The 143,807-nt window shown below is 39.9% G+C and overlaps 1 protein-coding gene across 3 annotated transcripts; it reads left to right on the forward strand.

Moving 5' to 3' along the window:
* The first annotated feature begins 20,435 nt into the window (after window positions 1-20,435).
* On the forward strand, window positions 20,436-119,625 carry SNCAIP (synuclein alpha interacting protein). 3 transcript variants are annotated; one of them, XM_051641928.1, is made up of 13 exons: window positions 20,436-20,520; window positions 56,670-56,739; window positions 63,190-63,292; window positions 71,517-71,589; window positions 86,376-87,235; window positions 88,940-89,119; window positions 92,079-92,192; window positions 101,672-101,797; window positions 102,889-103,058; window positions 109,285-109,377; window positions 111,760-112,822; window positions 114,450-114,517; window positions 119,066-119,625. In XM_051641928.1, exons 3-13 carry the CDS (start codon window positions 63,236-63,238, stop codon window positions 119,148-119,150), a joined length of 2,889 nt encoding a protein of 962 aa, XP_051497888.1. In that variant the 5' UTR covers window positions 20,436-20,520; window positions 56,670-56,739; window positions 63,190-63,235; the 3' UTR covers window positions 119,151-119,625. The 3 variants fall into 3 exon arrangements, with proteins under 3 accessions (XP_051497888.1, XP_051497887.1, XP_051497889.1); XM_051641927.1 differs by lacking the exon at window positions 20,436-20,520 and adding an exon at window positions 55,935-55,960; XM_051641929.1 differs by lacking the exons at window positions 20,436-20,520; window positions 114,450-114,517 and adding an exon at window positions 55,935-55,960 and having other exon boundaries at window positions 119,066-119,165.
* Window positions 119,626-143,807: the final 24,182 nt, after the last annotated feature.

Here is a 143,807-nt window from a genome sequence, read left to right on the forward strand (position 1 = left end):
CTGCTTTTTGTATAGTTAATGTACTACATTTTCACAGACTATGAAATGTGCTAACAATTATGGGTGCAACACAAATGTGTCATTCTTTAAAAGCTGATATATAGTACCAGGAAACACCACAAGAATGGATTTTATCAAAAACAAGGACTAAGTGAACCTGGCAAGTTGCAAGGTATCAGTAGCCAAAAGATTATCATTCCCAAGTGGATTATTTTTTATAATATCAAGTCCATTTTATTTTTGCTGTGTTGGAACATGAGCTCTATGCAGTAACTGGGAAGGGATATTGTAGTTTGAAAACAAGGAAAAAGGTCCGTTGCAAGAAAAAAAAAATCATAGAATTATAGAATCTTAAGGTTGGAAAAGACCTTGAAGATCATCAAGTCCAACCACCAGCCCAACACACCCATGACCCCTGAACTGTCTCTGGAAGTGTTATGCCTACCTGTATTTTGAACACCACTTCCCTGGGAAGCCTGGACAAGAGCTTATCACTCTATCAGTAAAGAAAATTTTCCTGATATCCAATCCAAACCTCCCATGGGCAACTTAACCTCATTTCCTCTTGTCCTATCACTAGTCACTAGGGAGAATAGGCCAACATCCATCTCCCTACAACCTCCTCTCAGGTAGTTGTAGAGAGCAATGAGGTCTCAGCCTCCTCAGCCTCCTCTTCTCCAGGCTGAACAGCACCAGCTCCCTCAGCCTCTCCTCATAAGACCTGTTCTCCAGACCCCTAATGAGCATAGTTGCCCTTCTCTGCATCCTCTCCAGCACCTCAGTGTCCTTCCTAGGCTGCGGTGCCTAAAACTGCACACAGAGCTCAAACTGTGGCCTCACCAAGGCTGAGAAAAGGGGTGAGATCACCTCCCTGGTCTGCCTGGTCACACTATTCTTGATGCAGGCCTGATACAGATTTTGCTGAGGCTGAGTTTTGGTCAGTTGGACCATTCCAGGAGGGTCTGGTCTCAGCTCTGTTCACTAGTATGCCATGTAACTTTACAGAAATGTAGTCCTTCAGTTTCCAAGTGAGATATATCTCCCTCCCAGTGACGTTATTTCAGTGTCTCAGGCATGTATGTTAATGAGGGGATTGCAGTTTACAGTGCTGCTGGTTTTAGTCACAAAGCATAACAAATTAAGTCCAACCGCCTTGTGGTGCCATTGAAATGACGTTTTCCATTCATTTGGGTCTTGAATTTTATCTTTGCATCTGTTGTGCCATTGTGTAAATAAGTTATTGTAAGGAAAAAAAAAAAACAAAAAAAAAAAAACACAACAAGTTAAAATCCTGACCCTGGAAACCAATAAAAAATTGCCATTGTTTTTGTTGAAGCAAATAGATTCTGGTTTATTTATCTGACATAGTTCTCTAATTGAATTGCACTGCATTAGTTGATTACTGTGTGAATATTAGAATAATCTTCTGTGCTTCTAGCAGGGAAGTTTTCTTCTGTGGCAAGGAGTTGCAAAACAGCCTTGGCTCATCACACACAAAAAAGTTATATGTTAGCAATAAACGCTTAAAAAAAGCAACTCTATAAACCTGCAAAACAATACCCATAATCTGGGTATTTTTCTTGCCATATATTTTCAACCAGTTTTTTATAAATTGCTGCAATTATCTTACCTCTAAAAGGCAACTTATTTAGCTTGATGAAGGGTTTGATGTAAAATGTTTTGCCTAAGTGACTATTTTTTTCCTTTAGGCCACAAGTTCAAAACCTAGCAGCATCAATTCACCTCTTCTTTCCAAACTGAATCAGAATTTCATGTCCTTTTCTTTGGTAAGTAGACAATGAGTTATATTAATGATTCTCTCGTGTTTTAGACTAGATGTTTTTCAGTACCTTTGATTAATCTTCCTTTCTTCTGTTTATTGTCTAACATTTTTCATGTATGTTAGTTCTCTCTCCTTAGTGGCAGAGGAATATAAAAACTGGTGATGCTGCCCCATTACAATCCCTAAAGTGCCTTGTAATAAAGGACAAACAAAAAAGTCACTGCTATGTGAAATAATTATAAAATACTGGTCTGTATTGAAATGATTTTGTGGCACAATAAGAAGCTTTAAAAATAACTTTTTTTAAAGGCAAAATAAGAAAAGGGGTGGTGAAAGATTATCTCTGCATCCTCCCATGCACCAGCGTCCTGTATGACTCATGCTAGCCCGTTAAATATAGTTCTGATTTCATCCATTTTACTAGGCTTTTTTGATATTCCTAATTTACCAATGCATATGGAAATTGTATTCATCAAAGTCTTGGAAAAGACTAAGATTTGTTTTCTTTTTTATGCTTATATAGTGTTTATGCTGTCTCAGAATGTTTATCTAAAGCATACATGTTTCCAAAGGATAATAGCTCTTGGTCCTCTCTTCAGTGAAGTGGGCAAACCAAACAGCTTCATTTTTCAAGGAAGCAGCATCAACAAAAATAAAAATATAAATCTTCCGTGGAAAGTACCTGATTTCACTCTTCAGTTTCATTCTTTTTAAATGTTCCTTTCTTCTGATTTGAATTTAAGCTAAGACCTCAGTTCTTCAGCACTCTGTGTTCAGACACCAACCCACAAGCAAGTAAATGTTAGTACAGCAGAAGTCATAGCACCCTTGTTCTGTATATGCAGTATTGTGCATCTATAATGCACCTGTACACCAGTCTGTCATATTTTAATTTGACATACATATATGAAGAACAATTTTTGTAGCTGTGACTATGTCTGCATTTTGCAAATTTTCAATCATAATTGTATGGAAAATAATTCACAAAAATAAATTACTTTTTTTTTTTTTTTCCTGCATTTGGAAACTAGATTCAAGATTGCTAGATGAAAATATATATTATTGCTGTGACTCTCATTTAAACAACTAGACATATGCAGTTACCTTCACTGCAGCTTGTGTCTTCCCCTGAGCATTTTTTGTGAAGAGAATTACACTTAACCGTGTAAGACTGGAAGACTGGACAGTAAAACCTGTCCTGCAGTTCCTTTGTGTCACAGTACTGATAGTGTACATAATAGTTCTAATGCTGCTGTAACTTATCACAGAAGCCCAACCTCTAGTGCTTCATTATGGTAGTCAAGACTTGATATTGTTATAGCCTGGAGGGCCATAAGATTGATGAACTAAAAAAAGACAAATATACTTTGAGTTTTCTTGAAAAAAACCCTCTTTCTACCTGGTGTTTAATATTTCAGGGTGTGCTTTGTGGCTAAAAAAACCCAAAACAAATGAAAAGCCACATTCATCAGAAACAATGGATTTCCATGTTGGAGCACTTTGAAAAATAATATACCAGAAAAAAATGTGACAGTCTGGGCTGGCTGACAGAATCCTTTTTTCATGGTGTCTCCATTATCAGAAATCCCACCAAGACATGGCAGCTCCAGATTCAGTCACACCATCTACCTGTGGGGATGGAAACAAGCAGTTCCCTTTAGTATATCCAACCACCATGCAATGCAACACCCAGCAATGCTGGAAAAGGGTTTGTGAACAGTTTTATTTTAAAGCCTTCTGCTACATATAAAGCATGAAATAGTTGTTGGAAGACAAAGATTCTTCTCCCCCAGGAGCCTGTCCAAGGCATCCATCAATGTAAACATCATCTCTTACCCTCCTATGTGAAAGAAGCCTTTCACACAAGGTGAATGGTCTCCTTTTGGAGGAGATGAACTTTCACATTTGGCAAACCCTTTCTGAGCCAGACTCAGATTCAAATCTATTTGCTACCTGAATAGTGTCAAATTAACTTATCAGCCATTTCAGGATGAACCAGATCGTGTTTGATGGAAAAGGATAGTACTGCTTACTCAGTACCACATAATTTAAATGTTGACATTGCAGCCACTTACCCAATCTCCAGAATTTGGTCTACTAGCCAGTAACATGAGGAGCCAGGCTGCCTGTGCTTACTGGTTGCTGAAGAGTCACAACAAACCTTGGAAACAGGGAGTGAACAAAAGACAGATAAGTACAGAAGTACTCCATTTTTTGTCTTTCCTTCTGACGTTGCTTGACTTCAAATGTAGTTGAAAACCTATGATTTTCCTTTTTTTAAATAAATAAATAAATAAATAAATATGTATTACTAAATATGCAGTGTATAAAGTGGATTTTAAAATGTAAAGGTTCATCCTTTACATTGTTTCCTGTGTTCAGGGCTTCCATAAGTCTCTAACATATGGGTTAGAACCTCAGTTTTGTGTTTCTTTCTCTCAAACCAAAGGAAAATAATGAGGGTCTTAATTAAACTGTGTCTGCTGGCCAGACAGTGGAGCCCGTGCTTATCCCCACAGGCAGAGGGGAGCCCAGCTGGGAGGCTGCCTTACACCAGGAATAGATAGGCAGCCGTGGACCCAGGCAACAGACAAAAAGCACTGACCCTAGACAAGGGAGCAGCCAGGGTGCTAGACAAGAACTGTGCTGAGTTAAGCCCTCATCAAGCTAGTGGACATAATGAACATCTTCCAGTTTTCCCTTCTCACCAGCGACAGCAGCATATCACTGAGTCAGAGAAGGCCAGAACAAGTCCTTCTTGTGGCCTTCCATACCCAGTTTTAGAAGGCAAGGGAGCTCAGGGCAAAGGTAAACCTCACTGTACCAGCGGGAAGCTGCTGCTGTTGCTGCACGCTTCCCATTCCATCCGTCTCCTCTTGTCTTGCTCTCATCCTTTTAACCTTGATCTATGGATCTGTCCCAGTGTTGGCTGCACAATGGGATTTCTGATCTATGCTGGGTCAGAAACACTAAAACATGGTGAATAATAACAGCATAGTAATGCACTGAGTAGCACAAAAAAGAATTAAAAGCTACTTAAATTAAAAAAAAAAAGAAAATATATGCAATATAATCAAGCTGTAGATAATCCATATATGTGTACCATAATGACTGGCATTAACAGCATCTCAGTTAGAGTGTAATTTTATATAGTGTCTGTACTGAAATAAATAGGCAGAAGAGGGTGAATGAAGGATATTTTTGTCTTCTTGAGTTTTAAAGAGACAATTAACTTTCATTGATACAGTTTTTCCTTACTTTTGAACATAGTATCTGCAGCAAAACAAAAACAACTCTAATTGTCCTTGTGCAATTTCCAAAATCCAGGATTGGTTATAATCATAGGAAGCAAAGCCCCTGCTACTGACACTGTATCCTGCCTCCAGCTTCTTTGGATCTGATGCAGCTGTGGAGCCATTAACAATGAGCGCCTTTTATGAGACACTGCTTCTGATATTATTATCAGACTCTCCAGACATGATATCCTGAGAGCGCTGTCAGTGTGGTGCTGTGATACAGTATGTCACTGAATTTTTCCATTATGTAGTTGAAACTGTCACAAGATACAGCTTAGTATGGGTGGTATGTGAGTGCACACAGCTTGTGAGCTGGGGGAGTTGTTTAAAGTAGTGAAAAGCATAATTTTTAGCAACGACCAAGTGACTTAGTCTGCATTTCTTTTAGTGTTGCCAATAGCAGCTTCTTTTAACCAAAAATATTAAAATATGCTTTTAAGTGCTTGCAAAGCCCTGCAATGTGTGGTTTACCACAGTTTGAAGAACTGACCTATAATTACAAATAGATGTGGCATTAGTAATTTATTTGGTAAACTTTTGAAATGCTGACTGTTTCATTCCTTCTTACAGATTGAATTTAGGTTGCACAAAAGCAGGGAAAGCAGAAGGTCATTATTTCCTCTGCCTCCCGTTCCTCCAGGAATGCAAACAAAGCATGTTGTTTCCTTTTCTTCAGAATCCATAGCACCAACGTATCCCTGGCACCCAAGCTTAGGCTGGTCAGTTGTTTTTTATATGACACTGGTAAGGGGTTGTCCACTTTATAATAATTCTGTCTGCAGATACAGCAAGATGCCAACAAGGTAACTTTAAAAATATGGGAATAGCTCATAGACACCACCTTGCTGTACAGGGCCTCTCTTGGAAGAAAACCTTACCACATTTGCAGGCACTATGAAAGTCCAAACACTGATTGCTTTCCCTCTGCCATGTGAAAAGACTTCAGCAGACACTAGCCAGCCAAGAATGGAGGCCTTTGCATTTATAGTTTGTTTTATGTACTTGTTCAGCCACCCATGTCAGACTACAATGTATGTATGATCACAGGACTAGCCCTCAAAACAGGGCTTAAATAGTAAAACTGAGAATTCTACCTTAAATTAATAAACTGGTTATCAAAATTTGCAAGTTAGTTCAAGTCAGGTTTGGTTTTTTTATAAGTAATCCAATTTTCAGTAGTATATCAGACATTCAACAGTGAAAACCACTTGGGTTTCTTTTAAATCAAACTTCATGAAAAAGCCATAGAAATTTGTTGAAAAGAAAAAAAAAGCAATGTAATTTTTCATAAGGCTGTCATTATACAAATGGCATTGATTCTTATATTTAATCAAGCTTTGTAAAGAAAAGGAGTGAGAGTGACAGGTCAACTTTGCTTTCTTGAATGAATTGAAAAAAAAGTTGTTTTCATTGCACATGTTGACCTACTTCATCGATGACATATTCAGAACTGGAATCTCTGAGATTAAGTATTATGGCAATGGCGGAAAATTAAGCTGACAAGGCAACCGTGTGTCAAGAAGGTATAATTTGACAATTTCAGGTTCAAAAGTTATATCAGAATTCTTAATGTCAGTCTTAAAAAATGAAAGAGATTATTTCAGGATTGTCATTTTGGAAAGAGGCAGGTACGAGCTGGATCGGTTGCCAATAGGCTTTTTCACCACTTTCTTCACCAAGGTCCTCATAATTCTTGAAATGACATTAGTTAAAACTCTGACTCCTTCAAATTATTTTGTCTTTAAGCAAGAGAATTTGTCTTTATCAAATATTATGAAAATTTATAATAAAATTGTTTTACTTATTTTAATTAGTGTTTACTATAAAGCTGAAAGGCTATGATGAGGTATGCTGAAAGTATGCTAAAATTAGCAGCTGGAAGTGGAAGATGCTTATGATGCTTACTAGAAAGGAAGCTAGAAGTGTGTCTTCTTATGCAGGTGCAAACCCCACTGCTTGAGCCCCAGCCTACATAGTTACAGGTCTGTTCCAATCTGGAAGTGATTTTAGTAGTGGTAGTCAAGTGCTATAACTAATTCATTAAGGTCTGCTGAGAGTTTTGCTGAAAGGCAAACATACTATTGCATGCCCACTGACATACTAAAGCACAGTCTAGCTTCAGCTACCCAGAGTAACCAGAGCAAGTACTGGTCTCCTTGCAGCCACTGATATGGGCATGCTCTCTGGGTCAAACTCAGAAATTTAGTCCTACTTTTGCCATCCATTTGATATTTTTAACTTTAAGAAACCGCAACTATTCCATAACAGATTTTCCCAGGATTGAGAAAGGACAGAAGCCATTTGAATATTGGAAAGGGTTTACAGAGAGTAAGTTAAATTGGAAGTGTGTTCCAGAGGTGGACATGAAGATTTTTTTTGGCTTACCAAATCTTAAGAAATTGCTGTGTTAAGCAATTTTGACACACAGACGGATCAATATAGATGTCTCTGTTTTAAAGAAGAAAAAGCAGTGTACCAAGTGGAAAGTTTCAGTGAAACAACCATGTGCTAGCCTATATAGGAACCAGAAGACAGTCTACCAAGGCCTTTGTTGTTTAGTATCTTTTCCTCCATTTTACTGCCTATTTTGCCTGTTGCCTGCTTAGTTTGTTTGGTTATCCCTTTAGTCTTTTCTACCATCCTATAAACAGAGACCCCATCTTCTCTAGTCTTTAATAACTTAGTTGTGACTGCATCCTTCATGTATCCCACTTTGAGTCAAATTTCATGGAGAATATCATGAGAGATACAATGGGTGACTTTTTGGATAATGTTGCCAGATATTTTATACTTTCAGATAATGACAGGTGAAGTTTCCATAACTGTTTGTTGTTTTTGTTTTTTTTTCCAAAGGCATACCAGTTTGCTGGGTTTGTTACGGTTAAGCAAAAATACACAAATTCGTCTGGACTTGCAATATGATAATACACTCAGGAGTATCAACATTTTGGCAGGGGAGCTGGGAGATGAGGTAGTATTGTTCCTTTTGCTCTTTCTCATCACCTCCAATAATGATATGCAATGTACCCAACCATTAGGGTCTTCAAATATTTAAGTTTATCATAGTGTACAAGTACTTAAGTTTGTTCTTCTTATGTACAAGCAAAATTCATTGCAGCACAAGAAAAGACTGGGCTCATATTCTGTCCTTTACTAACCACAATTATTTTATTTTTTTTTTAAACCAATTAATTTACTTGCATACTCGAACATGAGCTGGTAGATCTAACTCCTATCATACTTTTCTAACTGTGCAAGTCTCCTTTGAGTGAAAGCCTTATATGATAAACTTTTCATGAATTAGGCTTCCAGGATTATAACTGAGAAAAGCACTGACTTATAAAGGTGTTCTTTCATGCGGAAGGAAAAAGGTTTATCCAGCTTGATCCTATTATAGACTCTGTTAGCACAGCTTATATTATTACCATGGTAGTCTTCCCTAGTACTTCTGTAGCTAAAAATCTATCTGCATTTCTCAAACACTCATCTCTTTGAAAAATAACCACTTATTATTTTATCTCTTAAACTTCATTGAGATACATGTTTTAAAGAATTTTCTTAGCCTAAACCAGGCACACAGATATTTACAACTGTAGTTGTGTGAGACTGTAGGCTGAGTATGTACTCTGAAAGTGCACAACAACACAAAAAACATTAACAAAAATATATAGAATATGACCTTATTCATTGGTTTTAAGAATGACAGCTTCATGGAATAATTAAGGGTCTATTACTATCAACCATCTGCATTTTTGTCCTACCAAATAATGTCCTTCCAAATCTAAAAAAAAGAAATGAGAGCCTAGGCTTATTCCATTCTGAAATAAATAATTGTGAAAACAGTTTGATTTCAGAAGTGTAGAATTACATCAAATACAATATTTCCCATTTTACCAGTTGTTGCATTCTCTGTATCCCTCAAAAAGATCTTAACTTCATGAATGTGCCTCACAGGATATGGAAAAAAGCAAATATAGGTTAAGTGGCAAATGAGTTTACTTTTGCAGAATGGAAACATGGCATCTCTTAAGTAAAATCCTGACCCCAGTAAAGTCAGTGGAAATTTTTTTCTTTTCAGTGGAGCCAGAATTACATTCTGCATGAGAGCTTGAAACACTTTGACAGCCCACTTTGAACCCTGTACACATTAAAAAAGAAAAAAGAAAAAAAAAATAAAGGAAGAAGAAAGAAGTACACTGAAAAGCATTATTTTAACTTTGTTGACCCATTTCTCTTCACCATGGATATAGTGATGCTGTGCAGTTTTCTCTAAACATCCTTGTCAAAACAGCACAGTGAACAAAAATTAACAACATAAAATTAATAGTAGGTAGTCCTTCCCTAGTTTAATTGGTCTATACATTACTGGAGAAGGAGTTACATTACTACATATTTGATCCATACAGAAAAGAAAAGAAAAAAAAAAAAGTGAAAAAGAAAGTCTTCCATTCACCAAATGCAGTTGGAGAGAGCACAAAGAAATTTTATATTAATTTTGTATACTTACTTTTTCCTTGAAATACAAAAAAATTATAAGGTTTCTGTAGCCAACCATAACTCTGCCCTTAAACATTCATCCACTTACCTAATGGGATAAATTTTCAGAGCATCATGGTGTTCACAACATAAGCAATACTTTCTGTATTCCTGACTACTTATGTTGGATATTTAGTTTGATCCTAACTTGGCGGTAAGTGGTGATAATGAACAGTATTTTCCAGTGGGCGTGAGGATACAGAAATATTTGCCTTGTTTGTTATTGATGGAATTTTGAAGCAGGTTAGAAATAAAATTAATTCCACTCTAGCATGTTCAGCAAACACTCCGTGCATCCCTAGCACATTTTGCTTAATCCACTCTGCAATCAGAATGAAGTAGAGATTCTGCTCTAAGTGGTGTACTCTGTTGTTACTTGCCATAATGTACCTGCAACTGATACATCAAAATGAGAGGAGCCAAAGCTAGAGAAGCAGAGAGAAGCAGAGTGACAAATGAACCACATCCACCCCAGATAAATTAGATATTGCAAGGAAATTTTCATTTCATCTGGACAATTACCTGTTTTGTTATGTACAGGATTTTGGATCAGATTAGGTTGATTTGTTTGCTTTTTCCTGATGATAGTCATGTTGAGATTCTTTTCTTGTTGTTTATCCCTGGTTAGTGTTACATAAGGAAGAACGAGATGAAATGAAAAAAAGAGGCAAACAAAGCAAACAGAAGGGTTATGTCAAGTCAAGGATATTACATCTAAAATAGCAGCTGGCTGAGAGAGTGTTTGGCGAGGAGAACAATGCCAGAGATACGCATCTCAGTGCCGGGTCAGGATGACTTCATATTCAACTGCATGAAATATTTTACTATTTCCTTTAAGTTACGAAAGCATTGAAAAACCATCCAGCAGTCCAGGCATATGTGCTGTTTCTATGCAATGTTAGAATAGACGATTAACAACAAGCTGACACAGGCAATAACAATGAATTTTCATGTAAAAAGGCAAAAAAAACCCCAACCAAACAACAACAACAAAAAAAAACAACATGGAAGAATTCCTCTACCTTATAAATGTCATATAAATGTCATTTGGGCACCTACATGGGCCCTAATCTCTGTTCTTGCCAATAAAAGAACAACACGTTTCATTTCTGGTCTGAAATTCCTTGAACATGTTTCTCTTGCAGCTCTGACCTATTTTCTGTCTGGATCTGCTGACTGTACTCCTGACCTTCTTACCTGATATAATCAAGTTCTTACCCAATCACAATAGACCCACTGTAATCCTTCTTCTGGGTGTTTTCTATGTTTCTCTAATTTTTCTGCCTTCCTTTTTTGTTTCCAGGATTCTCTCCAGTTTCATGCTTCAACACATGTTTGGAAATGCTTTCTGAATTTTCTTGATAGGTGCTGAGACTGCAAATTCCCCTGCTTTCCTTGAACAGGGTGGCTTCCAAGGGTGATACGGGATTTTGGCACCTATCAATGTCATATCACAATGACTCTTGTTTTGTCTATTTTATCTTTAAAATCCACTAATCCTTCTTAGCTAATTCACAATTACCTCCATGATCTCCAATGCTTGAACTTACATTTTACTTTTGATAATACCATCCTTCAGTGAAAGAATTGACCTCAAGACTCTAAGGTCTAAACTTGGTCTTTTCATGCTTCACCATTACTAGATACACAAAAACCAGTAACTGGCAAAGGTCCCTTGGGTTTTGTGGCTGGATAGGAGACAGACTGTTCTGGCACATGTAGACTTGGCTACAATAACCAACGGATTTGTGAGCCTTCAGGCTTAGTTTTTGCAGTGTACTGTATCTGGCCCAGAATAACTTCCCCCAGAGTGAAGGATATGACAGCCTAGAACTGTAGAAATTCTGATAGTACAGATCCAGTAGATTTCTGGGTTAAAGTCCAAATTATTGATGTAGATTCTTTGAGGCATTTATTTAGGACTTGGCAATCACATCAAGGGGTGTGTAGGGAGGAGGGCCAAAAAGCCTGCTCCTCATGTTGGGCCAAAGCTGACTTCCCAAACATTTGAAAGCAACCAAAAGGCATTTCTACACCACACCAGCTGCTAGAAGCTCCAGAGGAACCATCTGTCAGGTTAGCACATCTCACTGCAGTCATGCCTTGATTACGCAGCTTTCAGTTTGTGCACTGAGGGGACAAATTGTATATAAGAAATCAGCTAGATGTTAACATAAGGCTTCCTTGGAAATTAGGAAATTCTGTTCTGGCAGCCAACAAGTTGAAAGTCCCTTTGTACTCCTCTAATGTGGCAAAGAGACTAGAAGGAAGAGAGAAGATACAATTTCATGTCTTCATTTTCCAAGCTCTCAACAGGCTAAGTATTCTGGAATTGCCCTTATTATGCAGGCACACCGCAATAACAACAAATATCTAGAACAATGGAGTTGTCACTAAGTGCAGAGGCTGGTGCTTCTATGGTGGCCCATGGGTGGGGAACATGCTGCCAAGAGACATTAAAACAAATCTGTTTTCTTCTGGAGAAGAAAAATTGGAACCTGCTTCTTTGCCAGTTCAAATAACAATAGTACCTCAAGGGAAAAGACACAAAAGAAAAAGGAGGAGGAAAGGAAATGTCTGAAGAAAAGAGAAAAATAACTCTAGTGTAGTACACAATACTAAGAGGACAAATGCAAAGAAATATGAATACTACATGTGTTACCATTGGTTACTACTATGATCCTTATTGACATATTGGAAGGAAGAAAATTAAAGATCAAAGCTGGAATCTCCATGGGTGTAAATCAGCATCATTCTTCCTTAACTGTAAAAAGCTTTGGCAATTTAGAACAGCTGTTATTTGGCCTGTATTGTTTTTTAGGTTTTTTTCTGGTTTTATTTTTGTAAATCATAGTGATGATCATGGGACAGAGGATGGATTGACAATAAGAGCTGTGAATCCTATGGGACATGTCTGCTGTTTTGAGTTTTCAAAGACTTTTGAATGCTTAATGCAATGCTATTTTAATAACTAACAAAGTTTTATTTGGCAGCAACCGTATTTGGTATCAGAATGACTAAATGATTACTTCAAATTATAATTACCAAATTGTGTTATTACTGGTTCACAATTGCATGTTTCAGTGTTGGGAGAGGGAGAAATTAAACTCTGTATCATTGACCATGTCAGGAAAATGGTATTCTGAGTTCAGAGGGAGTTAATTTAGGCTTCAGTTCAGCTTTTGCTTTGAAAATATGGTTTCTTCCTTACGGAGAACAACATGTTGTTTCTTAATTAGCTTTTGGTCTGTTTTGCCCACAGTCCTTATCTGCTTGTCAAGGATATTTACAAAGAGTAATCCAATACATCTTTATAATTGTGATTCTTTTACAAATTATTTATTGCAGACAAATAGGAGTACATATTACTTAGTAGTAACAGCTGGATTGTAGAAAAAAGAACATAAATTGTTTCTTCTTTAGTTTATAGCACTTTAAATAGCTATGTGCTAGACATCAGAGGTGGCAAACAGATAAATAATTGCAACAGTGAAGGAAAACAACAATGAAACAGAACATAGCCTAGCTGAAGGAAAATGCTGTCTGAATCAGCCTGTTTATAAGTGCTTCTGTACTAGGGTAAGAAAAACAGGCTTTCCCTATAGAGTCAACAAGTAGTCAGGTTAAATCCATTTGAAGATTTGCAAAATAATTCACTTTATCCACTAGGAAAGTATAATAACATCTAAAAATCCTTAATTCACGGTGTTAAAATGGTAAACAAAAGCATGCTTTTCCTGTGTTTTTATTTGTTTATATTGCTTTTTCAGATCTCATTCACAGAAGTTTAGGCAGGAAGGTGACTTTAATGAGCTTTGGTGAACACAGACTTGCTAAGTAAGAAGTCATGTGAACAGGAATTTTTTTTCTTAATGTGAATTCTAATGTTCAGAAGCATCTTATTAGTCACTGAGGAGGTGAAAACCCTCAAAACCTGATCACAAAAATGAGAGCTCCTTTTCTCTGATGCTATAGGTGAACTGGCTGTTTTCCAGGACAAAGCATCACCATTAGTGAAAGAGACTGCAGCCTCCTGTCACACTCATCCATGAAATGCATCTGTGCAAACGCCACATTTTTTCTATCAACTGTCTCAATTATGTTGAGACATAACTCTGTTATTATTTTTGCCCAAAGTAGTGCCTTTAATCTTGACAGGAGTATTTTCAGAGGGTGTTTAAGAAGTTATCACAGTGAGAGTGATCTGTAACTGCATAATGTGGCCACTGTTAGCACCCTCACTTTTATAAGAAGCAAAGCAGACCACTGTATACTCTCACTCATTGAGCAAACCCAACAGATGAATCCTGTCTTCTAAATGATACACAGAAAATTAAAAGGAATAAAGAAGTGGTGTTTACTTCCAATGACTGATTTTCAGGGCTAGTTTTAGCTATCACTGTGACAAGTTCCTTTCATACAGATAGATATGCAGAGAGATGTGTGTGTCTGACTGCACCTGTGTATTTGCAAGTGTTGTCTGACATCTAATGAGACAATAACACAGAAAACAGCCACCTCCCTAACTGCCTAGAAACTGTTTGTCTTGCCCTTTTGTCCTCCAAGTTGCCTCTACTGACAAACGTGATAGAAGTCTTCATTTCAGCAGAGAAGAATCGTGCCTCAATATGGACATTTTGTCAGCTCCCATAGTTGAAGCTTTTCCACCCCAACTTTTTAATGAGAAATAGCCCTCCTTTCTCATGGAGAGATTTATTACCAACTAGTCTAGAAGTCTTACTTTGCCTTCCTGTAATACAGCCTTCATTACACAGTCAGCTTGTTTCCAACAATTCTCCAGACTTTTTCTCATTTCATCATTTTAACATTTACTTAAATACTATTTGAATGTCTTGCTTTGACCTAATTCAGGAGATGGAGCCTTCTGCCAAGAGATTGACAGTAAACACGGGTTTACATTTTCTTAGTCATGGTATTAATGGAGTCATGTTCAAAACAGTGGAATTAGTAGAGATGTATCAGCTATAGCTGTACTTTTTTTCATTGATTCATTGGGTTGCTATAATTAGAATTTATTTCTAGTTTTTTCAGTAAGTTTATGGCAGTACAGATTTTGCAAAAGTCTCAAGTGAAACATAGTATTTGGTCTTAATCCAATTGAATGTGTTGCCCACTCAGGATTTCCTCTAATGACTCATTCATACCCCCACTGAATTGAAAAGGATATGTGTCAATTGACATTGAACTTAGACTCCAAGGCTTTTTACTTTTTATCTTATCTCTAAATTGGCACCATACGATATCTTTATATTCTAATCATGCCCTGCATTCTCTGGTGTGACCTCATTAGACAAGAAAAACAAGTAGAAAAAGGAAGAGTCTTTTTCACATACAGTATGAGACAAAAGCAGAGGGTAATTCTGGCCAGCCAATTACCTGTGTATTCCCAGTAAAAAACAGGAGCCCAGTAGTCCAACAAGCAAGCTATGATGCTGTAAGCTAATGCAGGAACTCGTGGGGTTCATCTACCCTGTGGGATCTGCTTCTAGACATGCTCTCACCTTCTGATGAGTGCAAGTTCATTTGCCCATTAAGAGGAGCCATTCTGTCAGCAAGTGATCCAACTTCAGCATGAGAAGGAGGAGGAGATACTCCTGGGCAGTTATGGAGCAGAGGATGTAATCCACTACTTCAAAGTCCATCTTATCTTTTGGCAACTTGTTTACATAGCCATATCCAAAAGTGGTCTTTGTATGTATAGGGGAGAAGTACCAGGTAGAAAAAAAAGATGTATTTTTACCATCTGTAATTTGTTTTGATGGCTACACTTAAAATCTTTCTTATTTGGCAATATTGATTTTCAGAATGAAAATTTGTGATGTCAGATATTCACAAATTCAAAGTTGCGGGCTTTTATTATTGCCCAAATCCCAGGGAATTCAAATAAACCCTTTATAATCTATAAAAACACAAACCAACAAACCAAACCCCAAACCCAACCAACCAAAAGCAAACAAACAAAAAAACAAAACAAAAAGAAACAAGAAAAAAACAAACAAAAACTTCTCAAAGGAGGCTTGAAAATATACTGGAAATACATGGGTGATAAGAAAATCTATGAGAATGGAGATATTCTCATTTACAGCAGGCAAAGGCAAAAGTCAATGTCAGAATTTCAAAACTCACACAGCTGAATGAGAAGTTGGATCAAACATACATAATTTAACAGTGAGGCTAATTATCTATTACAACAATGTCATTAGGAGTGTAGTGACCAGGATTAGATCACATTCTGAAAAATATTCTGTAGTTCAACCAGGAATTATGGGGCTTTTTGCCAGAAGCTAGAGTAGCTGATTATGGTAATCGTCGCTGACCTTTTGATCCAGTAATGCCATGTACTAGCTTTACAACCATACATATCATGTTCTGTTTTTCTACACGGTTGTGCTGTGTGTGAGCAGGACCTAGTTTGTCACACTGTGGAATTCTCTGTGTGATTCACTTAACAGAAGAGATCAAATCAATAATCATTTAATAAAGCCCAGGCCTGAGACTCCTCTCCCCTCATGCTAGTTGCCAAGTGAATGGCTTCTTAAAATTGCTGAAACTACCTTCCTGCTCAATCCCAGAAACAAAGTAGTATGCACTGAAAGATATTTCAAAGTAATTGTTCAAGTTTTCATAATCCCATCTCTATTTATGGATGAGGATCTGATCTGCTTTCTTTTTAAGGCAACATATTGCTTTCTGAAATTTAATGACAGCAGATTGCCCTATTGTGGGCTAGCAGATCAGGTTCAGACATTACAAACATTGAAAATGGTACAAAACCAGAGAATAAAAACAATTCACTTTTACTGCAGTCCCAGGTACCCAGTCTTATGGTTCCTTCAGGTGTAGCAGTTTCACAGATCTAAGATTGTAGATTTATTTTTCAGGGGGTGTGTGGTACTGCTTGTCATAATCAAAGCAAAGCAGTAAGCCAGTACTTCTGAAAGCCTATGCAATGTTGTTGTCATTCTCTGAATGAATTATGCCTACACCTATATTTGCACCTGCTTTACAGAACAAAAATGTTTTTCCAAACTGAGTAAAGTAATTGATATATTGTAGGGAAAACTGAAGGTGGGAAAAACTAAGAATGATGCCTCTTGAAAGTCAGATTCAAGGTTGACTTGATCTGTGTTCCATTTATCTTCCCTCAGAATCTGAAGGTGAGGATAGGAGCAGTACACCTGGCTTGGGCTCACTCCTTTGAAAGGACTACATAATTATTGTTGTGCTTTGAAAATTGTAGTTATTCTTACTGATTCTCAAAGCTGAATGAGATTTTTTTAAAATAACTTTTTTCTTTCCCCAAAAAAAAACCCCACAACAAACACATCTAAATGCCACAGTGACTACTCTGAATGACTGTGAGTCATCATGGATCATCCTATGACTGAGCTAAAGCTTTCTGGTTTTTATTTCAGGAGATACACTTTCTCTGTAATTGCTAGGTTTTGCTCAGTATGTTACTGTTGGTGATATTCCATGGTGGAGCTATCATGTCAGCAGGAGTCCACAGGCAGGCTGCCTTTATGTATGAAGTACTTAAAAAACCCTACAGTGTTGCTTACTATTTCAGTTACCTCTATAGCAGCCTTGCTGCTCTGAAAAAATCGCAACATACTGTACCTTACTGGACTCATCTCTTTCAGGTTCCTGCTGCCTCCTTCCTGTCCTTGCCCACCTTTTCCGTTGCAGGACTGCCACGCATTTCCAGAAACAAGAATAGAGGTACCTGAGTTGGTCCTGCACAGGAATAGAAAAGCACCTGCACTAGATAACTACATGAGCCTTGTGCCTTAAGTGAAATGTGGCCATGACTCCATGAGCAGTATTATCAAGCACCACACTTTTAAGTCCATTTCAAGGTCAGCTCTTAGAGGAGTTTCAAAAGTAATAGAGGTTTTCTTTCTCTCGTATTCATTAGCACCAATCAATGCGAACACTGATGGATGCTGTGATTGCTGCTGATTGTGCTGATTGCCATGGGCTTTTCATGGGGACCATGAAATTTAGTTTTACAAGTGCTGCTAGCCCATAAAGATCTGTCATTTCCCACATGCATCCAGCTGTACGCTGCTCAGTTCTGACACAAATACCAGCCTCAGCTTCATCAAATAGAAGTACTGAGGTTCCACAAACCATTAAATGGTCCTGAAGAAACATACTAGAAAAACTGTGAACACATCTTGGAACCATTTTACTTAATTGGGAATTGCATTACCAATGAGACATTGCTTCTATTTCACTGAATTTTTGTAGCTGTACACACAGCAAGAAGAAAGCTAGCATTCTGTGATTTTATTTTAAACATAAAATAATGATGGTGCCATGTAACCGGCAGTAAAAATTCATCCTGAAATTCTTAAAAGAACAGTCATCATATATATAATTTCATTTTTTTTACAGCCATATCACGTAATCAGCACTGCTTGTTCAAACAATATTTCCAGCAATGAGTTAAGAAGTAGATGTATAAACAGGGTTATCAGCTCTACTTGAGATACTATAATATATAACACACACAAAGACACTTGGCAAACTTTTATCTTACAGGCTGTATTTGCGTATGGATGGTATTTATAGTTTCTAAATTAAAATAAGATTTTTTTGGTTTTGGTTTTTCATCAATGCTGTTCATCAAGCAGACCATTCTCCTATATGACATTTTGTTCTGGAGCTGACCTGCATTCCTTCCAAACCATTTAATCACACACAGCTGACCAACATTCTTGTATAAAACCACCTAATCAAATGCATTACAAGTACCCCAAATGGTTACTTAATCTCCATATATGTACAAGTGTGAAATGTGTAGTGTCCAAATACTCGCTTTCATGAAAGTGAATGATATGAAAGCAAAAGACGTTTCCAAAGTAAACTTTCCCCCCCACACACCTCTCAACTAGCACAGTAATTTTTAAGGTGGTTACGATAGTATTGCCCCACATAGCTGGCCTTGCACATGAAGATTAGAATTCAGTGAAATTCATATTCAAGCCTGTTTTCTACACATCTTAAAATGCAATTTAAGAACAAAGAAATATAATAGTTTTGAACTTCTGGGCAAGTATGTCAAACTGCAAAACACCTGAAAAACGCATGACTCTGCAGCACCTTGATAGCTCAAGGAACGTATCATGTAGGACTTGATTTCCTTTCATCTCCAAGCCGCTGGGTTCAGATGAAAAGCTTCTCAAAGTTGTTACTGTTTGACTGTGACTTAGGATTAAGTGAAATGGGTTAATTTTTTACGTCCAGTAACCACACTTTGATTAGCCCTTTCACTAGAAATCACTATAGGGAACGCAGACCCACTGAGCAGGAGACTGGACTGTTTTCCTCGTTTCCAGAGATACTTGCCCAGAGCAGTGCCACGTGCTGACTGATGTGGGCATACTTGCAGTACTGCTGAGTGCGCTCTTTTGTGTTCTGCGGGCAATAGTTTTCCAAAATGCCAGACTAGCACAAATTCACTTTAATTTCCTACATGCATCTTTTGGGCTTTTGCAGAGTTTGCTTATCAGAGAAAATTAAACCTAAGTTCTGTGTTTGGAATGTAAAAAGCACACAAGAGCAGGAAGAGATGGAAAGGCATGTAAAGGGATACATCTAAGAGACAGGATGGAAACGCGCCTATGAACAGCAAGCTGGGGGGGAGGGGGGGGGGTAGAAATCCCTTTTAATTCTGTGAAAGCAACACTCACAGAACAGGCTAAACCGCAAAGAAGAAAATCAGCCAAAGGTTTGGTTTTCTGCTCTTCTGTTGCCATCAGATGCCCCGGTGCCAGGGTGTTACTCGGGCCGATCTGTTCTGGCTCCTTTCCCCACGCCGTCCCTGCTGTGTCTGAGGAGCGGCCGGCAGCTTTCTGGCAGGCTGAGCAGGCGCTGAGAGAAGCTGGGTGCAAGAACGCGCTCTGCAGCTCTGCTGACCCCCAGGGCCGTGGGAGGGAACACGAGTGTCCCGCCGAGGCAGGTGAGACCCGCTCCACGGGCGGTGCGCAAGGATGCTGCCGGCTCCCCCCGCGTGAACCGGAGGGAATTTACAGGTTGTTACAGAAAGCAAAAAAACCCACAACCCAAACAAACAAAGCCAAACAAAAAAAAGTGAACCACCCCAAGCAGACCAAGTTCTGATTTTAAACAGATGTGAGTGGATTGAATTCGGTTTTTTGCTGTTGTTTTTTTTTTCTTTTTCTTGTTTCCCCCCCCCCCCCCAAGTATTTTCAGCGCAGCACCGCGCCACGCGCCGAGCATCTGGGGGGACGACGACGAAGCATCCTCCGCCGCCGCGGGCGCCACTTCGCACGCGCGTAAAACCCGCGGGGGGGAGGGCGGCGGGGGCGCCCCCAGCCCGGCCGCGGGGCGGGCGCTCACCCCGGGGGCAGGGCAGCCTCCCCGGTGCGGCGGCCCCCGCAAGGCCCCTCCGCCGTCCCCGGGGGGGGGGGGGAGGGGGGAGGAACGCGGGGTCGGTATCGCCCGCACACACACCCCCCCCCCCCCCGCAACCCACCGCGCCGGTCACGTGGCGGCGCCCCCCGCGCCCGCGGAGCGCAGCACGCGCGCGGCGGCGTCGTGACGCAGCAGGCCCCGCCGCGGCGGCGGGCGCGGAGCGGCGCGGAGGGTGAGTGGGTGACGCCGCCGGCAGCGCCGCGCCGGGCGGCCGGGGCGAGCCGAGCCTGCGCCGGGGCCGCCCCCTCCCGCCTCCCGGCCGGTGGAAGGGCAGGGGTGGAGGGCGGGGCAGCGGCAGCCGGGCCGCTGCCTGCACCGGCGGGGAGTGCCGGGGGGCGGCAGCCGGGGGGCGGCACCTGGGTCCTTCCCCCGTCTCCATCACTCCGCGGCTGCCGTGAAGCGGCTGCGGCCGAGCGGAGCGGAGCGGAGCGGAGGGGTGAGGTGAGGCGAGGGGAGCGGAGCGGAGCGGGGCGGGGGCCTTTGTTGCCGCCGACAGCGCTGTCCCCCGAGACGGCGGGAGGGGGCGCGCGGGGCCGGGGTCCCCCGCGGGGGGGGCGCGCGGCGCGGGGGGGCGCGCGGCGCGGCTGCGGGTTTCCCCGCGCCTGGCGGTCCCGGGGGGCGCGGGAGCGGGGCTGCCCGGGCGGCGGGAGAGGCGGCCGGGGGGCGGGAGCGGGGCTGGGGGTTGGGGGGGGGGGCGACCTTCGGCCCCCGGCAGCCCGCCCCGGGGAAGTGCTTTCCGCGTGAACTCGGGGGCTGAACGCGGGGGCTTTTATCGGGGCTGAGCACATACGTGGTGTCACCTTTGCCACGTACCGCGGCAAAGCCGCTCGTAGCGCCCCGAAACACGCTGAACCCCGTAGCCGACGCAAATCCCCTTCTGCTCTGCTCCCAGCCGGGCGTCTCTGGCGCCTTCAGCACCTTCCTGTCCCACCGGGGTACGCCGACATTTGGAAGAAAATCAAGTACGAGTTGCATGTTTGTAACTGCGGGGAAGCTAAAGCAAAGTTGTCTGGTAGAAAAACTGCCTTGGCTTATAGTTGGCTCAGTCCAAGACCGTGTTTTTGCAGCACCAGGAATGAAACCTTTTTCATACCCTTATCAGTGAGTGCTTTTTATGCAAGCAAAAGAATTTTATGTGAAGAAGAGCTCGAAGATCAGGTCCTGGTAGTACTGGATACAGACTAGCTCCGAAGTAGTCTCAGTCTTCATTGTCAGTGTTATCACCTCGTGGCACTTTCAATGGCTGGCTTAAAGCCACAGCTCTGAGAGATATATTAATCAGTCACAACTGCTTCTCAAAAATCCCCTCACCCCAAAACCCACCGAAACACTTCTAGTGCCTATAGTTCCATAGACAATCTTGGAAGCATGGCCTCATTGTACACCTCAGTGAACCTAGCACAAAAGGTAACTAAAATTAAAGTTTTAACAAATTATTCAGAAGCAAATAATGTACTTGTTGGGCCCTTTTGTGATATTTAAATGGCTGAAGGAAAGGATACAATTGTAGCATAGGAAAACCAAAATTACTTCATGTATAGTGCTAATAGCTTTGGTCCTGCAGCCAGGGATTGTGTTGAAATATATGCATGTATTTAAGCCTTGCACAACAGACTATGTCCTGCCCTTCCTGAATTTAGTAGGTATATGTACTGCATGTACTCCCAACGAGACATATATAGTATGACCTGCTGCCTTACTACCACCTGTAAACAGAACCTTGTTCACCTTAAAAACCGTGGAACTAGCTTATGGGCTGCCCAGTGAACATGGAAAGCCACTTTCCTCTTCGTAATGCTAAGCCTGTGAGTATGCTTGTTGCCATAGTGGAACCATATTTTGAGGATTTTGCACGTAAGCTGGAACTCAGGTCTTGAGAGCAGGCTTGAGGGGTTGCTCAAGACAGAGTTCAAACACTGTAAGAAAGGTTTTTCATATGAATAAAGTCATTAGAATTTGACCTGTCTAGTTGTCAAGAACAAATTTGCCTCACCACTGTACTTATCATTCCAAACTTGTATAGTAACTTTTTCTTTAGGTGTTCCTTCAGTTAACACAGAGCCATAGTGACCATACCTGATGTGGAAAGGCTCCCTTTGTATGCTGTGATACATTTCATTTCTGCATGTTTTCATGTCTCAAAGTCTGAGGTATGCAAACTGCTTGTTCTCTTTCACCTAGTCACTAATGGTACCTTAAACCAGCAGTTCCAGAGCTTTGTGATTTCTAGTCTAAATTGTTGACTCAATGTGCTGCAGAAAGCAAATGTGCCTTGTAGCTTGTTAACAAAGTGGGTAAAGAGATAATTTTATCAGAGGAAGGAGCCAGTGAAGAGTTACCTGCAAATCTGAGGAGACTGTAAGGGACCAGCCTGTTAAAAATACCTCCTTGTTCAAGTGAGTAGTCTCGTATGGGCTACTCAGAATACTTCAAGTGACATTTTGGCATAAGGAGATGGGAAGTCTTTCAGGTAAGAAAGTCCTAAAAAAGATAGTATATTCTATTAGATAGAAACTGCTTCTCTTCTTAATGACGGTGGTATGGTAAGTATGATGTGATTTATTTGGAGCCAGCTTCTGAGTTTACAGAGATGCATGTAAAAGGTAGACTAGTTGGATGGAGTGATGGAGTGTTACATTTAGAGATGCAGTCCCATCCCTGAATACTGTGAATAAGTGACAGGTCATTTGCATTTATATTTTTCATGGTTGGAAAACCATAACCCCAAATATCTATATACTTCATAGCCACTTATTTTGACAAGGCATCAGCAGAGCTTCAAGAAACTAGGAAGTGCCTCTTACTGCCTCTCTGCTTCCCAATTATCTGGTCTTGCTCAAAACTCGAACATGCCCCTATGTGAACTCCATAGGTGTAAGATCCCTTCTTCCCATGTGTAACAGGTTGGATATCACCAGCACTGGCAGAGCTCTATTTCTCACACAGTCCTCTTTCAGAACATCCCAGACCCCTGTTGTCTCTACATTTGGAGCAGCTCCATCCTGCTTGGACACTTGCCTGATTAGAACCAGGAAGGGGAAAGCGTGGCAGCCTTGCTGCAGCCACTCTAGTTTCTGTCCTCTGAAATACAGATGTGTGAATAGTGGTGCCTCCATGCTGTGATTAGATGCCAGCAAGAAAGGGCAGCACAGAGCCAGAGGCAGCCCAATGGGGGGGGGACTCAGCTGTGATGGACAGCAGCACAAAAGTTGCATTGACAGTAGTGCAGGGAAACAGGTACTTGTGGCATCATTTGGTGTCTTGGATGCATGGAGTGGTGATGCTGTATGTCACAAGCACTAAGATGAGTAGTTCCAGCAGCCTTTGTGGGATGCAGCATGTTTTCTCCTGTCACCCATTTTTGAAACTTCTCTGCTGACTAGATGGGATGTGCAGCAGAGCTTTTTCCCCACCCATGTCTGTCTCTGATTACCTGCATGAAGCTCCAGAAGCAACCCATGAATCACAAGAATGGTTACAGGATCAAGGAGGGGAAGAGAAGAGAACAAGTACCATTTTTGTTTCAGTTTTATTAGAATAAACCTACACCTATTTCAGGTTACAGTTGAAGGTAAAATGCCAGGAGAAGAATATTCTTATCCTTCCATAGGCACACAGTAATTAATGCTAAGTAAAATAGAGTTTATATTTTTCAGGAGAAAAGAACCTTTTTTCCAGTGCTTTACTGTATTATTGCTTATAAAGTACAGTGATTTTGCACAATTTAAATATATATGTTAATTGTTAAGATGAAAAATACATTGAGAAGCATTGGATATTGGAAGGGCAAGTATTTGTTCTTTTCAGCTGTTGTCAGGATGGGACCAAAGTTAAACTAAAGGAAATAATACTTTGATAATTGGCAAGAGAACTTAGAGAAGCATTGTGCTCTTTCTTCTTCTGGAATATCTGTCTGTTTCTCAAAGGACACAAGGAAGACAGGCTTACATGGAGCAGGTGCATAGTAAACACAAGGGAATTTCTCTTTAAATGCAAATGTACAATAAATTTATATGCACTGTGGAACCACTGGAAACAAGAAAATAGAACATATGCAGCAGATACCTTATTGATTTAAGGTCCCAAGAGAGTTTTTAACTGGGGGAGGAAATAATTATTGTGGTAGAAGTATTACCTGCTACTTACCTATCTATGGTGGAACTGTAATTTTGTCTGCTAACATAAAGCTCCAAGCGATTCAGAGGTCTGAAGATCTTAGAGATATTAAAGAGAAGTACAGTTAAGTTGTCATAGTTTGGCTGTTGGGGCAGTCCTTCATTAGGTGTATTTTCTTGTATATTAGGGACCATTTACAAAAGCTTATTTTCAATGTGACTGTGGTTGCCTTGCACTTTTAAAAGATTATTTAGTGACAGTTGAAAAGGTATTTTTCTGGTTAAAATGTAGCATTAGGTTTGTAAGGTTTGATGTAAGCATTTCCTTTTCAGTTCCATTTCCTCCCCAGTTCTTGTTTGCAGTCAAACTGCTGGCATTATTTTTCTTTGTTTATACCAGAGAAAAAGGCATTGTCTCACTTATCTTTTAAACTCAATGCAGTGTATTACATGACCTCTCCTTGTGTATAAATCCTCCCCCTTCTTCCCCCATCTGTTTTATTGTTACTCTAGCAACCTGGAAATTAGAATTGAAAATGAAATTCTAATCAGGAACTTAACACTTTCCTGAAATTCCCTCCTTCCCCTAGCCCTCCCCCTCCCACATTTTAGTAAACTTGTTTGTGTCTATGAGTAAAAATCAGGCTCTGCTGCATAGCTTTCTCATCTGTGCATGATGGGTATTCACATGATTATGATTTGAAGCTATACTGCTTTGCTGGTTATTGATCCATGTAGTTCTTTTGCAGGATCTGGCCATACTGACTGACATTTTTCCTAAGAAATAGGAAATACCTTTAAATGTCCAGGCTAACAACATGTAACTGCTGGCATGTTTATACACACTTGTACGTGTCTCATGTTCTCTTTCACTAAATACAGCTGTAAATATTCTGCCTTTTGTATGCTGTACTGTCAGTTCCAGTAGAATCACAGTAGTAAATTTATGAAAAGCCTAAAAAATGTGTTTGAATTGGCTCAAGATTTCAAATATTGAAGTTGTCAGCATGGTGAGATGTTTATCTGAATATTTGTATATGCTGTGTCCAAAATGTTTTTAAAAGCAAATCAAACAAACAGCAAAATAAAACTGGGAAATACAGTGCACACAGAAGCAGAAGAGTGCTAGCAAGGTAAATAAGCTGCATATCACATCACCTGACTCACATTTCTACTGTGCTCAGTCTAAAGTATATTAATTTTTCCTCTTGTACATTCCGAGAGTCTTAAGGCATGTTTCCTAATTATGTTAAATAGTAGGATATTGTCATTTTGTGTATACTCATATATTGAGCACTGAATAAAGCACAATATTTTTGCTTGTTGCTAGGACATAGAAAAAAAATTATCTTGAATTACAGAATGGAATTACCAGGAAATTGAGTTAAACTTACATCATTAATTATTTGCTTTTCATTAACCCAAACCAGATTTTTAAATAGAGGTAAAGGAATTTATGGCAGCTAAATGTAAGCAATTTTGAATCAATACTGCAATCTTAAACTCCACCAAGGCTTTTCACTTCATATCTGCAAAATTGTAGTTACATGGGCCCCTTGACTAACATTGTTGATGTTTAAGTTAATGGACTTATATCCTTGTGATAGATGTGAATGGAATGAGACAGTGTACCCATGGAACAAGCAACAGGTTACAAAAGGGATTCAGATTTTCACTGCTTTTGAGCATTACAGAATGGGTCGGGTTGGAAGAGAACTTAAATATCATCAACTTCCAACCTATCTGCCATGGACAGGGACACCTCCCACTAGACTAGGTTGCTCAGCGCCCCATCCAACCTGGCCTTGAACGCTTCTGGGAGGGGGAGCATCCACAACTTCCCTGGGCAACCTATTGCATTGTCTCACCACCCTCTGACTAAAGAATTTCTTCCTAATGTCTAACTTAAAACTACCTTCTGAGTTTTAATACATTAGCCCTTGTTATATCGCTACAAGCCCATGTAAAATGTCTCAAGCTGTTTTGTAGCTCCTTCAGATACTGGAAGGTGCTGTAAGGTCTTCCCAAAGCCCTTTCTTCTCCAGGCTGAACAACCCCAACTCTCTGGGCCTGTCTTCATTGCAGAGGTGCTTCAGCCCTCTGATCATCTTTGTGGTCTCCTCTGGACTTTCACCAACAGATCCAAGTTCTTCTTGTGTTAGGAGCTCCAGAACTGAACACACGTGAGGTCTCAGGAGAGCAGAGTAGAGGGGGAGAATCACCTCCCTTGACTTGCTGGCCATACTTCTTTTGATGCAGCCCAGGACACTTTTGGCTTTCTGGACTGGAGGTGCACGTGGCCAGCTTATGTTGAGTTTCTCAGCTACCAGCACCCCGAAGTCCTTTTCCTCAGGGCTGTTCTTAATCTGTTGTCCCCCCAACCTGTAATTGTACTTGGGATTGCCCCAACCCATGTGCAAGACCTTGCACTTGGCCTCGTTGAACTTCATGAATTTGGCATGGGCTCACCTCTCAAGACAATCAAGGTTCCTATGGATGGCATGGCATATGGAGTATGATACATTCTACAACATCTTGATGTGATGTTTTCTTAAAGCCATTTGATAGCATAATTTTCAGGAAGCTGAGATTTTTTTCTATATTCTTCTGTATACATCTTTATATTAGTTGTGTGTGGCATTTTAATTTTTCCACAGGAAAAGAACTACCTTTTGGAGTCTAATTATGATAACAGTAGTTGCTGTTATCATTGAACAGCTCGGATCTTGGAAAAAATGCTGTCAAAGTAATTAGTTGCCAGTTAAAAGAGAATCAAATTTGCGAGAGACTAGTGCACATGGTGCAATTCCAAAACCTGACTGTTGGAGGTTTTGCATATAGTTCCGTATGTTTCTGTTAATATTTGTTTGTGTTAGTGTACCATGTTGTAACTTTGATAAATGGTAATGATAATGCTTTTGGTGGTAGGTTGACTCTTAATTCTAGATTCAGGAAGCTTCTGTTTACAAATAGCTTAGTACAGTCTTTCTTGGAAAAGTTTTGGGAGCACCAATATCTGGAAGATTAATATAAAATCATTACTTAGTGTTCAGCATTATGAATCAGCTACTGGTATATCTGACGCAGATGTAGCAATTATCTCATTTGCTCAATAGTGCTTTCAAAAGCATTGATAATATAAGTCTAATGGGTAGGTTTTTCACACCTTACTTGGCAACTTTAGCTGTCATTCTCTAAGACTGAACAGAGAACAATTAAACTCTCTCCTACTTCTTTACAGTTGTTCTCAGTGGTTATAGATGAAGCACATTAGCAAACAGTGTCATGGAAATTGTATTTCTGCTCTTTACTCTGATGCTTGCTATGTGGAGGAGTTAAGCATTGCCTCTCTGCACTTCTTGGTGAAGCACTTTATGAACTGGATCTGAGATGAAGTGGCTGGAACAGCACTGCCCAATGACTGGAGGTTTAGCTGTAATTGAGGGCTGAGATGCCCAGGTTTGGACAGCTAAGTGGAGCGCAACTGTGCACATGCTGGGGGTTTCCACAGAGAGACAGGCAGCAGCAATGGCTTTTTATTCCTGCCCTCAGAACCTTCTGGATTTCACTAGGCCATGGTATATTAGCCCGTATGTAATCCCTGCTGCTGTAATTCAAATTCTACCAGAACTTAATTGTCTGAGTCAACACTAGCTTGTGTGTCTTTATACTCTGCTTGTAAGGCAGCTAAGTGTGCTGAAGTACTCCATTCCTGCTTAACTTGTCTTCTGGTTGTGATTTAGCAATATGCACACAAATCTCCCTGGAGTGGATAATATATTATGCAGCCAGTGTAAGAACATTTGTAAATCCCTTTGCTCACTTGCTGGACAAATGGTAATAAGCCATCCCTGAGAGGCTGAAGTGTCTGCAGAAGTTTGTAGCTAGCAGAGAATGTAGCGATGCAGCTGTGCAGTAAACAACCATTTCTGCATCGCAGTAAATTTTGCCCCTGGGAGCAGCACTAGTGAATTAAGGTGTTCTTGGTATCTTGATGTTCTTCTGAAGTAACTGTACTTGAAACAGTAGGTAACTAATACACCTTCTTAGGTTAGTGCTTCAGCCTCTGTTGTTAGTATTTTATAAAGAGGAATGAGTGCCATTTACACATCACATGGTTGCCTACAGCTGCCTGTGGTGTGTAACAGTGTCTCTTCTTTAGACAGTAAAGCTGGCTGAGTCCGCTGTACCCAAAGGATCAGGTTAATCTGCACTACTCTGTGAATTCCCATAGGAGAGCACAACCAGGATGTGTTCTGGTGTCCTCCAGGACTACAAGTGAAGCAGGTTGTGTAGAAGGAGGAATTAGCCCAATTAATATCATCTAGCAAAATGGACACTCTCTCCAGTGTGTGTTCCTTGTCAGGTCCCATATGCTTTATGGTTTGTTCGCAGGCTTTGCTTTTTGCAAATGCAATTTTTAGATGAACATATCTACAGTAGCACTATTTCTGGATGTGTCTACACTGCAATTGAGTAGTGTGATTGAAGGATATATGAACATATCTGTACTAGCTTTGATCTATATGTGAAGTGAAGACGTGTTAGTATAGACTTCAGAGAAGGCTGTCCAAGCCTTCTGGACACATTGTTAAGCCATACTGAAGTCTGCTTTCATCTGTCTTCACTGCTTTTTTAAACTCTGCTATCTAGTTTAGCACTACTGTGGATATTACTACACATGCAGACGTAATTTCATGACGGCATGCCCGCTGCTTCCCTACAGTGTTGTCGGTGGATGCTCTGAATCTGAGCATGCATCCCTTATTGTTTGTACTGAGACAGTCTGGTTTTCTTTTCCAATGAGTTTAATTGTTGATTTCACAATTTCATTCCCCCCTGCAAGGAATTATATAAAGGGCAATTGAGTTTAGGAGAGAATTCTGGCAATTCTCCACTCAAAAAATTAATTTTGTCGTCTCTATTCCAAGTTTGATTGTTAAGCTCAGCCTTAAATAACCTCCAGATCCAGGACACAGGTTTTTGCAAGTGTTAAAATCCAGATGACAGACGATCTTATGAAGTCAGCATTGTAAAATGTTCTTTGTGAAAGCATTGGATCTAGACCATAATGATGTGAAAAAGGATTATGAAATTATATTACAAGTATCAGCCGTGACAGTAAGGTGGTTATCATATATAAAACACAGTCTAACTTCATTGAAAGGATTTGAATGTATTTTTAAGGGAAGTAATGTGTATGGTTTTTGAACATTTCAAGGAAGAACCCTGCTCTGCTAAGTGTTTCTTGTTGTTTTGGGTTTTTTGTTTGGGTTTGTTTTGTTTTTGTTTGTTTGCTTGTGGTTTTCTTTTTGTTTTACAGTTGTTGTGGGTTTTTTTGTTTGTTTGTTTGGGGGTTTTGGGGGGGGTTGTTTGTTTGTGTGTATGTGGGTTTTTTTAAATGGATGTAATAAAGGTTATTTTTCCTTCATCAATTAATGAAGTGTGCTTCCAGTTAAGGTACCATGTTCTAAGAGTAAAATTTTACAACAGTAAGTATACTTGCACATCAGATTTTAGTATTTTTTATTCAGAACTGGACTTTTATTTCCTCATTAAAAAACAGCCAACCCACCAACCAAAAAGATCTGCAGCAAACAGCAAAATTGATCTGTGTCTAAGGATAGTCTGAAAAGATCTATTGAGGATCCAGTTCTGCTGTGCAATTTTCACGCTGTATAAGAAAGACAAGGGAGAAAAAAAGGCTTGAAAATTGAGCTTAGGACAAAAAAAGATGAATTTATACATTTTTTTTTCATGCCACAAAAATATTTCACATAAAAGTGAGCACCATCAAACAAAGAGGAACACAAAATAGGCTCTAGCAAGGCATATCTTTCTGTGACATGAGACATGCTGTAAGGAATAAGGTAAAGCTGAGCTTTTCAGCCTGACAGAAGGTTGCATCTTATTTATCTGACAGGAAAGTATTATTTTTTCTAGATAAATGCTTGACCTGAAATAAATCAAATATTCCCTTGTCTTTATTTGAACAGTTCTTTAAACTTGACACCTTTCTGAGATAAAAATACGGCCTTGACTCACCAGGTGGAAAACAAGAATACGATGTGTACCAGCTAAACCTGGTTCTAGCACCATGTGGTCTTGAATAAATTGTCTAACTCTTTTCACTTACCCACCTATACAATGAGAAGCAAACATATTAGGGAACTGCACTAGCAGAATTGTCAATAACAACATCTAACAGTGCCTATTATTTTTTGTTATGAAAAAGATTAATTATTTTCTTGAATAGCTCCAGCAGCTTTATAGATTGAAGGTGCTGGAGGCAGAGCGTATCTCTTGTGGAACTAGTATCAGTATTAGTTACCATGGGCCAGGGGGGAAGTAATGCTTGACCAACTCAATAAACTTCTATGCTGAAATGTCCAGCCTGGTAGATGAGGAGAGGGCAGTGGATGGTGTCTACCTGGGCTTCAGTGAGTCCTTTGACACTGTCTCAGATAAGATCCTCTCAGAAAAGCTGTTAATGTATGGGCCAGTGATCAGGCAGTGAGGTGGATAGAAAACTGGCTGTATAGTCAAGTCCAAGGAGGGTCATGACCCGTGGAACAAAGTGTAGTTGGAACAAGTGACTATAATTTTACCCCATGGGTCAAATTTGGGTCCAGACCTGTTTAACATTGTCATTAATGATCTGGATGATGGGGCAGAGTTACTCCTTAGCAAGTTTGCAGGTGACACAAAACTGGGATGAGTGGTTGATATGCCAAAAGTTCATGCTGCCAACCAGAGTGACATCAGCAAGCTGGAGAAGTGGGATGACAGTAACTTTAAGGTACTGCACTGAAGTGCAAAGCCCTGCACTTGCATCCCAATGGGTGGGAAATCAAGTGAGAGAGCCAGGCGTTCTGCATGGTTAAACAAGAAACTGCTGGGCAAACTCAAGTGGAGAATCTATGGGTCATGGAAGGAGGGGCTGGCCAATTGGGAGGAATATAGGACTGTTTTCAGAGGATGTAGGGAGGCAATTAGGAAAGCTAAGACCTCCTTGGAACTAAACCTTGCTGGTGAGGTCAAAGACAATAGAAAGGGCTTCTTCAAATACATTGCAGATAGAACTAACACTAGAGGCAATATAGGCCCACTGCTGAGTGAGGTGGGTGCCCTGGAGACAGGATGTGAAGAAGGCAGACGTACTGAATGCCGTCTTTGTCTTTGTCTTTGCTGCTGCAGACTCTCCCCAGGAGCTCCAGATCCCTAAGGCCCCAGAAGAAGTCAGGACGAAGGAGGAGTTTGTTTTAATAGATGAGGATTGGGTTAGGGATCAGTTAAGCAATCTGGACATCCAAAAATTGATGGGTCCAGATGGAATGAACCTGTGGGTGCTGAGGGAGCTGGCGGAGGTCATTGCTAGGCCACTCTCCATCATCTTTGGTAAGTTGTGGGCAACAGGAGAGGTGCCTGAGGACCGGAGGATAGCAAATGTCACTCCAGTCTACGAAAAAGGCAAGAAGGAGAACCCAGGTAACTATAGACTGGTCAGCATCACCTCCATCCCTGGAAAGGTGATGGAACAACTTGTTCTTGGTGCTATCTCTAGGCATATCAAGGATGAGGGGATCATTAAGAGCAGTCAACATGGTTTTACCAAGGGAAAGTCATGTTTGACTAACCTTATAGCCTTGTATAAGGAAGTAACTAGGTGGATAGGTGAGGGTAGGGCAGTAGATGTGGTTTATCTTCATTTCAGTAAAGCATTTGACACTGTCTCCCAGAGCATCCTTGTAGATAAACTAAGGAAGTGTGCTCTTGATCGTTAGGTAGTGAGGTGGATCATTTACTGTTTGAAAGGAAGAAGTCAGACAGTTGTGGTAAATGGGACAAAACCTAGTTGGAGGTCTGTAACTAGTGGAGACCCTTGTGGGTTGGTACTGGGACCGGTACTATTCAATATTTTCATCAACAACCTGGATGAGGGAACAGATTGTGCCCTCGGCAAGTTTGCTGATGACACTAAACTGGGAGGAGTGGCTGACACACCAGAAGGCTGTGCTGCCATTCAGTGAGACCTAGACAGGCTGGAGAACTGGGTGGCTAGAAACTTGATGAAATTCAACAAGGGCAAGTGTAGAGTCTTGCATCTGGGGTAAAACAACCCCATGTACCAGTATAGGTTGGGGACTGACCTGCTGCAGCAGTGTAGGAGAAAGGGAACATCTCCCTTATGAGGAAAGGCTGAGAGAGTTGAGTCTCTCAAGCTTGGAGAAGAGGAGACTGAGGGGAGACCTCATCAATGTTTACAAATGCGTTAAGGGCGAGTGTCTGGAGGACAGAGCCAGGTTTTTTTCAGTGATGTCCAGTGATAGGACAAGGAGCAATGGCTGCAAACTGGAACATAGGAGGTTCCATGTAAACATCTGAAAAAAAAATATTTACTGTGAGAGTGACAGAGCACTGGAACAGGCTGCCCAGAGAGGTTGTGGAGTCTCCTTCACTGGAGACATTCAAAACCCGCCTGGACATGTTCCTGTGTGATGTACTCTGGGTGATCCTGCTCTGGCAGGGGGGTTGGACTAGATGATCTTTCAATCATCTTACAACCCCTAAGATTCTGTGATTCTGTGATCTTCCATTTACTATAGAGCTTAGACAGCCTAAAATATATAAGATTTAGTTAGATACTGGATGGGAGAAAACAAAAAGTGGAAACAGCCACCTAAGTACTTCTGGTTGTGCTCAACATGAAGTAGATCGTCTTTTGTAAAACATTGAAGTGACATCCTTCAGTTAGACTTGTGGAAATCAGTACAAGCAACTGAATGTTGCCACGCATGAATTTTGTAACATTGTAGTTTTTGATGTTGTGAGATTATTTATTTTTTAACATAGTTTAAAAAATGGAGTCCAGTTTTTGTAAAGGCATTTAGGAACCTCTGAAAGGACACACTACAAAATTACAGCTTAAAACAATACTACTACTTCTAAGGCTGGCACTTCTGCCATCATCTCATCCCACACTTTTCTTACAGCACTAATTCGGAGACAAGTGAGCACTAATATTTGCTTCTATCTGCTGCCCATATTATTTAAAACAAGCAGTACTGGACAGCAGTACTCTGTATAGGGTAGTGCTGTGTAGCTACAGAAGTGCAGTTACAGTCTGTTTCTGATTTCTTAAATGAGGAAATAATGACAGTTTCAGAGGACTACATTCTGATCTCAGGGGCATAGATGTCTCTCAAGTGTAGTTTAGCTCTTCACTGAATTTTTGCAGTTTCCACCAAAATTTAACTGAAACAAAAAGTTCTTGGGTGACAAGGCTTAAATTTACAGTAGTTTACACTGTTAACTTGTAAGAATTTTTGCAAATGACACCCTGGGTTACGTCTAGGAAATAAGATGAAAAAATGTCAAGTTTTTGTCCTTCATTTTAATTTTATCAAAATGAAGATATTTGTATAGATGCTAAAGATCAAATTTCACTGCTAATTATGATAAAGTTAGTATTTGCAGTAAAAATGTTAAATCCTTTTTAATAATACTTGGTTTCTTTAAAGGTATATACCTGTACTATATGCATAGGTGAATCAACAAGTAGTCTCAAATAAAAGGGGTTGGTCTGAGTGAAAGTTTTGTGAGAGAATTTTAGAGTTCATGGTTTGGGTTTTTGGCCCACAGCTGCAATATATGCAGATATTTGCTTTGTGTGATGTACCCTGCCCCAGGCTGACTCATGCACCGAATCAAAGTGTGGTGCTGGTTACTCACTAGTGCCCCAGATCCTGACCATGAGTAAAAACCCACTTTGCATCAGTGGGAAGTCTTGCCTTGAAATTTAGAGTATTACAGTTTGTTAGAGTTTAGCTATTAAATGTTCTAGTGAATTTCAGTGTGCAAAGGGTGGGACAGTAGAGTTGATTGTCTAAAAGTTATAAAAGAGGGAAAAAAAAGGACAAATGGAGGACAGAATAGAAAATTACTTTGGCCTTTGTTGACAAAAAAACAGGCCTTCCACATGTGAGCAGGGCAGCGCATAGGCTTCACACAAATGGTGGATACAGTTGATACACTTACAGAGAATGTTACTTACATAGGTGTTTTCCCTTAAGTTTATAATTACAGCTCACACAAAGCAAAAAATCATCATGGAAGTAAATGCAGGATATATATATTTGGCAGGCAAATGTAAATGAGGCAAGTTCCAAATTTTTAACTTCAAATAGAGCATTTGAATGTTACAAACTTGAGTACCGATTGGCGTTAGTTCTTTCCCAGGATATTTCTAAAAGTAATTGAACAGATCACTATAGAACTACAAGGTGCTTAAGTTCTAATGGATGATTATTGAATTTGGATTGAGGAATGTAAATGAGAAAATGAAAGATGCAGGAAAGTGCTTGAAAAATGACTTTTTCTCATGCTAAAAATAATAAGAAGAAACTCCCAAACCCAACATGACCTAACAGATTCTTTCAGCATTTGAAATATATTGAGCAAAGATATCTCAGATTACTTGGTTTATTGAAACAACAGTTATAAATGCAGTGTGTTCTTCAATGAAAAAAGCAGCTTAGGAAGATTTACAGGCATGGTATACTGATTAAATCCACATTTTTCTATGATCAGTGCCACTGCAGAAGATAACGTGAATAGAGGTATTGCATGGCATTAAGGAGGCAAACCAAAGCCAGGATTTGAGCACTGCATCATAAAACTGCAGTGTCAAGTACTAGAAGTTAATTGAACTGATTGGACTGAGAGCAGAAACTGTGAAAGATCTCTGCCCCAGTGCTGCTGCCCCCAGTGCTGCTGCTGTTGAGTCAGTGGAAAAAGGAGAGACCTCAGTTTCTGATTTTAAACGAGAGTGGAATGAATCACATCTGCTTTATTAAAGACCTTGACACAGAATTCCCCACCTCCCCCCAAACCACCACATGGTTTGGAAAGGCTGAGCTCTGCTATGCTTGATTTCATCCTAACATAAGTGCTGGAGCCTACATTAGCAGTGGTAGTTGCCATAAGCCCTTTGCTGCTCTGTCTTACTTCAAAGGCAACTAACTGGTTCCTTGTGGATGCCTTTACTAGGGTGTATTATTTTTGGATTTTTACACAAGAACTAGGCTACCAAAAGAAGGCATTTTTTTATTTCTGTAGTTCGTGAACTTGCAACAACCCTGCAGATGTTGAATATTCACTTTTATGGCACAGTACTTTTCAAATTGTACGTGGAGTTAACTGTTGTTAAAGCAAAATATCATACATATTTGTATGTATCACTTTCTTCTCAAATTGATTTGGAATCATAAGTAACTGTTAGTTTCCTGAATGTTTAATTCTCCTAAAAATGCATGTCTCTGAAGTCTTGCTCAAGGAAATACATTGTGATGTTCCCTTATCATACATTACTATGGAGTACGTTTAGGTGACACAGGGGCTGTACTTTCAACCACCATTTAGGAAAAAATAATTGAATTTTTGTTTTTCTGTGTGTTTTCCATACAGAACAAGTTGTGGTTGTTTTCTTGAGTAGTGGCTTTTGGTGCATTACAAGGCTTGACAAGGAATATGGAAATGCAATACAAGACATCATTGGTATTCAAATAGTTATTTCCTTTTTATTTGATAATGTTACTGAATAGCTAATGCACAAGGTTCTGCTCTTTCTTTGCTTGCATTAGCGGTATACTGATTGTGTCAAATAATTTAGGAGTCCTGTCAGCTGATCTCCCAATTGTCATCTGGTAGTTGCCTCTTGAATTAAAGGAGTAAGCACTAGCTTTAATGTGCAGTGTGCACAGTGTTTCAGTTGCTAGTATTCTTTGAAATAATGAAGTGAACTGCAAATAATCTCAACATGAAATATCAGAGAATTTTGTGTCTCTTTCAGTGTTCCGAGCAACCAAGACTTTATCCATATAAGTCTTTGGTGCAGTCTTAAATCTAAGTTTAATGGAGGATTTACAGAAATGTTGAACAGCACTTGTACATGATTGATGCAGTGTTCTATATATATTTTACAGTTATGTATTATAAATTATTTGGTGTTTTAGTATTAAAACCAGATGACAACCTATAGCTTTAGTATTATGTACGCATAGAAGATGGATATATACCCATACATGCTTTCTGTGTTTATGATTGTTGATTCTCTCTACTATATTGCAATGTATTATTCATTTCTGCCAACAATCATGAGTCAGTGGAAAATAACAAGTGCAATTGTTTGAAAAATGTGCACTCGCAATTTGCTTGTATTCATCTCAAAGTTCAGACTGCAGATTAATTTTACTGTTCTCAGTGCCTGAGGATTCACGTTTATGAACTTCCTGCATTGCCATTGGTGCTTAAAGTAGAACTGATAGGTAACTTGAAATAAAATTTTAATCTGGTAGAAAAGTTACTGATACAAGAGGTAGTTATAAAAATAAAAAATCAGCACTCAATGTGATTTTGTTAGTTCAGTTGCTGTATTTTCACTTGTAAAGTAATAAATTCAATTTGAAGTGAGCTTTTCTTAGTTATTGCAAATATTGTATGTGCATTTTCTCCAAGGAGTCACACTGTGGAGTAAAACCAGCTTTTTTTCCTGAAGTCTTGCAGGAAGTAGAGAAAAAAGATTAGTACCTTTTAAGTTCACTTGGTTAAGCAAGCTTTTATGGTCAGATTTCATATTTCTAAAATTACTGAAGAAAATAATTGTTAATTCTTGATGTTTCTGCTCAATCATAGTTTTCCATGGAAATTTATGTCATACACAATCTGTTGATCTCTATGTGAATGTATTATTTTAATCTGGGTTTGGTGTTAGATTAAATTACCGATACTCAGAATAAATATATTTGAAGACTTCTTTGGGTAGCTGTGCTTAAGAAGGAGGTACAGTGGACTAGTTACTAGCTGCACAATTTAAACAGTGCTGCAAAATATATCAATGGCACCTTTCCTACTGTTGTACAAGTTCTGTTTTATTACTGAGTGTTCCAGATTGTCTTTCTGGTCTAATTTAATTGTATTCATAGCTTGATAGGGTATGTAAATTTTTATGTGGTTGGTTCAGTTGTTTTTCTTTTGTTCTAGTCCATTAATTGATATTATATTATTTTTCTTTTTTTCTTTTTTTCACTATTTTAATAATTGAAAGAAAAAGACTTCTTAACAGAGCATTTTTTTACATGTTGCTGAGATCGTGCAATTTCAGGGACTGTTTTGATTACAGGGATAGTGCAGTGTGATCATTCATAAGTTTAATCTTATTACAACATCCAGAAGAAAATATTGTAATATCAATCCCATGCTGTAATTTTGGCTCTTGAAGCAGTTTGCAATCCAAATTAAGAAAATCATTTTTTTCTTTTTTTTTTAGAAAAACAAGTTAAAATTAATTGCTGTGATGGGGGAGGAGGTGAAAACAATGTTTTAACTACAAGTACATTGTAATATAATGTTCCCTCAGTGTATTTTAGATCACCAACATCAATATGAAAAATGAGAGTTTCACCAGGACCAACAGACCCCAAAATACTTTTCCTATAAATGGAGTAATTTCAACAAAACAGGATGCTTGAAAAATTACAGTACTTACAAAATCTTTTAAAAATATTTGCAGGTTACAATTTTTCTAGACATGGGTCTTCAGGATGGCAACATAATAAATAATCTGCTTTTAGGGAAATTGCTTCCATAAAATTGAGAAAGTGAAAAAAATCACCAATGCTGCATTTACATCACTGTAATTCTGCAGCATGAGAAGTAAGTTTTTTTCTTGCTTTGAGAACAAAATTTAGTGTACAGTAAAAAAGAGATAGTAATCCTTTTTTTACATCCATCACTCACACCCTGTGGAGTACTCTAGGCACCCTGTCCTGGATGAGAGAGGTAGTGATTTGGAACCACCACAGGTGATGCCAGAACTGTTACATCATTCATTGGTGAAAGTGGTAGGATAATTGGTGCTTGCTCATTTCTAGACTCAAAGGGAGCTTTTTGGGTTTCTGAACTGGATAGTGCACATAGGTCTTTTGGGTGCTAAAGTACCTTCCCCTGTGTTCAGTTTTGGATACTGACTGATTTGGCTGCTCTAGTTTTCAGGTGAGTAGGTCAATCTCAGTCACATGAGTAGCATATCCTGTCTGATCAGTGTAGATCTGAGTTTTAGGTTATGTAGTATATTACATAGAGCATGCTATTCTGTAGAATTGCTCGTTGTATGAACTCCTTGTTTCCATGTATACACAAGTACACTAGTGAGACTGCCAACTGATTCTGAAGGATCTTACTTAGCTCCACTTCTCTTAGCATGGAAATAACTGCTGGAAAGGTCCTGCTACATTTTTTGAGAATTTCTACAAGCCTTAACTAACTTGAAGGCAGATGGAAGGCTGTGTCATCTTGCAGGGAAGAATGTGGCTTCCTAAGTATTTTGGTGATGAACTCTTTTAATCTACTAGTTAGACAAGGGATTGTTGTCTTTACCACTTATGGTTCTACAGATGTGCCTAATCTCTTTTTGAAACTCTATAAGCCACTTAGTAGTTTCTTTGTGTGACTCTCCAGCACTTATGGCTCTGCATGCGTTTCTGCAAATCCACGAAGAATGGTTCTGCTTCAAAACTCAGTTGCTCATCATTTGTGACTGTGTTGAATTTTTAACTGTTTGAACAGCCAAAGTGGGTGAAATTCTTCATAAATGGTCAGAACTTTGAGAACTATGAGGGTTGGAGACTCTTGTCAGATTCAGGATTTCAGTCAGATTCAGAATTCACTTGCCCTTGTTTTTCTGCCTTCCCTAAACTCAACATTGTTGGCAGTAAAGTTGCAAAGTTTATATATCTGTGTAAGTGCCTGTTCAGTGCATTATCTGTACTGTAGTTCACACAAGGTTTTACTATGATAGTGCAACTATTCACAAAAAAATAATGGATGGTGGTGACATAAGGGATATTTGTCTTTTACATCAGCCTGAATCACCAGCCAGCAGATGGTTCTGACATCTGCAGACAATGAATGCACTCTTTTCTTTGACCAGACAGTGTTCTGGAATTATAAGACATCATCTCTCATCTCGTAAGAGCATTCTTGAGAGTTACAACTGACTTTTGAGTAGCAAGAATATAGTTCTTAAAAGATAGATTTGCTAGATAACAAGCAACCTAAGGTCATATTTGTCTGTAATGGCTTAATGCTGAAGTGACTGTGCAATCCAGAGTTCTTTTTCTGGCTATACAGCTATGATAAAGATCAGTGAATCATCTGTATAATTGAAACACCATATGGACATCCTGGACCACGTAAGGTTCTTCACTTTGACAGTATTCCACAATGCAAATTCTGAGATTGGCAACGCTTTCCTCTGTTTAGTAGGATTAGTGAACCAGGAAATCCTTGTTCCTCCCTGCTCAGCAGATGTAATGCCCCTGTACCTTGCAACAAGTGAATGTAAAATAATGGAGCTGCTTTAAAGTGAATAATCTCTTAAATGTTTGCAGCTGGTGCTCTCATGTTCTGAACAGTATTAAAGCTGTCTTCTCTTCCGGGAACGGGGTAAGATCCTACCTGGGTTGTTGCTGCTTGTTTCAATGTATGTGTGTGTGGGAAAAGGAGACAGTATAAGAATTATTCCTTTGTTGGAAAAATCGAGTAACAGTCTTACAACACTGCCTTGCCAAAAACATTCATTCCCCAATAAAATTACTACACTTGTACCTTGGTCACATGCCAAGGCTGATGATGTGCTTTATAGATGCAGAAAATTACATTAATAAAACTACAAATTATAGTGCTACTATCCACAAGCGTAAGCTTTCCAATGAAGATATTGTTTACTTAAAACTAAACATTATTACATTGATGCTAAATTACTTGTGCAGACTTTAAACCAAATCTAGCCAATCAATGTTTCTGCTTACTTGTCAGTTGCGGATAACTAAATATTTGCCTGTTAAGCTAAGCTGCTCTCTGCCAAATGTTATGAGTTGTGTTGTTGGTTTTTTTCCTCACTGAGTAGATATATTCCTAGTTTCTAATTTTATTCTTTTGCACTCTTCTAGAACTAGGAGTATAGTAGTTGGTTGTTACAATTTTTAGTGAGAGAAACAGAGATTGTGGTATTTGGCCATACATTCTTTCAATAATCCCTGTCAACAGATTGTACTAAACTAAGCAGCTGTTCCTGGTAGACCCAATAGTCATTACTGGAGAAGAGTTAGAGTGTAATACAGGCTATCTCAGTGGAGGTGGAGGAGTTAGTGGGACTGGAAACAAAGATGACAGGTCAATGGTGAGAGCTCAGTCCTTCCCTTCTGTATGATAAGCAGCTCAGGCATACAGTTTCTCTATCTTAAACCACATCCCTTTCAGAGGTTGTCCAAAATGAAATGGTTGGATAATTTCACTTGTGAAGGCTAGCAGCTAGGCATTAGAATTTGATATTAGTTAATAATTACCAGAGATCAGAACTATCTGGTTTTGGCATGCTTTCTTGTCACTTTGAACAGAAATGTAGTTGATGTGGAGAAAAAATGCTCCAGCTACTGCTGACTTAGTTACAAATCTGTCGATACACAAATGTATACCTTTTGTCCCATTCTGGTTCATCACAAGGCCCTGTCTGATAATCTTTAGCTGTTAAAGTTCCTAGTTCTCCATGTCTAGATCACTACATGGTTTGATAACTTTATGAACGACTTGTTAGTGAAGTTTGAGTATAACATAGAAAAAGAAAATAAAATAGGTTTTTAACAGTTTTTATAGGCTCATCCTTGCTAATATGTTTTTTTTTCCATTATCTTTGAAACTTCGAAGACATTGCCCCAGTTTTTCATTCAAGGCTGCTTTTCATATGCCTTAACAAGAGGCACTAGACTGTTTCTCTCAGTTGCAAACATTTCCTGTTATCCAGCTCTGATTTTTCCTACTGTTGTCACCCATGTCCATGTATTCTGGTGTTTTTCCAGACTTACAAGGCTGCTTTTTGGCTCCTTCATTTCCTTTCCATGTGTCCTTAATTAACAGTGACACCCACAGAAGTAGCTAGAGTCCTTTAGACAGAGTGCTTAAAATCTTGGGCTTTAAGAGAGTTATATGTAATAGAGCAGGGCAATCTGAATAGTTGTCTGGAGAGTATAGTCCTGGATGGAAAGTAACAGAAGTGCAAATGAATATTTTTTTTTTTCTGTTTGTTTTAGTAATTTATAGTGTGGAGTCCAACCCAAGAGATACATTTAAACTTTAGCTGTAGGACATCTGTGGTCTGGTTTCCAACGGTAGTAGCAAGTCATTGTGGCCAACTGACATCCAGAAAGTTAAAAATACTATTGCAATTTTTGCATGTGGTAAAGGAAAGCACACTGGTTTCACCATCTGTGGAAGGCATTGGTTATAAATTTCTGCATGTTCATTAAAGGTCTAATTTTTAATTTATCTCTCCTGCATTTTCTGCAGCTATTTCTACCAGTACAGGGTAAGTGTAAGTGAGAGTAAATAACTTTTTACAAATTTAGTAAATTACACAGAGCAGAAGTGCACCCATCTCCTTTCCTTATCTGTACTGTCTTTTAAACATATTATTTAAACTTGCACAAATCATAAAGGTCAGTATTGCTCCAGTGAGTGGAAGACATTGAGGCATGCCTGTTCATCTGTCTGGTAATCAATTATGGAAAAAATAGCAGCTAAGAAGCAGATGATACATGCTTTCAGAGACAACATACACAGTAGTCCTGGCAGAGTTCTGACTGCTTCTGGTTTTGGTAAAAATAGATGATTACAGTAGGTGATGCTGGATCACAGAGCTCTTCAGGAAGACTAATTGCTAAGTGTCTGACTTGAAATATGAAAACTATATTTAGAACAAAAAGTTCATTATATTATTACATTTTTTTCTGGTTGTGTTCAGAATGTTTCCATATCTTGTGTGATCTAATTTTTTTTTTTTAATTATGTTGCCTTGTTTGGTGCAAGAGGATGAAAACTCAGAAAAGTAGTGAAGAAGAAATAACTGAGGAAATAATGCTGTCTGGTTTAGATTTTAAAGTGTGATCTTTGTTTTTAAAGCAGTGAATATTTTTAAATTTTCATCAATGTTAGTGTTTGCCATCCAGAAATTTATGAATTTTATATACCTCTAATGGCTAATAGATGTTTAGCTGAATGACAGTTAATAAGGGAGCTGTGTTGATCTGTTTTTGTTCTTTTTGACGTATCAGTCAATAGTAATAAAAATACTGTAAGATCAATTTCAAAACCTTTTAGCAACCACATAAAAAATAACAACTGTATTGATTTCTCTGGTAATTGTCCTGGAAGAATGGTAGGAGCTTAATGGTACGAATGTAATGAAATGCATTTATCAATAGACTATATATTGGATTTACTGCATTAGAAGCCTGTAGTCAGTGGAGTGTCTAGATGTAAACTTTCACAGTTTCTTCTATAGATTGATCAAAGTGCAGAAATAATGAAAATATGAGAGAAAACAAATATTGCAGAATACCTGTAGCAAAAGGCAGACATTTTAAATGGAACTCAAAAGTAATGCCTTCTTCATTAATCTAGCAAGGTCCTTAAAAGGATGTGAAGCATAGTCTGTTGTACATATGTTCTAGATTTTATAGAAGAGACTTTGTGAGAAATATTTTCAGAGCCTGCTGGGATATAGTCAGGATTATGGCAGTTTCCCATACGAACATGTGTTTACCAGCTCCAGCTTCCTTTTGAAACACTGTGAAGGATTGCTTTCATGAATATGTTTGTTGTTTTGTTCTGTTAGGTTTTTTTCTGTTTGATCAGGCAGAACAAACAGCATATCTTGGTCATGATGAGCAGCATAATGAAATTATAAATACATCCTAATTGCATATTTTTTATATAATGATTATGCAAACAAGTATTTTGATAGGTATTCCTGTTTCTACACACCCTAAAAAGTCTTTAAACAGTGTTATCTCTTTTTGCTCTTTTCTCTGTTAAATACTTCAATATACAAGGACACTAAAATAAAAAGGCTTGAAACCACACCAATCTATAAAAAATTATATTAAATGCAAAATTAGTCTTTGTCTCTGCCATGGATTTAGTTCTCAATGTTGGATATCCTACATTGCTAGCACTATGATACCCAGTATTTGAAATGTAAGCTTCCTTTTATTTAGTTGCACATAAATTTATAAGCTAGCAAAATAACAGAAAATAAATGGGTAGAGAAAGAAGTCATTGTTAACATAACAGCCACCAATACTAGTCCATACATCTCTTCAGAGGTCTACTTGGAAGAATCCCATGGGTTACAGAAAGGAGATTGAAAGCACTTGTTGTTATACTAGGATCACATCCAAGCTCAAGAGAAGTCCACACTAACAAGCAGGAAGCCAAGCAAAGGTGAAAGGATTCAGTCTTGCTGGGCACATGGATGAGCCAGGATCTTCTGACTGAACTCTGACATGAAATGTACAAGAGGTGAAAACAGGGGCAAGTGTCTCAGGAACAGTATAGAGTTGTTGTCTGAGCTGGTATGGATAGGGTCAGGAGACTGAGACTGGCCTGGGGGTAAACCTGGCAAAGGATGTGAAGGGTAATGGTAAAGGCTTCTACAAGTACAGAAAAAGCAAAAGGAAGAATAGGGAAAAGGACAAATGACACAGAAAAGGCCAAGATACTCTATGCTTGTGCCAGCCTTTACTGCTATGACAGGCTGCAGGAATCCCAGGCACCTGAGATCAGAGGAAAGGTCTGGAGCAAAAAAGGAGGAGGAGGATGATAAGGTGAAGGACAAGGTTAGGGACCACTTAAAATGGAAACACTTAAGGTCGTGGGACCTGATAGTTGCACCTGTGAGTGTTGATTGAGATGGCTGATGTTGATACATGATCACTCTCAGTTATCTTTGAAAAGTCATGGTGATTGAGGACTGAGGGAGACCAAATGTCACTCCTGTCTTCAGGAAAGGCAAGATGGAAAACCTGGGTAAAAATGCACTGATCAGCCTCACCTCAATCTCTTGTAAGGTGATGGAGAGAATCTTCCCGGAAGGCACTTTCAAACACATGAAGTGCAAAAAAGTAATTTAGAGTAGCCAGTAGTGATTTATGAAGGGGAAACAATGCATAACCAACCTGACAGTGTTCTGTGATTTGGTTATTAGCTTGGCGGATGACAGGAGAGCAGTGGGTGTTGATTACTAAGACTTGACACTATCTTCCATAACATCCTTACAGACAAGCAGACAAAGTGAAGTGAAATAAATGGTCAGGAAAATGGATTCTAAACTGTCTGAGTGACTGAGCCAAGAGGCTTGTGATCAACAACACGAAGTTTAGTTGGTGGTGAGTCACTAATGGTCTACCCCAGTGGTCAGTAATGGTGCCAGTACTGCTTAAAACCTTCATATTAGCAGTTAAACAGAACTGGGCAAAGGGACAGGGTGTAGTCTTACTACTTTTTAAGAGGAGTAATGCCACACACCAGTACATGCTGGGAGCCAACCTGCTGGAAATCAGCTCTGCAGAGAAGGACCTGGCGGTCCTTGTGGCCACCAATCTGACCATGAGCCAGAAATATGTCCCTTTATTGCCAGCAAGTCAAGAGAAGTGGTCCTTCCTCTCTAGTCAGACGTTATGAGGCCACACCTGGAGTACTGGGTCCAATTCTGAGCTCCCCAGTGCAAGACAGGTATAGACTTACTGAAGTAAGTCCAGCACAGAGACACAAAGATGATTAAAGGACAAGAGCCTCTTTTAATATGAACAGAGGCTGAGGGGGCAGGGACTTTAGAGCCTGGAAGAGGGAAGGATAAGGAGAATGTTACCAATTTGTAGAAATACTTGATGGGATAGAATTAAGAAGAGAGACTGAGGCTCTTCTTTATGGTGCCCACTGACAGAAAAAGAGACAATGAGCACAAATATAAACACATGAAATTCCATCCAAACAGAAGAAAACAGTTTTGTTTTTTTCTTTACTGTGAGGCTGATCAAACCCTGGCACAGGTTGCCTAGAGACTATGGAGTCTCCATCCTTGGAGGTACTCAGAATCCAGCTGGACACAGTCCTGGGCTTAACCTGCTCTAGCATGAGCAGACAAGTTGGACTAAATTATCTGACAGACTCTCTCAGCCTAAGACATTCTATTCTTTAATCTTTATATTCTTTTGGGAAGTAATGTAGATCTATCTATATTCCTGAGGATATACACAGCTGTTAAAAATGTCTTTGCTCATTTTCTCACTTGTTCCTTTGAGAAAATTATTTAATTTTCTGAAAATTTATTTTTGTTGATGGAAAAATATTTCTTAAATTCAGTCTTTGCTTTTAAAGTTTCTGCTTGGAAGTGCACTGTTTGTCTCAAGCATCTATTTATTTATTTATTTTTAAACCACTGGAACATTTAATATGAGAAAATGGAGTATATTCGATGGGGAAGATGCTGATCGCTTTTCTGAGTGGAAAAAGTGGTCATTTCATATCTGAATAATAATGCTATCAAACAGTAGCTTGCTTTTTTTTGGTCACTGTTTCATATACCTCCAGATGACTGTTTATTAAATTTGCAAACAGATATTTTAAATGGACATTGGTATTTCTTCTCTAACAGAGCTTTGGGAACTATTACTCTCTACATTAAGCAGAATCGCTGTCATTTTAGAGTCACACAATCACAAAATATTTAATGGGAAAACCAAACAAATTCATTTTTAAAAGGAACTGTATCTGAAGATACCATGTGGTTAGATACGTATTCACAGAACAGTTTAAAGGAAGAAGCAGAGGCTCATTACCATTTAAAGACCCTTTTAAAGCAAGTTAAGGGAGCAGTCATCATGCCAAATAGGGTCAGTGGCTGGCAGGAGGTAGGTAAGTGGGATGAAAGCAGCAGTGGAAAGTAGAGCTAGAGGATATTTTCCACACTTGACTAGTTTAATGCCCTTTAACAAAAAGAAAATGGCTGAGAAGAATGAACAGTGCATTGTTTCATTTTATCTTCCCTCAGGGGTAAAATAGTTTTTTTTTATTATTATTTTTTTAATATGGAAAATTGCTAAATAAGGAATGAGCTTGTAGAAATTACTGGTTAAAGTTACTTTGTGGTCCCTGTCTGTGAGAAGTATTTGTTCAATATCTTTATTAATCATCTAGATGAGGGGATTGAGTGCTTCCTCAGTAAGTTTGCAGATGACAACCAAGTTGGTTGGGGGCATCAGTCTGGTTGAGAGTAGGAAGTCTCTGCAGAGGGACCTGGACAGACTCAGATTGATGGGCCAAGGCCAATTGTATGAGGTTCAATAAGGCCAAGTGCCAGGTCTTGCATTTCAGTCATAACAACCCCAGGCAATGCTACAGGCTTGGGGAAGAGTGGCTGGAGAGCTGCCCAGTGGAAAAGAACCTGGAGGTACTGGTTGACAGCCAGCTGAATATGAGCCAGCGTGTACCCAAGTGGCCAGGAAGGCCAACAGCTCCTGGCCTGCATCAAGAATAGTGCGGCCAGCAGAAGTAGAGAAGTGATCATGCCCCTTTACTTGTCCTTGGTGAGGCTGCACCTCAAGTACTGTCTGCAGTTCTGGGCCCCTCACTACAGGAAGGACATTGAGTTGTTGGAGCATGTCCAGATAAGGCCAATGAAGCTGGTGAAGGGTCTAGAGAGCAAGTCCTGTGAGGAAAGCCTGAGAGAACTTGATTGTTTAGTTTGGAGAATCAAAGAATTGTCAGAGTTGGAAGGGACCTCTAGAGATCATCTAGTCCAACTCCCCCACTAAAGCAGGATCCCCTAGAGCACATTACTCAGGGCTGCATCCAGGTGGGTCTTGAATGTCTCCAGAGAAGGAGACTCCACAACCTCCCTGGGCAGCCTGTTCCAGTGCTCTGTGACCTTCACCATAACAAAGTTTTTCCTCATATTTAAATGGAACTTCCTATGTTCCAGCTTCTGCCCATTGCCCCTCATCTTGTCACTGGGAACTACTGGAAAGAATCTGGCTCCATCCTGCTTGCACCCACCCTTTAGATACTTACAGTCATGAATAAGATCTCCCCTCAGCCTTCTTTTCTTAAGGCTGAAGAGTCCCAGCTCTGTCAGCCTTTCCTCATAAGAAAGATGCTCCAACCCCCCAGCCATATTTGTTGCCCTTCGCTGGACTCTCTAGTAGTTCCCTGTCTCTCTTGAGACAGGGACCCCAGAACTGGATGCATTATCCCAGCTGAGGCCTCATCAGGGCAGAGTAGAGGGAGAGAATGACCTCACTTGACCTACTGGCCATACTCTTCCTTCTGTACCCCATGATTCCATTGGCTTTCTTGGCAGTAAGGGCACATTGCTTACTCATGGATAAATTGCTATCAACCAGGACTCCCAGAACTGCTTTCCAGCAGGTCTACCCCTAGCCTATATTGGTGCATGGGGTTCTTCCGCCCCCGTGCAAAACCGTACACTTTCCCTTTTTGAACCTTATTAGGTTCCTCTCTGCCCAGCTCTCCAGCCTGTCCAGATTATGCTGGATGGAAGCACAGCCCTCTGGAGTGTCAGCCACCGCTCCCAGTTTGGTATCATCAGTGAACTTGTTGAGGATACACTCTGTCCCCTTGTCCAGGTCACTGGTGAATATGTTGAACAAGATTGAATGGAGTACTGATCCCCGGGGGACACCACTGGTTACAGGCCTCCAACTTGACCCTGCTCCATTGATCACAACCCTCTTGAGTTCTGTCACACAGCCAGCTCTCAATCCACCTTACTGTCCACTCATCTAGCCCACACTCCCTCAGTTTCCTAATGATGATGTTACAGGAGACAGTATCAAAAGCCTTCCTGACCTCAAGGTAGGTGACATCTGCTGCTCTCCCCTCATCCAGCCAACCAGTTATGTCATCATAGAAGGCTAGCAGATTGGTCAAGCATGATTTCCCTTTGGTGAATCCTTGTTGACTACTCCCAATGACATTCTTTGCTTTCACGCTTTGAGATAACATCCAGAACCATTTGTTCAAACACCTTACCAGGAACAGAGGTGAGACGAACCAGCCTGTAGTTCCCTCAGTCCTTCTTCTTACCCTTTTTGCAGACTAGAGTGACATTGGCCCTCCTCCAATCCTCAGGCACCTCTCCTGTTATCCATGATGTCTCAAAGATGATAGAGGGTGGCTTAACAATAACATCTGCCGGCTCTCTCAGAACTTGTGATTTATGGCTGTCCAGTTTGGCTCAGTGTCATCTAACCTGGTTCTACTCTACCAATGGAAATTCTTCCTCTCTTCAGACCTCATCTCTTTCTTCTAGGGCCTGGGAGTCAAGAGGGTCAGATATAGCAGTGCAGACTGAAACAAAGAAGGCATTCAGTACCTCCGCCTTCTCTGTGTCTTCTACCACTAGGGCACCTGTCTCATTCATCAGCAGGCCTACATTTCCCCTAGTCTTCCTTTTTATATTAATGTACTGAAAGAAACCCTTCTTGTTGTTGGCACTTGAGTGCATGCTCTAGCATGCATGGTGGGTTTTTTTGTGATTTGTGTGTTGTTGTTGGTTCTATGGAGTGTGTGGTTATGGTTTTGGAGGAGGGTTGGGTTCTTTTGTTTGTTTCTTTGTTGTTTTCTTTTGCCTTGGTAGACAGTTGGACTCTGTGATCTTAGAGTTCTTTTGCACCTATGACAATTCTGTGCTTTTGTCGTTCTTTGAAGTATAAAAACGTCACAGTGAAGAGGAAGAGATGTTGCTGCAGTGCACTTGAGACAGTAGAAGCTGATTAAAGTGTTTTTCTTATTTTTCTTATTAGCACAAGTTGGCAAGCAGGTAAGTGGCAGAACCAGACCAGGTTCCACTGGTAATGCAAAAGTTAAGATGTTAGAAGTTGTAAATCCCACCACCTGCTTTTCTTAGATTTAGATGTGGGTTGTCTCCAAGGCAGCAGCTCTGGATGCTGTTGTCACTCAATCACAGCAAACAGTGGCATTACAGAAAAAAGTTGTGGTAATCCAACAGCATGTAACAACACTTGCTGTGTGTTCTAGTGAGGTTTCTGTCTACTCTTTCCCTCCACTTATACATGAATGTACATATGTCATTTACAGAGGAGAGTTGTTTGATCTGGGTCTTGGTGAGTCTTTAAACCCATAGAAAGAGTTACCTGGTGTGAAATTACTGAAAGAGTTGCCATATAAGCTAGAGAAAACGAAGTAAGCATATTAATATTGCAAGACTGTAGGATATTTCATAATAAGATCAAATAGTCTTGTAGTGGTTCAAAGGGAATAAACCCGTACGTTAATCACATACAACCAATGAAATATCTCTTTTTCAACAGATCAGTTGTCCTATTGTTTGTTTTGATTCTGTCACTAAAATTAAGGAGACAGTGCATTAGCTTTTGCACAGTTCTTAAATCATGAAAGCTGTTTCAGTTTTGAAAAAACGGCTATTAATTTCCAACTCTTAAGGTTTCTCCTTCAAGGGTAATTGAAACAAAAAAGTTTAATTTTTTAGGCCTCATTCCAGAATGCTTAAATGCATAGGTTTTGTCGGAATGTTTGGAGCCCAGTTTTCTTTATGTTTGAATGTTGAAGGAAATGTGGGTGGAAAGGATAGTTTTGTTATGAGAAGTCTGGGGTGGTTTTCTGTGAGCAGATGTCTTTTAAGTTGTGTTACAGTAAAAACAAGTCTTCAGTTAGTCACATCAGTCAGTAGCCTGAATACTGATTTCTTTTTGTTAGGTTGCTGTTTTGTTTTGGAAATGAAGATGTACAATCACTGTCTTTAACATTAAATGTAATGGTTATTTAAGAGAGCATTAAAAGGGGTAGTGTTTAGAAAAGCAAGAAGGAAATACCTTCTAACAGCCGAATAGACACTCCTGGCCTTAAGGTAGTTGACATATTCTCAGAATCACAGAATCATCAAGGTTGGAAAAGACCTTCAAGATCATCAAGTCCAACCATCTGTCCTACAACTCCTAACTACAGAACATTCTCCCAAAACACCATATCTACCCATTTGTTGAACACCTCCAGGGACAGTGCCTCCACCACCTCCCCAGGCAACCTGTTCCAATCACTCACCACTCTTTCTGTGAAGAAATTTTTCCTTATATCCAATCTGAACCTCCTCTGATGCAAACTGACCGCATTTCCTCTTGTCCTATCACTAGTCACTAGGGAGAACAGGTCAACACCCACCTCACCACAGCCTCCTCTCAGGTAGATGTAGAGAGCAATGAGGTCTCCCCTCAGCCTCTTCTCCAGGCTGAACAGCCCAGGCTCCCTCAGCCTCTCCTCATAAAACCTGTTCTCCAGACCCCTCATCAGCATAGTTGCCGTTCTCTTCACCCTCTCCAGCACCTCAATGTCCTTCCTATACTGTGGTGCCCAAAACTGCACACAGTGCTCAAGGTGCAGCCTTACCAAGGCTGAGTAGAGGGACAGGATCACCTCCCTGGTCCTGCTTGTCACACTCTTCCAGATGCAGGCCAGGATGCCATTACCCCCTTTGGCCACCTGGGCTACTCGTGCATGATGTTCAACCAGCTATCAATCAACACCCCCATGTCCCTCTGCTGGGCAGCTCTCCAGCCACTCCTCCCCAAGCCTGTAGTGCTGCTGGGGTTGTTGTGGCCAAAGTGCAGGACCCGACATTTGGCCTTATTGAAACTCATGCAATTGGCCTAACAGTCAAGCCTGTCCAGATCCCTCTGCAGAGCCTCCCTGCCCTCAAGCAGAGCTGGCAGAGGAGGTTGCCAAGCCTCTCTCCATCATCTACCAACAGCCCTGGATAACAGGGGAGGTCCCAGATGACTGGAGGCTTGCCAGTGTGATGCCCATCTACAAGAAGGGCCTGAAGAGGGATTCAGGGAACTACAGGCCTGTCAGCTTGACCTCAGTACCAGGGAAAATCATGGAGAGGCTTATCTTGAGTGCGCTCACATGGCAAGTGCAGGACAGCCAGGGGATCAAGCCCAGCCAGCATGCTTTCAGGAAAGGCAGGTCCTGCTTGACCAACCTGATCTCCTTCTACGATGAGGTGACCTGCCTGGTGGATGAGGGAAGAGCTGTGGATGTTGTCTGTCTGGACTTTGGAAAGGCCTTTGACACCACCCCTCACAGCATTCTCCTAGAGAAGCTGGTGGCTCATGGCGTAGACAGGTACACTCTCTGCTGGGTAAAAAACTGGCTGGCTGGCCGAGCCCAGAGAATTGTAGTGAATGGAGTTGGATCCAGCTGGTGGCTGGTCACCAGTGGTGTCCCCCAGGGGTCAGTTTTGGGTCCAGTCTTGTTCAATATCTTTGTCAATGGTCTAGATGAGGGAATTGAGTGCTTCCTAAGTAAGTTTGCACTAAGCTGGGAGGAAGTGTCAATTTGCTTGGGGGTAGAAAGGCTTTGCAGAGAGATATGGACAGACTGGATCAGTGGGCCAAGGCCAATTATATGAGGTTTAAGAAGGCCAAGTGCCAAGTGCTGCACTTTGGTCACAACAACCCCATAGAAAGCTACAGGCTTGGGGATGAGTAGTTGGAAAGCTCCATGGTAGGGAAGGACCTGGGGGTGCTGGTTGGCAGCCAACTTAACATGAGCCAGCAGTGTGCCCAGGTGGCCAAGAAGGCCAACAGCATCCTAGCCTGCATCAGGAATAGTGAGGCCAGCCAGAGTAGAGAGGTGATTGTGACCTTGTACTCGGCACTGGTGAGGCTGCACCTTGAGTACTGTGTGCAGTTCATGGTCCCCTCATAACCAGAGGGGTGTCGAGTTGCTGGAGTCTGTCCAGAGAAGACCTACCAAGCTGGTGAAAAGTCTGGAGAATAAGCCCTATGAGGAGAGGCTGAAGGAACTGGGATTGTTTAGCTTGAGGAAGAGGAGGAATGACCTCATTGCTCTCTACAACTACCTGAAAGGAGGTTGTAGAGAGGTGGGAACTGGCCTCTTCTCTCAAGTGAATAGTGACAGGATGAGAGGAAATGGCCTGAAACTGCATCAGGGGAGTTTTAAACTGGATATTAGAAATAATTTTTTTACCAAAACAGTGTTTGGACACTAGAACAGGCTGCCCAGGGAGGTGGTGGAGCCACCATCCATGGAGGTTTTTAAAAGAAATGTAGATGTAGTGCTTAAGGACATGATTTAAGCACTGAACTGGTAAATTAGCTTATGGTAGGGTGATTTAGGTTGTGGTTGGACTTGATGACCTTCAAGGTCTCTTCCAGCCAGGATTATTCTATGATTCTATGACACTCTCACCCAGCTTAGTGTCATCTGCGAATTTCAGCTTAGTCAGACAGGACCTGCCCTTCATGAACCGATGTTGACTGGGCCTGATCACCTGGTTGTTCTGCATGCACTGCATAATGGTACTCAGGATGATCTACTCCATTAGCTTCCTTGGTACTGAAGTCAGACCAACAGGCCTGTAATTTCCCAGATCATCCTTTCATCCCTTCTTGCATATGGGAGTAACATTGATTTCCAGTCTGCTGGTACCTCCCCAGTCAGCCAGGACTGCTAATAAATGACAGCATGTGGCTTCATTAACACCTCCACCAGCTCTTTCAGCACTCTTGGGTAGATCCCATCCAGCCCCATAGATTTGTGCCTATCTGCATGGTATAGAAGGTCACTGACCATCTCCTCCTGGATTGTGGGGGGATTGCTCTGCTCCTGGTCCCTGTACCCTTGCTTAGGGAGTTTGATTCCCTAAACATAACTGGTCTTACTACTAAAAACTTGGGCTCACTGATATTAATGGCAAAGCTTGCTTGTACTTTACTGGGGCTCAGATGTCATCCTTGGAGTACGACTTCGCCTTGATGGTAAATTATGCGCAGTACTATTCAGTGTGCTATGAGGAACTGTGTCTTGATAAGCATACTTTATCTTCAGTCTTCATCCTGATGTACTTATTACTTACAGCCTGCATAGTGTCAGTCACTGTAATTGTTAAAAATACTTGATGTTAAAATGCTTCAAGGTGTGATAAATTTCCTGGGCAATTTATCTGGATTGAAGATAAGAGTAAGTAAACCATACATTATTACCTACTTCCACGTGACTTCTTCAAAATCATCTCCCTTAAGACTCCGTAGGATTGCTTTTGGATGAATATATGATCTTGAGGTCTAGGTAGATGACTAGGAGAAGTTTGGTTATGTTTGACCAGAAAAAAATACATTTATTCTTGTCCAAAACCAGTGCCAAATATGCATTTGCTTCATTAGGAACAGAAGTGGGCTCAATATTTGTCCCTCTCCGGGACTTTGGGTGGATTGTTTCTGCATGTCTGGAATGTGGAGTTTTCCTGAAGTTAAATCTTAAAAATAGCATCTTTTGGTCTTGGAAAATTGTTGTGCTTTGCTGCATTCCTTCTCCCTGTCCTATAAGTGTAGCTTGTGCACTGATGATACTTATGTGTTGATTAAAAGCAGTGCTTTTATTTTGACTTGCACTAGAAGCATCATACTATTATGAATTGCTGCTGTGAACTTTTAAACTCAGAAAAACTTCTGAATATATGTGATAAGGTGTAAGGTAATCCTGGTCTCAGAATTAATTTCTTCACTTTAATATATTGTATAATTTTTCAGCCTTGCCGTTAACTTTTTTTTTGCAATAAATTTTTATATAAAATTCACCTTTACTCTTCAAAATCTCCCCCTACAATTGAGACTTCCCTTTATATTTTTATACTTAAAACTTGACTTGAGAGATAATTTCCCTTGCATAATATATTTTTCTTGGCTTACATAGAAGGAAGAAAAGTAAATAAAACAAACTTGTACAAAAGAGGTGCTCAGTCAGTAAGAGGCAATCCAGACACTGAGCATGATGAGTAATAGGAAAAATGTTATTTTATATGATTATAAAAAATACTTTGGGAGCCCTAGAAGGTAACAAAAGTTGGTTGCATAATGCATTTGAGACTGCATTGTAATATCACAACCCTTTATAGGACTTAAAAGTGTCAATATAGTCTAACCATATGTCATGTTTTCATTTTATTTGAATGCATGAAGCTAAAGTATTATGCTTGAAAAGGAAATGAGCCTCCATCTGAACTGCAGTGTTTCTCTTCACATTCTCAAAGTCATGTGCTGGAATCTTTATTGATCGTATCCAAGTAATTTTCCCATTAGATGTAAGGAAGACAATGATATATATATGAATGAGAAGCTGAGGTCTTCTTCTAAGAGTGCACGTATGTGTAGTATTAAATGTAAATATTGTTCATGACTAGATGATCATTTTAAGTCCCTTCCAACTGAAATATTCTGTTCCATTCCATTCCGTTCCGTTCCATTCCTGGTCTATAAATATTAAATTGCAAGCTTGCTATGTCTTTAATGCTCTCTCCTTTTGTTCTAAATTTATCACCTACGGAGGCTCCACCTGTATTTGGTGAATAAAGATTTTCAGTTGTCTTGGGGATCTCCTACAAAGTTTCAGATATGACCTCTTTGGGAGTCCTTTGCAGTGTATTCACACAATGTTATTCAATTGGATTATTCTCGTATCATGGAGCTCTGTTAAGGGACAAGGACACAGGCTATACTAAAAAAAACATACGAATGTAGAGTGACTACACAGTATCTGTCTTTAATATGAGACAATACACAGCTAGGCGGTAAGAAACATGATAGCTGGAGAGGAAGTGGTGTTAGCTGAGACTAGCTTTGCTAGAACCTGGTGGCCCAGCTTTCTTGCTTTCATTCAATAGTGCAGCTCCAATTTCACCTAATTATGGCTGTACTCCTGATCATACTGTAGTGCTTTCCTTATACTGTGTAGTAAATTGAGTTACAAAGTCAAATTAATTTTTGGTAGAACTTCACTGTTACAGTGCAATATGCTTACCAGATTTCAAGCATTACTTGAAACACATACTGTGTGCTTAAATTAAAGATACAAGGTCTTTCCTTTCTGCCTGTAAATCTTGTTCATCTTGAGCTACTATAGTCTCTGATACTTAGGACAGGGCAGTATGTTTGTGTTGTTATCTCAGACCTATAATTGTAAAATGTAACCTTATTCTGAAATTAAAAAGCAATTGTCAAGGCATTTAAAGCCTAAATCTTTAATATTAACTGTGCTTAGGAAGACAGCCTTTTGCCAACCACTATAGAAGTATTTACATCTGATTTACTTTATATTTGATTGAAAGTTTAAATAAATCCAAAAATATTCTGGTATAGTAGTTCTGAGATGTGGAAAACAAAATCTCATGTGCATTTAGGAGGATTTCTGAGAGTTATAACTGAAGTAGATATTTAATTTGCAGCAGATCTTTTGATTATTTTTTCTTATTATTATTTCTGTATTCATAAATAATCATAATAAAGCATCATCAATTAGTTGTTTTGTTTTGGCTCAATAAAAAAACATTTCCTTTGTGCTTCTTCTTGGATTTAGTCTTTCACATGCAACACTGAGACTCTTTTTGGCTGAGGTACTGGATCAGATTCCTTTCTGAAGCTACTGAATTCACTACAACCTTGTTGCAAAGAGGTCACAAAAAATAATGTATGTCTTTTTACTCCACAGTTTTGCATTGAGTAAACAACAAGAAACTGAACCTGATACTTGCCTGCTTTTTGCCTGCTGTACCAGTCTCTTCACTCGCTTGGTTAGCTGACAGATAGCAAATGCTCACCTGTATGGCCTTGTTCTTGCCTGGTGTGCATTACTGTGGATAAGACAATAGCCATTGGCTTCACAATAAAAAGTCAGTGGCAAGACTGGCTTTTAAAGCATTCTTGCTGATCCCATCTTGAGTCTTCTTCATCGTCAAAGGACACACCAGCCCTTCGAGGATTATTGTTGGTGTGACTGGTTTTTCAGGCTGTGTGGTGAGACATATCCAAGGCTTAATCTATCTTAGAAAAATCTGTGAACGATGTTAGCATTTTACCTGTAGGTAATGCAGACCATCAGTCTAGAGAGGAGTTTTAGTGTGTGCAGAGAATAATGCAACATATACAATATGTTATTATATATTATACCAATACTGCTATTAAGACATTTCTGTGTGGTAATTTTTAGTTACATGATTTCTCCTAGTGGAACTATTTAATGAAAGTATGAAAAAAACTTTTTTTTTTTCTCCTCACTTTTGGTTGCAGTTATTTTTACGTTGAATTTTACCAGTTGTGCTTATGATCTGCTAGTGGATGCTATTCAGATCGTTTATATTTCTGATAACGGACTGGATTCAGCCATTGCAAAAGTCTCAAAATAGCCACAACTCTGAGTACTATCCTTACCATATGGTTTGACTTATTCTTGCTGCAGTTCTACTGTGCTAAATTGTATCAAAACAGTGCACCTCTAGAGTAAGACTAAATATAGTCACAGGAAGTCTTCTTTGGTCATAATATTTGTCCTGGGTTGTTGTCCAGTTTTACCTCATCAAGAAAAAAATGAAAATATTCTAGCAAATAGAATGCATGAGTCTCTCGTCATTTCTTTACATGTAAGTGAACGCTAACTGCAGAAGTTTTCCATAGAGAAAGTGTGTTGTGTTACCAACTTCCTCTTCATCCTTTGTGTGTTTCCTAGACTTCATATTTTGAGAAGACAGAAGATAGCATTTTGGGGAAGTAATGTTGCAGCGCTTTGGACTGGCATGGTGAGTTTTGTACGTCTTATTTGTACATCTCTCAGTTTTTCAGCCATGGATGGATGCAGCTCTTTTTTTTTTTTTTTTTGCTTCAGTGGCTTCTTACATTTTAGGACTAAAACATAAATTAAAATCCTTTATCAAATACATTTTACCAGGGATCAGGTTAGGAAAGCTAAAGCCCAGATAGAATTAAATCTGACCAAGGACATCAACAGTCAAAAGAAAAGCTTTTACAGTGATAAAAGAAAGACTAGGGAAAATATGGGACCTCTCCAGAAGGAAACAAGAGAGCTGTTTTTGCAGAATATGGAGAAGGGTGAGTTACTCTATGACTTTTTTGACTCAGTCTTCACTAGCAAGGGCTCTGGCCACACCACTCAAGTTGTAGAAGGCAAAGACAAGGACTGGAAGAAGGAAGATCTGCCCATTGTAGCAGAAGAGTGGGTTTGAGACCATCTAAGGAACCTGACAGCGCACAAGTGCAAGGGACCTGGTGAGATCCATCCACTGCTCCTGAGGGATCTGGAGGATGAAGCTGCAAAGCTGCTTTCCATGAGCAAGTCTGGCAGTCTGGTGAAGTTCTCACTGACTGGAAAAGGGGAAACATAACCCCCATTTTCAGAAAGGGAAAAAAGGAAGACCAGGGGAACTACAGGCTGGTCAGTCTCAAAACTGTGCTGAGCAAGATCATGGAGCAGATCCTCCTGAAGGCTCTGCTAAGACAAATGAAGAATGTGGGGGTGGTTGATGGCAACCAGCACAGCTTCACCAAGGGCAAATCATGCCTGACAAATCTGGGGGCTTTTTACAATGGGGTCAGAGCTTTGGTGGACAAGGGGAGAGCAACTGACATCATCTACCTGGACTTGTGCAAAGTGGGATGTCCCACATGACATCCTAGTCTCTAAATTGGAGACATATGGAATTGATTGACAGACCACCCTGTGGATAAGGAATTGACTGGCTGGTCACACTCAAAAAGTAGTGGTCAGCATCATGATGTCCAAGTGTAGACCGGTGACAACTGACATTCCTCAAGGGTCAGTACTGGGACTGGTGCTGGTTAATGTCTTTTGTCAGCAACATGGATGATGGGATTGAGTGCGCCCTCAATAAGTTCGTTGATTATACCGCTCTGTGTGGTGTGGTCAACATGCTGGAGGGAACAGATGCCATCCAGAGGGACCCTGACTACCTTGAGAGATGGGATTGAGAACAGCCCTGAGGAAAAGGACTTGGGGGTTTTGGTTGATGAGAAGTTCAACATGAGCTGGCCATGTGCCCTTGCAGCCCAGAAAGCCAACCGTGCCCTGGGCTGCATCAAAAGAAGTGTGGCCAGCAAGTCAAGGGAGGTGATTCTTCCCTTCTTCTCTGCTCTGCTGAGAACCCACCTTGTGTACTGTGTCCAGTTCTGGAATGCCTAACATAAGAAGAACATGAAGCTCCTGGAGTGAGATCAGAGGAGACCATGAAGGTGATCAGAAGGTTGGAGCACCTATCCTATGAAGACAGGCTGAGAGAGTTGGGGTTGTTCAACCTAGAGAAGAGAAAGCTCCAGGGAGGCCTTATAGCGGCCTTTCCAGTACCTGGAGGGGGCCCACAGGAAAGCTGGGGAGGGACTTTTTACAGGGGATTCTAGTGATAGGACAAGGGGGAATTACTTTAAACTGGAAAAGGCTACATATAAGTTAAACATTAGGAAGAAATAATTTAGTTTGAGGATAGTGAGACACTGGCATAGGATGCTGAGGAAAGCTGTAGAAGTCCAATCCCTGGAAGTGTTCAAGGGCAGGTTGGATGGGGCTTTGCACAACCTGATCTACTGGGAGGTGTCCTTGCCCATGGTGGGGAGGTTGGAACTACATGGTCTTTAAGGTCCCTTCCAACCCAAACTGTTCTGTGATTCTCTCATAAGTCTGAAAGGTTGAGATCTTATTGTTCTAAAATCTTGAGATACGTAGTAAGCAGAAATAGTAGTTCTTTTATTAAAGCTATGGATTTTTTAAATTATTTTTTTTTTATTTACCCGAATCAATCAATAGTAAATACAAAATAAAATCCTTAAGTCACTTATTGATTCTGGTTTATTATTTGGCATGTTTAGGATAGATTTATTTTATCATTTCATAGAGTCATAGAATAATAAGATCTTAGGGGTTGGAAGGGACCTCTAGATATCATTGAGTCCAACCCCCTGCCAGAGCAGGACCACCACGGAATCTAGGGCAGGTCACACACAGAAATGCATCCAGACAGGTCATGAAAGCCTCCAGAGAAGGAGACTCCTAAACCTCTCTGGGCAGCCTGTTCCAGTGCTCTGTCACCCTCACAGTAAGAAGTTTTTCCTCATGTTGAGGTGGAACTTCCTGTGTACTAGCTTATACCCATTGTTTCTTATCCTATTACTGGGTGTCACCATTGATTTTTAAACATACTGTGTGGGCAGGTTGTTAATCCATTTAATTCCAGCGGAAAACTGAAACTCAGTGAAGCTTTGGTTTGTTTTTAGTATGTGTACATGGTACAGTCCATAGATGTCTTTAACCTTGAAACTTCCTCATTCCTCACTCATTCCTCCTGACTCTATTCCTGTGCTCCAGAATGAGGTCCCTCCCATGGGAATCAGTCCTCCATGAACTCCTCCAACACAAGTCCTTCCCATGGGCTACAGTTCTTCACAAACTGCTCTAGTGTGAGTCCTTCCTATGGGGTGCAGTCCTTCAGGAACAGACTGCTCCAGCATGGGTCCCCTATAGGGTCCAGCAAGCTTGCTCCAGTGTGGGCTTTACTCCATGATGCCACATGTCCTGCCAGTAGCCTGCTACCGTGTGGTCTTCCCACGGGGTAACACCCCCTGGCATGGCATTCTCCACAGGCTGCAGGTAGATATCTGCTCCACTGTGACCCTCCATGGGCTGCAGGGGGACAACCTGCCTCACCAGGGTTTTCTCCAGGGACTGCAGAAGAATCTGGTCTAGAGATTCCTCGTTCTCCTTCTTCACTGACCTTGGTGTCTGTATGGTTTTCTCTTAAATATTCTTACTCCTCTCTCCCAGCTGCTGTAGCATAGCAGGTTTTTTTTCCCTTCTCAAATATGTCATCCCAGAGGTCCAACCATCATTGCTGATGAGCTCAGCCTTAGCCAGCAACAGGTCCATCTTGGAGCTGGCTGGCATTGGCTCTTTCAAACATGGGGGCAGCTCTGGCATCTTCTCACAGAAACCGCCCTTATAAAGCCCCATTACCCAACCTTGCCAGGCAAACCCAAAACAGTGACAATGAACTTTGCCACAAGTAAACTGTGCTGTCACCCAAATGTAACTTGTTAAAGCATAAACATTCAAAAATGTATCATAATTTTTGGCTGAGAAAACAAATTCATAGAATCACAGAATCATAAAATATATGGGGTGAGAAGGGACCTTTAAAGGTCATCTAATCCAGCTCCCCCTGCGTTGTGTAGGGACCTTTTTGAGCAGATCAGGTTGCTTAGAGCCTGCTCAAACCTGACCTTGAATGTTTCCAGGGATGAGGCCTCCAATACCTCTCTGGGCAACCTTTTCCAGTGCTTCACCACCCTCATGGTAAAGAACTTCATCCTAAAGTCTAGTCTAAATATACCCTTCTCTAGTTTAAGACTGTTATCCCACATCCTCTTGCTACACATGCTTGTAAACAGTCCCTCCCCAGCTTTCCTATAGCCCCTTCAGGTACTGGAAGGCTGCTATAAGATCTCCCTGGAGCTTGCTTCGCTCCAGGCTTAACAATCCCAACTCTCTCAGCCTGTCTTCATAGGAGAGGTACTCTAGTCATTTTTGTGACTCTTCTCTGGACTCATTCCAACAGGTCTATGTCTCTTTTGTGTTGGGGGCTCCAGAACTGGACAGAGTACTCCAGGTGTGGTCTCACCAGAGCAGAGCAGAGGGGCAGAATCACATCCCTTGACCTGCTGGCCACAGTTCTTTTGATGCAATCCAGGATGCGATTGGCTCTTTGGGCTGCAAGTGCACATTGTTTGCTTGTGTCCAACTTTTTGTCCACCAATATCCCCAGCTCTCTTTCTGCAGGATTGTTCTCTATCACATCATCCCCCAGCCTGTATTGATAATGAGGATTGCCCATACCCAGGTGCAGGACCCTGCACTTGGCCTTGTTAAACCTCATGAGGTTCACATGGGCCCACTTCTCTAGCTTGTCCAAGTCCTTCTGGGTAGTATCTCATCCCTCTGGCATATTGACTATACCACGCAGCTTTCTGTCATCAGCAAACTTGCTGAGGGTGCTCTCGATGCCACTGTCGATATCGTTGATGTAGATACTAAGCAGCACTGGTCCCATTATGGACCCCTGAGGGACACCACTTATCACCCCTCTCCATTTGGACATTGACCATTACCCTCTGGATGTGACTATCCAGCCAATTCCTTATCCACTGAATAGTCTACCCATTAAGCCATATCTCTCCAATTTAGAGAGAAGAATGTTGTGGGGGAGTGTGTCAAAGGTCTTGCAGAAGTCCAGATAGATGACATCCACAGGTCTTCCCTTGTCCACTGATGCAGTCACTCCATTGTTCAAGGCCACTAGGTTGGTTAGGCAGGACTTGCCCTTAGTAAAGCCATGCTGGTTATCTCAAATCACCTGCCTGTCCTCCATGTGCCTTGTCAGAGCTTCTAGGAGGATCTGTTCCATGATCTTCCCAGGCACAGAGGTGAGGCTGACCTCTAGTGTGAAAAGGAATCTGTAGACTTGAACGTGTCACACCTTTTCACAACAGCAAATTCCTTTCATTGCAAGGATTTTATATTACTTTAGTGGTTGCCTCTTAGAATAAACAACATTTAGGAATTGTTCACGACGAAGAACTTCTGTTTATTTTCACATTATAGCCACTTCTGCCTTCTCATACCAAGTTTGATTCAGAGCTTGATACTGTTTTTACCTTTTTGTAGTCATCTCCTTTCCCACTATTTCAGTCAAATCTACTGTGAAGCCATTAATAGGCAGCTGAGGTTGTTTTTACAGGAGTTCCTTCCTTCTCGTATTGCAATGAATAGAAATATCCTAATAGACTAAAAAAAACTCCATGCTTTTTTGTTTTTCATTTAAGGATAAAAGTATGCTGAATAGTTTTTTACTTTCAGTAACTTGATGTGAAATAAAAAATTTGCTTTTCCAGCTCTTTCAGCTTAAAACTGTAGATTTCCCTTTTGGAGGTTGTTCTTACATCTTTTCAAGAGCAGGTGCCTTAAGATCAGCTTTGTGCTGGGTGGGTTGTTACAAAGCAGATTCATGACTGAGGGTTTTTTCACCAATAACTGTAACACCTGCAGAAAATAATTTTCTTCAAACCACATATCCTTGGACGTTCTTAACTGCATATGAATGTTTCACACAGTGATTTTATTTAGACCTACACAGCTGACTTCATTATTCGTAAACATATTTCTTGGCAGTTGTCACATTAATAAACTGGGCTTGTATTCTTTTTCCTTCAGGCATTTCCTTTTGTTATGTACAACTACTAGAAGGATTTTAATTTGCTTCCATAGTAACACTTAACACTTACGTAGTGCCTCACATTATTTGAAAATGCACTATTGCTGTTTGCCAGCTTTCTTTAAAATAGCTTACTTTTCCACTTTCACTTTTGTTGTATGTGTCTGTAGTGCTAATACACACGTTCATTCTAGTTAGGATTAAGAAAGTAATGAGGGTTTTATTGTCTTTGATCTTCTAATTTTTTAAGCTTCCATTTATTCAGAATTACATGTTGAATTTTCCAGCCAAGTTTCTTGCTTGGCAAGAGTTTTCTTTCTTTTTTCCCTTGCTCTGAGGAAATGGTTAAAGCCCCTAAGAATCAGTGCACATTGATGCAATTCTGGTTTTGCCTTGGTTTCTGTTGTGGAGGAAGTGCAATTGCAGACTGAAGAGAGGTAAGTCATCTGTCTGTAAGGAAGTGACAGGATTGTGTCTTAGTCTGCTTGCAGGGAGAAGTGGAGATAAGGTGTGATAAGATTTTTTTGTCTGTGCACAGCATGCTTCTCATTTTTTTTCTGCCTTCTTGAGCAGAGGAAAACTATAGTAGCAGAAGTAGTTGTGTTCAGGCCAGTAAAGTAGTAGCATCCAAGAGAAGATAGTGCAGGTATGGTTGCAGGGTCATGAGGGTACTCAACAGCTTACATCTTTACACCTATATAGAACCTATGGGAGAACTGAGAGATGCTGAATCAGTTATTTTTTACTTCCAGTACAAGTACCACTTAGCTATTCTCCCTAAAAATGAAAATGGCTTCTTCATGATATGTGGAGTAGAGATGAAAAATCATAATTAGCTTTTAGGATTAAGTCATCAAAGACTTTACAAGTTAAATTTCAGTAATCTAGCAACTGTTAAACCATTTTTATGTGGTTTTGACTCTTTAGTAGACAATCCATTTCTGTTCTCTTAATTAGGTCTTTACTACTGTGCTGACTCACCCAAAATGTCCATAGAAGAATAATGGAAGCCCCTGAATACCTTGATTTGGATGAAATAGATTTTAGTGATGATATATCGGTAAGTACAAGTCTTACTTTATTTGCTCAAGTTGAGATCTTCTTGGATATCTCAATCCTGATATAACAAACAATACTAACTGTTGTTAGAAGCTCCACTCCTTTTGATGTCAGATATAGGAATGTTTAAATAGGATGGATATACAATAAAATAAGATGCTTTGTAAGAGAAAACTCTAATAAGCTTGTAAGAAAAACTACATTCCTCTCCTTCAGGCAGCAAAATTACTTGCAAGTCAGATTAATTAGTGAGTTTTATTCTTGAGTTTATCTCCTCTGTTATATGATCTCTAATGATAGCCTTAGACACCAAAATGTTTATCCTTTTTTTAATCTAATGTATTTCAGTTGTGAAAAACCTCCTGTCTCTCTCACCTCTGAATTGATCCTTTTTCATGTAAATTGTTACTCTGCCTTTTCCACCAGTGGCCATCTCCAAATACAGCAAAATTTTATCAGTAAGTGTGGTGTATCTACCTGTGAGATGGTAGAGTACGGAAAGAGGCAGAAAGAGTTCCAGGGACTCATAGACAGCACTGCTCCTTAACATCACAACTAAAATAACTGCAGTTGTAATTGCCACCAAAAGTACTGTTCATCTTCATTGTTAGTGGTTCTTACAGGAAGCAATGTTACAGGATATTCTGTTACTTATACTTCTGCTTCCAGTGTTTCTGCTTTTTGTGTAATAGAGTTGCTAGTATGTTGAATGTCTGATCAACAACAGACCTGAATATGTAAATTAAATCCCCTACAAGAAAACTGATAATTCAATTTTCAGATTAAGAAAGTGTGCAGCCATTTCCTTCCACTTTTTTCATAATTTTATAGTGTTTGTTTGTTTGTTTGTTTGTTTTTTAACAAAGGACCTGGTTTTCCCTTTAGCATTTGGGAGTTCTGACTCATTTAAAACATTCCAGATGCTTTATTTGCAGACAGATTCCTTTTGGAGAGGATTTTATTTTTGCCTATTGTAAAGCTGAATTTTTATTAAAGACAAATATGGCAAATGCCCAAAATATTGCAAGAAAATGAGTCAATCTTGAACAAATACCTTATTCTGGGCAACTTTCTTTTTATTACTGCTATACGCTAGATCATGTCCTGGTATCTGTTTCTATACTCAGTTTTGTAAAACTGTAAAACATAATAGATGTAACCTTTCCATGTCTCTCCCATTGTGGCCGTTGCTGTGTAGTGGTGGGTTAGGTTACTCACTTTTCTGCTGAACAGCTCAGGCTGCCTGTTTTAATAGACTTTTCTTTCATTGGATGCTGAACCTTGAAAAAAATAAAAATAAAAAAAAAAGCACAAACTATAGAGGTAGCAGTTTTACTCCCTACTTTAGCAGGTAAGAAAACAAAGGATTTGTTGCCAGAATCCAAATTAACAAGAGAATTCATGGTGATTCTAATGCTCTACTCTTATCTCACTATATACAGTTTATAGGTACCTGACCTTCACAATTTATCATTAGCTGCCCTGGAAAGAAAAGCTATGCAACATCAGTGTTAGCAATTTATATTGTTCCTGTTAGCCCTCTGGTTCTAATACAGTGCAGAAAAATGCTGACTAAAAATAATGGCAGCAAGAAGGCTGTTAAAATTGTGCACTTATAAACGTACCCGAGTTAGAAAACCAGTGCATGTAGTCCAGACCCTTTTAGAAAATTTCTGCCAAAATGACCAAAATGTAGTAGACATAGAAAATAAACAGGAATTTGTTTTAAAGGGCAAATACAAATGTAAGTGGTTTGAGGTTTGTTTTTGTTGTTATTGTTTACATTGCATTTGTTCACAAGAAAATTAAATTGCTCGTTTCTCCAAAATCTTATAGAATGATTGTGATTGGAAGGGACATTCAAAGGTCATCTAGTTCCAACCCTCCTACCATGGGTAGGGACATTGTTTACTAGACAGATTGCTCAGAGCCCTGTTGTGGTGGCTTGACCTCAGCTAACCACCAGGTGCCCACCAAGCCACTCTGTCACTCCCTGTCCATCAACAAGATGGAAAGAAAATATGACAAAAAGCTCGTGGTTCAAGATAAGGATAGGGAGATCACTCATCAGTTACCGTCATAAGCAAAACAGACTAGACTTGGAGATACTAATTTAAGTTATTGCCAGTCAAACAGCGTAAGATAATGAAGAATAAGAACAAATCTAATAACCTGTCCCTCCCTCCTTCCCAGGCTAAATTTCACTAGTGACCTCTCTGCCTCCTTCCCTCCTCTCTCAGCTCAGGGACATCAGGGAAATGGAGCTTGAGTTTAGTTGATAGTTCTTAATGTCTGTCATTCCTTCCTTCTTGCAGTCTTTTCCTGCTCCACTGTGGGGTCCCTCTTTTTGGAATACAGTGCTTCACAAACTCCTTCAGAGTGGGTCCTTCCTGTGGGCTGCAGTCTAGAACAGGCTGTTTCATCATGTGTCTCCCAGAGGTTACAGGTCCTGCCAGAAAAACTGCTCCTGTATGGGCTGCTCTCCACAGGCCACAGCTCCTTCCAGAAGCCTACCCCAGCATGGGCTCTCCATAGGCTGCATGTTCCTTCAGGGCACATCTCTCTGCTCCAGTGTAAGGTCATCCATGGGGCTGCAGGATCCCTGTCTTCTCCACCATGATCTTCTCCATGGGCTACAGGGGAATCTACTCCAAAGCCTGGGATCTCTCCTCTCCCTCCTTCTTCACCAACCTTGGTGCCTGCACAGTTATCTCACATTTTCCCACTCCTCTCTTATAAATGGCTTTGCACAGTGTTTTTTACCCCTTCTTAAGTATGTTCTCTCAGAGGCACTACCAACATGACTGACTGGCTCAGTTTTGGTCAGCGGCAGGTCCTTCTTGGAGTCAGCTGGAGCTGGCTGTGTCCCACACGGGGGCATCCCCATGTGTCTTCCCACAGCCACTTCTGCAGCCCTCTCTGCTAGATTGCTACATAAACTAAATACAGTTGTCAAAGATGGACATCCATCACTCCTCTGGGCAACCTGTTGTGTCTCACCACTCTCATTGAAAAAAATTTTTCTTTATATTAAGTATAAACCAACCCTCTTTCAACTGCCCCTTGTCCTGTCATTACAGTTCCTGATAAACAGTCTTTCTGTTTTTCTTACAAGCTTCTTTTATATATTGAAAGGCCATAAGAAGGTCTCTCTAATCACGTCTCTGTCATCCAAATATTTCACCACAACTTCTGGGAGGATCTGTTCCATGGTCCTACTAGGCACTGAGGTGAGGCCGACTGTTGGTATTTCCCTGGGTCTTCCTTTTTACTCTTGTTAAAAATGGATGTGATATTCCCTTTTCTCCAGTCACTGGAGACTTGACCTGACTACCATGGCTTTTCAAATATGATTGAGAGTATCTTAGCAACTAGCTCTACCAGTTCCCTAAGGAACCTGGAATGCAAATATGTTCCTTATTTTGCGAAGATGGTTCTATTCCAGATCCGTGAAATATAGTATATTTAAGTGTAGTTCAGACAGCAGAATAGGTTTCTGGGACTCTTGTTTACATTAAATAAATTTATTCTCTGTACAATTATGTTAAGCAACCAAGCTGAATATTTTCATGTATTTCTTCACATTAAGGAAGGAAAAAAATTGCAAGCTGTAAGTCGCATTAAATTATATATGTTCTATAAAATTAAAAATATGTTTTAAACTTTCCATTTTTTCCCATTAATACTCTTGATTTTGCTTATAAATTTGTTCCTGCTTGTAAGTTGTATGCTATTGTTATGGTTATCTGAAGGTTTTCTAATCCCTTGATTAAAATGCAGGATTTATATTGAAATGGCAAATTGTACAAATTGAAATTATTTTATTTCTTGGTTTACAGAAATAGTACCAAATGAGCAGAGCTCCTGATACTAGATATTTGTAAACTATTTGAGGTTAAGTGTGTAGATTGTTGCCATGATCATTTAACTAACTCTGTATGAATTAAAGCCTGGTGCAGTGGTTCCAGTGCAGGACTGCACCGCATTTGAAAGTCTGTGAAATGTGAATGCAGTAAGTGAATTCAAACATAACTAAACAGCTGCTGAATTGTCAGGTATTTTGAAACAGCTAAAAAATCTTCAGTCACTCCTCTCCTGGCAAGGCAGATGTAAACTAAGTATGGTCAGAGGCATGGCCAATCTCTTGGCCTCCCATTTACTTGTCACAGGACACTTCCTGAGCCTGCTGTCACCCGTCCTTGGCCACAGAAGGAGTTGGGGCACCCCTTGGGCTCAGACAGGAATAGAGATGACACAGCCTTTTTTTCTTTTTCTTTTTCTTTTTGTGTTTGTTTGTTGTTTTTTTTGGTTGGTTGGTTGGTTGGTAGGTTTTTTGTGTGTTTTTGTTTTTCGTTTGGTTTTTTTTGTGGTTTGGGTTTTTTTGTAGCTTTCTTGCTTTTCAGAATGAAACAAAATGCAGATAGCTACTAGAATATTTATACGAACTGAGTGGTTCAGAGAGGCGTTTTGTACCTTTAACAATGTTAGTATCTGTACAGGGCTCCTTTAAAGTTAAAGGGAAGATCAGCTTATGAAGTGTCTATATGCGATGCTATAAATGATACATAGCACAGATAACCTAGCTGGTACTCCAGAGATGCTGATCACAGCCACTAGGTAAGAAGTTCTGAAGCTGCTTAAATTGACAATACTATTGAGAACAATCTTCCTGCAACCTCAGGCCCGGTATCATTGCTTTACTTGTTCTCATTGTAGCTTGCTACACACAAATAACTGTTTAGGGGAAAGGGTAGTGGTGCATAGATATAAATAACTAAGCAAATGTAGTGTAAAGGTATTAATTTAATGTGATTTGAATATTAATGAAACATTTCATTTTCCACTATATCAAATAAACTGAAATGAGACTGTTAAATGGCTTGCAGTAATAATAACACCTGAACACAAAGGTGTTCATGTGTCTGTTTTCTCTATCTAAATGAAAACTAGGAGCTGTGAATTTCAAGCAGGACTCAGTCACTGGTGTCTTGATCCAGTGGAGGTGAATACTGACTCCAGTTGGAGAAGGACATGGTCCTTAGTGTTATTGGGGATGTCAAGGTTCTGATGACGTGATCTGAGAGCCCTTTGACTCTATTTCAGGAGACACTAAAGGTATTTTCCACAACACAATGTAAAAAACAACTTTTGGGGTTTATTTTAGTTATTTTTTACTATTTTGTATATGCATTTCTATGCTACTACTGGTGATCCAGAATTTATTCTTTCCAATACTCCTCAGACACAAGTGAGTCTGCAAGTGGCAGACAAGTGGCACAGCACATAACAGCCTTATTAGAGACTGAAGGTTTTTTCTCATGTGTTAGGTTTAAAATTCATGGCATTAAAGTTTGAGAACCATGTGAAATTGAAACGGTTAGCATTTGCATTAACTCAGATTCTGTAGTGCAGTTTTACCTCATGAATAAATGTTTTGTATGATAGAGGAGGTTCCATTTTCCCCTGAATAGTGTCCATTAAAGAAAACTGGGAATATCTTGTATTTGCATGCAATGCCTGTTACTGGTTCTTGTCTCTTGAATGATGTTGGTACTGTTCTTACATCTTGCAAAGCTCTTAAAGCATTTACTGAAATTCACTATTTCAGGCTGAACATAAGCATGCCTTAAATGAACGAAAAGAGCCCAAACTTCAAACACCAATCAAAATCTGATGTGCTTAGCTCTCACATTGTCACTTATGCCTCTGGGCATAGCCATCAACTCTGGTTGGCTTGATTACTCTAATACTGAAATGTGAGATATGGCATTTAATTTTGTATGTTCAAACTATTTAAAATTATTGAATGAAAAATGGGAAGTAATTAATTTTAAATGCCATTGAATAAGCATTAAGTCTATCATTCTATTCCAGGGAAGAGCTGCAATCTAAGCCTCTACCTGCCCCCTTTTCTAGCAAGCTTGAACTCTTTGCTTGAAGAAAAGCTAACAAACAATTCTAATTATCAGAGCTAGAATATGAGTAAAGCAGTTCTAGAGGAAAGAGCTGGCAATGGACTGTGCTTATGGTTGGGAAAAGTCCACTTTAAAGAGTAATTTTAGCTGCTTCCTGGACCAAAAGCCAATTCTCTGCATCTTGACCACAAAAGACAGATGGCTGAAATGTAAATGTGCAGAAGTCTTTCTGAGGACAGGGGTGAGTGGGAGGAAATCTGTTAATGACATTAAACTAGTATGATTGAAATGCGTAATCAAATTTATAACATGTAATAGATTTTTGGTGGTGGGAGGTGGTAACTTAATATATTTTAGTGCAGTGTTGAAACAGAAAGAAAATCTGTTTTTCCAGGAAAGAGTAAGAAAAAAGACAAAAAGAAAAATGGCTTTCTGCTTTTGAGGCTGCCTGACAAAACACATAGCAATGGAATACAAAAGGCCTCAATCTAATTGAATTACAAAATGTGTAATAGTTTAAACTGCACCAGCTGATCTTATGAAGCTACCATATTCCTTGGAGACATGTTCTTTGGGTTCTTTTAAGAGTCTTACTAGACCAGTTCAACATTGCCTTCTGAGTCTTTAAGCTGAAATGGCAAGATATATAGCTTAACAGCTCAATCTTTACTAAAAAAAACTGAAGTGAAGGGCAGCACGTGATGCTTGTGCATGTGTGTGTTTATCTTGTATTAATTTGTATTTAGTAGCATCTTTCTTCCTGTCTCAGTTCTTCTGCTCTTTGTTGCTTCAGGCTGTCATCCTGGAGCAGTCACAGCTTTATGGACAACCCTTTGTTTAATGGGGATAGGAGTCACTGGGTAGTTCTATGGAGTGCTGCTACACATTTTATTTAATAAATTCAGTGTTAATCCTGGAAATATTTATGAGATTCTTTTTGCAGTTTGCATCCCTGAATGAGGTCAACAAGGGAAAAAGTAAGGCATGGGAGATTTTGGGGATTAATAAAGTAACTACAATCAGTTGAGCAATAATCTGAAATTTGCACCAGAGAAGTAAATTACTTCTGCAATTTGTCACATGAGGTCGACTTTAGATTATTTTAAAGGAGATTGCCAGCTGTGCATTAGAAGCACATGAAACTTCGAATGACGAACTGTCAGCTAAAAACAGGACAATGTATGAACATTTCTTTTTTGTGTGGAAAGCTCATGTGGTTTTATATGTAGTTGTTTTGCTTCACTGATCAATAGCACACCAGCTAAAAATACATTTCTTTGAAAACATATGGTGTTCATATATTCTTTAAAAAATTTCAGTTGTGCTAATCCTAAATGCTTTTTTCTGTTTTTGTTTCCAAAATACTGTTTTTAATACATTTTTTTATATGAGCAAAGCCATTGAACTTTCAGAGACATAATGATTTTCATTTGTTTAAGTTTAGATTCCTGTAACATTTAAACATTTGATTAAGGAAGACTTGCTTTTAAGTGACTTGTTTTCTGTAAGTGTAGAATGTGCAGTTTTACAACACTGGATCATGTGTCTTACCAGGGGTGTTCCGTAAGCTTATAAGAAAAAGATTTCTATTTAGTAAGATAAATATGCCATCCTTGAGGTTTTTTTTTCCTTTTTAATGCTGAATTTAGAGAATAGCATATTGATTAATATCAGGCATATCCTGTCCCATCAAAATAATAATGTAAGTTTGCTTTAATGAGGCCGTAGTTAGAGAAATGAGCCTGTTGTCTGGTATGTGTATGTACAGGCATCCCTCTCTGAAGCCTGTTCTCTAAGATGCAAATATTCTACATTACTTTTACATACTGGTTTGGAAAGCTTGAATTCTAATTTTTAAGCATGATATATCTTGCAGTATAATCACCATAAAAATACTGAGGTGGGTAGTGGGAAACTCTTTACATTTACTGTGAAGCCTGGATGTATTTTCACCTTTGATGTGTTTTGGAGAAGATGGATATATAAAATGTACTTGTGACCTGAATAATGGTGATCTGCAGGAAGGAGAAATTTGAGGTGGGGGAATGCTTTCCTGGAGCTGTGAAAGTCGGTTTGGTGTCCTTCAAGCTGGGACAAAAGCAGATGCCATCTGCTTTTCTCACACAACCTGAGAATACCATCAGATTGCAGAAGTATCCTTGGGTAGTAGATTTAGGCTGTGCCAGTTACATTAGGACCTCTCCAAAGTCTTACTTTTTATCTTTTTAAATTAATTACTTCATATAAAGTTTTTCTTTTTTTCTTTTTTCTTTTTTTTTTCTTTCTTTTTTTTTTTTTTTTTTTTTACAGTATTCTGTAACTTCTCTCAAGACCATCCCAGAATTATGTAGAAGGTGTGATTCACAAAATGAAGACAGATCAGGTATGATGCCCACTTCCGTCTACCCATCATTTTCTAAGGCTGCTTTTTATCGTGTACAACTTGGCAACAATAGCTTCTTGGCAGTGTTCTGTTGTTTTGTTTTCTCTCATTTTTGTACAGCTTTCTGGAAACATTACTTTTTTTTTTCTTTTTTCTTTTTTTTTTTAAACAGATGTTAGTTCATTAGGAGGAAAAAAAAAGTTCCAAAAAAGGATTTGGCTGTATACAGATAAATGTAGGCCTTCATCTCATCAGCTCCAAACCACAGTATATGCAACAATTTACTTGAAAACCCAAGAAACCATTGGTGACAAGACATAATAATGTAGGCGCCAATGAAAAAATGTTGGATACATTTACTACCCATATGGCCATGACCAGTTTGAGGGATGATGTTTTGCCAGAGTCTGAAACTGTATCAAGGATGCTACATGATAGAATCTACTCTAAGGCATACTGTAATAGTTAAGATTAAAGCAGAATTTTTGAGTTTAATAGTGTAAACTAAATGACGAATCATGGCATATAGATGAGAACCAGCTGGAGACCTTCCTCCTGCCCCTTGACAAAAAGTGCATTCCGTGTTCGTTTTCACTCTGTAAATGAGATTAATCCCCTTTTGTTTTCTCTTCCTGATGGAGAAGAAATGAATTGGTGAGAGGAGCATTTTTGTTGAGCTGTGAAAACTTTATTGTGTTTTCTGATGCTTTAATTGAACTTCAGTTAATGTTTCATCAAATACTTCTATAACAGAAATGGAAGACCTGGAATTTGTGGAATGACAGAAGGGCTTTAAGAACTGTGCTATACTTTGACAACTTTTATTTTGGCATTTTCTTTCAGAGAGTTGTGAAAAGCAAAGCTCCTTACTCTACCCCCTTGCCATGTAACTGCTCACTCAGGGTACAGCAGTGATTGCAGATACAGTATTACTTGCTGCAAGCAGAGACAAGGAAGAAGTGGAGAGCACCCCTGATTCACTCTCCTCAATTTGCCCTTTTTCATTCCACCCCAATCTTCCCCCTCTCCTACCCCTGTCCTCCTCCATTACACCTTTCCATCCTTGCCCTGCCTTACTCCTGTCACTCCTCTCTTTTTCATACCTTCTGACCTGTTCTTCCCTCTTCCACATCCCCTCCCCTCCCTCTGCCTCATTATAGCAGCTCATCGTTTGGCACCAAGGCATTGTCCTGTCATACAAAGAGTTAAAGCCACTCATTCACTGAGCTGTTTCAAAAGCAAGGTGAACCAGAGGAGTGCAAGAATAGCTCCTAAGACTGAAGCTGCTTCTTTCTTTCTTTCTTTCTTTTTTTCTTTTTTTTTCTTTTTTTTTTTTTTTTAATTTGATGGTCTATTAATCAAGACTGCTCAGCTGCAGTGGCAGCATCAATATCTGTTTTCAGGAAGAAGAATATATTCTTTTTTAACATTCAGATGCTAGTCTTCAAGTAAAATGCAGACCAACAGCAAGGATGAAGCACTGGTTATGAGCTCTTCCTTAAGACATTGACAACTTACTGTGTAGCTCTTGTTTCATGGTCACTTTTGCAGTCAGATGTTTTTCAATGATGATTTTAATTACATCTGCACTCATCTGTTGCCTTGAAAAGGGGTTGACAGAAGCAAGTACAGGCATTGCTGGAAGACAGTAGTAGCACTGGGGAGTCTGCCAGTGGAAATTAATTCACAGCTTTGTTTAAAAGTCTGGAGTCAAAAAAAGAGGTCTGATAATAGTAGTGGAAAACTGGAAACAGTGCTGAAATCTTTTTTCTCTCTACCACTTATGAGTTTTGGTGAATTGGAAATAGTACTAAGATCTCTTTTATTTTTTACTCAGCATAATTACTGAGTAAACATGTAGTGCTGAACAGGAAGATACTATTTTGCATTTCTGTTCAGACATCAGTATTGGAAGTATCTTGATGTATCTACAGAACTGCTCTAGTCAACATTGTGTAAGACCCCACCTGTAGATTTCTCATAGTTGCTAGTGATGCAGTGTCTTGTGTTCCTCATACTGTAGACCATTAAAAAACGGTTCCTCAAATTATCGTTACTATGTGCTGTTTAAGATGAAGATAGATTATATAATAAATCTTCAGTATGCATGACATTCAAGCTGGTTTATATCTGTATTCCATTGGCATCTGAAGTTATTACACACAGAGAAACTCAGGTTTTTTAGAGAGCTGATCTAGCTTTCTATCTCATACTGACTCCTGCTCAGTTAAAGGTTGCATTTCTTCTTTAAAGCAGAGAAGAATGCAGAAGTAGAACTATCCAATAATTGGGTTTTTTTAAAGAACTGAAAGTTAAGCAGAAGTTAGCCATAGGATTAGACATGTCAGGACCCTAGTAATCTAAAATATAATCCTCTACCAGCTTTGTCTCAGAAAAATATTTAGTTTTCTAAGACATTTATGGCAAAATTATAGAGAAAATGATAGTCAGCTTTATACTTAAAAATATATATAAATATGCAGACAACCATTTTTGCCAACAAAATTGTTAGAACAGGTTTAAACCAGATAGCTGATATTATGGAAGTCTTTACTATTCATTGTTTGCAGATAAGTTCATTAAATAGCACTGTAAATCCCATTTTCTTTCCCCATTTTATGTAAACATTGAATAATATGCTAGTAACATATGAAAGTGTTTGGTTACATTGTTTTCAAATTACTCTAAGCGTTTTAATCCTAGGCAAACATTCCACTGTTTACCAGTCAGTTCGCTTTCTCAAGCACTTCACATAGACCTTTAAACAGATTTTTTTTTTCTTTAACTGTTTCTGCCTGCCTGTAACTTATGCTCAGATTACTTGTTCTTTTGACAAGAAGAGATTAGAAAGTCTGAGAAATACAGTGCAGTTTTTCCACCCTGAATTCCCACAGTCACCTCCCTTTACTGGACAGCACTGGCCAGTGGTCTGTACTGGTGGGAAGGTCCTTTGTGGTTCCTTCTTCACCGTTTTGCAAGATATGCACAAAAGGCGTGCAGTCAGTACAGTCTCAGTACTGACTCCTCTGTGCCCTTCCTTGGGTTTAGGGAATTCTCACTCAGGAAAATTCTAAGGGATCCTTGCAGCCAAAGTGTGTGTGTCAGTATCCCCAGATTAAAAGGAAAAAAAAAAAAAAAAAAAGATTGGAGAAGAGGTATAGGGCAAGTCCTGATGTATCCACAATAAAGACTGATTAAGGGTAATTTTTTTCTCTACCGTCATGCTTCAAGAAAATGCTTGTTGTAGCTAGCGTAAGTGCTAAAATGTGAATTGTTTTTCTTCAAAGATAGAAGATTAAATAATGTAGTTTAAAAATGGATCTAGCTAACTCATTTTTCTGAAATTAAGTGTTAGCCAGCCTGCCATTGATTTACGGTATTGGGTAATGTAGAATGATGAATTGAAACCAAAAACAGTCCTTTATGGTTTTGTTATTAAGCATGAAATTGGTTGATTTCTTTCTGGACAGATTTTCTGAGACCACTTGAGCAAATGATTCAAGATGTCCATGTTCAGCAAGCTTCACTGAGTCATGTTGTTGTTGAAGTCTTTTCTGTCAGCTATGATGACTTTTGGTTATCATTAAATATATGCCTCAAATGTCCTACTCTAGATCTTTATTCACAGGTTGATAAAAGCAAGCTCAACTTTAATCTCCAGCAGTATCCTTCTGCACTGCTTTATTCATTCTCAAAGTAAATGTAATTCACAAAATTATTCAGGCAATTCATTTCCTATTTGAGAAAAAGAAATAAATCAGTGAATATAGAATTGCACACAATTTCAGTCTTGAGCTCTTGGTAGTTGTTTAACTATATGAGAAATCAAATTAAATGTGATTTGGAGGCAGCAATATATGGCATTAATTAAGTTTGTTGTGCTGCAAATACATCCCAGGTAAATATGTCGGAAACAATACAAAATTATTTGGAAAATTTCTTGGTGGAATAGTGACTAATTTTATCAGAAAAAAACAATAGTTAATATGCAGTGACACTTAAGATACCTACATATAAGCTTTTTTCCTGCTTTTCTTCCACATCCTCACTCTTCCAGTTTTACACATTTTATGCCAGAATGACTTCTTCTGAATTTTCAATAGAACTTTACTTGCTACCTCTCTTTTACATCCTTAGATCAGTCTGTACAAGGGTGAACATAAAAGATTGATTTTGAAATTTTCTTTTCTTTTTTCTATATTCTCTACTCAAATAAAAGAAGGCAGAGGTGCTGAACGCCTTCTTTGCCTCTGTCTTTACTCCTGCAGGATTTCCCCATGAGTCCCAGTCTCATATAGCCCCAGAAGAAGTCAAGATAGAGGAGGAGTTTGCCCAGGTAGATGAGGATTGGGTTAGGGATCAGTTGAGTAATCTGGACATCCATAAATCGATGGGCCCAGATGAAATGCATCCAAGGGTGCTGAGGGAGCTGGCGGAGGTCATTGCTAGGCCACTCTCCATCATCTTTGGTAAGTTATGGGTAACAGGAGAGGTGCCTGAGGACTGGAGGATAGCAAATGTTACTCCAGTCTACAAGAAGGGCAAGAAGGAGGACCTGGGTAACTATAGACCGGTCAGCCTCACCTCCATCCCTGGAAAGGTGATGGAACAACTTGTTCTTGTTGGTATCTCTAGGCATATCAAGGACATGGGGGTCATCAGGAGCAGTCAGCATGGTTTTACCAAGGGTAAATCATGTTTGACTAACCTCATAGCCTTCTATGAGGAAATTACTAGGTGGATGGATGATGGTAGAGCGGTAGATGTGGTATATCTTGATTTCAGTAAAGCATTTGACACTGTCTCCCACAGCATCCTTGTAGATAAGTTGATCAAGAATGGGTTTGGTGATCAGGTAGTGAGGTGGATCAAGAACTGGTTGAAAGGAAGGAGGCAGAGAGTTGTAGTCAATGGGGCGGAATCTGGTTGGAGGTGTGTGACTAGTGGAGTTCCTCAGGGGTCGGTACTGGAACCGGTGTTGTTCAACATCTTCATCAACGACCTGGATGAGGGTACAGAATGTACCCTCAGCAAGTTTGCTGATGACACCAAGCTGGGAGGAGTGGCTGACACACTGGAGGGCTGTGCTGCCATTCAGAAGGACTTGGACAGGCTGGAGAGTTGGGCAGGGAGAAATCTGATGAAGTTTAACAAGGGCAAGTGTAGAGTTTTGCATTTGGGGAAGAGAAACCCCATGTTCCAGTACAGGTTGGGGGCTGACCTGCTGGAGAGCAGTGTAGGTGAAAGGGACCTGGGGGTCCTGGTAGACAGGAGGATGACCATGAGCCAGCAATGTGCCCTTGTGGCTAAGAAGGCCAATGGCATCCTGGGGTGCATTAGAAAGGGTGTGGTTAGTCGGTCAAGAGAGGTTCTCCTCCCCCTCTATTGTGCATTGGTGAGGCCGCATCTGGAGTATTGTGTCCAGTTCTGGGCCCCTCAGTTCAAGAAGGACAGGGAACTGCTTGAAAGAGTTCAGCGCAGAGCTACAAAGATGATTAAGGGAGTGGATCATCTCCCTTATGAGGAAAGGCTGAGAGAGCTGGGTCTCTTTAGCTTGGAGAAAAGGAGACTGAGGGGTGACCTCATCAATGTTTACAAATACATAAGGGGCGAGTGTCAGGGAGATGGAGTTAGGCTTTTCTCAGTGTTGACCAGTGATAGGACAAGGGGTAATGGGATCAAATTGGAGCATAGGAGGTTCAAGGTGAATATTCAAAAAAAGGTTTTTACTGTGAGAGTGACAGAGCACTGGAACAGGCTGCCCAGAGAGGTTGTGGAGTCTCCTTCTCTGGAGACATTCAAAACCCACCTGGATGCGTTCCTGTGTGATGTGCTCTAGATGACCCTGCTCTGGCAGGGGGGTTGGACTAGATGATCTTTTGAGGTCCCTTCCAACTCCTAGGATTCTATGATTCTATGATTCTATGAAATTCCATGCAAATGGGAACAAACCCTCTCTATTCTTGTCCATGTGGATTGTTCTTCAATTTGGGCTCTCATGCTATAGATCTTACATTAAAGAACCCTAAAATGTATTCCTGGAAGTTATTAATATATTAAAACTGTAAAACAGTGCCACCTTCAGTTAAAATTGTTAAATATTATGTCCATGAAAAAAACAGTAAGTAGATATTCAGAACTGGTTTGATTATCCATCAACATGTAAGGGGCATGGAATAATAGACTTATACAACCATTTTGGTTGGAAAGACCTTTAGGATCATAATGTCCTACTTTTAACTTAACACTGCCAAGTCCACCGCTAAACCTTGTCCATAAACATCACATCTACATGTCTTTTAAACACCTGGTGACTCAAGCACCTGGGCAGCCTGTTCCAGTGCCTGACAACCCTTTCAGTGAAGAGATTTGTCCTAATATCCAATCTAAACCTTCCCTGGCACAACTTCAGGCCGTTTTCTCTCATAGTGTCTCTTGGAAAAAGAGACCAACCCTGCACCTTGCTCCAACCTCCTTTCAGGTAGTTGTAGAGTGGTACGGTCTCCCTTCAGCCTCCACTTCTCAAGAGTAAGCAACCCAAGTTCCTTCAGATGAGTCTCATATGACTTGTGCTCTAGACATTTCACCAACTTCATTGCCCTTCTTTGGACTCACCCCATCACCTCAACATCCTTCTTGTAGTGGGGGACCCAAAATTGAACACAGTATTCAAGGTACAGACTCAGCAGTACTCAGCCCAGGGGGACAATCACTTCCCAACTCCTGCTGGCCACATGATTTCCATCTTGTCTAGTCTGTGCTTTTGACAGGAAAGTTTGGATCAGGTAATCCTTGAGGTCCCTTGCAACCTGCATTTTATTATTTTACAGTACAAACCAGGATACCGGTGGCCTTCTTGGCCACCTGAGCATCCTGCTGGTTCATATTCAGCCAGCTGTTGACCAACACTCCCTGATCCTTTTCCACTGGGCAGCTTTCTAGCCACTCTTCCCCAAGTCTGTAGTGTTGTGAATGGTGTTGTCATGGCCCAAGGGCAGTTGGTTTTGATGAACCTCATACAGTTATCTTCAGCCCATGGATTCAGCCTGTCCAGATTCCTCTGTAGAGCCTCCCTACTCAAAAAGATTTAACACTCCTGCCCAACTTGGTGTCCTCTGCAAACTTAATAACAGTGGACTCAATCTCCTAATCCAGATAATTGATAAAGAAAGATATTAAAGAGAACTGAGTCCAGCACTGAGCCCTGAGTAACAACACTTGTGACCAGCCAGCAGCTGGATTAACTCCACTCACCACAACTCTTTGGTTCTGACCATCCAGCCATTTTTTTTTACCCAGCAAAGTATACACAAGACATGAGCAGCCAGCTTCTCCAGCAGTGGGAAACCATATCAAAGGCTTCACAAAAGTCAAGGTAGACAACATCCACAGCCTTTCCCTCATCCGCTATGCAGCTCACCTTGTCATAGAAAGAAATTTGGCTTGTCAAGCAGGATCTGCCTTTCATGAACCAATGCTGTCGGGGCCCGATCACCTCATTGTCCTGTATGTGCTGCATAATGACACTCAAGATTATCTGCTTCATCATCTTCCCTAGCACCAAGATCAGGCTGACAGGCCTGTAGTTCCCTGGATCCTCCTTCCAGCCCTTCTTCTAGATGGGTGTCACATTAAATAACCTCTAGTCAACTGGGACCTCCCTGGATATCCCTTCATGTCTTGGAGCGCCGATACTGCTTCAGTATTGGAGATTAATCGGTGTTAACAACCATACGGAATTTTCTGAAATTTCCCTAGTGTAGACAGCACCTCTGCATACAAACTCAGAATCATAGTGCTCTAAATGAAACTGGAATGAGTGCAAGTCTTAACTGAGTCAAAAGTCTCTGCTGAAGCCGTATCATAGAGAAGCAGCTCAGGCATTTCTTTCAGAGGACAGTAGAATTCTAAAAGTGAAACTGCACAGGCCCCCAGATGATTACATAGTATATGAGCTATATGGTTAAATACTATATTTAAAATATATTTTACAGGTACAGGCAGTTGCCAGTGCTAATCCCAGACTTCCTTAATGATATTGATGAAAAATGAAGTAAACTGCACAGTAAGTGACTTTTTAAAGCAAGGAGGAAGAATTTTAAATAAGGGGAAATCATTTGAATACATTAATCTTTTTGTAGCAATGAAGTCCACCTAAAAGTGTTTGTCCTCCTGTATAGAATCATCTAATGGTTTGGGTTAGGAAAGACCTTCAAAGATTATCTAGTCCAACCCTCTCCTAGTACAAGGATGTCTTGCACTGGATCAGGTTGCTTTAAATCTCCATCCAGCTTTACATTTGAATACCCCCATGGAGGGGTGTCCACAACCTCTCTGGGTGATCTCTTCCAGTATCTCACCACCCTCATAGTAAGAATGCAAGACCTTCTACTTGGCCTCACTCAACTTTATAATGTTCACATGGGCCCAGTCCTCAAACCTGATCAGTGTCCCTCTCGATGACACCTCTTCCCTCAAGTGAACTAACTGCCTCATTCAGTTTGGTATTATCTGCAAATTTGCTGAGGGTGCACTTGATCCCACTATCTATGTCATTAGTAAAGATATTGAACAGTACCAGTCCCAGTACAAATTCCTGAGGAATGCCATTTGTTACTAATCTCCGTTTGGACATGGAACTGTTATCTGCAACTGTTTGAATGTAACCATCCAGCCAATTCCTTTTCCATCAGATATTCTATCAATCAAACCTATATCTCCAAATTAGGCAAGAATGTCCTGGCAAAGGCCTTACAGAAGTTGAGATAGATGACATCAGTAGTTCTTCCCTTGTCCACTGAAGCAGTCACTCCTTTGTAGAAAGCCACTTCATTAATTAAGCATGATTTTCCTTTGGTAAAGCCATGTTGTCTGTCTCTGCTGAACTCTCTGTCATCCATATGCTTCACATAGCTTACAGGAGGGTCTATTTCATGATTTTACCAAGCACAGAGGTGAGCCTGAGTGGTCAGGAGCCCTCAAGGTCCTCCTCTTTACCCTTTTTAGAGTGTAAATGTTTGAAGCCTAAATTGTAAAGAAGCTCCTTGTGTTGTCAGCAAAGATAGAGGGTGCCTCCTAGTGCTTTGTACTAGTTTTCAAGTATATGCTGACAAGGTCTTGAGGTAAAAGGCCCTATATAGTGTCTTCTCTTGTCCTTGGTCAGTTCTGCACTTTGTTTCCAGTTTTGCTACTACCTGCAGGCCCACTGCATACTTCCAGGGTGGTTATGTCTTATCACAGCACAATTTAAATCAAAAGGCACTCTGACAGCCATCTTGTCCACCAGCCTCTGCTCAGACCAGTTCACAGACCATTGGAAGTATCTATTAGGTACTATAAAATCAGCAAATAGTCTTGGTTGGTAGTCCAGAACTATCAGCTCCAGGGCCTAAGCAGCATGTTGTTCTCCATTCTCCACATTTTTACTGTGCTTTGTGACCACACAGATACAGAGTTCATAGAAAGCAGAGGTTGAAATAAAGATAATTTAGAGTTAGCACAGTGTGGATGCAAGTCTGGTCATTAGGCAGAAGCGTTAATGGCACTGATGACTGATAACTGTTTGGGTAAAGGAAAGTAATCCAGTTTTTCTCCTGGATAGTGGTGCAGTGCTGTTGGCTATAAGATATTGCTCTCTTCCTCAGAGACAGCAAGCTAAAAAGACTCAAGTAATTCATTGGGGGATGTAGCATAGAAGTGGGGATCACTGGTTGCCACCTATGGAAGAGCGGATGTTAAATTATACTCTTTCATTCCTGTTAAACTGGTATGTAGGTTTCAAGTGACCTAGCAGAGCAGCACAGACTCAATTGCCAACTGATCTACTAATTACTCTGATCTTTGCATCCATTTTCCTGCTTGCCTGTGCTACTGCCTGTTGTATGACCCAGCTGTTCAACAGCAGCATTTGTGACAAAGGAACATAGGTCAAAGTGTAAACCTGTATGAGTCCATGGTGATGGTGACAGAAACACACTGGTATGAGTTTGACCATTTCCTCAGTCAGTGCTCTTTGAATGTAAATAATTCTGAGTTCATGAAGATCTGAAACACCAGCATCTACAAATACCACTCTGCAGTATGTTCAGTTTGTTTTGTAATGGTACAGATGTGTGGTATACAGCCTTTTTCTACCTCCTATTTGTTGCCAGTGTTGTAAACTTCATTAAGCCATCATCACTTAAGGAATGTTACTCTACCCATATGGCAGGGAGACAGGCTCTTGCACACACACCAACAATTAATTCCAGTAGTAGTTTTTTTATAGAGCTGAAGTAAAAGCTGAGTTCTTTGCTATTTTCATTATACTCAGACCAATTTAAAAGTATTCTCATGTTTCATAGAATCATAGAATCATTAAGGTCGGAAGGGACCTCAAAGATCATCAAGTTCCAGCCCCCCTGCCATGAGCAGGGAACCCTACCACTAGATCAGGTTGCACAAAACCTCATCCAGCCTGGCCTTAAAAATCTCCAGGGATGGGGCATCAACAGCCTCCCTGGGCAACCCATTCCAGTTCCTCACCACCCTTAGAGTGAAGAATCTCTTCCTAATATCTAACCTAAATCTCCCTTCTCTCAGTTTAAAACCATTAGCCCTTGTCCTATCACTGTCTTCTCTGATGAAAAGCCCCTCCCCAGATTTCCTGTAGGCCTCCTTCAAGTATGGAAGGCAGCTATAAGGTCTGCCTGGAGCCTTCTCTGCTCTAGGCTGAACAGCCCCAACTCTCTCAGCCTGTCTTCATAGCAGAGGTGTTCCAGGCCTTTCATCATCTTGTGGCCCTTCTCTGGACCCTCTCCAACAGGTCTATGTCTTTCTTGTGCTGAGGGCACCAGAACTGTACACAGTGTTCCATGTGTGGCCTCACCAGAGCAGAGTAGAAGGGCAGAATCCCCTCCCTGGCCCTGCTGGCCACACTTGATGCAGCCCAGGACACAATTGGCTCTCTGGGCTCCAGCACACACTGGCAGTTCCTGTCGACCCAGGTGCAGGACCTTGCACTTGGCCTTGTTGAACTTCATGAGGTTGGCATTCGCTAATCTCTCCAGCCTGTGAAGGTCCCTCTGGATGGCCTCCCTTCCCTATTGGGTGTCAACGACACCACACAGCTTGGTATCATCAGCAGATTTGCTGAGGATACACTCAATCCCACTGTCCACATCTCCAACAAAGATGTTAAAGAGCACTGGTCACAATACTGACCCCTGAGGGACACCACTCATGACCTGCCTTCATTTGGACATTGAGCCATTGACTACAGCTCTCTGGGTGTGGCCATCCAGCCAATCTCTTATCCACCGAGTGGTCCATCTGCCAAATCCATGCCTTGTCAGTTTTCAGACCAGGATATTGTGTGGGGTAGTGTCAAAAGCCTTGCACAAATCCAGGTAGATGACATTTTGATGATATTTGTCATTAGATTGTAAGTATCACAGAAACTGCCTATCACAAGGGTGAAGTTTAATTTGTGCATGAGACAGCCTTCATGGTTGGACTAAACTCATGTAGTTACCATATGATTCTGCAGATGCTCATATAACAGATGAAACTTACCTTCTCACCTTCCCATAGTCTTAATACAGAGACAATGATGAAAAATGCTCTGAAGTATGCTTCCAATTAGAAACATGTTATAAGGATTTTTTTTGAAAGCTCAAATTATTTTTTTCCTGAAATAAACTTGGTTTAAGTGATTAAATTTCAAGATAAATTGCTTCCTAATTGTCCCCTTTTCTGATTATTTGCCCCAAGTAGTTCTAGGACATCAATACATACATACATACATACATACATACATACATACATACATACATACATATATAAGAGAAACTATTAATAAGCCTACCGGCTTCTTTAGACACATTTTGCATTTTCTGTTCCTCAAGAAGAGCATAGAGGACAATATATGATGAAGAACTACTGTTGTAAATCTGACACTTGAGGGTTTTCATTAGATAATCTTTTCTTTAATGCCAAGAAGCTGCTTGAGCACCTCAGGTCTATCAGGCAGTACGACACTTCTTTACTGATGTGAGTGAAGTCTCCCCAGTTTTTGTGTTTCACTCTCTTTACTTCAACAACATAACAACAGCATTGTCCAAACCTCTCATATCAGTGAATAAAAGTTAAAAAGAGAATTTTGGAAAAATCTTCAGGAAAAAAAAAAAAAAATTTATCACCGTTTTACATTTGAGATACTGATGTGCAGATGATCTATGGCTTATCTAAGATTATACCAGAATTGTTTGTCAGATTCTAGAATGAAGTTAGCTGCTCCACATTCTAGTCCCCTGCCTTGAACTCAGGCCATCCTTTAATGTTGTTTATGAAAGAATCAAACAGTATTTATTTGACCCAGACTTCTAATGGTCCTTGCTTGAGTTCATAAATACAGAGCGAGAAGCAAGAGTCTTTTTCCTTGAAGCGACTATGGAAGCAACTCACATAACTCCTGCTGTGATGTTGCTTTGGAGGTTGTATGTAGGCAGCACTTGCTTTTGCTTCTTCAGGGAACAAGTATCTGAAAACTGAAAGCAAGAGATTCAAACCATGCCCTTGACCCACGCCGCTGGCCTATGGTTTCAGTTTTGTGTAGGGGGAAATGATACTGTAACTGCCTAAGGACAGCACTCGAGTAGAAAACAGTACAAAGAAGGATTGTATCTACCTGTTTGACTTGCTTTCTTCCCTACTGCTATCCTATTCCCTACTGTTAAATGCTATATTGTAATCCTTTATTAAACACAGTATAAATTAATGTTCCAGTATGTTTTCTGGGAAAACAGTGCTTATAAAGAGATGTTAAGAAGAAAAACAGTGAAAAATTGTAATTACCTTACTCCACTCTAACTGTAGTGAAAGAAAAGAGAAATTACTTTGCATTACAATGATCCACGACAGATTTGTATCAAAGGTCATTGCTTCTTTGCGGTGTCCAATTTTATAATTTAAACATCAGTAGTTTATGTAAATGTGTGTTATTAAGGTTAGAAAGTGGAGAAAGCCAAGCAACAAAAGTAAGCTTAAATAAAGTGACGACGAGCAAAATGTTGATGCATTTTACCCTGTATAGACCCCTGTGTTGAAAGTAGTGTTTTCATAAAACTCAGACAGAATTCATTTCCATACTGAGTGCTTAATAGTTCCTGTCAGAACAAAACAGCTGGGAAACATATGGTATCCATTTCCCTGTATCACTTGGAAAAAATTTCACATGTAAATAAAACCAACATAAAAGTGTAGGCCTTTGAACCTAGAATCTTATACAATACATAAATAAGTCAGTACAGTGCGTTCTTTGTATTAGCCCACTAAGCTACATGCCTTTTGATTATTATTTTTTTTTATTTCTTCTTCAGAAATGTATTCTTAAGCACTTCCAAAAGTATTAAGGTAATTTTCAGACATCCGTAACTATTAAGTTATACTAATCTTTCATTTCAGACATTGACATTGCACTGAAAGTGTATATATCTGTTTCCTTAGGAAGGTGTTCATGGCAAATTGTGTGTTTTGACCACAAATTAGATCCCACTGATAGGCAGTTAGCACATGTAATAAATCTGCTTTGTTTAAACAGTATTCTTGACTTTCAGAATGCATTAACTCTTTGTGTACATTTAAAGAGGCACAGAAACTGCCTAAAGGCTTTAGTGGTTTTAGTGCTGTCCTCAACTGAAAATAACAAAATAAGGAAAACTCTCTGCCAGAGTTCCACTGATTATGGAGATCATAAATATCGCCAGATGGGACTGTGTGAAAGAGTGCAAGTTCAGTAGGTTTGAGTTGAAGTTCAGCATGATTCAGGGTTCAGGTGCCTTGAGCTCCCTTTCTTCTCTGCAAGTCAGATTCACTAGTCAAACTCCATATCCTGCACTGCACTCAAATAATGGTCTGGAGGGTCCAGGATATATATAAAAGGGATGGAAAGTTTGACAGAGAAGCCCAACATACAGCATAGAAGTGGGAAAGGAAACATTGTACCTGAATAAGTAGGCTTAAGTTTCAGATCAAAGAATCACAAAATGGTTATGGCTGGCAAGATCCATTTGAGATCATCTAGTCCAAGGATCCTGCTTAAGTGGTGTTGTGTAGGCCAGGTTATACTCAGAACTGTCCAGTTGGATTTGAGTATCTTCAGATGGAGACTCCACAATGTCTGTGGGCAACCTGTGGCAATGTTTGACAGACTTCACAGTAAAAAGATGTTTTCTCCTGTTCAGGTGGAGTGTGCACCACGGAGAAGAGTCTCACTCCCTCTTCATTGTTTCCCATTATTTAATGGGATTCCTCCTGACCCTTCACTTCTCTAGTCTGAATAGTCCCAGCTCTCAGTCACTGTTCATATGAATTTCAAGTTCCTGTATGCAAAATACATCTCACAGAGATAACAGGCCTTACAAATTAAACTGTTGTTACTGCTGTTAAAAAAAAAAAAATCCACTAAAAAGTTTTGATTAACCTTTTTGTTGACTTGTGATGCATCTCCATGCAATAAAAAAATGCAGAGTACAAACTAGCATTGTTGGACTAGAGCACTGTAAATGCCAGTAGGCTCTTATTGATGTCTATTACTTTTGTAAAACTACTTAATTTTTAAGTGATTACAATGTATATCCTGTTTGAAGAAAGTTTCTTTTCTGGAGTGTCAAATTCTTCAGCTGTTCTGATAGAGATGCAATTAAATCTGTCTCCAGTGTTTGGCCAGGTATATCTTTAAAGCATGCTAAATCATGTCACACGTCTGGTAGTAATCACTTGTAAGTCACTTTCCTCTATTTCTCTAGTTTCCAGCAGCAGCTGGAACTGTGGAGTCTCAACTCTTATCGGAAATGCACAGAAACCAACAGGAATTGCAGATGTGTGCAATAAATTCAGACCAGTGAAGAGAGTTTCCCCGTTAAAGCACCAGCCAGAAAGCTCTGAGAACAATGAAAGTGATGACCAGAAGAACCAGAAGGAAGAATACCTGAAAGGCAGTGATTCTCAATCCGCACCTCCAAGTGATGACCAGAGCCCAGGAGGAGAGAGCCTTAAAAGCAAAAACATTGAGCCTTCCGTTCTCCTTGGGGAGCTGGAGCACTATGACCTGGATATGGATGAAATTTTGGATGTGCCTTACATTAAATCAAGCCAGCAACTTGTTCCTTTTGCAAAGGTAGCTTCTGAGAAAAAACTTCTGGGTGTATGTTCAACAGTGAATGGTCTTAGTAGCAAGACTTGCTCTGCAGGGAGCACAGAAAGTTCGCCTGCCAGCGGGACACAATTCTGTGTGCTGTCTCCTGTGAGAGGCTCTCAGCTGAGAAAAACGCAGCCCATTGTCCTTGATCAGCACAAGCATTTGACGGATGAATTAGAGCCTTCCCAGCCTTTAGTTAAGTGTAGTTCAGTCCATGAATCTGAAGCCCAAGGCAAGGGCTACCTCAGCAGGACATTTGTTAATCCTCATGCTCACAAAACTGAGAAGACTATGCCAAACTGCCACCTGAGGACTTTTCACCTGCAGACAGGAGTGGCGGAAAGCAAGCAGCTAGAGGAACTGAATATGAACTGGAGTAATGCAGGAGGCCCAGAAGAGAGGAATGAAGAGATGAAAAAAATTAAGAGCATCCTAAACATTGTAAAGGAAGGTCAAATATCTTTACTGGTAAGTATCATCTTTTCATAAAATACATTGAATAAAGGCAATCTGTAATGTGGCTTATTAAGCCAGCAAAGCTGATGAAGTGTATGTTTTGAAACGATACCCTTTTTTTCATGTATACTCCTTAGAAATTGAATTTATGGGCTTCCAAATGGAAAGTTTTGATCTTTAAATCAAATATGTAGCAAAACCCAAGGTACTAGTTTTGTGTGATCATGACCATTGCTAATTTACGCAGCAAACTGAAATCATATAGAAAGCAGGCATTTTAACTATTGAGATCACTTAAATATTGAGTTTAAATCTTACTGAGTTTTGGTTTTCCAACATTTGTGGGTCACTTTGTTTAATTATTGCCGGTTTACCTCAGTTGTTATTTAGAAGCGGATGATGGGAACAGAGGGGCTTCTGTTATATTCTGATTATTATTCAGGAGTGTTTATACTGTCTTGCTGCAGCAGCATTCTCAGGCAGGAGCTTTCTCTAAAGCCTCATTGGCCTCTGACCCATATGAAGTTTTTTAGTAAATTCTAGCACTGTGATCAGGCACTATCAACGATGGTTTCCAAAGTAACTAGATGCAAGTTAACAGAATGATGCAGAGCATGTGATATTTGCTCAGAATGGCTGGTGGAGACGCGGCATAAGAACTGTTTTTGTTAGATTTTTTGTTTAGCTTCTCTGTTTACCAGTCGAACTCAACCACAAAGGCATGCTATTGACATAGCAGCAAGAACAAAGGCAGATATTCAAAGACTGTACAGAAGAGAATGTTAGATAGTTCAGTAAGAAATAAAACCAAATTAAGTTCACCCTGAAGCAGGAATTTGGGAGAGAAAAAGGTCATCATAAGTAGGCAGATTGAAAGAAAATGCGTATTTTTTTCAAATAGGTCAAAACCTCTGAATTAAGTAGACTCATGGAATTAAGTAGAGTCTGGCAAGTCTGCACAACTCTAGGAACTTATGATTGCTACTCCTGAGTTCTGTTGTCTTTCCATTTTCCTTCTGGAGTTTCTCAATACAATTGCTTTCTCTCAAAATCAGTATTGATGTATTGATTCATAAAATGTAAATTTTATGTAAAAAATGTAAAATGTATTGATGTAAAAATGTATTGATTCATTGTTGTGTAATACTCTGGATAAGTAATACAACACTTTTTTTTTCATGGAAACAAGCTATGAAATAAAAGTCTTCTGTTGTTTAAAACTGCATTTTAGATTGCAGTTAACAGAAGCTGCCACTTTTATGATGAGGAATTTTTTTAGGAGTCATGGAGGAGTCATGGATGTTTTCTATTCAATTACTCATCAATCTAATGCAAAAACAAACAAGCAAAAAAACCCAACTAAACAAAATAGACAGAAATTATGAAAATATTATTTTTGCAGCTTCTTCATTGATCAAACTAGTACAAAGACTTAAAGCTACTCCAGATCTTGTGCTGTTGTATGACAATTGCATGAGAAGGATAGAAACAGAGTGAATCAAGCCATTGAGCACCCCCATCCCACCTCTGTCATTTTGCTAATAGTAGCCAGGTTCTGTATAGTGAAGTGAAAAGTTACCGGTTTTGGTTATAAAAGAGTATGCTCTTGGGGAAACATCTTTGGTTTTGGCTTGTGTCTTGGGCTGTGAAGCTTAATGTTCTGTGTATATTTTTATCCTCAGCTGTAACTAACATAATGTTGTTTTGTTTTAACAGCCACATTTAGCAGCAGATAATCTGGATAAGATCCATGATGAATGTGACAACAATCTGTTACATGTAGCAGCATCAAAGGGACATGCAGAATGCCTGCAGCATCTAACTTCTTTGATGGGTGAAGACTGTTTGAATGAAAGAAACATTGAGCAGCTAACTCCAGCTGGGTTAGCAATAAAGGTAACTTAGTCCCTGCCTCTACCATAATGTGACATAAAGGTCATTTAGTTTCCATCTGTGATGGCAGTAAGTAATACATCCAGAAGAAGCACTGACATTTTGTGTGTTGTCAGTATATATACTTTCCTTTTTAAATCAGTTAACTGACTCTGAAAAAACTTACATTTTAAGGAATGTATCATTTAACTCAGATACAGTTGTTTCTTTAGAGAACATAACAGTCTCTTTTATTTTATCAATACAGGTATAATCTTGTAAGACAAGTGTGAAAACATGTTTACAAAGCATAAATAACCTCTGATCCATATCTGGAGGTGAAACTTCATGGTTGTCTAGAAAAATCTCATCAAAGTTAAAATGCACATGTTACAATGTTAAAATGCACGTCAGACACTGCAAAAATTACTGTCAAAGCTTCTAGGAAAACTTATTGTATAGTAAAATGTGAAAATTATTTGTGTTGCTGCACTAAAATAAAACAGTGCTATACAGGAAGGCTGATAATTTAACCACACTGATTCTGTTTCTTAAGTGAGAGTGAATGGTTGAATTCAGTGAATGGTTAAATTAAGTTAGACAGTTGAGTGGAGACTGAATGGTTGAATGCCATTACTTTTAGCTACAAAGCACCTTAAGAAGAAACAAGGAAAAGGGTGAAATATGAGAGTTTCTGTTTCTTCAGGGTTTTATTGTTACTTGCTTTTTGCAAAAATTTTAGAAAGTGACAGAGGATTAGTTGATCCCAGCCTGCAAGTATTCATTTTTGAGACACCATTTCAATTACCTAGGGTCCTAGTGCAAGTTTCAGGGTTGGATATTTTTAATTATTTTTCTGGAATAAGCCATAATAATATAAAATTAAACTGATATCTAGTTGTACTAATGAAATTACATTTTAAAAGTAAGGTATTTAGCTTCAGTACCTTCACCCATGTCCGAACTGACTAGTTACAGTCTGCCAGTTGAAATTCTTAAAATTTCAGTCGGAAATAGTTTTCTTTCTTGTTTTTTCAACTTAGGTGTATGATGTGTTTATAAGCCTATAAAGCCTCTTGTCTTTTTCTCCAGATAGGTTGTCCTTTTTAATACTTGGTTCCTTTGGCTCCTATAATACTTAAGAGTGCTTTGACATTATCACAGAAAGGGTGTAAATTTAATGGAGTCCTTCATGGAAGTGAGGATGCTCAGGCCCAACTGTTTCTAATGACCCACATGACTGGACTTGTCCTCAATCACTGAAAAGTTTTCTAAGAGCCTTAAAGTAATCTGGCATAACTAAACTTTGTAGCTCTTGATCTTTGCTCCCAAAGTGGGTTTGCACACTGACAGAGTGGACTTTAATCTTTTTGCTCTTACTTTATAGTACAGTAACTAATGTTGCGTGATGTGGGATGTGCACCTGTGTTCCACAAGAATAATGGCTATCAGAACAGAAGAAAACTTGTATGCAGGAATATAGATTTCTGTGAAAGAGAATTTTAATTTAGTGATGATTCATAACAATGCTCAGGAAGTATGTTTCAGCCGGTCTCACTGTCATATTGATAGTTTATTGTAACTAACTGTGGAGAAATCCTTTCCACATTAGCAAAATTTACTTATTTATCAGGTATTTAATTTTATTAAATTTCTACCTTAGTTTTAAAAATACGAAAATATTTTACTCAGTTGTGATACAAGGGAAACAAAAAAAATGATTGGTTAGTCATGCTTACTCATGTTTGAAACCAAGTATGATGAGTAGGATTTTTCTAGCATAATAAAAACATTGCAAGTAGTTTCATTATTTACTTCATCACTGAAAGTGATAGTAAAGGAAAGTAAGTGAAGTAAAATTATCTGCATTTTTGTGTTTATATACATACATTTCATATGGAAGAAATAATACGAAAAGCAAATTACTTTTATTACCTTTTTTCTTTCTCCTGTATAATTTTAAATGGGTTGTTTTTTATTGCTTTCTTCTCCTTGATTTTTTAAAAATTAAACTGAAACTTGAAATTGATATTTCTTTCCTTCTTATGATAGTTTTTTATTATTATTATTTTATGCACACAAACAGCCTTTTATGTTATGTATGTTGACCTCTGTGAGATTTTGATGAAGCAATTTAAATACTTATTTCAGCTATAAAGAATGTAATAGCCTTTATGAACATGAGAGTTGAAAAACAAGTTAGAGCAGCCTGGAATGTAGGTCATGTCAAACTGCATTTACCAAGACATCATTGCTGAAAAGGGGCTGCAGCAAGAGGAGCAGCTGAAAACTCTTGCCTTTACTGTGGGCCATAAGCATGCTGTGAATAAAAAGTTAAATCTGTTACCAAGGCATCTGCATCCTGCTTCATAGTAATTTACATACTGCTGGGAGTGTGCGTAGCAGCTTGGGAATCTTGAAACTAGGCTGTGATAGGTGTTCAGGTCAAGAACCACCTCCTTGTTTGTGTTGTAACAGTATCTATTACAGGTAGGTCCTAATCCATGAGGTTTAGGTGTTCAGATACTTCATACGTATGTTGTTTGCTAATTTAGGAAGCATGCATTTAATTAACGGTCAATGAAGCCTTGAGTCTCTAGATCAACTGTTCACTCTGCTTCAGCAAATCACCTCATTCAGTCATTGAATATGCAGCCTTGTACAGCCTTACTGTACAAGTGATGGAAACAGAACTATGGTTTTGCTATGAATAATCTGAGAGCAGGAGCCAGGTTGTGTATATAATATTATACAACTGCCACTTTCATACTCCTTATTTCACTGTAGTCAATAGCTAAACTATAATTGACCAAGGACAGCAAGATAAGCAAGTGCATCACATGAGAGCAGGTAAAAGTACACATTTTCAAAAAAACTGGAATTTTATAACATTTTAATAATTCTGATAAGGTTTTCCCAGTTTGTAGATGTGTTTAGAAGTGAAAGAGCTGAAATGTAATATATTTATTTTTTATTTGTTTAGAATGGTCACCTGGAGTGCGTTCGGTGGATGGTGAGTGAAACCGAAGCTATTGCAGAATTAAGTTGCTCAAAAGACCACCCAAGCCTGATTCATTATGCAGGTTGCTATGGCCAGGTATGGCTTTCATTTACTTTTTCAAATATATTATTTAGATTAATTTAAACCATCTTTATAATGTTGTAGCCTTTAATTACAGGTGTTCAAATTAGTTCAAATATAGCAAAATCTTTTCCCACTTAATCTTCTTTTCTGTATTTTATCTCATAATGCTTTGATTTGTGGGTTTTCTTTTGTTTGTTTTGTTTATTTGTTTAGGGTTTTTTGTTGGGTTGGGGTTTTTTGTTTGTTTTTATTTGATTTTACATAACAGCTAGGAAAAGATTAGCTGGCATATTAGGCCAAACTAACAACTCCAAGGGGTTGTCTTGATCCCTAGGGGGCTCCTAGGATGGTTCACAGAGTCTGCAGAGGTTGAGAGAAAACACATCCACAGACTACCTGCAGGCACACTGGCTTCCTCCTCAGACACAGAATTTCCAGGACAGACTGATCTCAAAATATTTTGGCAAATTGTGACAATTCAGAATTGGCAGTGAAGTGTAGTGAAACTTAGAAACATAGAATCGTTTGGGTTGGAAGAGACCTTAAAGATCATCTAGTTCCAATCCCCCTGCATGCAGAGGGACACCTCCCACTAGATCAGGTTGCTCAAGGCCCCATCCAACCCAGTCTTGAAGACCTCCAAGGAGGGGGCATCCCAGACCTCTCTGGGCAACATGTTCCAGCATCTCGCCACCCTCACAGGAAAGAACTTTTTTTTCCTAATGTCCAACCTGAATCTCCCCTCTTTAAGCATCAGACCATTGCCCCTTGTCCTCTCACTCTACACCGATGTAAAAAGCCCTACCCCAGCTTCCTTGTAGGCCGTCTTCACATACTGGAAAGTTGCTATAAGGTCACTATGGGTCCTCCTCTTCTCTATGCCTAACAACCCCAACTTCCTTAGCCTGTCTTCACAGGGGAGGTACTCCAGTCCTCTAATCTTCTTCGTGGCTCTCCTCTGGACATGCTTGAGGAATTCTATGTCCTTCTTATGTTGGGAACTCCAGAACTGGACACAGTACTCCAGGTGGGGTCTCACTAGAGCAGAATAGAGGGAGAGAATCACCTCCCTCGACCAGCCGGCCAAACTTCTTTTGATGCAGCCCAGGATATGGTTGGCTTTCTGGGCTTCAAGTGGACATTGACAGCGCATGTTAAACTTCTGGTCCACCACCACCCCCAAGTCCCTCTCCTCTGGGCTGTCCTCAATTATTTCTCCTCCCAGCCTGTATTTGTGCATGGGATTGCTTTGACCCAGATGCAGCACCTTGCACTTGGCCCTGTTGAACTTCATGCAATTTGCACAAGCCCACTTCTCAAGCCTGTCAAGGTCCCTCTGGATGCCATTCCTGCCCCGCAGCATGTTGACCTCACCACATAATTTGGTGTCATCAGCAAACTTGCAGAAGGTGCACTCGAGTCCACTGTTCATGTCGACAACAAAGATGTTAAATATCACTGGTCCAAGTGCCAACACCCTTGAGGAACACCACTTGCCACGTATCTCCGTTTGGACATTGAGCTATTGATCACAACTCTTTGGGTGTGACCAGTCAGCCAGTTCCTTGTCCAATGAATGGTCCATCCATTGAATCCATACCATTCCAATTTTGAGACCAGAATGCTGTGCAGGACAATGTCAAAGGCTTTGGACAGGTCCAGGTATATGACATCTATTGCTCTGCCTTTGGCCACTGAGGCTGTGACCCTATCATTAAAGGCCACCAAATTAGTCAGGCAGGACTTGCCCTTAGCAAAGCCATGTTGGCTGTCACCAATCACCCCTTTGTTGTTCTTGTGCTACAGCAGGGACTTCAGGAGGCTCTGCTCCAAGATCTTGCCAGGCACAGAGGTGAGACTGACTGGTCTGTAGTTCTCTGGCTCTTCTTTTTTTTCCTTTCTTGAAAATGGAGGTTATGTTTCCCCATTTCCAGTCAGCAGGAATTTCACCGAACTGCCATGACTTCTCAAATATGAGGGACAGTGGTTTTGCAACTTTATCCACCAGTTCTTTCAGGAGCTGCGGGTGAATCCCATCAGGTCCTATGGACTTGTTCACCTTTAGGTTCTTTAGGTGGTCTCGAGCCTCCTCTTCATCTACAGTGGGAGGATCCTCCTTTTCCCAGTCCGTGCTTTTGGTTTTTGTCACATGGGGGTGTGACCAGATTCCTTGCTGGTGAAGACTGAGGCAAAGTAGTCACTGAGTATCTCAGCCTTCTCTACACCTTGGATGACCAGCTCTCCCATTTGCTTCTGAAGTGGGCCCACATTTTCCCTAATCTTCCTTTTATCATTAACATGCCTGTAGAAACTTTTCTTATTGCCCTTAACTTCCTGTGCAAGATCCAATTCTCTCTGTGCTTTTGCTTTTCTAACCTGATCTCTTGCTTCTCCAACTACTTCTCTGTATTTCTCCCAGGTATCTGGCCTTGCTTCTACCCTCTGTAAATTTTGTTTTTACACCTAATTGTGTCCAGGAATTCCCTGCTCATCCAAGCAGGCCTTCTGGCCCTCCTGCCTGCCTTCCTCTTTGTAGGGACACATTGTTCCTGGGCATGCAGGAAGTGTTCCTGGGCTCCTTTCCCATCCAGGGCTTAGTCCTATTCTACCCTACCAAGGAGACCCTTGATGATCTTCTTGATCATTATCAGAACTTTATCATCATCTGTCTAGCTCTAGCCAGTTTTATGGAGAATTAGGTATGGAAATATGTGGTAACCAATCCTGTTTCACACCTAAATTACCTATAAAACTAATGATGAGAAACCACAGAAGTACAGCAATTTGGTGCTTTGCTAGTGTCTGGGGAAACAAACACAATTTGATTGCACCACCTTCTCTTCTCACCGTCTGTTTTTCCTTAGTAGACCTTGCAGTAACCCCTCTTCAAACGATCTTCTCCAGGACGTGTTGCACAAGTAATAGTGATTGGTTATTCTTCTCTACTCTGTTTGGCAGATGGGCCACTTTATCACCAAATTTCTTCAACAGACATTAAGAATAAATGCAGAAAATCCACTGTTTTTGTGCTGATTCTTTTTTTCTTACTTGTTTAGAGAAAACAAGCAATATATAACCAGTAAGAAAATTATCTTTTTCTTTTCTGTACAAGTGGTGTTGTCTCATTCAATGCCACACAACTGTTCTGGTGAATGTCTGCTGTTAACTGATCCTGTCCAAACATGAATTCACTGGAGGGGGGAGAAGTAGAGGACGCAGGCTTGGAAGAGTTGGAAGTCTACCCATCTTCCTGCTGTTTCCAGAGGCACACAGATACCCTTGTTTTCATGCTATGCGAAGACTTCCATTGCCTTTTGTCCACTCACCTACTATGCAGATGTTACTGGTGCAAGTTAGGACCCTGCTTGGTATACCCATCGATTATGTCCTGCGTTCCATGGCAAGTCTGGCCTTTCAACCTAGCACAGAATATGTGGAGGCTGGGAGCCATATCAGGCCTGAATTCAAAAAAGGCATATTTGCTATTGAGAAGAAAAAGCTTGGAAAAGAAAGCTTCATGTGAATTTACATTCATATCTTCAGTTCTTTAGCCCAGTTTTGTCCTCATCTCTAAAGACAGTTATATGAACTAAATCCAATGAAACTTTGGGTTTATTCAGTGAACTGTGGCATTTAATGCTAGAAAAAGATCTGGCACACTTTATCAAGATTCTTTGCAGAGCAGGACCAAAGCTGTACCAGTTAAGAGATACCAAATGTGTAGTTGGCACTATCCTCGAAGATTTAATTTATTTTACCATACTTACACAAGAGATAATCCATGTAAACACTGGTCTTGGCAGAATTACAGGAGTAATATTTTTACAAGGAAGATCTTTTACTGAATCATTTTCTAAAGGAGTCAGTCCATCCACTGTTTCCTGGGGCATTAGGCATGTTCACCATATATTTCTTCAAGAAATATAATTTAGAATGGGCAGCAAAAAGGACTTCATGGCAAAGGTACTATCTTAAATAGCATCAAACCACAGTCATGACCTGACTCCAAAGACATCCCAACAATATTAAATATATTTGAAAGAGGGACCATATAAGTTCATCTGCTGGAAGAAGAAAAGAAACTAAAGTCAATCTGTAGCCTGGCCAGCATACCTCCTAACAAGAGCTTCTTTAAGCATGTGATTATGCAAGGAACAACCATGGTTGTTGGCAGGCTTCTCCAAGCAAAAGTCATAGGTACGTGGCAGATTGTGTACCAGCTGTCCCACCATGGGACAGGAAGGAGATGGTGATCCAGTCCTAGATGCACAGGATAGGGCCTGACTAAGAGGTTCACAGGACTGTAATTGCTTTTCAACACAGATGCTGTGGTATCATGGAATGCACAGGTAAGAGGCAGAACGCGTAGAATGCCCAAGTTTTGTCACCTTTCAGCTTCAGGGGGTTTAGGACTTCAGGGACACAGAGTTACTCTCACTTCTACTGCTCTGCTGTGAAAGGGATACTGTGAAGATCAGCTTATTTAATTAATATGGAGTGATGGGGCTAGAAGTAACTGTAAAGTCAGTACCATTCATTATGTGAATCCTTCCATTTGTAGTAATTTAATTATTTAAATGGTCTTTGTTAGTTGTTCTTTACGCTTCAAAAGCCAGCTGATGGAGCCAAAGTCTGCAGCCGGTCCCAAAACAGAAATTACTTATTGTGACATTTTTCCAGAATCTTTTTTTAGGGAGATTTGAATTATTGTAGTTCTGTACTGTGTCAGAGGGATGTTAACCATGGCTACAAAATTAGACTATTATAGGTCTTAGAATTACCAGGTATACTGAATAATTTGTCATTATTTATCAGTTCTTGATACATAATCAATATGTAATTATTTTCCATTATCTTAATCTCATTTATTTTCTTTTCCTTCATTTTGTTTGAATAAATTGAGTTGATGACTATAAACCTATTCCTAAGAACACTTTTCTGCCAAATACATAATGTGTTACTGAAGCGATAAATTATATATTTCAGTATGTGCTGTTTTCATTTTTGTTACATGTAAGTGAAGAAAATATTTGTTTTCTTTTGTCAAGGATACATTTGTTAAAAAACATTGTCATTTGAGACAAACATCAACTGTTTAAGTAGGTCTCTGATTTTGTGCCTATGATCAGCTGATGCACAGACAGTCCTAAGTAGAGATGATTGCATTTAGTCATCCAGGCACTTGATTTCCGTGTTTATAAGATAAATTACTAAAAAGCATCATTCACTCCATGCTTAACTTTCTGGTGCCTATTATGTTCCAAAGAAGTACATAACTTCAAAGCTATAGTTGTCTTCCAATTCTAAAGATTTTTCTTTAAATTATTAAAACATAAGGGCAATTCATAGGAGTAGTGTAATCCTTCTTCACTGCTGGTCAGGCATGTCAATAAATCACTAAAAAATATTTTAAGAGGGATATGTGATCTGGAGTAATCTCTCTGTGCTGGCTGTCAGCTGTATTAGGCATTCAGCCAAGAAGTAAAAATACCTATCCTATACAAGAAAAAAATGCACCCTGTTAAAGTGGAAATACGAAAAAGATAAGTTACAGACAGACAGATCAATGCCTGGCTCCAAAACCAGCAGGACTTTGTTTTTTTTGACCACGGCTTGATTTGTAGGAAACCAGACCTGCTCACAACAGATGGGAAAACCCTATCTTGCAGGGGGCAAAGGGTACTAGGGCAAAAGGTAGCAGGGCTCATGGACAGGGCTTTAAACTAGACTTGAAGGGGAAGGGGGATTAATCCAGGCCCACTGGAGCTGAGCATAGGAGTGAAGGGCCAAGGATGGGGGTGAAATCAGTAGCCTAGCTCAAGAGCATCTACACTAATGAAAGTAATGTGGGGAACAAACAGGATGAGCTGGAAGCCATGGTGCAGCAGGACAGCTATGGCGTAGTTGCCATCACAGAAACATAGTGGGATGACTGTCGCAACTGGAATGCTGCAATGAATGGATATAAACTCTTAAGAAGGCATGAACAGGGAAAGTGTGGCTCTGTACATTAGGCAGTTTTGATTATATAGAGCTTGAAAGCAGTGATGGTAAAGATGCGTATTTTTGGGTAAGGATGAAAAGGAAAGTGAATAAGGGAGATACTGTGCTGGAAGTCTGTTATAGACCACCCAACAAGGATTAGGAGGCAGATGAAGTATTCTACAAGCAGCTGGCTGAAGTCTCACAACTATCAGCCCTTGTTCTGGTTGTGAACTTCAACCTACTGCACGTCTGCTGGAAATATAACACAATGGAGAACAGGCAAGCTAGAAGGTTCTTCAAGTGTGTGGAAGATATCTTCCTGACACATCTGGTAAGTAAGCCTACCAGGGGAAGTGTTTCACTGGACCTCCTTTTCATAAACACAGGACTAGTGGGAGATGTGGTGGTTGGAGGCCATCTTGGCCTTAGCGATCACAGCATAGTTAAGTTTTCAATTCTTAGTGATATAAGGAGGGGGGTTAACAAAACCTCCATCTTGAACTTTCAGAAGGTGGACTTTGCCCTGTTCAGGACACTGGATGAGAGAGTACCTTGGGAGACAGTCCTGAAGGGCAAAGGGGTAAAGGAAGGCTGGACACTATTCAAGAAATAAATCCCAGGAGCAGCTGTCCCCACCTGTTGCAAGATTAAAGGCTGAGGATAATAGCCGGCCTGGTTCAACAGGGAGCTTTTGATGTGACTTAGGAAAAAAGAGGAGGAATTACTGCCTTTGTGACAAGGGACAGGCAACTCAAGAAGAGGAGAGAGATCTTGTTAGGTCATACAGGTAGAAAATTACGAAGACAAAAGCACATCTGGAACTCAGCTTGTCCACTGACATGAAAAAAAAAAGGCTTTTATAAATACATCAACATTAAAAAGAGAATCAAGGAGAATCTCTGTCTCTTACTGGATGCAGGGGGACGAATATTGCAACCAAGGATGAGGAAAAGGCTGAGATACTTGATGCCTTCTTAGCCTCTGTCTTTAATAGTCGGAGCAGCTAACACCAGGGTGTTCAGCTCCCTAAGCTGGAAGATAAGGATGGAGAGCAGAACAACCCCCCCATAATCCAGGAGGAAGTAGTTAATGATCTGCTTTTGCATCTGGACACACATGAGTCTATGGGTCTGGGTGAGATTCACCCAAGAGTACTGAAGGAGCTGGCAAAGGAGCTCACTGAGCCTCTCTCCATCATTTACTGACAATCCTGATGAACAGGAGAGGTCTCAGATGACTGGAGGGTGGCTAGTGTGATGCTGATCTGCAAGAAGGGTAGGAAGGAGGATCCAGGGAACTAGAGGCCTGTCAGCCTGACCTTGGTACTGGGAAAGATCATGGAGAGGCTCATCTTGAGTGAGCTCACACAGGAAGTGCAGGGCAGTCAGAGGGTTGGGTTTGTGAAAGGGAGGTCTGGCTTGACTAACCGGATCTCTTTCTATGACTGTGTGACCCACCTTTTGAATGAGGGGAGGGCTGTGGACATTGTCTACCTGGGCTTTAGTAAGGCCTTTGACACCATCTCCCACAGCATTCTCCTGGAAAGCTGGTGAATCATGGCCTAGAGAAGTGTACTCTTCACTGGGTAAAAAACTGTCTGGATGGCCGGGGACAGAGAGTTGGGGTAAGTGGGGTCAAATCTAGTTGGTGACCAGTCACCAGTGGTGTCCCTCAGGGCTCAGTTTTGGGGCCAGCCTTGTTCCATGTCTCTATCAATATTCTGCATGAGGGGATTGGGTGCACCCTCAGTAAGTCTGCAAGTGACAGCAAATGGGGTGGGAGTGCTAATCTGCTTGAGGGTAGGAAGGCTCTGCAGAGGGACCTGGACTGGATAGATGGATGGGCCAAGGCCAATTGTACGAGGTTTAACAAGACCAAGTGCTCGGTCCTGCATTTTGGTCACAACAACCCCAGGCAGTTCTACAGGCTTGGGGAAGAGCGGCTGGAGAGCTGCCCAGCAGAAAAGGACCTCAGGGTGCTTGTGGACAGCTTAACATGAGCCAGCAGTGTGTCCAGGTGGCCAAGAAGGCCAACAGCATCCTGGCCTGCATCAGGAATAGTGTGGCCAGAAGGAGTAGGGAGGTGATCGTCCCCCTGTACTCAGCTTTGGTGAGGCTGCACCTCGAATACTGTGTTCAGTTCTGAGCCCCTCACTACAGGAACCACATTGAGGTGCTGGAGTGTGTCCAGAGGAGAGCTACAAAGCTGGTGAAGGCTCAAGAGACCAAGTCATACAAAGAGTGGCTGAGGAAACTAGGGATGTTTAGTTTGGAGAAGAGGAGGCTGAGGAGACGCCTCATTGCTCTCTACAACCACCAGAAAGGAGGTTTTTGGTAGGTGGGAGTTGCCTTCTTCTCCCAAGTGAATAATGACAGCATGAGAGGAAATGGTTTGAAGTTGCCACAGGGGAGGCTGAGATTTAACATTAGGAAGAATTTCTTTACTGAAAGAGTGGTCAGGCACTGGAACAGGCTGCCCAGGGATGTGGTGGAGTCACTATCCCTGGAAGTATTTAAAATAAATATAGATATAGTGCTTAGCGACATGATTTAAATAATTTATTCTTTCATTTACTAAGTTGCAAAAACTGGGAGTACAGCTGTAGTCAGGTATCCTCTAATGTACCTCAGTTTTTATCTAATCTATAGATTAATTCTGGATTTTCAATATGTACCAGATTTGGCAGGGCACAATGAAATTTAATCTGGAGATGCATGGACATTCTTCCAAATAAACCTGCTGGGGAAAATAATAAATAAAATAAGCTTACTGCATATATACAAACACTCCATTGTTACAAAAGAATACCATATACATGTGTATTTCAACTGCAGACAGACACAAAAAGTGATGTTAAGAAGACTTAAGTTGATATCTCAGTTTTGGCTTCCAAACTTTCACCTCCAAGTTTTCCCATCCTTCCCAACATGCAGGCACATAAAAATGATCCATTAGTCAATAAATACCCTGAGAGCACAGGATAGGGATTCTCCTGGGTTTAGTTGTGTGCTTTCTTCTCTTGCACAACAGCCCAGAGCTGGGACATGATGACAGATTCGAGGAATCCAACTGCTCAACTCTGTGATCTACCCATACTCCTGTTTCTTAAGTTTCAGCAAATTTCACAAGCTGATTTTCAGATTGACACGTATGCTGTTCTGCCTCAGATCTTCCCTCCAACATACAGACAGACATGCTTTTTAATGTACAGTTCCTCAGAATGTGTTAAGAGTACTAATATTTTTTTTCTATAATGTCTTTTTATAAAACAAATAAAGTATTTAGGCTTATTTCCTTTAAAAAAAAAACCAACAACACAACAACAAACCAAACAGATCCATGATACACTAGTCCTGCAAAGCTAAGAGAAACTGAATGCAAGGAATTACTGGACAATATTAATAACAGATGATAGTACTAGTATTCCTCTAATATATATAACTTTTTTTTTTCTTCAAAAGAATAAGGTATTTTCTTTTGTGACGTCTCTTTCCCCCTCTCCCTAGGAGAAAATCCTTCTGTGGCTTCTTCAGTTCATGCAAGAACAAGGCATTTCACTGGATGAAGTTGACCAGGATGGAAATACTGCTGTTCACGTAGCTGCTCAACATGGCTATCTAGGATGCATACAGGTAGATTGATAGATGTGCCAGCAACCTTTTTGCATCAAACAACTATTAAAATTATTAAAGGGGATCTTAGAAGTGGGAATAATTATTGATGCATTAAAATATACTAGAAGGAAGAGCTTTAAACAAGTAGAGCTCAGTCTGAAATTCCGAAAAGCTCTGAGTTTTTTTATTCTATTCTCAATTATGTTATTGCTAGCCTAAAGTAACCGTTGTATTGCAAGAAGAAAGCATGATTATATTGTTTATACATAAGCAGCATCTACCATACCTTTCAGATCCAAACATCACTTGGCTAATAAATCAGGACTTTTGAGACTGCTGCATTGCATGTTTTGAACTCAGGGATTCTGCTGTGGTAGAAAATTGAGAGCTAAACCACAAATATTGTTGCAAAGACATTCCTAAAATGAGAATCTAAGGGTGTGTTTCAATGCTTTCCTGTGTGGAGCTCCTAGGAACAGCAGATACCAGACCTGGTAAGCCATTGCAGCTCATCTCCACACGCTGTAAACTGGCTAGCAATGTTTTCGTACTGCCCTGGATCCTGATGTTAATCAAGCACAGGTATCCTTTGAATTACGCTTACTTGTTGCTTCTTTTCTTGGTCTACTATGTGCAAAGTTAGCACAATGTTCAGTAATGTACAGACAGGTGCATCTGAAAAAGTTTATTACTTTGTCTTAGAAGAGAATCAACAGGTTCCTAAATGTAACCTCTGTTTTTGGTTGGTGGTCCCTCTCACTGTAAGAATGCTATGCTGTACAAACAAATGAACAGAAAACAAATTAATTGAGTGGAACTGCAAGGGAAGAGCAAAGAAAAATACAGTCTTTTCATAGTTCTTCTGAACTACAACTCATCCTTCTGTGTTATCCTTGCATGCGAATTATAGATTTTAGCAGAATGTGTTTTGAGTTCAAGCTGTGAACAGGTTTGTCAGCGACTGATTTTTAAAAATAATTTTCTTAGACCAATATTTTCAAGCATTTTGATCATCAGTGCTTTATGTCCAGCCATTCTTGTGGTTAACAATAAGTCATAGCAGAGAATTACACTTACAGGTGTCAGTGTTTCCTTTTGTGTTTTTACAGACATTGGTTGAATATGGAGCAAATGTCACCACGCAAAACCACGTGGGAGAGAAACCTTCACAAAGCGCTGAGCGACATGGGCACACCATGTGTTCCCGCTACTTAGTAGTTGTGGAGACATGTATGTCATTGGCCTCTCAGGTTGTCAAGCTGACTAAGCAGCTGAAGGAGTAAGTGTTTAATTGTTAGCAAGGGGATTGTTTTAAGAACAACTACTTTGGCTTCCATTTATTATCAGTGTCTGTTTTCTGTTTCTAATATACAATTTTTTCAAGTCATATTTCTACCTTATTTCTCTACTTTTTCCTCCTCTTGAGCATTTGTCTTTTCACATTTAGCAGCTCAGGTTTTCAACTGTTCCTTTTGTGGCAGTTTTCTGTGAACACAGATGAGGAGAGTGGGAGTGGAAAAGGGTGTGTATGAAGTAATTCTGTCCATTTTCCCTTTGCATACATTGGGATAACATCATTGTTAGTTATTTCTGTTTGCATTGTATGTACAGTGAGTCGCTTTTCCCAGTTATAGTGCTGGGTGTTGATGTTGGGAGGAAAAATGGAAATAGTAGTTGAAGGAGGTTTTTTGGACTGGGAAAGTCCCCAAAGCCCTCAGTGGCTATTCAGCAAATATCTTATTTTCTGCTTTTTCTTCAGAGAAGCAAGTTGTAATATTTTCATATGGTTTTTAATAAAAAAATATGTAAGGAGCCTGTTATTTTGATATATTAATTTCTGAAATTGTTTGCTTTTATAGTAGGTGCAGTTACCATGACTTTTCATGTCAATAGTTTCATAAGACATTTGGAAAGCATCAGAACTGACCTCATGTTGTTACAACTTAGATACATGATTAAGAGCTTCTCAGCTACCATATGCAATGAAAATGATGTCTTACAATCCCTTGTTTAGAGGAGACCATGTAATTTTATGCAAGTACCATAAGGGTAATTGTGCTGGGTATATATTAGAAGACTCTATTAGCAGGGGAGCTGCAAGGGCGGCCTCTGTGAGGACAGGTGAGGGGCTGCCCTTTGCTGGACACAACTAGCTCCAGCCATCTCTGCAACAGACCCCCTGCAGGACACAGCTAAGCTATGAAAACATATTTGAGGAAGGGCAGAAAATGCCAGAGAGCAGGAGGGAGCAGAAGAGTGACAAACAGAGGGAACAGTAAGGCCAGAGGAGCAAGAAGTGCACCACGGTGGCACAGGCACACTTCCAAAGGGATTGTGGCCCATGGAGTACCTGTGCTAGAATAGGTACACCCCCTGAAAAGTCTGCAGCCTATGATGGATAAACACACACTAGGGCCTGTGCTTCCTGAATGGATTTCAGCCTGTAAAGGACCCACACTAGAGCACAGGAAAAAGGGAGAGGGAAGGAGCAGCAGAAAGAAACTGCTACACAAACCCTAACCTGTGCTGCTCATTGGTGCACTGAAAAGACTGTGTGTAACCCACAGCAATGACAAAGATGGGGAGAGAGATGCCAGAGTGAAGCCTGAGAATAGGGGAGAAAAATGGCTTGGAGTGGAGTGAAGTTGAGCCTGGAAAGGGGAGACTAGATGTACTAAATGTCTGTCCTTTTTTGTTTCTTAATACCTGAATCAATAATGAAATATTTATGGTAACTGGCAATGAATTAAGTTAAATTCCCCAGGCTGAGTCTCTTTTCCCCGTGATGGTAACTGGCAAGTGATCTCCCTGTCTTTATCTTGACCAAGGACCTTTTTTGCCTCTGTACTTCCTATTTTCTGCCCCCATACCACTGAGGAATAGGGGGAGTGAGAGACCAGCTGTGTGCATGCTTGGCTGCCAGCTGAGGCCAACCCATTACAGTGATGTAATTTTTAGTTTCAAACTGGATGTCTTGAATAAGGGTAATAATTATCTGCAGTGTTAATTCACTGTCTTGGTAAAATCAGGTATCTATTTTGTACTGTTTTTACAGCAAAAGAAGTGTGTAGTAGCAGTCCACTCTGTCATTACAGAATATACCTTCTTGCATTTGCAGTATACTTATTTTTATATTTGTCCCTCTAAGTTTATACTATAAAGGCATTTTCACTTTGTGATATCTTCACTCCCATTTTACATTTATGCTCTCATAAATACAAACTGTGAAGTAAAGATTATTATAATTTTCATAGTTTTCAACATTTCACAGTCTGACACTATTCAATAGACATTTCAAAGTGCTATGTGTTCTGTAGTTGATTCATTTTCTAACAAATACTGAAATATGCAAATCAGTTGATATAGAGGAAAAAAGCAGAACCTAGGCCATTTCCTGAGCAGCCTGCATGAGCACCTGACTCATCTCAATGTATAACAAAATTTATTTTCCCCATAATTCAGCAGAAGAAAGCCCCCACGCACCAGAAAGTAGAAATGGCAGCCACAGATTCTCCATGTTTCAGTTCTCTTCAGTGCTTACTGAGTGCTTGATATGTGTTACCTCTTGTATGGAAAAGAAAGACCTGTTATGTCAGTCAGCAGGCTGTTTACCCCCCATAGAAACAATCTACTTCTGACTTTTCTTGACAAAAACATTAATACTTTCCAAGTCTCCCCCCTGTCATCTCACAGACTGAATGCACAGGAAGTAATTTAAATTATTCTTATCTGGCTCCTCATGGACTGCTTTGCTTGTCTCATCTGGAGTTAAATCTGCTTCCCTTCAGCAGCCTGTTTTTTCAGGCTTCAGATTTAGCTCCAGTAAGCACAGCAGCAGCCTTTTCTTCCTCTTCTGCAAATTGATGTGAGTCTCTTGTGCAATCGTGTTGCAATTTACTGAGGCAGTGAAACATTCACTCTTCTGCTTGAAAGAACAGCTTCTGCACAGCTATCTGAAGGCCTCAGGCTGTGAGTGGCTCTGACAGAAGCAACAGACCATGTTCAGTGGCCCATGCTCAGGAGCCAGAGGAGATGATGGGATAAGACTTTTGCCCTGTTTTGCAGTCCCATCCAGCATAAAAATCCAAGAATTGCATGAAGCACAGTCCTGGAACGGCTTCTCAAGGGGGCTTACCTTTAACACAGCAGGATAATTCATTGCCTACAGCACCTCTGAAGCTCCTGAAAGCATCAGATGGCAACAAATGGAAGTCCAGTTTACAAGCTACGTCACTTCAGACTGCTGTTACATAGGAGTAGCTCCAATTTGGGCAACTGAGCTGGCTTTCCTGTGTTTTCAGCAACTACTTCTGCTGGTGTTATGGACATTATTCTAGAGGCAGTGTAGTTGTGAGTGTATCATGATGGATTACAGGAATGGTCAATATCAGCACAGAAGGCCTTATTTTCTTCCCAGCCTTCCCTCAGCCACTGAGCTTATTAGCCAGTCATAAGAGCCTCTCTCTGATAACACTGTATATCCCCAAACACAGAAAGACTGAAGTGATTCGTATTGTGCAAGAAGAAAAACACCTAGCAAGACCTATGTTCAAAGGTCCTGGAAAAAAGAAAAAAGTACCACATTTAATTCTCTTTTATGAGCTCTTCCAGTCATCAAGGCAACACAGAACAGTTCTAGAGAGAAGTTATTCCAATCCATCAAACTCTTTGGAGCCATTTCTGAAACAAAGGCACAAAACCAAAACAATAAAATCACATACGTGGTTTCTAGCACTGATGACATTAGCACAAATTACTTCCATTATTTGGACTTGACTGGCCTGAAGAGACCAAGTCAGAACTAGTAACATAAAATTAATGCTTCTGTAGACTTCTTGCAAAACGCTGCTTGGTGATAGACTATACTACCTGCATTCCCAAAGAGTTATCCTACATATATGGACCTGGACGTGCAAAGTAATTAATGAATGAGACACTTGTTGATCTTTTTGGCACACTGCCAAGCCAAAATCTCTGGCAAGGCAAAGATCAAAGCAAACCATGAGGCCAAAGATGAAGATGTATTCTCTAAACAAAATTCCTGGTTTTCATGAAACTTCATTGGAATAGTTGTAAAAATAGGTGAATAAAAACATTGTTGTAGTGATAGGTTAACGTGTGTGCAAATTGCTCATTTGTTTTGTTACGTTTTGTGTTTTGTTTCTGTTTTTAGGGGGGGTTTTGTGGTAGTAATTGTTTATAGTCATATAGAAAGAAACACAATATAATGTTTCCAATGCTCATCTCATTTTTCCTTAGCTGTTTAGTTTTCTGCTTTACAGAGTGGCCATTCTTGTTTTATTTGAAACAAAACAGAGAAGTAAGGCATGAAGAAGTATCCATGAGGGATACTTCAGTAAAGCCCTGTCCTTCAGCCTTTTCCCTGTTCAGTTACTGAGCTCCCTGATTTCATGAGGAGGTAGCTGAGGTCCACCACTGTGTGAGGAGACACAGAAGCATCCTTATATATTACATATTGGGAACACTGTCTAAGCTAAACCCCTTAGAATTCACGCGTTAAATATCATAAAGTACTTAGACCCTCTTACCCCTAAAGCTACATTGATCTTGTCTCCTAAACCAGTCTGCTTTTAGTACTTCACAACATTGTTGTTTCAAGAAGGTGTGTTTTCTTGTTTTCAGTGTTATCTTAGATACGTATGTGTATGTTATATATTTTTGGAGGTAGTGCTGGCAAGATGTGTGGGTTTCTGTGAGCTATTTACTGACTAGTTAAACTGCAAAAATGGAGGAAACTAATTCTTTTAGCACAGTAAAATGTTTAAGTAGAATAAGAGCAGAAAAAGTGTCAGAGATTTCCATTAAAGCTAAAGGCATAAGAAACTGTTAGCTACATTGTTTAGGTATTTAGAAATAGAAGTTGAAAGAAGCATAAAAGGCAAATAAAACAGATAAATTGCCTCACAATCTAATCTCAACTGAAAAATTCCCTGGCTCTTAAAAGAGAGTATCTGGGGAGTTGCAATATAAGCTAATGTTGACAGATGGTAGGAGCAATTTTTAAATAGTCTAAGGAAGTGTGTAGGCAAGAGGAAGGAAGAAAGAAAATTAAAGGAAGAAACGATCTACATAAAGCATGATTGTATTGTAAAATGTGATGGCAAAGCAGTATGTCAAGATCCCACTGTTATTTCTGTAGCACTTTTAAGATCCACTCTGATATGTCAAAAGTAAAATGTTTCTTTTCTGCCAGCCCTGCAAGTACAACCCCTAGTCTAAAAAGTCATCTGGATTCTTTCTGGCTTTGACATTGCCAGTTATAAAGACTGCATTTGGAACTCAGCTAACTCTTCTGCTGATGGCATGCGAGCCAGGAAACAGTATAGGTCACTGGTGGAGAACTGTATTAGTTCTTCAGATCCAACAAGAGTAAAAGTACTAAAAACATACAACTTCTATGGCAACAGAAGCAGGGCCTGGGAGAAGCAGATAAACAGTCATTTCACATGGTCATTTGATCAGGACCAGGGAATGAAACCAAATGCACTAACTGTATTCCAGGTGAAAGTTAGCATATGTAGAGTAAAAAAAAACCCTGTGAGTCTCTTGTTTTCTAAGTAGTTTCCTAACAATTGTCTGTACAGTGTTTAAAGACTCTGGAATTCACGGGCCAATAAACAGGATTGAATGTTATTTGTAGTGGTTGACAATCTAAAGGGGTGTTTTGATGTTAGAATGGAACATCTAAATTGGATGGGAGCAGGGAGAAGATGAACATTTTGTGGCAAGTTGATCTATTCCTTCTGTTTTGTAGAAATACTTAAGTTTTGCAGGTTGTCTTGGTCAACTGATAGACTGCAGTAGGTACAGCACTGCTGAGTATCAGATGGGTGCAGAGCACAGGTAGTACCTTTGGTAAGGCTGGGCAGCAAGCAGATGTGTTTTTTTCCTACTCTCCTGAATCCACAGGAATCATACTTAGCTACATCCTGTAGCTGAAGAAGATTAGACCAGCCATTCCCAGTGGGCAAAGGCTCCTCTCTGAGTTCAACTGCAGGTAGAAAAGAAGTGAACAGTTGTCTGAGCTATTGTTTAGCCAAGTAAAGGCCATCCACTAGAGGTACGAAGTGGCTTAATCTGTCCCTTTCCTCTTCCTTTACACAATCAAGTAAGAACCAAGTGTCCCTTTGTTTCTTCTGCCATATCTTTGTTTCTGAGCTACTATTTTCTCTGACTCACTCAGTTCCGATGAACTGCTGTCTGCAATCCCACACTTACCCTTATCTGAAATATAATAAATAATCTCTGACAAGTAAGTGTCTCTCAGTTGGACTTGTACAGTGATCACAAAATGTCCACAGGGATTCAGAGACAAGAACAAACTATCTGTTTATGCTGTTCTTTATAATTTCTCTTTTTATTTACTATGAGCAGTATAGGTGAAGAGGACTTCTTTTTTTGAGCAATTAGTATCAGCTACCCTGTAGCTTACTAATGCTGACAGTTTCACAATTCAAGGTAAACAGTCTTACATTTTGTTGCAGGCAGACAGTGGAACGTGTGACATTACAGAACCAACTCCAGCAGCTTTTAGAAGTCCAGCGGTCAGAAGGCAAGTCACTGCCTACATCTCCAAGGTGAGGTGACTGGAATTGTGCTGCAGCCTGGATTTGCACAGTTTTGTGATACATCAATTATCATGAGTTGCTGTGACCTGTCTAAATAGTAGATATGTACTGTAAAGTAAGTGTGGTTTTTACCTGAAAAAAAATATTAATATTAAATGAATAGTCCCAGTTTCCCAACAGAGTGAAAATCAGTTTTACAGTGGAATATAATTTATTTCATATTAGATGGATACAAGGGATCCTAAAAACCCCTAGAAAAGTTGTAAAGTTTGACCTTGTGGTGGTCCACCATATATTGCTGTCAGCTGTAATTCATAAAGCCAGTTACCATCAAAACCTGCTTTCAGATTAGTAAGACTCCTTATACGCATTAAATCTTTTGCCTGCATTAGCTTGTACAAAAAGTCACAACTCCAGAAGTTTTATGTATTGTTTACATATCCTGTCAGAAGTTCCAGAACTAGACACAAACTAAGTAACGTTAAAAAAGGAGGGAAGTAAAAGCAGAGGACTGGATCTGGAGTCGACTAACATATCTCACTTCTGCTGTAGGCTTCCAGTGTGATGCATGAAAGTCAAGCACACACACAGCTTCTCTCTGATAGCAATCTGAAGAAGTCTCGAAAGAAATTAACTAACTCACATTGAAATAGGATTTGATTTATCATTACTGTCTAATTCAGTTTCCTCTCTGGAAGTCATGTTACAGCACTTTTTTCTTCAGAGGGAGCTCTGTATATGTTAAAGTATAAGGCCAGCATAAAAGCTTCTGGAGGCATAGCCAGTCAGAGCTTTGGGTCATCAGGTATGAGCTCGTAGGATCAGTGACTGCTTTTTTCCTTTCTTACAGAATCTCAAATGCTTTTCTGGACAAGTGCTCCATGTCTCTGAATTTCATATATCAATATTTCAGACAAAGACAGGATTGGAGGTGCATTTGTGTAAAGGAACTTCAGTTAGGAAAGGGCTGTAAACTCCAAACTCCTGCTGAAGTAGAAAACCACACTGGAATGAGTTGTTTTGCACTTTTTTTTTTTAGAATTATGGTCTTTTTCTTCCCTGTCTGCCAGGTCAGCAGGGACAATGGGACCAAACGCTGTCTTCCAGCTTATTTGGTTTCTGTGATTTTTGCTGACTGGTCTTTCCAAGTGGTCTCTCATCTGAGTACTGGTGAACACCAGAACTGTTTTATTTTCAGTATCAGATAAGATCAGGTGAGAGCAGATCCGGCATCATTCATTGTCCTTTGAAAGGATAGGCTTCAACATCTTGTTAGCTAAGCCAGCAAGTCTGAAAAAGATACACTGTTATTTAAAACTTTATGTCATAGTTGGCTACTGTTTTCCCTTACAGCTGGAACTCACTTGTGAATATTATCATCATCCAAGGAGCCAGTAGCAGATCTAAGAGAACCTATCCCTTTTACTAGAAATGTGCATTGTAGATATGTGCATATTCTTCAGTGTCTGTTTCGGTTTTCCACAAGAGAAAAAACCACAACATTAATTGAAGATGAGGTGGCTAGTATAGGCATGTGAATTTTTGTATAGTGTGGGAACTATGGATTCATCAGAGTAGAAGCTGCCTGATAAAAAAGAAAGGAAATTTATTAATTCACTGCTTCCCACTAACCTTCATTTTGTCACCATAGCCTTGCTCAGAGGAAAAGTGATTTAAATAAGAATGTGGACAATTATGATCTCTGGCATATGTCATATTTCTCTGTAAATTACTTATCTGAGATTGCTGTTTCCTTGCTATGTAACATTTGGAGTTCTAAACTTAGTTTATTATTCTAATAGTATTGAAATAAATTCATGTCACCTCTCTCATGCTTTTAACTATTTCATATCTGAAAAGGTTTTGAGTGCAAATGGCCCTGACTTTTTATGAGGTCTTATATGGCCATTATTAATACCAGATTAAGTTTAGATTTATTAAATTGTTGCTATGCAGAGAACAGGTACTTTCACAGTATTTAGAACAAGCTACTTTTGTATTATTATGTGACTTGGATAGTAGACATTTGGCCTTGAACGTTTTTTTCACCTTTTAAAACCTGTCAACTTCCACAGATAGAAAGCAGTAGTTTTGCTTAAGTTTTGCTCAGGAAGTAATCTTTGATGTTGAAATAGCCATTCTAAGTTCTCATTTTAAGGAGTTTTCTTTGTAAGAGAAAGTGAAGAGACTCAAATCTTAATTAAGATTGGAAGCAGGGTTACATCCTGCTCTGTGTAGTCTTCGCTGTGGCATCACAGTAATGAATTCCATGTGAGTAACGATGAAGAGGATAAGTAGCAATATGCTGAGACAGACACTGGAAATGGCAGCTTCACATTTTATATGTGCATTAATTTGCCTGTGGTGTTTCCTCCTCTTTTTTTCTTTAAGCTCGCCATCATCTCCTGCTTCTGGCAAACCTCAGTGGAAACCGTCTGAAGCAGATGAATTGTCTCCACCAAAAAGTAAATTGAACACCCAAGATGGGATTCAGATTCTTGGCAGCTTGGGAACTTCTAGTCGCACTCGAGCCAGGATAAAAGACGAGGACTCAGATAAAATCTTGCGCCAGTTGTTGGGGAAGGAAATCTCTGAAAATGTCTGTATGCAGGAAAAGCTGACTTTGGAATTTCAGGATGCTCATGCATCCTCCAAGAACGTGAAGAAGATTTTGCCAGAGAAAAGGGAGCTGAAGTTAGCAAGACTGAGGCAACTGATGCAGAGGTCACTCAGTGAGTCTGACACAGACTCAGCTAATTGTGAGGACTACAAGAACACCCCTGTGAAAAGAACTGACAAACCAAGGCCCCAGCCCATAGTGGAGAGTGTTGAGAGCACAGAGAGTTTGCACCTGATGATTAAGAAACACACTTCCACGGCAGGGCGCCGCTTCCCTTTTGGCATCAGGGTCTCCAAGTCTGTGGATGGCCACAGTCCTTCCCCTACTTCAGAGAGCAGTGATCCAGATAATGAAACCCCATACCAGTCTGGTACAGGACCTCAAACCCAGCTTTCTGGAGACAACTCTTTGTCCAGTGTGGATGGTGCCACTGCTCAAAAGGTTGCCACCAGCCCTAAGAGTGCTCTCAAGTCTCCATCTTCAAAGCGCAGAACCTCCCAAAATTTGAAACTCCGAGTGACTTTTGAGGAGCCTGTGGTGCAGGTGGAGCTAGCAGAGTCAGAAATAAATGAGGAAAAAGATAAAGACCGGGGTAAAGGATTCATACGGGCTCCACCAGGTTCTGGAGAGCCAGCAGGGGACCAGCTGAAAAGGCCTTTTGGAACCTTCCGGTCCATAATGGAAACACTGAGTGGCAACCAAAATAACAACAACAACTGTCAAACAGCAAACCTTATCAAAACCTCATCAACGCTGCCTTTTACTTCATTAGGGAGGAAGACAGCAGAGAGCAAGGGAAATCCAGCAGCTCCCACAAAAGGAAGAAACAAGCCAGTGAGTGCACTGAAAGGAGGAAGGGCTGGTTTTTTTCACTTGTCTCTTTAAGTAATGAATGTTTCATACCTTCTTCTTCCTGCCTTTTATAGCAAAAATATGTGCACAAATGCTTTACTGTAGCTGATCAGTAGAAAGCCCATTCACTGTTTTAATTTTGCAAGTTTTTTCAAGGAGTGGCAGGTATTCCTTATATTCAGAGTCTTTCCTCATTATATACATGGTTCACATCTTCTGTGTTGAAAGCTTTCAGCAGAAATATGATTCATCTGGAAATGATGTTTGATGTTGCTCTGAGTGACAAGTCATACGATGAGAATGTCACACTTCAATCCATGGGATTTTGGAGGAGTAAATAAATTAAGGACTAACACTGTTCTGTCCTATAGCCAAGACTGATGAGGCAAAAAGGGTAGAAATAAGTGGTAGAATATAAGAGGAAAAACAGCAGAAACAGCCCTTCCTGCTCCTGCAGGAGCTGTAGCCATCCCCTAGGTGTTGAAGATGTCAGTACCCAGTCTTCTTTCCCCACTCTCTCCTGACAGCACACAGTCTTCTCATGGCAGAGCATATGGTTGGCAAAATGTATTGGATCCAGATCATCCTCTCTCTGTAGTCAACAGAGTGCCCTTTCTGGGATCCCAAAAGAAAGCAGGGTGTCTCCAGTTAGGAGACTGGATCTCTTGTTCAAAACAAAGGAGAAAATACTTTGAACAAATGTATCTTCCAAGAGAAATGAACAGGTATTGAAGGAAAGAGACAGAGGTAGGAAATACTGTGAGCATAGTGTGTTTGTGGAGTAGAGGGGAGTGCAAATGTCTGGACATACAATAAAGAGTTGAGTAAGAGGCAATGGTAGATTATTTAATCCTCTGTGAAAGACAAGGCGGGAGGGAAGGAGTGGATGGAAAGACATGAGGTGAAGGAATAATTTAAAGATGAAAAAGAACATAAGGCAGGCCAAGAGGAGGAGGAGGACTAGTGAATTATATACTGTAAAAAGTATGAGAAGGTAATGGGAGAAAAACACAGGAAAATCTTAGGCAGAAGGAGGCAAATTGTGTATGGAAAAGAAACAGTGGAAAGAGAGAACTGGGAAACAGTGAGCAGTCCGTATTAGTGGGTACTGCTAGAACAGTAGTGCTATAGCAAAATATGAAATTAAATTAAAATTTCAAAGGAGACCTAATAAACTAAATTGAAGTGGGACTCCTATGAAGACATGCACCATCTAGCCCAACAGCCAATTTAACGTATTTTCATAAGTATTGTCATAAACCAATGGCAATTTTTTTTTTCAAAAGAGTGATTCAGATTTTATAGTGACAGAGGAAAAGACAGTCTGTGTTCAAAAATGTTCTGATAGACTGCAAAGCTGTCTGTTAAAAGGCAGTGTTTGCCTTTCATTGTTATCAACATCAAAACTGTGGAAAGAACATGTTTTCATATCAACCCAAAGATCAACTGCACACATCTCAAAGAGATAATAGATTCAGCCTCATTTACTAACTTAGAAAGAAATCTGTTGGAATGTTATTGTGGCTATTTGCATGTTTTGGTAGACTTCCATGTTATGCATGTGGTAAACTCAGTGCATGTTTTTAACTGATATGTTGTGCTTCTTTAGGGTCCTTACTTCAGCTACACCAGTCTTTCTTCTAGCACGTTGAATGAAGAGCTGTGTGACTATGCTTGGTATGTGCTTATGCATGGTGAAGTTTAGCATCTCTGTTGATTTGTTTTCTCCAATTGCATGTGTTTGCTAACATTATTCATAACTGAAATACTGGAACTGATTGATGTACAAGAAGGGAAATAAATGAACAGATTAACATCTAAATTTCTAGAAAAGCAGAAGTTTATGATGGATTTCTGCTGATGTCACCATTGAACTGGCTACGTGATTTCAGTTCCAAGCCACTATAGAAAGTATTCATGCTCATAAATCCACCAGGGAGTGTAGCACACTTTGGCTAAGTATTCAGCCTCTGTTGAATGAAAGTCAAGTACCAGATGAGAATGCAAATTAAATTTCCTCTCATGGGGAGAGCAAAAACACCACAGTTCATGTCTAAATAGAAAGTACAGAGAACACGAAGCAGAATGCTGTAGTTTTAAGTTCAATGCTCTCCTATTTGCACATTTTTCTTACTAACCCTAAGACTCTGAAGTTCTGTTCTTTAAAAGTCTGATAACTTTGACTGGGTACAAACTACTTAATTTAGACCTGTTTCATCAGGACTATTCATGCAGCTAGAGACCAATCTCTCAAGGACCGTAAAGACATGTTGAAAAAACAAGATTTGACAAAATGAGTTCATTTTATAAGTAAATAGTTTGTAAAAATTGCCTGTCATTTTTATTCAACTCAACAAACCCAGATTGTTGTGATGATAATAATTTTCTGTTAAACTGAGATACGAATCCTTGCATTAGGCCTGGAAATAGTTGCTATTCGTACCTTTGAAGATACTTCTGGGAAAATTATAAATCATTCATTCTCCAGTTCAGGACCCTAAGTTACTTTCAAGTTACTCTTTTCTAGATGTCTAATAATTTTTTTTGTTCACTTGTTTTCTAATGCCAGAACTTTTCCATACTTAAAAACTCAATTTCCATAATGGAAATTGGAGTCTTTTTCTGAAGTCATTGGCACAGGATACATGAAACCAGAAACAGAACTGTAAGGTTTCCAAGAGGTTTCATTCTCTCCAGAAAACAGAGAGGGAAATTCCAGTGCAGAAAACTGCCTGCACAGCAGCAGTTTGAGGGAGCATCAGTGGACAGCCTCCAGTCAAAACACCCAGCTGCCTGTCCAGACCATGGAGTAATACAAAACTTTTAATCTCATCCTTATGTTAGAGCCATCACCTAGATGTAGACAGCTGCTGTAATTCAGTATTGCCTTGTGTAAATGCACTTGTGTGAGAAATCCCTGGCAGCATGGCATTTCCTCAGAAGCAGAGAGAGAGAAGAAGGGTCTGGGTGCTGCTGCAGAGGGGCAGATTCACTTCCTGGGAGGGTGAAGTTTGGGCCTGAAATTCTGGCCATCCAGCACGCACTTTTCATCCATGTCCTGAAGCTGCCTCTGTGGCAGTGGAGCAAATGGAAAACTAGGGAACAGGAAACAAGGAGCATGGTGCACTAGGGGCACAGCATTAGGAGTCTGTTACTGTACCCACAGATTAGGACAGAAGTGGGCAAATGTTGTGCTGAAATCTCTGGTGTGAGATTTCCAAAAATCACACAAGAATGGAAGATGTGTTGTGCTTTTAAGAAATCAGAACACAGTGCTGAAGGCTCTCAGAGTTTTTAAGCCAGCCTTTGTGATGTGTTTTAGTGTATGTTGTGTTTTTTGAATGGCAAAATGGGTGCTGGGTGTTAGTCTGTTGCATGCTGCCCTATAGCCTGTGAAATTTAAATAGTAGAAGATCATGATCACATGCATTACAAGCCCTTGGACACTGTCTGAATTTTCCCTGGATGGTCTGTGGAGACTGTGTCATTGCCATTTCAGAGCTGTTTTAAAAAAGAACTTTTCAGGAAAGCAGTACAGTCTTGGTGTTTTAAACCTTCATAGCTCGTTATATTGTGGGATATATTTCCACACAGACCCAAACTTGTTTTAACTGTCGACCTTTATATAGGGGATTTTATTAGCATCTTCTGAAATCTGAAGTCATTGTACAAACCCTACCTTCAGTCAGATGACACTCCTGTCCACCAGTTTCCAGCTTCTTTTACTTCAGCTTCTGTATATTTTTATAGTTTGGGGTTTTTTTTCATTCAATTACCCAAGTACTTCAAGTTTCTGTAGTTTACTTCTTCAGAATGGTCACAACTTAATGGTAGAGGATTATCTTAAATCTTCTAGTGTACTTTTAAAATTTGAAACACCTGATTTTTCTTAAGGCCCTAGAATGAGTTTGGGATGTGCAGGATGGATTGGGATTATTTTTCTCCTTGTGGAAGGATTGGCTAGTTTCTCACGTTACGACTCCAAGCAAATGCTTGTAGTTTTTTCCATCTTACATATATGCCAATGAACAGTTCTTTCCCACACTTTAATTCATGTGAGATCTGCAGTACATAAAAATAAGCACTAACTCACCATATCAATATGAAGCCCTGTATTAGCTGCAGCTATCAACAATAAAAATTTCTTCGTATGTCAGGGGCAACCAGCAGAATCTACCATCAGATTTCTGTCAGATAGTAAAGTATGCATGCTTCTAAAATAGTAAGTAGATCTAACCTAGCAGATATCCCACTGCTAGACCTATTGCTGGATAAATTACTTCAAATATATACTCTAGAAAAAGGATGCTTATCTGTATGTCTAATAAATAGTTACAATTCAAACTAGTACAGTATAAAATCAATATGAAAGTAATTTAGGCCTTGTCCCAGTTGTTCTGTTTTGAAGAGTTATGATCATCATCAGTGCCTGATGATATACACCAGGGCTGAGTGTTTCTGTGATGACACGGGCATGAGAAGATATTAAAAAATTGGTTAGAAATCAGTGATACTGGTAATATGTTTCTTTCGGGTTAGCAGGTACCTGTGTAAAAAGCATGTCTGTTCAGCATTGTCACCTATAGACATCCACATCAGCTAAAAATTAGCCTCTTCAAGGTCACAGTGCACCTGTAGAGCTGCAAAACAGAATCTTTGGATTGGTAAGCCTCCCCTCCACATGGGGAACTCACCCACAAGGTCTTTCAGCACTTCAAATCTAAACTAATGCAGTAGTTAATGTATGCAAATTATCTTAGCCTTAGAAAGCAGCCTTTAATAAAGCTCCATGGATAATGCTAAACATACTGTTGATAAGCATGGTAAGTGCCAAAAAGTAGGTATGGCAGGAAGTTAAGGGCTCCTCTTTTGCCTCCTCGAACTCAGTCCTACAAATTCTACCTCCCCTAGATAAATTCTGTGGTTTTTGCTCTTGCTTTGGGTATGTGACAACAGTAATTTAGGTGAATAAAGTAAACTTTTAAAACAAAATTATTCCTCATGCCCTCTTGTCCAGATCCTCAGCTGTGTTCCCTGAGGTCAGCTTCTGTTAAATCCTGAAGTAATCACAAGGTTATCTAAACATCCTAAGTACCAGTTTTTGGGGATATTTGGGGCTCCTGGTGATTGTAGACTGGAATAAAGTTATTCTGTTTTGCAAGAATCAGGCTCACAAATTTATGAGTTTAAGGCAAACTTTACGTACACATACTCTTGCCATTTGCTGTGGGTTTTTAACCTCCCACTGATATCTGCTCTTCGCAGCAACAAATGGGCTAGTTGTCATTGTAAAGGAGGAGTTTTACTGCTCAGCAATCATAACTAAAAATGAGCCTTTAAATCTGTTCCAAAGTTGCTTGGGCTGGTTGCTTAGTGAAAAGTCCTTCAGCTGGAATGCTGACTGAAGAGAGAGAGAACCTGCTTCAGAACAAGAACATATGAAAGAAACTGAATAAACTGAGTGTTACAAATATTTAGTGTTTCGTTTTTCTACTTTAATTGGCAAGCTATCACCTGAGTCCTGTACACTATAGATAGACTTTTCAATTTTATTTTATTTTTATTTAATTGTACTTAGTGTGAAAATGAAGACACACTATAGAGAAACTGTCCTTATGTGTGTATCAAATAAAATATTAGTAATTTTAATTGTTATTTTGCCTCAATGTTAAGAGTGATACAGGCCCCATGTAAGAAAGAGAATTACTGATTGCTGCTTTCCTGTGGCCTTTGCCACCATCTTCTGCTTAAGCAGATACATGAAATAAGTCCAGTGAATCACCCTCTGAAAGTGTTTATTTCTCTCCAGTATTATTAATGGGTAATTCCTTACCAGTAGAGTCAGAAACAAACATTTCTAGTGTTTGTTATAGTGGATCTTTTTATCACTGTGGTACTTTTCCCTAAAGGACAAGGAATTTTTGGACATTCTGTCAATTATTACCAAACATTATGACAGTGTATGCTGAGACTTAAAAAGCAAGTCGTCATCCCACTGCTTTCCAGTTTTGATTTCAGAATAGGAGCTACAAGAAATCTACTCAGAAAGCTACTAAGAATGCATAGGTTTGTGTAGTACATGTATAGAGAAATAAGCTCAGAGAGAAAGATTAATTCAGGGTTCAATACTTTCAAATGGAATTAAAAAAGGGTAAATAAACACAAGGCAAATCCTGCTTTATTAGTAGTGTTATCATGAGTAATTTTCTTCTTTCTTCTCTCCAGGCATGATGACATCAATAGAAAAAGCTGGAAGTCCAGTAGTCAAAAGAGCACTGAAGAGCCAGAGCTGCAAGAGTTCTTCCTCTAAACTACAATTGTCTCACTTTGTTCGAAATACCTGAAATATATCCTTCTGAAACACTAATATGAGACATAACCCTCACCAGCAAAAGAGCAACTGTTAGGATGCCTTAATTTGTAGCAGTTAGACCATATACAAAACTTTTTTTATGATATATGTGTATATGTAACTTGTTTGTAAGCTGTGCTGTGGAAAAGCATGGGTGGGCAAAAGTAACAATTTGAAAATAATTGTGACACAGGCAACCTCCAAGATGTTTGTTGGGCCACAGAACACGTTTTGTACTTTGTGTCTTGCATGGATATATTGTCATGTATCTTTATTTCCCTTTGTCGATGGTATATACTGTCAAAGTTTCATCCAGGACTCTGCCTGCTCAGCTCCTCAGTGAGACCAAGGCAAAAGCATTGATTTTTTGGGGATATTTTGTCTGTTATTTCTATCTTTTTCAAAAGGAAATAAAGACAATCTTAATAGGAAACAGTGAGTGCAGATACTTCTTATATTTACTGTTACATCTTTTGAGCTTTAAGTGTTTCATTGGTCTTTATTTGTGTTCATTTGATTATGAGTCAGTGTCCAGTACCAGGATTTCAGTTCAGTCAATCAGTTGAGTCAAGAATTGCTCTAATGTTTAGTCATCCATTTTCAGCTTTAAAATGTGTAGAAATAAAAAGAAAGCATGAATGCCATTTTAAATTACCATTTATTGTTACTTGCCAAACACTAATGATGTGCTGGACTTTGTTCAGATGACTGAGTCATTACCTAGTCCATATTCTCTCAAAGCTATTGTGATCCTTTTATTGAGTGCTTTTTCAACCTTTCAGACAAAATGAAATCCCTTACTGAATTAGCTTAGTTTCTTGTAAATTATAGGTACATTCTGCAAGCGTGCAGCACAACATCCAAGGCAAACTACTAGGCAATCTTTTCTTGACACATTTATTATGTATGTATTTTCTTAATTTTGAATATATTTATCTATTTCCATTTAAAGACTGCTACAGTTTGATGAGAAAGATCAGAATATATGAGAATTTTTTTATTTTATTTTATTAATAACTGTTCTAATAGAACATGGGGAAGTAATTGGAAGTTTGCCAAATAATTTTTTTTATCAGAATAATAGGATCACACAATGGTTTGGTTTAGAAGGAGCTCTCAAATATCATCTCCAACCTCCCTGCAATAGGCAAGGACATAAAAAATTTCTGAGACTATGCAAATTAAATTCCTGCAATTGAAGAAAAAAAGTGGACACTCAAGGGAAGTTTGATTAAATGCAAGAGTTGCTTTCTGTGCAGATTCTCCTGCCTTTTTTTTTTTTTTTTTTTTTTCCCATTTGACCATTGGACTTACTTTCTTGTCAGTGATAAGAGAGGGACTTTCTGAATGTGATTCATTGTGTCCATTATGGATACTTCATTTACTGGAGTATCAGTCCCTTCCTACTTAATACAGGGGAAGCTGAGGTAGTAGAGTTCTTGAAAAAGATACTTAGTATTTGGTCACCTGTAATTAAGTAAGATGAATGTCTTACTTCGGGTCACATTTCAAGAGTGATGTCATGTTGGCCATAAAACTGTCATGGGCCAAAATGACTGAATGCCCCAGGTACTCTGCTTAAAGACTTTGGATAAGAACAAAGTACTACTGGATAAAATTGAGCCAATTTAAAGATCAGTAAAAAAACCCCACAAATAGAAATAGCAAAAGTATGCACTTAAAGAAAAGAAATTCTGAGTTTCTTTCCAGAGTTCTTATCTGTCACTTGGCAACATTTTATTTCAGATTTAAAGTAATAAACCTAGCACTCTAGCTGACCTGAGTTATGTTGTTTAAAGAAACAACCAAGCCTCCAAAAGTATCTGTCAGCCAGCAACAGCAGTACCTCTAACTGGGCCTCCTGTCATCTGTGTGCTTATGATAAATCCTAATGCAAAATGAGAGGAGACATGTGCTGCAATTGCCAGAGTACTGAAAGAGAGCATAAGAAGGAGAGATCCTGTGTCTAGCAGATGGGCTTAAAGCATTGACAATTTACATTTTTGAGAGCATGGAGAGTGTTGACTATGGTAATGTGCATGGCAGAAGCACCAATCCTGGCGAGTGACCTTGAGTGACTGGGTAAACTCTGCCATAGCTATCTAGTATCTGGCTGAAGCAGGGGATAACACTGAACCTCTATGAATGGGTTTGAAACAGACCAAGGTATAAGTATTGTCGAGTCCTGGAAGAAAGAAATTGCCTGTTCTGAAGACTGAGGTTTTAAAAGTTGTCTGCCCTCTGCTAAGTAGAAATTTCTATCCTCACACAGCACATGGTGACTAAAATGATGTAAGTCTATAGGGCAATAGACATTAAATGAGATGCCAAAAGATGTTCAAGGTTTGTGGTTAAAGATACATGCTAGGAAATTGATGTTGTATCAAAGACTCCCATCCCAGATAATTGGTTAACTGAATGCAACTGAGAGGTCTGGGTGGTTGAGTGAGAGCTACACATGCTGTTCCTATGGCTGTCCACAATTCCTGAGTATGGTGGGGCAGAAATTGTCAGGGCTTGCTAGTGAAAAAGAGAGGCCAACTTCATGTAAGTACAAAAAGTAGTGTCTGAAGGGTTTTGTCTCTGGAGAAGTTGAACTCATGTTGTATAAACTGCTGGTTATATTGTTTCTAGTTTGTAGTTTCTTTCCTACCTTGGGCCCCAAAGCCTATATGTGGTACACTGATGTCATGCCTATTAGAGAAATGCTGATTCTGTGGTCTTCAGATGGCTGAAGCATGTGCTCTGCATATTTGTATCCTTAGTAGCTACAGAATCCAGGTGCCATAACTCCTTCTGTTTGGTTTATAATCCTCCAGATAGATCCCTCCTGGCATGAGTCTAAGTCAGACTTCTGTCAGCAAAGCATAAGCATTTCCCAGAGACAGAAGAGCTGATTTGGGATTTTCCAGCAAATGTCTTCAGAAAATAGCAGCTAGCCAAAGCTTTTAACAGGAGCACAGGCTGCTTTTGATTACAACCCTTGGCAGAAGAGGTCCTTCCTTGTCCACTTGAAAATTTCTCATCTAAAGAAGGTAGCAAAGTATTTGCTAATGCACCAGTGAGTGTCCTAGTGAAACTATACTTGTGGATACCACAGACACCAAGAATGTCTTTCCATGTTTTGTCGCCCCCAAAGATGTCAGAATAACACTTCTATGTGTTTGTCCCACAGTTCTGTACAAAATATGACAGAGTGTTGGAGAGCAGTACCAGATTCCCAGTTTTACATGATCTGTGGCTCTCCACTCTAGAAGAATGAAAATCATGTGCTAGGACCCTTGTTTTTTCATGGTTGGCTGATTCGTTTGCTTTTTTCAGGTATCAGACATGGGCAATATATGAATATATGCAGTATCAAAACTGCAAATATTTCACCAGCAGGATGACGGGCTATGCTTTGTCCTGCTTTAGAGCAGCATTTTAGTAATATATATTTGCCTTTCAGACTCTGAATTATAGGGCAAATACACTTGTTTGCTAGGTGACTAATGAGTAAAGTAACTGTAGTCGGTATAGTTGGTTTTTGAAGGAGATGAAGGACACAAGTTAGACAAGCAGTTTAGATTTTGTAGTCATTTCACTGTAATTGTCATTCAGAAACCTTCTTGTAAGATCAATCTGACATAGAATCAATGGCATAACAAAATACGCTTGACAGCATAGCAATAAAAAAATACTCCAACATCCACTTATTTATAACAAAATAGTGACTGTCTCAGAAGTGTGTTCTGTAGGAGTTGATTTGTTGCATGTTTCATCATCTACTATTACAGCAATGTCAGAATATGGCCATGCGACAAAGTCAAAAAGTAAAGTAAAAATGTCAGCACATAATATGCTAGGTATGAATTAAAGGATTAGTGAACAGATCTCATGGTGAGACAACTTTTGTCTGCATGTAGACGAAGATTAAACTCCTAGTATCCTTGAAATATTTCTTAGCCTTTTAAAAACCTACTTGATGAAAATTTGACTTAAAATTATGTGAAAAAATAATCCCTGCATTTGTAGCATCAAGCTGCAAGGCTTCATTGTCTGTTATTAAATGATTTCTCAATGACGATAAGAATAATTTCTCAAATTATATTCCAATTCTTAATGTAAGTTCAGAAATGTCTTTCTAACTGTACATCAACTGTATCCATGTATAGCCTGTTACATAATTAGCTCTTGTGTAACCTTGTTTATCTGTTTATAAATACATTTTGAGATTGCAAGTAAGTACACAATTGTGCATGAGAAGTATAGCACATGCTGTAACCAAAATGTCAGTCAAACACAGAACTATGCTGAGTATAAATTGCTCGAGTGAAAAAATCCAAGCACTGGATAACCTGCAGTTCATCATGCTGGATTTTGAGTACTGTGTTCTGTTCCGGGAAGGAACAAGTCTCCACCACCAGCTCTCCACTAGAACATCTCTATGCCAGGACATCTCTACACAGAGACACTGACAAAGCCCTATGTCATCTGCCAATCCCCCGAGAGTTGTCCCAGCATAGAGGTGTCCCAGTGCAGAGATATCCCAGAAGATAGTTGTTGGTAGAGAGTTGTCTCACAGAGAGCTGGCAACAGAGAGTTGTCCTGGACCATTCAGTTCTGGACCCCTCACTACAAGACAGACTTCAGTGAGTTGCTTGGCTAAGTTCAGAGAAGGGCAACCAAGCTGGTGAAAGGGCTGGAGAACAAGTCCTAAGAGGAGATGCTGGGGCAATTGGGACTGTTTAGTTTGGAGGAGGCTGAGGAGAGTCCTTATTGCTCTCTACAGCTAACTGAAAGGACATTGTAGGAAGGTGGATGTTGGCCTTTTCTCTCAAGTAAATAACAGTAAGACTAGAAAAATTGCCTGAAGTTGTGCCAAGGGAGGTTTACACTAGATACTAGGAAGAATTCATTTCCTGAACAAGTAGTCATATGCTGGAACAGGCTGCCCAGGAATGTGGTGGAGTCACCACCCTTGGAGCTATTCAAAAGATATGTAGATGAGGTACTCCAGGACATGCTGTAGTTGAAGGCTGACAGTTAGACATGGTGATCTTAGAGGTGCTTTCCAACCATGATAATTCTGTGATTCTGTGAATATAACTGTCCTATCACTTTCTTGTGTACAGCAGACATGCTTTCCGCTATATGTACCCATCTTTTCTTTATTACATTGACAAATCAATATGTAACTTTGACCCAAGTATCAGAGACTGCAGCCAGGAGAAACCAGGTAGTTACTTAATATGCCACACAGCCTCTTTACTATAAAGAAGAGATGTTACGTACACAGCATCCACCATCCATCCTCTGCACACATTTAATAATGCATAACTAGTTTTCCAGATACTCCACATTTTGTAACATGGACTGCTTTTGTCTGACATATATGGACATCTATAAATACTAGCTCAAGCCATCTGTTTCCTGAAGAAATAGTTACTCTTTGTCTTTGACATCTGCACAGCCACTTCCTTTCCCACTCTAACTACTGGGATGTTTTGCCTGTGTGCTTACTGGCAAACAGTGTACAGGAGGAAGGAAAATAATTATTCTGGGTATGGTTGGGAAGCTGATAAGAAATCCTGAGGCTGCTAGAACACAGAGTTAGAACACATATATCTCTTTTCTCAGCCTGCAATAGTGCTCAAAAAAAAAACAACCACAACAAAACAAAACAAACAAAAAAAAAACAAACATGTGGGTCTGGAAGGAACGAGGCCTGTGTTCTGGTTTGCAAGGACTTGGATAAAAATTTCCAATGGCTAAACTGACCTGAGGCCTCCTGGACTCCCCAGCTGCTGCCAGCCAGTTGCTGTGGGAATTACAGGGGGAAGAAGTTGTGCAAGTGAGAAGGAGGGAGGACCCCAGTGAACCAATCACTGTTCCTGCCCATGGTGCTCTCTTTAAAATTACTCCTAAGACAGCCCTTCTCTGGCCTCTCTGGAGGCTGGGTTAGGGTTTGCTTGTTTGTCATTGCTCCATGTGCTTGTGCTGGTATTCCTGCATCTAGTTTGCTTACAGGAGAGGAACATTATTCAGCAAGACAGATCTCCTTCCCTTGCTTTCCTGAGTAGGACTGGCTTGCCTGCTCCAAAGCAGTTGACAGATGGTCACTGGGATCCTGGACTCAGGCACCCCCATCTACTGCCAAGTCCAGTTTGGAACTTTTCTAGTTGGGGAGTAATTACCAGCTGAGGAGCCCAGGTTCCATATTTACATATTTGTATGTATTTGTAATTCATCATCAGGTGGATCAGGCTGCTAAGGTGTTCTGAATAGATTTAGATTTGTAACACAAAAGCAAATTGTTTTTAGCTTGATGGGCCCATGATTCTTCTGGCCATCAAGGAAGAGATGGGATACACAGGTGGACCTGGGGCTGAGGGGTGGCTTATTATTAGTAGGCATATGTGCAGGTGTAGGAGTAGCAATACAAGTAAAAGTACAAGTAGTGCCACCTTTCCAAGTCTGACAATGGCTGTTATCGATGCTCCTCCACCCATACTGGTAAGGGTTGCCTCCTTGTAACCAAGAGGAAGCAAAGAAGGCAAAATCAGCCCCATGTTACCAAAGACATAGGAAAGACAGAGCACCTGGGAGTGAGCTCTGACAAAGATGAAGGTAAGGCATGTAGACACCAACAAGCAAGAAACAGGCTACTGAGGAGCAGAGAAACAAACATCAGGTTAAATGGAAAGATCTGTTCTTTCTAATCCTTTTTATTCTCTCACTACCTCAGTGCCGAGGGAGCTGAACATCACTGATGAAGATGTAGGAATCCTACTGTACTTCCAAGAGGAATCTGAAAAGGGAATCAAGCCACTACTTCTCACAGAAGAGGTAGATATACCAGACAGCTTAGGTGTCTTTGAATCACTGTCTTACTGCTGACTATGCCATCTTGAATATGCTCCCTTAGTTCTCTCAGAGTCATCATAATATCCAGATGTAAAATGAGACAAAGACCATAGAATCATAGAAATCACAGAATCATAGAATATGCTGAGTTGGAAGGCACCCATCAGGATCATCGACTCCAACTCCTATCCCTGTGTAGGGCACCCCAAGAATCACACCATGTGCCTGAGAGGATCATCCAAATGCTTGTTGAACTCAGGCAGGCTTGGTGCTGTGACCACTTCCCTGGGGACCTTGTTCCAGTGCTCAACCACCCTCTGGGTGAAAAACCTTATCTTGGTATCTAACCTAAACCTCCCCTGAATCAGCTTCCTGCCGTTTTGATGAGTCCCATCATTGGTCACAGGGGTGAAGAGATCAGAACCTGCAGTTCTTGTGAGAAAGCCACAGACTGCAACGAGGTCACCCCTCAGCCTCCTCTTCTGCAAGCTGAATAATCCAACTAACCTCAGCTGCTCCTCATAAGTCATCCCGTCCAGATCCTTCACCATCCTCTTGGCTCTCATTTGGACACTCTCCAATAGCCTGATGTCCTTTTTATATTGTGGTGCCCAAAAATTGCACACAGTACTCAACGTGAGGCCAATATGGACAAGATTATATGGACAGTCTGCTTCTACTTCCCAAAAATCTTCTGGAATGTGGCTGATCAAGTGTCACTGAGTATCAAGTCGGAAAGGACATTGTAAGCTTCCAAGGAGTTTAATGGATGTCTCTTTCTCAAATTCCCCAGTCTCTACTGGAACTATTAAATACACTGGGTTCCTGGTAACCAGATTTAATCTCCATGGAGATTCTCTTGCACTAGATGCACCAGCTAAAATGTTCCAAATCAGTGTTCTAGATCCTAGCAAAGTGCTGGAGGTCTGAACAGGTATCCTTCAAGGAATTCTTTAGGGTTTTGACTCCATTCTTTGTATCTTTCACAGCACATGCAATTTAGATATCCAGGAGCTGAGTATCCACCACAGGAGACAAGTTGGGCCAGGCCCATAGGCCACCCCACTGCACCAGCTGCCTCTCCTTGCACACATTAGGGATAATAAGCATATACAAACAGGGACAACAATTTCCAAAACTCCCAAACTCTGATGGAGCCAGTTTGGTGTAAAGAGGAGAGGTGTAATTTCCCATGAAGAGATCAAAAGTATAACTAGTAATACAAATAGTAAGTAATGCCCAAGGTACTCAGGTAAAGCCACTGCAGAATACTTTAATGGTGTTAAATGTGACAGAAAACTGATGCCCTTTGCCCAGCATCCCTGGGAGAAACACAGACTAAGAAAGTTTAAATAATACAATATTGTATGTTACAAATTGGGCAGCAATGACCAGAAACCACCACAACTGTCAGAACTGTCATGTAGTAACAACCATCAGAAATGCCATGGGGCAGGTGGTTGAACTTGAATGACTTTCTTGGATGGTTTTCAGGCTGCTCTCTTTTAATGGATCTGTGATTCAGTTGTGGCAGAATCAGCCTACAAGATAAACTGTTGAGGTTTTTACAACTTGTGGCTTTTAAAGCACCATAAAGACAGCCAGAAATTCTCCTACAGGTCTTCAACAGGGTATTTATTATCTGAGAACACTGATCAATGAATAGCCACATACAGTTTTGCTAAGCAATTGAATAGGTGACAGAACTTTGTTTCCTTCATAATGTCTGCCCAATTTATGTCGGCTTCTAAAGTATGGTTTTGGTCCATTAAGAAACCAGATTAAATCCTTTTTGCTCAGTGTAAGGCCAGTTTCACTAGATGCCAGGTTTCTGAGCTATAAGAAATGGCTATTTTACAGTATCCTCATGTTTCATTGTACATGCAGTAATGGCACAGTAGAAAAGAGGAGAGATCACTTACCAAGGGTAAGTAAGGAATAGCCTTCAGCTATTTTTGTTGCCCGTTTTGTTGAAGAGTGGCTGCCGCTGCCCAAGCGAGCTAGTAGAGCAAATGTGAAATGAGAGTGTGACAATTCTGGGAGTGATCCTCATCCTGTTGCTCAAACATGAATTCTGTGTTTTCGTTGCTGGAGATATGCACCTAAAACATCCTAGAGATATCAACAAATTAAATGTGGCTTCTCCCAGCAGCACAGCAAAAAGTTACTTTTTCCATTTCAGTGATAAAAGGTTGAGTTCTTGGCATGAAAAGGGTGCACTGGTGAAGGGCTCTTTAATGCCAGGCTCGCTGCTGCTGCCAGGTTATGGGAGTAAAAAAGGATAGGGGAGTTACATCTACAGCACATAGCTGCTGCAGCAAGTGCTCATGCCTCTCAGCAATAGCCGCTAGTGTTTCCTCAGCCCTGACACCTGTAAAAGGGCAGCAGCACTGGTGCCCTACCCAGCTGCCTGCTTTACCAGTGGTGGAAGCAAGAAAATAAGACCTGCACTGAGAGAGCACGTGTAAAACACCATTCTGGTGAGCCTTTCCCTGTTTCTCAGAGGGAAATATGTGTAAGATGCCACTGGGTAAATCTGTTACATATACTGCTAGCTCTCTTGGGCACCTAGTTCTGCAGAGCACTCACTTGGCTCACTGTTTGCTGTTTACTGCTGGTGTCAGGGGCTGATTCATTGATGTTTCTCAACGAGGTCTCACTTGACAATACTCATTAGGATGCTGCTTATGTCTCTGTCACTCCAGTTCCTTTATTTATCTGGGCAGGACTAGGTAAATAAATCAGCCAAGTTCTGTTGTTCCCTAAAGCATGTTGCTTGAGAATTTTCCTAGAGCAGACAGTAACTTTATTTTAGAGTGAAAATTTACACCCCAAAACAGGAGCTTAAGCAGCTGCACTTGTATGGATGACTTTCTGAGACACTTAATAATGAGAATACACTTTAGAGCACCCCTCATATATAATATTAGAGCTCACAATTGTACTTTGACTTAATACAATCTTAATGGGAACAAAAATCTATAGCCTGTAATTTCTGGATCCCTTGTTTTTCCTGGGGAATCCATTTTGAAGAAGCAACTTGAAATACATTGCATTAAAACAAAGTAGAAGCTGGCTGTTCTCACCTGGGCATCCTGAGCTGCTATTCTGAAGTCATTTCTATGATGTATACTATGATGTAATTAGAAAAACAATCAACCATATTCATGGGATTCTCTAATTCTATTACTGAAAATTGCCATCCAGTGACATCCAGTGTCCAGTGACAGCACTGAAGGTAATTTTTGCCAGTTTTCAAAGAATTGTATATTCAGAAAACTGACAATGCCAAAAGGGAGAGCTTTAAAGAATACTTAAAAACATCAAAACATACTCATAAATTCCAGTTTAGGCATCCACACTGAAAGCTTTTGCTGTCTTCATATGAACAAGTTAAACAAATGCTGCCAAACAGTCCACAATAAAAGAAACAGGAAGAAAATCCTTGTTTATGCTGTAGGGAAAAAAAAAAAAAAAAAAAAAAAAAGGCTTTCTGCCTCTTTTCTTTATGTTATAGTTTTACAACAAGCGTAAAATACACACATTTCATTAGGCAGTGTTAAATAGACAGAACATCCATCTGGAGATCAAACAGTTATGTATGTTCCAATTTATTTTGAGGTTTTTTTATTTGTAAAATCCAGTACTGGAAAAGTAGTGATGCTTGCTTTTTTTAGATTTCTGGTTTCCTTGGGTACAGAAATTTGCCACAAGAAAAGCAGCAGGCATCCTTAGGGAACTGTTAGTCATCCCTTTAAAGCCTTTTTCAATAGAAAGAGATGAGTGTTTTCTACTTCAACATTTAATTTTTAGGCCAAGATCTGGGTGGATTTAAGAGGTGGATTATCTGCTCTGAACAGCCTTTAAAACAAGGACTGGGCCATATCCAGAAGAGACTAAGGGGAAGAGAGTTTGGTGTTGACTAAAACTAAAGAAACTAAACCTCTAAAGGATCATAGAATCATAGAATCATAGAATCATAGAATCCTAGGGGTTGGAAGGGACCTCGAAAGATCATCTAGTCCAACCCCCCTGCCAGAGCAGGGTCACCTACAGTACATCACACAGGAAGGCGTCCAGGCGGGTTTTGAATGTCTCCAGCGAAGGAGACTCCACAACCTCTCTGGGCAGCCTGTTCCAGTGCTCTGTCACTCTTACAGTGAAAAAATTTTTCCATGGCTATTTCATAGAGAAGTGTTTGCAGTCAAGGAGCCACTTCAGGCTTCTCCTCTAAGTGCACCTTTTGAAGTTGTTTGGAAGTCACTGTCTCTTGGACTGTTAAGTCAAGATACTGGAACAGAATTAATTCACTCTGAGGATGGGTTTCCAAAAACAAGGTAAATGCATTTCTAACAGAGCATAATTTTTCACTTCCACCTTCATCCTCTAGATAAATGAATGGATAGATAGATATTATTTTTTATATATATATATATGTAAATGTGTATATATATATATTTATGTCAGAGGAATTTAAGATGTTGCTTAATATATAACTTGGCAGCTATTTGTTAAACTAATAGGTTTTTCTCTGGCATTTTGTGTTCCTCGTATGCATTTATGTAGCAGAATATCTGCCAATCAAGCACTGCTTGTTCAGAATGATGGTAACTTCAAGGAAGTCAAAGCATGCTGTGTAAGGCACCAGGGAGCTGTTTAATAAATATTTCAGATAAAAGCCTTTTTAGGAGCCAAAGTTTTCCTAATTATATATTTGAACTTGATTCAACATAAGTTTGGAAATATTTCACACAAAAACTTTTTAGAAGTTAAGTTCAAACTGTGCACACTGAAATTATATTTGAAACCCAGTAACTGTGAAATCCAAGTGGTATGATCATCCAACTAGCAACTATCCTTAGAGTGCTAGCTTCTGTATTCCAGATGCATTTTTTGTGCCGCTTCAGGTGCGACGTGCTCAACGTTTTAAACCATAGCTCTTTAATGTGGTCCTCTGCTTCTGGCACTGAAGTACTACAGAAACGTATGTATTTCAGCAAAAAGTAGACAAAATTATCATTGCAGGGACCAAGATGTTAAAAAAATAAAGCTTGTAGAGAAGAATATAGACATATATTTTCATGCGTTTAGTTGCAGTTTAAGTGGAAAATGAACAATACCCTGTGTGTATAACACAAGTGACAGAGAAAATACAATTGCAGACAAATCACAGCAACAGACCAGCCAGGACAGCGCAGAGATGCTGGCTGCCATGTGGCCTCTCTGATCACCAGAGGGAGACAGAGCGTGTAACATTTCAGGAGCACTCTAAAATTGGCAAGCACTACTCGGTGTAAAGGCAGCACAAAATTACATGAGTTTCCAAAACAGTGATAGATATGCGTAATAATAATAATAATAATAATAATAATAATAATAATAATAATAATAATAATAATAATAATAATAATAATAATAATAATAATAATAATAATAATAAAAATAAAAAAATCAAGGTTTACTGCTTTGCACTCTTTCCATAGCATAAATGTGCATACAAGAGTGAGACGCTCAACTTTTATCAGCTGAGGATGAAGTATTCCTGAGTAAAGACAGACTCACTAGTAATATTATTTTTAATCCTAAGTATACACAAAACTCATGCAAACATGAATTATTTGACCAAATAAATACGGAAGCATTTACATATGTGCTTTGTTGGGGTGCAGCCTTGTTGAGAGATACCTGAGAAGGTATTTGAGACCTTCTCTTCAAACCAGAGGAAATCTCTTCTTATTAAAACTGGCGTTTCTACACTGATATTTCATTGTTTGAAAACTTGTTAGTAATAAAAAAATTTTGTGGCCAGAATACTGTAGGGGGGAAATTGCATTCTCTTTTAACAATCACAGTGCTTTTAATTAGCCTGGCTAATTACATGACTGAGAAGACAACAAAGATCATGCCTGCCTGGGCACCAGAGCCTGATGGCTGCAAAGCAGTGAGATCAGCCTGTGGATGATGAACTCAAGCCTTTCTTGTTTCATCAGCCAAAATTATGACTTAGAAGTCTACGGTGGCTGTAACAATGACTGCTGGAAAAAAAAGTGTGGCAGCCAAAAGTCATTGTACTTACTCCAGTCAATAGACCTGCAGATCTCTGAGGCATCAAAATTACCTGGATGCAATGGCTTCTCACAGGAGTCACAGCTAATCAAAATCCCCTGCTCTCAAGAAGTTGGATTTGCTAACTTCCTACCTGGCTAAAAGTCTCCTTTCTGCTTTCTATCTTACCTTATTGATAGGAAAGAAGAAATTGGCAGCTTAATGGTTTACAAGTAGGCTGTCAGACACTGTTTTTCACTGAAAGCCCATTCAATGTCATTTCCCTGATATGTCTCAGAGAAGAACCATAGTGTAATGGTCAAGATAATGTGGACTCTCAAGTACCCTGTATTTCTAAACACACATGGAAAATCTATATTTTCTTCTGTCTACGACCCATGATCACAGGAGGAATGAGTTGCTTGCATAGCACTCATTTTAAATTACCAGCTATATTACAGCTTTCATCTATTCAAACACAGTGACCTGAAAAGTAATTTAAAGTATAGGGGAGAAAAAAGAAAGACCGCAGCTTCCACAGCACAGAAAAAACAAACCAACAAACAAAACCCAAAACAACCAAACCACCAAACAAACAAACACTACAAGCTATCTGTAAATCCAGACAGCTGTTTTGTTCTGTTCAGAATAGTGTTTTCATGTACTGCTCTGGCTTTGGTTTATTTTGACTATTGCAACTGTTTAAATTTAGTTTGGAAAAAGTGTCCCATATCATAGAAATATAGAATGGCTTGAGTTGGAAAGGACCTTAAAGATGATCTCTAGTTCCAACCCCCCTGCATGGGACGGGACACCTCCCACTAGGTGAGGTTGCTCACAGCCCTATCCAACCTGAGCCTGAACACTTCCAGGGATGGGGCTTCCACAACTTCCCTGGGCAACTTGTGCCAGTGTCTCACCACCCTCATAGTGAAGAATTTTTTCTGATTGTCTAACCCAAATCTTCCCTCTTCCAGTTTTAATACATTACCCCTTGTGCTCTCACTACACGTACTTGTAAAAAGTCCCTCCCCATCTTCCCTCTAGGACCCCTACAGGAACTGGGAGGCATCTGTAAGGTCTCCCTGAAGCCTTCTCTTCTGCAGGCTGAACAAGTCCAGCTCTCCCAGCCTGGCTTCATAGGAGAGGCTTATGAGCCATTTCTCTTGTAACATTGAAACAATGCCATTTTTTGGTTGGTCAGGCCAGCAGGATTACCTGGTTGTTAATTGCTTAGGTTTCACAAAATCACAGAATCACATAGTCATTTAGGTTGGAAAAGATCTTCAAAATCATTGAGTCTAACCTTTAACCCTACTCTACTAAGTCCAGAACTAAACCATTTTGATTTATGGAAATTTTTTCACATTTAAGAATAGGCTTTAACAGTTAAGCAGACACATACTTTTCTTCTCTTCTTCTATTTCCTCTCAGATCTGGAAAGTTTCTGCCAGTTCTCACATGAATTCTACATAGTGGGTAAAGTGAAAAAGCCATCTATGTATTTTGCATGTAGTACATATATTAACCTCAGTTTTACCTGAATTGAAGTTTCTGTGCTACATGTGTAGCACAGTTTGCTTCAGAAAATCTCACTGTTAGTAAAACCAGAAATTTAAATAGGACAAAAAGTTTTTTAAAAAGGCCTAACATATCCATTTTGAGCATCCATTTTCAGATCACTTCAGAAAATATACACTTTTTAAAAAATTATTTCTTTTCCTCTTTTATATAGTCATTTACGCTGTATTCATCTTGATAAAATTTAGGCTGTACTATGTCATATGAGCCAAATATTCCTTCTATTTAACTTACTTGGGAATTTCATAATTAATTTTCAACTATACTGCGATTTTTCCCAGTGTTTACAATTAAGTAATATATTTAATCTCCAGAGAACCTTGGAGTTTCTCATGTGTTGTCAACTTGCCCCCAGTCATTCTTAGTTCTTCAAAGAATTTGTTTCCAGTGATGGGATTTAGGTTTTAGTTCAACACATGCCATGTTGGATGTGTATACATAATGCTTTTATATCAAAAGCAAACACAATTTTGTGTGAGTGCTTGAGTCTGTACATGCACAAAGACAGGTTGTGTGTTTTAAAGAGCCATTGTTTCATTTACTGGCATAGCATAATAGGGGAGAGGCTGAAAGGAGGCAACAGAGATATTAACTATTTTGGCCTAGGAGTCAGAAAGCTGAGATTCAAAGAAGCAATTTGATGCTTCTCTCCATCTGCAAAAAGATTTTCTCAGCTGGTTGGTATAGGCTGCTATGGACCTTGAGTGAGCTCATGCCTGTGTCTGTCTCACTGAACTTCCTGCTGTAATTGCTGGAAAGTCCATTTTGTTTCTCTCTCTGCAGTTTCAGGCAACTTTGCTATGGAAGGACCATGACAGCATGAAAGTGAAACACAGGAACCCTTCCTCTGAGAGGCAAACTTCCAAAACTCAGGTTAGTTCCTTCTATTTGCTCTTTTGATTTAAAAAATTAGTTACAATTTGATAGTAATAACTGCCAAGAACCCTTCTTAGATTTCCATGATTCATGTTAAGGAAGGGTTAAGTTCACGTCCTCACAGAGGACTAATAGTTCTTCCCAAAGGAAAAGTCACAAGCAAACTATTTAGTTGTAAATGTCTCACTGAAGAATTGGTACATGAGTGAGACATGACTTCATCCTTTAACCCGCATGCTTCACTGGTCTAGGGAACCCTGGTGGGTTTGGCCCATTTTAGTCAAAGTCGTCATGGGAGATCCTTAATGACTTAGTAAGGTAGCTTTAAAAATCTCCATACGGAATCCAGCATATGGTATATTTATTGGCAAATGCTAATCCCCCTAGGCACAAGTTCTGTAGTAACAAATGATGAATTATGTGGCTTCATAAGCACTCATGTCATCAAATGCACCATTGACCTTTTTACATTTTCAGGCAGACTTTCTGCTGTGTGCAGTTTCTCTGGTTTGGAAGTGAAACAGTTTAACAAGGTGTCCTGAAGGAAACAGGTAATCAATAATTTCAGTTTTGGTTACTGTAAAAGGTAAATTAAATCCATACATTTGTTAGGCAAGTAAGCAATTGAGGGTTTAGCGAAGCTTAAGCAGAGACTAACAAAGAACATGAATACTTATAGTACAGGAACACAAAGTAGAATTCCCTGACAGGAGAAAAGAACTAAGAGTGGGTCAAATAGATCTTACAGTGTCAGAGGAAAAAAATGTTCATTTAAAGCACACCATTTTTGGGCAAGAAGCAAAACTGGGAAAATACCTCTCTCCAGTGAATAAGTGATTTATAACAGAAGATGCATATAAGGCAGTCTGTAGTTAGCAAGCAAGAGGATAGATCCTCATTTAGGTTAATCTGAGAGATGATCTGAATCTAATACCTTTATCCTGTGATAATAATTTTGATCGTATGCTTGTTAGGACATAGAAGCTTCAGGAACTGTGTTGAGAACTGGAGAAGGGCTGCCTGAATTGACTAGATTGAGAAATGGAGCAGAGAAGATCAGAGAACAGTCATGTCTGGCTGTCCTCATAGCTTGAGACTAATCTGTCCACAAGAACAGTGTCTGAACCATAAATTCAGCAAAGTAAGATTGTTGCTGGAACCAGAGGACCATTTCCTGCAGAATGTTTTTCCAAAACTAACATTTTAAGATCTGATAGAGAGGCCCAGCTATTACTACATATATATAACACACACAGTTCTGTGACATTATAAAGTCTGTGCTGCACATGGGTACCCACTGACTGCAGTATAAGCAGAGCTGGGACACAGAATGTTTTATTTTTCTCATTGACCATAGTTCACTTTAAATTCAAAACTATACCCTCTGTTGAGCCAGATAATGAATTTGAACTTTTCTGTCCTTTTCTTTATAACTACCATGAGCTGTTGTACCCAGACCTATTTCTGAAAGCTGTGTGCTAGAGCTGGTATCAGGTCAGGCAGCCCACGTGGGAGAAATTGAACCTGTGTTTCACAAGGTACATATGCTGCCAAGTGAAATCAAGGAATCTATAGCTACAGTAGTTACTGTTGATACTGGTCTCCCTGCTCTGTGTGCAACAGCTGAAATGAACTAACATAACACAGTATTGCAATGCATGTTTGTGCTTCCTCAGCTGTGGGCAGACAGATAGCTGTTGGAAACAGCTTTATTCCTTGGATCTGAACCCATAGAAGGCATGTAAGTAAATATGTATGTAAGTTATCTTGATTGTAATTTGCTTGTGTGGTAGATGTCAGCAAAAATTCTGAGGTACAGCTAATATTCACTTACCACTCATTGCAGTGGCACACTATGTGTCCCTAAAATCGGAGCTATGTGTTGTTTAGTGATTAATCAAAGGGAAAGGGTGAGCTGTTGGCTGGACTGCCACCAGTGTTTATTTGTTGTAAAGTATTTCCTGTGGGCCTTTTCTCTGTGGCTTGCCTGGACTGGGCTGGCTTCACTGTAGAAGCTGAGCAGGGCTGCAGACGAAGCTGAGCTAAAAGCGTCACTTTTATTGCTTTTGTACAGACTGACCATAAGATCAGCATGGGTGCAGGAAGCTGGGCTCTTATGCAGCTGCTGCTTCATCATATGCCTCAGGTTGCACATCCATGTGGACTGCTCACTAGAGACCTGTCAACCACCTCCCCTACCCCTGCAGTCCACCCCCAGGACCCAAGTAGGTGTCTCATCAGCATCACAGAAACAGTTCTTAAGGTCCCACTCACCCCAGATGTATGAGGCAAAATTCACTAGACCAACACAGGCACACTGGAAAACAGAGTAATCTAAGTAGACTAAATCACTTGATTCTTGGGCTGCCAAGAGAATTTTTGAGCCCTGAGAACATTTATACACCCTGGGCCTGGGCTGTCTTCTCCACCCCATCATGACTAATGGTCCTAATTGATTGGAACTGCCAAGCATGGCTGCCAAGCAGAATATTTTTACAGCTCTATTTATGCACTGACAAATACAAAACTTGGTGTCAGAAGAAAAAGTGTGAAGCAGAACTGCGGGAAAAGAAACAAATTGGCAGAGAGGACCAGGAAATGATGAACGACAAAGGCACTGAGGGGTGTTACCACATGTAAGTACCTGTGCCTGGTGTGAGTGAATGCTGAGAGACCTTCAGGAAACAAGTCTGTACAGATCTCTGAAACAGCATTTGGCATATACTTTGAGAAGCTGTTTTATTTTGAAATATCCCTAACCTCTGCTGGAGATGCACTTGCTTTTCTGCTTTCAGTCTTTTTCAGGAACGAGTGCCAGCCAAACTTGTTACTTTATCAGACCACTTTAAAACATAGAACCAAACCTGTTACAAAATGATAGTTATAAAGGATCTCAGTAGGGGCAGACAGTTTATATTATCTACGACAGAAAAAAAGCCATTCTTTGTAAAAGACCATTCCCCTCTCAGGCAGCATTGCAGCTTTTTTAGCCAGGCAGAGAAAAAGGTAGTGGTTTGAAATGCCCAGTTCCCACATTGTGCTAGCCAGAATAATCAGTGCATGTCCACTTGTTAGATAAAGATATCATCTTGAAGAAGCCTGATATTCTTAAGTCTGCTTTTTACACTAGCACATGATAACAGAAGCATTTACTACAGCTGATCCAATCTAAAACATCTTTTCATTTTCATTGCTACCTAAAAAAGACAGGGGAATAGTAACAGCTCCTCTCATATCTGCTGCAGCTTGTGCACTGGCTACAAGCCTTCACAAGGCTGTTGCCTTACCTTTATTCAGATGAGGCTGTCCCTTCAATTACACTGACTGTAGGTTTATAAATGCATCAAACTTAAATGAAACACTTGGAAAAAGCCAGAGAACACTTTGAGTAGACCCTAGGAGGCAAGAAGATGAGGGTAATCTGTAAGGTGTTGACTTCTATCTTGTCTGTGTTTGGATTATCTCTGATTTTTGTCTTTCACTATTTGGTATTATGGGTGTCTGTTTCCTGTCAGTCTCTGAGCCTAACCCCTCCCTGCCACACAGTCATTTGCCACTCTAGGGCTCAGAAGGTAAGTGCTGAGTTTTGCCTTTCTGTCTGTTCCAGATATGAAGATTGATTCTGTATTGATTGCATGGTATTGGCTTAATGCTAATGTCGTAAATAAGGGCTGTAACTCTTGCCTACTTCTTCAGCGCACCGGCTAAAGTAAGAAACTGGCTACCTGGGATGTGCCCTACCATGTTTTCCTATCCACGCACCCGTAGCAGCACCAAAGGGGAGAAAAGTGACCAGTCATCTTGTGTGACATGAGATTGTCGCATGGCCAGGTAGGAGAGATGCCGCAGATGGAGAAAAAGGCATCTGAAGTGTCCTAATCACCTCTTTCTTCCCACACAGCCTTCTGAAAAGGAGAGATACCAAATCTTCCTTTCGGCATCCCTCCAGCAGGAGAGATGCTAAGCTTTACCACTCACTCTAAACGACTATCGCCTTGTGCAAAGGCGCCGGCCTCGAGCGGAGAAATGCTACTTTCCCCTGAAAACTCATTTGCTCGAGGAAGGCAGTAGAGGGTGCCCTTGCCCCGCGATGGGCCCTCCCGATTCTGAAGCGAGAGGCGGTACCTCCCGGGCGAGCTCTGGCGCGGGTGCCGGAGGAGGGGTCGGAGCCCGGGGCAGCCTGCTCCGCTCCGGCCCCGGCGCTGCTGCCTTCCTGGTGGCAGACTTCGTTTTGTCGTCTGCGGGTGAGTGGGAAGGGAGCGAGGCGGACGAAGGAAGATTTGCCACGTGCTGCCCCTGAGTTAAAGGATGCGCGGAAACGTTTACGTGAAGTGGGAGGTAGTGCTCGCCGGGCTCCTGTCCGTGCTGCTCTTTGCAAAATATTAAATTAGAGTTGGAAACCCAGGAGAAGCGTTACTTTGGGCAGCTATGTCCTTTTCCCGTTCCCTGAACCAATCCTCCTTACCTGCAACAGGCAAGCTGGAAACAAAATCTTCCGTGTTGTGCCCGGTGACAAGTACAGGCACAGCTGATGTTTTTGCTCCATTTACTAAGGCAGGGTTTGGTCTTGTACGTTTTTGGAATGGACTGGTCTCAAAAGACAAGAAAAGAAAACCAGTGAGATTTAATGGCTTGTGTTATCTTCAGGAAAATTAGCCAAAAGAGGTGTCATGTTGTCAGTCTTGTCTGATTTTCTAGAATGGCACGTTTTTGCATCCAATGTGATTCAAGAACATGAAATGAGAACTTTCCAGAATATTTCCCTTTGTGTATTAGGTGTATTGGATGAAACAGTTTCAATGTTAAAGAGAGACAGGGAACTACTAGAGAGAGTCCAGCGGAGGGCAGCAAACATGACTGCGGGGTTGGAGCATCTTTCTTATGAGGAAAGGCTGACAGAGCTGGGACTCTTCAGTCTTAAGAAGAGAAGGCTGAGGCGAGATCTTATCAATACCTATAAGTACCTAAATGGTGGGTGCAAGCAGGATGGAGCCAGACTCTTTCCAGTAGTTCCCAGTGACAGGACAAGCAGCAACAGGGACAAGCTGGAACATGGGAAGTTCCATTGAAATATGAGGAAAAGCTTCTTTATGGTGAGGGTGACAGAGCACTAGAACAGGCTGCCCAGGGAGGTTGTGGAGTCTCCTTGTCTGGAGACATTCAAGACCCACCTGGATGCAGCCCTGAGTAATGTGCTTTAGAGGATCCTGCTTTAGTGGGGGAGTTGGACTAGATGATCTCTAGAGGTCCCTTCCAACTCTGACAGTTCTGTGATTCCGTGCTTCCATGAAACTGATAAAAACTACAGAATGAGTTTTTACTAACAAGGCAGGGCTTTTTTTTTTTTTCTTTCTTTTTTTTTTCTTTTTTTTTTTAATCAATCATAGAATTAAAAGATAGGTAGTGAAAAAAATTATTTAGCACTCATCACTGGAATTCATCTTATCTCTGGGCCTGATTCAACAGCACAGCATTACAACAATGGGATTCTATACAGGAATATCCAGAAGGGAGCCCCATTGTAAGACACTGTCATAAAGTGCAATCATGAATACAGTTATCACTGCATAAGAGGTTTTTTAGTAATTATTATTTCACGTCCTCTAGAGGAACAAAAGGGTGAGGGATTGTCACGTATAACTCACACTTACAACATCATTACATAATTATGAATAAACTATGAAAAGCATGGCTTCCTGAGCATTTTTTTCTCTACTGGAAAGTTCACAAAAAATGTCAAATTTACTGCACAATGTATCTTCATTAAATGTAATTTTTAAGTACCTGTGCATTTTTCAAAGAAAAATTGTATTATGTATTATGTTGTCTCGTCCTTCTGGGGATCAAACAGGTCTTGATTCTTTGCCAGACACATGGAGGAGGGAGAAAGATGTTGAGCATGCAATAATGATCCAGATGTAGTCCTCAAACTGTCAGCACTCTGTGGCAACTCCATCTCTGGGCAGGCACCACAAGCTAGGGTCAAGCTGAACTTGCTTATCACCAGCTAGACCAGACTGATCAGACCAGACTGATCAGACTAGGTTATTTGCTTGCATCTATGTGCAAGCAAATCTGAAACCTTTTGGCCACTTCATGTCAGCCCATCTATATCAGTTTAGAGCCTTGGAGATGTTTGATGTGCCCACGTGTCTGTGGGTAACCAAAAGCACAGGAGACTGGGACTCTGACAATTATCACCTAGTGGTGCTGTAGCACCAAAAATGTTTCTAGTGACCTTAGTGCTCAAACTTTCACTGAAACCAGTGCCTCTAATCCTTCTCTGAGTTGGGTAGTGAAGCACTGCTACTTTGAGTTTTCTGGTGAAAGAGCAGAGGCAGAGTAGATATGTGACTCTCACAGCCTTGAAAACTCACATCAGAAATGTCCCTCCTGCCAGCTCTGTGCTCAGCGCTGTGTCAGGGTCTCCTTTCAGTCACTGGCATGAGACCACATGCTAGAGATACCACGATGTGTTACAGAGCATATCTACCTGGGTAGAACTAAATCCTCTTTGATATTTACCGTGTCATTAATATAATTGTTCATTAGATTTTTTGCTTTTCACTGGGTTCTGGATTTGCAATAGGTTCTGTGAAAAAGAAACTAGAATACTGAGCAGAAATAGTGTGCAGTAATGACCATTGGATTCTGATCTTTCCCAGTATTGAAGAAACCCATTCTTTACTGGCTTGCATTATGCTGCTGAGTTGCTGCTGCCAACCTGGTACTACCTCTTGTCCATCTTGCCTAAAAAGGTAGTGTTTGATTTGGAAACTGGACATTTTTTATTTTAAATGGAATAGAAAAAAAATTGATTTTAAGCCCTAATTGCATACATGTGAAATAACGTGTCACATTTAAAGGCTGTCGTGGGAGCCAACAAGTGTAATTGTATATGGACAGTGTTATCTAATTTACCCTGGTTTGTATGATTTACTGGTATGTTTTGCTGTGGGTTGCATTATTTAGTTGTTTGATAATCTCTTTTCTTTCTGTTGTGATTTATGAGACGTCATTTCTGCTTGTTTTATACCAGCATGTTATTGTGTCAATCAAAATATGTTTGTGCAACAGCAAAATACAAAAAAGATAGTGGAGAACAACCTGTACAGTGTATCTAATGTTTGCTTTAAACAGATTATTTATGGGAAAATACATCAGAGAAACCAATTTGCAAAGCCACACTTGGTTATATGGAAAGAACAAATGCTGCAATCAGCACTCAGTGGGCTTGCTTTCATATGTTTTGTGGATCTGTAGAGTTGTCTAAATGATTAATGAGTACAAAATGAAAATTCTTTTTTTTTTCCTTTTGAGCTTTTGTACTTTTCCCTTCTCTCTTCTGATGTTTCCTCTGTCTTTGCTGTGTCGCATTTTCTTGTCGCTTTTCTAGACTTATACGGGACCAAGCACAGAAATGGCACCGGGTCTGGCTATTGCCTTTCCCTGCTATGCAGGCTGGGAAGGGTCAGAGGTTTTTGTCTGATTTGGTGGCTTTGAGCCCCCCTGAGTTGCAGCTGATGAAAGAAAGAGGGATGGCATACACCCTGAGCATTCAAGGCTTTGTGTTCAAGGAGCTATGTACCCATGCCAAAGGCAAGGTGTAGAAAAATAATTTAATTATGATCTTTTAATATCTTCTAATGAGATGAGAATGCATTTTATCTTTTTTTTAAATGGGTGTCAAATTTTGCATTTCATAACATGTACTTTTACAAGTTCTTTCACTGATAACTTATGGAGTTTTTATTTATGAAAACCATCAAAGAGCAAGAATTTACTGAAACAAAATAAAATACAGTTTAGACCTGTGAAACATATGGTTTACTCTGAACTCTCCACAAAATACAGCAATGCAGCAACAGTGACGCCGATACTGTTATACAAAGTGGAGAGAAAAATCTTGTAAGAGTACCCAATGCTTAAAATAAAATTTCATATCAAATATTTTTCATTTTATTAGAGCCGGTTCTGCTAAGACAGACACCCATTCAGATAATCAGCTTGAGTCCCAAGTTGTTGAAAGCTGTTGTATATAGTACATGCAGGCAGCCTTCTTAGATCACTGCAGAGGGCCTAAACACAGTGTGAAATTGGTGATGTTCAATCAAACCAGTATGAATTCATGGTCCTGCTTTTGGCAACAACAAAAATCAAACTGGCTTCTACAGTGACTTAAATTCACTGGTTATATTAATTGATCAGCTAAAGCATGAGAGTTTTTGTTGATTTCAAAGAGCTTTGGGAGGAATGTAAAATACTTAGTGCAATGAGCACATGAGGTGTGCTTATACCTTTAATACATCTCACATATTTGTCAGGGAGAAAAAATTTAATCTATTTTTAGAAACAAACTTTGCCAGAGAAAAGGGAGCATGAGAAAGTGCAGTTACCACCCAAGCTGTGAATTGGTATTTCCGGGTTAAGGAATCAGAATGCTTGATGGCCCTACTCAGAATTACAGGTTTACATGTTGTCTTTCTCCCTCTGCATCTCTGCATTCACAAGTCCAGTGAATGCTAGGCATTTAGGCAAAAGATGTCATTTTACTCTCTTGAAATGAGAAAACTTCACAGGTCCAGGTTACTTTATAATTTACAACCAAAACAAAAGCAAGGCAGAAAAGAAACTTTTGGTATTCTCTAGCAGCAGATGCACTGCTAAGAAAGATTCAAGAGTATCTTTGTTTTTATAAAATATCTAGACAATTGAAGTGCATTTTTCAAGAAAATGAGAAGACAAGCAGTTTTAGATGGTGGAAATAAACAGATATGGTATTTTCTTATCTTTCTGACAAAATGTAAATATTCAAAATATTAACTGTGGAGGCAGTGTTCAGAGCATATATAAACCAAAGGCTTTCCTTTTATCCTTTACTAATCCCTTACTAATCCCTTACTTATCTCTCCTACTGTACATGTATTGTTAACAAAGATACAAATGGAGCAGAGACACACAGGCACTCTAAAGTAGTTAAATCCCTATATTTCAAGTACAAAATGCAGAATACCCTCCATTGAAATAGCCTTTGTACTGATCATAGCATATTTAATTTTTAAGATTTACAAAATATTTTCACAATAGTTAATAGCTCATGTATGCATATTTCTGGATTATTGACATAATTCTTGTGTTTTTATTTATATATATATAGGAGATTTTTAAAGATAACATAACGGTCATCTTTTAATTATACCAATGTACTAAACTCTCATAATTTAGGAATAAATAACAGGAACATAATTAAACTTCCGTATTTTTATG

The sequence above is a fragment of the Apus apus genome, chromosome Z, assembly GCF_020740795.1.
Source record: "Apus apus isolate bApuApu2 chromosome Z, bApuApu2.pri.cur, whole genome shotgun sequence".
Lineage (NCBI taxonomy): Eukaryota > Metazoa > Chordata > Aves > Apodiformes > Apodidae > Apus > Apus apus.

Excerpts from the sequence above, each read along its gene's own strand:
- SNCAIP (XM_051641928.1), top strand. The coding sequence starts at position 63,236 with ATGGAAGCCCCTGAATACCTTGATTTGGATGAAATAGATTTTAGTGAT. Across the intron at positions 103,059-109,284 it reads CTGACTAAGCAGCTGAAGGA|GCAGACAGTGGAACGTGTGA; the intron begins GTAAGTGTTTAA and ends ATTTTGTTGCAG. Across the intron at positions 109,378-111,759 it reads TCACTGCCTACATCTCCAAG|CTCGCCATCATCTCCTGCTT; the intron begins GTGAGGTGACTG and ends TTTTTCTTTAAG.